The sequence below is a fragment of the Sarcophilus harrisii genome, chromosome 1, assembly GCF_902635505.1.
Source record: "Sarcophilus harrisii chromosome 1, mSarHar1.11, whole genome shotgun sequence".
In the NCBI taxonomy this organism is placed as follows: Eukaryota; Metazoa; Chordata; class Mammalia; order Dasyuromorphia; family Dasyuridae; genus Sarcophilus; species Sarcophilus harrisii.
Genome location: NC_045426.1, coordinates 581,552,800 through 581,661,052, shown reverse-complemented (window position 1 = coordinate 581,661,052; position 108,253 = coordinate 581,552,800). Strand labels below are relative to the sequence as shown.

Genomic DNA, 108,253 nt, shown 5'->3' with positions numbered 1-108,253 from the left:
AGGGATTTCCAGTGTGGAGATTCCTTCTACAATTACAAATCTCTAATCTTAAAAAAACTTGATTGAGATAGGAGTTGTTTAGGAGTAGCTCCTAAGATCATCTAAGAAGGTGATTTAAGTATCAGACATGGAATATGAAGTCAGTTCTTCCTAATATTTGTGTTAAATAGCTATGGTTATTATAAGGAAAATAAGAGAGAAGTAAATGCTGAAAAAAATCATTCTTGGATATTACTGGGGACATGTGAGAATCCTAACTTATTGTTGTTGAACTTTTCACCCAACTGCCTTGAGGGAAATTCTAATGAATTTATCTGATCATAAGTAGCTAACATTTTAAACCTCTTTAGCACTTTAAGGTTTGGAAAATGTTTCAAATATGTTATTTCAATTGATCACAACAACCCTGTGAAGCAATTGCGATTATTATGGCCATTTTGTAAGCAACCAGGTAGTAGAATAGATAGATAGAATGAGGACACTTATAGTCAGAAAGAGAAAGAAAGAAAGAAAGAAAGAAAGAAAGAAAGAAAGAAAGAAAGAAAGAAAGAAAGAAAGAAAGAAAGAGAGGAAGGAAGAAAGGAAGAAAGAAAGAAAGAAAGAAAGAAAGAAAGAAAGAAAGAAAGAAAGAAAGAAAGAAAGAAAGAAAGGGAGGAAGGAAGAAAGGAAGAAAGAAAGAAAGAAAGAAAGAAAGGGAGGAAGGAAGGAAGGAAGAAAGAAAGAAAGAAAGAGAAGGAAGGAAAGAGAGAAAGAAAGAGAAAAGAAGGGAGAAGGAAGGAGGAAGGGAGGAAAGAAGGAGGGAGAGAGAGAAAGAAATTGATCCAGATGCTAGTTATTGATATTTCACAGGTGACGATTTTGAAAAGGAGTATACTAAGGCTAAGAGGGTCCAGGGTATAAAGTATGTATGTAGTATGTATTTGAGACAGGAATTGAATTCAGGTTTTCCTTTTCCTGAGTCTAGCACTGTACTACTTAACCATCTCCCTTACCCAACATGTACTATGTTAAGTAATTATACATCCAAATCTTTTGCTTGATCTGCCTTTCTACCTTGCTTGCAGTAGTGCCACTGAAAGTATAGAACAGAAGAGAGGAACCAAAACATTCCAAAGTATTGGGAACAGAAGACTGAGCAATCCCCAAGCAAGCTTCAATATTCAAGTCAGAAAGATTTCCAAGCCTACCACTCTAACTAAGCAGGTCCCATCAACAGAAGTAACAATAATTGTAGATTCACTATCATCAGGTCCTTATTTCTTCCCCTTTGGTCTTAGCTACAGGTATTTCTTAAGATTGGTCTCTAGTATCAAAAATAAACAGTGATGGGAACTGGTGGGGGAAGATAATTTTTTTCCTAATATGCCAAAACTTTCTCTTTTTTGGATTATAGTTTAAAAGTCCTCACTTCCATTAAAAAATTACTTAGAGCCCCATACTTCCTAGGGGAAACCTTTTTTTTTTCTTTCTAATATAAGATCCCAAAAAGGATGGGAACTGCACCCATGATTTCTTTTGTATAGGGAATTCTAGGAGGAGGAAATTCTCATGCAGGTCTTCTCTTTCTTTGTTGAAAGTTGCCTAGAATACTGAGATTAAGTGACTTGGCCCAGAATTCTGAAAATGGTTTAATATCCTACCAGCATTAAAAAGAAAAAAATCATGACCTCTCTGCGTTGGTTCAATGCTATATGTGGTAGATTAAGATTTGGAGATCTGGAATGGAAAAATAACATCTTTAGGCCTAAACTATCACTTGCTAAACAGATGTTGTTTGTTTAATCTATATTTGAGAAAGAAAACACTTTCTATTTTATCATCAGTCAGGCAAAACTCTTAAATGATGCATGAATTTCCCTCAAACCAACTGGAGCTACTTGTTGAGGGATTTGTAGGGAATAGGTAGAAATGGGATGGGAGAAGGAAAAGGAGGAAATCTTACTCCATTATTTGAAGGGAGCAATTTTTGATGGATTAAAATTGACTGAATCTGGAAATTGTCCTCTTACCCTCTTAATTATAACAAATTTCTCTCATTCTGGGAATGTGGCCTATCTACAAAGTTCACTTAATCCTATTGTACAGGTGGGAAAACTGAAGTTAAGACAGGTTACATAGCCACTAATTAGCACCAGACCAGATCTGATTTACAGCTTTGGACTCATTGGTTATTCTGGTTTTTGTCATGAATAAAATACTAAAAGGAAAAAAGAAAATCAGTTCAAATAGTATTTTGAGACTTCTGCTCCTAGCTTCTATTGTAATGCAAAGGGGAATCAGAGGAAAACTATTGGGTTATTATCATCCTGTGCACTGGAGATTTTTATACAATAAATAAAAACAAACACTTTGATCTTTCTCTCTATTGGTCTGTGTCCCCCACCTTCTTTAAAACCCAGTTCCAAGACTTGCATGAATTTATGCTAAGTGAAGTGAGTAGAACCAACAGAAAACTGTACACCTCCATAACAAGAATATGCAATAATCAATTCTGATGGACTTGGCTCTTTTCAACATTGAGATGATTCAGACCAATTCCAATAGATTTATGATGGAAAGAGCCATCTGCACCCAGAGAGAGGACTGTGGAGGGTGAGTGTGGGTCACAATATAGTATTTTCCCCTTTTTTGTTATTTGCTTGGTTTTTATTTTCCTCATTTTTTTTTTCTTTTTGAGCTGATTTTTCTTGTGGAAGATAATAATTGTAGAAATATGTATAGAATAATTGCACATATTTAACATATATTGGATTATTTGCCATCTAGAGAGGAAGAAAATGTAAAACAAGATTTTGCAAGGGTGAATGTTGAAAACTGCGTATATTTTGAAAATGAAAAGCTATTATTTTGAAAAAGAAAAAATGAAGATGCAAAAAAAAAAAAAAAAACAAAAAAACCCAGCTCAGGAAGTCTTACCTGATTAATCCTGCCCAAACTCCATGTATTGATTCAAAATAATAAAACATGATTAATGTTGTGTATTATATTTTATTATTCTTATTTTGTTACCAATTTGTTTGTTTTTCTGTCACTTATCTTTTTAACTAGACCATATGGAAATTTGTAGGGGAGCTTACATTTATAGGGGAGTTTGTGTGAACATAAGCCTTTACATTATATATGTATATAATATACATATTGTATATTGTACATATGTACATAATATACATATATATATATGTAATACCAATATGTGAAATATTTATAATCTTATGCAATATCTCACACACTATATATATTAACAATAGAACCATAAATCTAGAAGTGATCATGAAAGACCATTTATTTAACTGATCAACATCACCAGTCCTTGTACCACAGTTGAGAGAAACACTGATGAGTAAAAAGAAATGGATAGAATGGGGAAAATGTTATAATACTTAAATATATTTAAAATAAATGACATCTCATTTAGGATAATTTCTCTATCCTGTTCAATGTGTGGAGAAATTTCTTGTGGTTGTAACATGACTCATTACCAGGAGAGGGAACCAGAGAGCTTTGTCCAGTCTCTTAAAGAATACAGTAATCTTTATTGGAGATATATCAAAAGATGACTTTCAGCTGGGTAAATATGGTGTTTTAGTTTAGGGGCTTAGAATTTTTCAAGAACCTCCACATCCTTTTCTCTTTGTTTGTTTGTGAAGAGCTTTTTTTACATCCTTTTTTCTTTTTTATTATAGCTTTTTATTTACAAGATATATACATGGGTAATTTTTCAGCATTGACAATTGCAAAACCTTTTGTTCCAATTTTTTTCCTCTTTTCCTTCACCCCCTCCCCCAGATGGAAGGTAGACCAGTCCATGTTAAATATGTTATAGTATATGTTAAATACAATATTAGTATAAATGTCCATACAGTTATTTTGCTGCACAAAAAAGAATTGGACTTTGAAAAAAGTGTACAATTAACCTCTGAAAGAAATCAAAAATTCAGGTGGACAAAAATAGAGGAATTGGGAATCCTATGTAGTAGTTCACATTCATTTCCCAGAGTTCTTTCGCTGGGTGTAGCTGGTTCAGTTCATCACTGCTCTAGTGGAACTGATTTGGTTCCTCTCATTGTTGAAGAGGGTTACATCCATCAGAATTGATCATCATATATTGTTGATGAGGTGTATAATGATCTCCTGGTCCTGCTCATTTCACTCAGCATCAGTTCATGTAAGTCTCGCCAAGCCTCTCTGTATTCATCCTGCTGGTCATTTCTTACAGAGCAATAATATTCCATAATATTCATATACCACAATTTATTCAGCCATTCTCCAATTGATGGGCATCCACTCAGTTTCCAGTTTCTGGCCACTACAAAGAGGGCTGCCACAAACATTCGTGCACATACAGGTCCCTTTCCCTTCTAATCTCTTTGGGATATAAATCCAGTAGTAACACTGCTGGGTCAAAGAGTATGCACAGTTTGATAACTTTTTGAGCATAGTTCCAAATCGCTCTCCAGAATGGCTGGATGTATTCACAGTTCCACCAACAATGTATTAGTGTCCCTGTTTTCCCACATCTCCTCCAACATTCTGCATTACCTTTCCCTGTCATTCTAGCCAATCTGACAAGTGTATGGTGGTATCTCAGAGTTGTCTTAATTTGCATTTCTCTGATTAATAATGACTTGGAGCATCTTTTCATTTGGCCAGAAATAGTTTCAATTTCTTCATCTGAAAATTGTCGTATCTTTTGACCATTTATGAATTGGAGAATGGCTTGATTTCTTATAGAATCAATTCTCTACATATTTTGGAAATGAGGCCTTTATTAGAATCTTTGACTGTAAAAAATGTTTTCCCAGTTTATTGCTTCCCCTCTAATCTTGTCTGCATTAATTTTGTTTGTACAAAAACTTTTCAATTTGATATAATCAAAATTTTCTATTTTGTGATCAGTAATGATCTCTAGTTCTTGTTTGGTCTTAAATTCCTTCCTCTTCCACAGGTCTGAGAGATAAACTATCCTATGTTCTTCTAATTTATTTATAATCTCATTCTTTATGCCTGGGTCATGAACCCATTTTGACCTTATCTTGGTGTATGGTGTTAAGTGTGGGTCAATGCCTAGTTTCTGCCATACTAATTTCCAATTTTCCCAGCAATTTTTGTCAAACAGTAAGTTCTTTGCATTTCTCTGATTAATAATGACTTGGAGCATCTTTTCATATGACTAGAAATAATTTCAGTTTCTTCATCTGAGAATTGTCTGTCCATATCCTTTGACCATTTATCAATTGGAGAATGACTTGATTTCTTATAAAATAGAGTCAATTCTCTATATATTTCTCCACATTCTTTTCTAAGAGCAAAATGAAATTTCCTTTTAATGGACAAGCCTAAGGAGCTCAATTTGGGTGATTTTAACTTACTTATACCAAAAAAGCCCAACCAAACAAAAACTACTTGTAACAAGTTGTCTGTCCTCCTCTCTGCTAACTCCTTACCTTCCCTCAAATTTTCCCATGCTGTTCATCCATGAAACAACTCTGCAAGCTAAGTAATCCGATTTCCAGCAAATAGACACCTCTTGCAAGCAGAAGATTAACTAAAGTGGTTATTTTTCTGTGATGCATTCTATTTTATTAAACATCCCATAGTTATTCAAAGCTATGAATTCATATTCATATTCTTTGGGATTCATAAATAGCAAGACCCTTTATCAACATGTGCTTCCAAATGAGTTTCTGTGAGCCCTTTTATTTTCTAAATTAAACAAGCCAAATTGTATGACCCTGAAAACAGGATCTATACTATATAATTTTTGTTAATTTGTTATAATGTATAATATTTTAATATGTGTATACTATTTATAATATGTAATATGATAATTTGTTAATCACAATGTCATGGACAGGAAGCATTTAAGAAATGTCAACTGGACCAGAATCAAACTCTAACCTGAGAGCAGCTGGAACTGAAACAGAGCTGCTGGCCAGAAACAGCTTAAGGAAAATGAGACTTGCAGGCAGAAGCTCTTCCTCCTAAGAAGAGGGGCTTACCGTTGCTGATGCTGGAGCCACTTATATATATGAAAGGAACTGGTCCACCACACAATCATTCTTAGCTCTTGGGACAGTTCTCATGGTTAGCATTTCTTGAGACAATACAGGTGTTCTAGGGTCCCATGGGAACCATCATTGTCTCAGTGTCATTTGGGGTCATGATTATTCTGAGAGATGCAGCACCAGAGTTCTATGATTGGCCAGGAATACACTATAAGGAACAGAGGTTGTGAACATGTGCTTGTTGGCCCTGGGAAACAGGGGGAGGTAAGTCCCTCAGTGAACCCCTGGTGCTGGTCCAAGCAACTTACTTTGCCAAAGGATGATAAGAATATAAAGAATAATTTGTTATGTCAAGCTCAGGACTCAGCCTGCTGGTTGAGCCCTAGCTCTGGGAAACAGAGTACTTCAACAGAAATAAATGTCGTCAGTTTTAAAGTTCCATCACTACTACCTCAATGATATTTCTTGCATCTGCATTTTCCTTGTTACTGTGCTATTCACATTGCTATAACCCTAGTTCAAACCCCCATTACTGGTGTTCCCTAGTCTCACCCTGCACTCATGTATCTCCATGCATTTGCATACACTAATCCCATCCCTAAAACATAACCCATCTCTAAAACTTCACTATTAAAGGATCTTACATCTACCAAAGTTGAGACCAGGTGCCACTTTCTCAGTACGATTTCTCTCTCTCAGAGTCCCTCAGCTGGAAGAGATCTCTCCCAATTTGTTTTGCTCTTCCATGTACTTACCCTAACTTTTGTTTTCATGGACATATTTCATTTTCTACTAAATTCTAAGCTCCCCAAGGACAAGGATAATATCTTATGTTGTTCTTTGCATCCCAAACACCTTGGAGATAGGGCCTTGTACTTGCTTAATAAATGCTGAATTGAAATGATTGACATGCACTGCTTATTCACTATCAGATGCCTAACAGACATGTATTTATTCACTGAGAAGCAAGATCCGTAAAAACAAGCTCTTTGAGAGTGGAATGTGATATAATTTAACCTCTTCAGAATAGCTAGCATTTATGTTGTAGCATTGTGTCCAAGAACTCTACAAATATCTCATTTGATCTTCACAACAACCTGGCATAGAGGTACTATTATCATCCCCATTTTATAGATGAGGAAACTGAGGCTGAGAGCAGTTAAGTGACTTGCCCAGGATCACACAGCTAGTAAAGTTCAAAAGAGAATTCGAACTCCAGTGTTATTGGCTTCATATACTGTACCGCCTAGTTACCTACAGACTTGGCTATTAGGAAAGTGCGTCATCTTTGATAAAGTCATAAAATCAGAGGGTGAAATAATGATAAAATCACACACTTCCCTTCTGTGAAGTTGTCCAGTCTCAAATCCATTAAGTGTTAAAATAAACAGCAGTAAACAATCCTGAAATCCCTCAGAGACAAGCAAACTTTTTTCTGCCAAGGGCCATTTGGATATTTATACCATTATCCATGGGCCATCCAAAATTAACAACTTAAAGAACTAAAGTAGCAAAAGGTTGTTGTTGCCTGTGGTTGCCTTGGCAGGGCCAGACCAAATGATTTTGTAACCCTTACCTGGGTTTTGGGCCAATCATTCCCTCCCCTGACAGAGCTAAATTATGTACTTTGTTAGTTCAGTGTATTCCTTGCTCATACTTGAGAAACAAGATTATTTGCTTAATTCTCAGTCAGAAGACATTTCCAGAAAAGGAAGAGCAGGTAATTTCTTACAATATTGGGAGATCCTGTGTATGGAAAAGAAGAACCCCTTTTTCTGAGTGTTTCTAAGGGGAAGATTAGTATTCTTGAGTTCAGGGTGAGTCAGTTTTTTGGTATTCCTTTCCAGACTGGAGTTACTTCCATGATTCCTCTGGGGCTTTTTGTTTTGTTTTGTTTTGTATTTTGCTTACTGTTTGTTTTAACCCAAACTTATGATTTCATTGATATGGGGAACTCTGGGTAAGGAAATTCCCTCCACCAAAGTAGTCTTAGACCCTTGCCACTGGGCATGAAGAGGATTTATTTGTCCTTCCTTAGAAGTGATTACAATCAAATCCTAAAGGATTTGCCCAAAGTCACATAAACCAGTATGTGTCAGAAACAGATCTGGAGCCCAGACCCTCCAGACTCAGCCTGCACTAGAGTAGATGATTCTTTCTAGCATCAAGACTTTTTTTTTTTTAAACCATAAAGTCATCCTTCTCTCCCCTCGCAAGCTTTCTAGCTTGGTCTCTTATTCTCCTTGGTCCATTCTTTGCTCCACCTACCCAAGAGAGCATGAACTGAGCTGGACATGTGCTGACTTTGACGAGCCACTAGCCTGAGGCAGGCGGTCATCTCACAATGGACTATTGGAATAACCTGCTGCTTGAGGTCCTTTGCTTCCAATCTTTCCTCAACTATCAAATTGATCTTAAAATCCAAGTGTGGCCACATCATGGCCCTAATTCAATCAACTTCATTGACTCCCCTTGCCTTTTCTACCTTTCCCTCTTCTCCACATACCCTTGGGATCCAACCATGATACTGGTCTCTGAACTGTTCCTCCCACAGGACATCTCCAGTTCCAGGTATTTTTACTGGTTGTCTCCCTTTTCTGGAAGTCTCTCCCTCCTGGCTTCTCTGACCACCTCCAAGTCTCAGCTGAAGTCTCAAATTTTGCAATCTTAATGCCTTCCCTCTGAGACCACCCCCAGTTTATCCAGTATGTCTTGTTTGAACAGAGCCGTCTGCATTGTCCCATTAAACTGGGAGCTCCCTGAAGCCAGGGACTACTTTGACCTTTTTTTGTATCCCCGGTAATTAGTAGGGAATCTGACACATAATACGGACTTAATATTTGTTTCCTTGACTTGATATTGACCATAAGGGGTGACAGGAAGCATTTTTTCTGCCAAAACAATGCTTGAAAACCATCTACTAAGTTGTGGAGGGAGGACCCATGCCGACAGCCGTCAGAAAGTCACGAAATAAAAGTCTGGATTATGTTTTTTAGATGCATCACTACAAATGTAGAATTTTGTGTCATTTTAAAGCCCGATCTGGCTGTTAAATAGAATATTTCCTAAGAATCTATAAATCTTGTCATGATTTTCATGAAAACATCTGTAAATATAGCATCTGTCCATCTGTGCCTTTTAGTTATTTAATAATTGATAAAAGAAATGGAAACTGTATATTAATGAAGCCTTATTTGCATTGCTCATTTATGTTACCAACATTACCCATTATGTTACCAATGTTATCCATTGTGTTACCAACCTTATTCATTGTTACCAACATTATATTTTCACTAGACTTTCATATCGTCTATTATGTTGCCAGTATTATCTATTATGTTATTCATTATCCATTACCACCAGTTTTTCTGGGGTTTGATGCTACCCTTTCCTGACATGATTGAGGTCAGTGTGTATGTATTCTTTTGCTACTGTTTAATTACATAATAGATGATATGTTTGTATATTCTTGATAGGATCATAATTTTAGAGCTAGAATTGACTACAGAGGTCATTAATCCAAGGCACTAATTCTAGAGATAAGGAGTCTGAAACCAGAGAAGTTAAATCATTTATTTGTCCAATACAGCCAGTTGATTTCAGGTTTGCTGATTCTAAATCCTGCTCTTTATGTACTATACCACACTGCCTTCTATTGACCATGTCCCAAAATTTGTTTATCACTCTGGATATATAAACTCGAGGATTTGGCATTCTATGCAGAGAAATAATATATATACATGAAATTATATGCATATATAATTGTATATTTACAATTATACAAGGTACTTGCTTCAATTTTATATACATCTTTCGGCCAGAGCCAAAATTGTGCCAGGAGGGTAGTGGGGAGAATTTTCACTTACAGTGTGGCTGCTCTATCCTGAGAACCTCCACAAGGTTTCTAAGCTGCTATTTTCTTCTGCCAGACTGGCCAGAATCTGGGGTGGACCAGGGCAAGTGAGGGAGCATGCCCAGGTGATAGGTCTTCTATTGTCAAGGTGTGATAGGGAAGGGAGACCCCGCCTAGGATGTGCTCACCTAAATGCATTTGGAAGTGAATTTCAGGGTCCTGGGACAAAGTTTCCAGTTCCCCCCATCCAAGTTATGGCTTTGCTTTTGACTTACAGTTTTGCACTGATAATACAGACCCCCCTTCCTCTGTCAGTCTTCTTCATTTTTCTCTTTTGCTTTTAGATGTAGCAGGGGGTAGTTTTGTCAAGCAGTGGTGTCCTTGGCAGAGACACTGCAGTGGTTTGCCATTTCCTTTTCCAGATCATTTTACAGAAAAGGAAACTGAGAAACAGACTTAAATGGCTTGTTCAGGAAGGAACAAGCTAGGAAGTAGGTTTGAACTCAGGAAGAAAAATCTTCCTGACTACAGGCCCAATACTTTACCACCACTCTGGTACTTTGTCCTCTGTGACTTTCAAGGCATCACAAATAATGTCTTAACTGAAGTCTGGTGAAGGCTACTGCTGTAAACTTTGCTATAACTATATCATGAGACAAAATGTAATGGGAGAAAAGTTTCTAAATTTAAAAAAGAAAGAAAAGAAAAAAGAAAGTTCTTTAGAGCTCACCAAAAATCCTGGCTTGGTCTAAATGAGTGATTATTCCAACTAAGTTTACATAATTGAAACTGTCCACATTCCAAGAAAGCATAATCCAGGTTTAAGGAAGTTAGGCACTTAGATCGAAAGTAAAATGATTGTAAAAGAATTTTGAAGGCAAAAATTTCCTTAAGAATTATATCAATAACATTCACAGAAATAAGGATGGCAGTTTCACAAAATGTTTTTTCTTATAATAATCCTATATTAGGTAAAAGAGTGGATGCTTATGCAATGTAAAGTTTGCAAACCACTTTCTATCCTTTACCTCATTTGAACCTCACAACCACTATATATGATCAAGAAAATAAAAACAAGTATATGCAAGGCATGCATAGCAAAGCACAAATCACATGGGTTGATAATTTGGCTCCATGAGTAACCATTTTTCCAGTTTCTTTTGGAGCATCTTATTTGAATTAGCCCAGCTCTCCTTTGACTTGCTGAAATGTTTGCTCCCTCTGTTGGAGATAACTGATTATACTGGCTGATCATAATCCTCATCGGTACTGTGGCCCTCCCTTCCTAAACCAGAACTCAGAGAGGGCCCACGATGGCTGACAGGGACACTAAACCTATGGGATGGGCGAGTCCCATTAGCTCTGATACAAGAAAGAGAAAGTGCTGCCTTAGAGTTCAATCCCTTCCTTTTACTCAAATTGGTTTTTGTTCTTTTTTTCAATGTCTGTTTCACTCAGAAAAAGCTCTACTGCTGTGGTCTGGCCGTCTTTGCACTACTGGAAATCATTCTTGTTTAAAATCTGCTAAATGTGAATGTCCCATCAGTTTTCTATCTGCTCATCAGGGAGTTCAAACAATTACCTCCATACTTAATTAGACAATGTGTGTAAACCAAGGAAGCAGTAGGGACTGTAATTATCCTTCTTTGAGGGTGGGATGGGGTGCTGTTGTTCAGTTGTGTCTGATTATTCATAACCCTAGTTAGGATTTTCTTGGTAAAGACAATTGCCATTTCCTTCTCCAGCTCATTTTACAAAAGAGAAACTGAGGCAAGTAGGATTAAGTGACTTGCCCAAAGTCAAGAGTTATTAAGTATCTGAGGCTGGATTTGAACTTATAAAGATGAGTCTTCCTGATTCCATGCCCAGGGCTCCACCCATTGTGCTACATAGCTCCAAATTTTATAGTTTCCGAGGCTAGGTTTCAATTCACATTTTTCTGAATCCAGGATCCTTCCAGCTCTGAATATCTGAATTTGGGAAAAGGAAATCACAGTGAAAAGAACACAAAGATAGTAGCATGAGTAGTGTAAATTTTCCTTGGAGAGAAATGTGTGTGTGTGTGTGTGTGTGTGTAAAATCTTTTTCATCAAAAATGTATTATGTCATATGCTCCCAGGAAATACTCTGACAGAGATAAAATCTGTGATCAGACATGGTGTGGAATCCCTGCAGATTATGCAACACAGAAAAATGTTTGTGGAAGCCCTTGTTGTAGTGGCCAGAAACTGGAAACTGAGAGGATGCCCATCAATTGGAGAATGGCTGAATAAATTGTGGTATATGAATATTATGGAATATTATTGTTCTGGTAAGAAACAATCAGCAGGATGATTTTAGAGAGGCCTGGAGAGACTGACATGAATTGATGCTGAGTGAAATGAGAACCAGGAGATCATTGCACAGAGCAACAAGATTATACAATGATCAATTCTGATGAACGTGACTCTTTTCAACAATGAGATTTTCCAGGCCTGTTCCAATGATCTTGTGATAAAGAGAGCCATCTATATCCAGACACAGGCTTGTGGGAAATGAGTGTGGATCACAACATAGCATTTTCACTCTTTTTGTTTGCTTGCATTTTGTTTTCTTTCTCATTCTTTTTCCTTTTTGATCTGATTTTTCTTGTGCAGCACGATAATTGTAGAAATATGTATAGAAGAATTGCTTATGTTTAATATATTGGGTTACCTGCCATCTAGAGAAGAGGGTGAAGGGAAGGGAAGGAAAAATTTGGAACACAAGGTTTTTCCAAGAATCGGTATTGAAAAATTATCTATGCATATGTTTTTAAAATAAAAAGCATTAATAATTTTTTTTTAAAAACAGAATATACAGCACAGGATACAGTTGTGACTACAAAAGGAATTCAGCAACCAACTCATATTATAAAAGGCATAAAAAATGGAAATAAAAGGATTTGGGAAACTTGAACAACTCAAATTTCATCAATATTAATACTTCATTGATATAGATTGTAACTATGCGATCTCATTTTGTCCATTTTTCTTTCTTTCAGTTCTCTAGAGCAAAGGTATCCAACTTAAAGGCCTCTTGGGCATAAGCGTGATTAGTAAAACTCCTAAGTTGGGCCAAACCAGGTCAAAATGTAATGGGAAAATGTTTAATAGAATAAGTAAAAATAAAATATAGATATTAATTTGTGGTTTTCTAATTGTGTGTCTTATAAGGATTCTATTTGAGTATGATGCCCACTGTTTCAGAGCACTTAACCAATGTGATTAAGTTCTTTCTCTGGTTCTTTTGATATTCCTGGAGTAATACCAATGTAAATGGGGGCAGGTAGATAAAACACTGGACTTGAAATGAGAAATCTCGATTCATCTTCCTGAATTCAAGTCGGGTTTTAGACACTTATGAGTTGTGTGACCCTGAACAAATCACTTTATACTGTTTGCCTCCGTTTCCTTATCTATAAAATGACTTGGAGAAGGAAATGGCAATCCTCTCCAAGATCTTTGTCAAGAAAACTCTTCAAATGGTATCACGAAGAGTTGGATACAACTGAACAATAAATAGTATACCAATGTTTTGGGTATCTATGGTCTATCATTTTTAGCATATGATTCCATCTTATTTTCTAATTACCCATGACATCCATGACACTTAACGCTTCCTAGTTGTGTGATCTGCCTTCTCAATAAAACTGAATAAGCAGCAGCTTACCTATATATCACTCAGTTTGGGTATCTGTGATCTATCATTTTTAGTAAATGATTCTATCTTATTTTCTAGTCACCCATGACATTAATGATAACCTAACACTTCCTGGCTGCATGAGCCTGGGCAAGTAACTTAACCCTAATTGCCTCACCATTAAAACAAATCTAGTTTAAAAAAAAAAAAAAAAAAAAAAAAAAGCCTTACGAATAAAAAAAAAAGAATAGAGGTAGAAGAATTCTTACTTTAGATAACTTCTCCCATTGTATAGAAAAGGAAGCTGAAACCTGAGATCCCTAGAAGTAGCTGGCCCATACCGACAGGAAGCTACAACTTTTCTCACTGTACTTCTTCCCTTTTATATCATGTAATTCTCAGAATATATTCCCAGGCCTCTTCCAAAGAGAACTCTGCCTTCTTTGTGCCAGCCTGGGATCCAGTCACTTTCTTCTTCCAAAGTAGTGCAGACTGACCACTCTCTGCCAACCTCTCATACCCCTGCATAGCCTAAACATGGGGTTCTGGGAATCACCAGGACACAATGTTAGAAACTTAAGCCAATCTTCTTAAGTCTAGGCCCAGTTCATGGTTAATTTACCCTCCAACCCCCCAAGATGATTATTGATAAACGTGTGGGGAAAGGGGGAGAAGAAAATGCAACTTTTTTTTTTTTTAAGCATGGTATGTGGCAGGTAGCAGGAGAGGAAAAGAGGCAAAGGAAAAGCTTGAAAAGGGAGAACAGAGTTTCATTTGAGAGAGAATCAAAAAAGGCTTTGCAGAAGAGGTGACCATCTGAGCTAAGCCTTGAAGGGGTAAATTTTGAAAAATGGAGTTAAGAAAAGAAGGTACATTTTGGGAATGGGGAATATCCTACACAAATGCCCTGGTCCTGGAGATAGCATTTTATGCTCTAGGAAAAGAAAGTGGAAATGTGAAAGCTAAAAAGACAGGTTGGAGCCAAAGCACATAGTGGTAGAGTGCTGAGTATGAAGTCAGGAAGATGTCAAGTTCTCAAATCTGGTCCCAGACACTTATTAGCTGTGTTATCTTGAGCAAGTTACTTCCTTTATTCTGTAATTTTTTATAAAAAGAAATTCTATTTTCTATAATCCACTAGAGAAAGAAATGGAAAACCACTCCAATATCTGACAAGAAAACCCCATGGCCAATCCTGGCGTGGATAGTCCATTGGATCATGAAGCGATGGACACAACTGATTGACTAAATGACATATACCAGGCAATGTGCTGGGTGCTGGGGGAAAAAAGACAAAATTAAAAGTCCCTCTTGCTCAAGATAACACAGCTAATAAGTGTCTGGGACCAGATTTGAGAACTTGACATCTTCCTGACTTCATACTCAGCACTCTACAAATAGAAATGAATGCGTGATTCAAGAGGCAAAACTCCCAGAAGGGATGGGGTCAAGTTGAGATAAGAGTTGGAGATTTGAGAAGAAAACTTCTAAGTTTGATGAGAGAGAAATTAAAAGCAAAGGGGCCTGTTAAGTTAGATAGCATGCATTGTTGTGGACTCGAGAGAGCAGTTTTATGATTTTCTCTAGCAGGTTGGGATTAGAAGCAATGATGATACAGGGCTGAGGATTAGTAGGGAATCAACATCAAAGATAAGGAGGAAATGGTGAATGATAAAGTCAAGATTTTAAAGGGAGGGAAGCTAAGCCAAAATAGGAACTCTGAGAAACTAGAGGAACAGAGGAACCAGAAGAGGCCCATGAAAGGGGGAAGAACTGGTTGAGGAAAAAGCAGATAATGGGAAGGACATATACCATTAAAAACTGCTTCTGGACCCAAAGGACCAACTCTATTCCCTTTGCATTAATGGGCTGATCTCCTCTGGACTCACAAATGTGGTCAGAGTTTAGATTTGACCTTTAATGAGAGAAGTTAGGCTCCCCTTTCCCAGACTAATGATTACTTATGGCACCCCAGCAGAAAACTACTTTGTTTTAGTTCATGCAACCAAGAAGAGCATGGGGGATCTTTTAAGGTTTACTATACCAGGTATGGGGACAAATACAACAAAAGAACTGGTCAAAAGGACCCCAAAAGATCCACAGTACACATTGACTTAAGCAATTGGCAAATTTTAACCTAAAACCATATCTGCCAGGAAGTTGAGTCACAAACCTTAGGAACAGGAAGTAGTTTGTGGAACTACCAAACAAATAGGTATTGCACATGTCACTTCAGCTCTGTAAAACCCAATTTAGTTCAGGTCCATTTTTTTTCTGCCTTTTCAGATTAGAAATGGGGGCCAGATTCCTGCTAGTGGTCACTTTTCCCAGTGAAGAAACTTTTCTCTTGTCATTTGGAGGCAGGAAGCCTGGATCCAGTGGCCAGATACAGATCAGGATGACTAGATAGTCCTAGATGCAATGGGAGACCTTGGTCTTTTTAAGGTCTTCAACAGGTCTTATTTTGACTGAGGATGCATCCATTCAGTGATTAAGGCTTGAAGGAAAGAAGCACAAAGTGGAAGAGGAAGCCAGAAGCCTCTTCCAACCCTCACTTAACAGTTGAGTCTTGGCTTAACACCCAATTGGAAGTGTCAAACTTCCCCCACCCCTCACTGAAAGTCTCAGTTACAAGATGTTATCTGTAGGGCAAACAAAAGAGAGCAAATTAGAAGTTACTTCCCCTAACACAACATCCCACCTGGAGAAAGGAGAGAGATGATGGAGGGATGACCCAGGCTTTGCCACACTAAGTCTTTTCACAGATTAAGTATATGTTTTCCCCAGGAAATGGTCTGAGCAACTTAGTGAACCTCCATGGGATGGTCTCTATAGTCCCATTATAAGGATGTTCCCTGGGGGAGTACACTCCAATTCAACTTCAATACCAGATGGAAAGGCAGAAAATTGTGGTGAGAGAGGGAGAATCTGAATTCATGGCTTTGGAGATTACCATCTTTGGTGAAGGCTGTTAACATTAAAGTCGCTAAAGTTATAGAGGGAGTTTGGGGTAGAGAGGAAGACCATAAATCAAGGACTGAATTAGCCAACAATGGAGAGGGACTTGTTAGTTGGCAGATGATTGCAATAAGGATGGGACAGATATAAAGGGTCAAATAGGAAACAAAAATAATAGCTGCTTAAAAATTTAAAATCTTCACAAATTCCTACCTTAATTTAAAAAATTTCTTTCATTCACTTATGAAACTTTAAAAGATATTTTAGAAACAGGAAAGTTACATTAATAATCTGGGGTTTGCCATTTACTATCAGCATGACTGAGCAGGTTCCTTATTCTTTTAATAGGTTTCCTCATAGAAAATGGAGATGATAGTATTTGTATTACTTATCTCAAATGATCTATAGAAAACAAAACATTTTATACCTGTGAATTATTATGTGGAATTTAGTTGAGTTCAAACAGTTTAACTAAAACTAAATTTTTAAAAATGGAAATTAACATTAGTTTTTTTAGGCTAAATAATTTTTAAATTGTTTCTGAGTTTTCTTTTATAAAATTGAAACCTAGTCTCACCTCTCTGCATAGAAAATTCTTTTATACATTGGTGAGGAGGGAAAGGGGGAAAGGAGAAAGAAAAGTATAACTTGGGAAAAATGGGATAGCGAGAAATAGTAATTTTAACTCTGGGTGTGAAGGGGATGAACTCTCCCATAAAGCATAAGTGGATAGCAGACTGATTAAAAGCCAGAATCCTACAATATGTTGTTTACAAGAAAACTTTTTTATAAGCATTTTTAATGGAAGAATTTTTCTGCAATGATTTTCACGGATGAAAGATCCTACCTAAAGTACTTCTTGATCACCAAAGACTAAGTTATATTCGGTAACATAAGTAAAATTTACTATCATTATTGTAAAGTTTTTAAGTCCATAAATAAAGTACAAGTAACTGAATTAACCAAAATATCTAATTAGACAGAAAACTCAATAGATGTTGAACTGAATAATTAGAAAAGCTTACTGTAGAAAACATGTAAAATAATCTTACTGGTGTAAGATGGCAAAGGAAGAAACTCAAATTCTAAACCACAGTCAAAAGGATCAGATTTGTTGAGAAATAGGCAGAAACTAGTCTTACAAGAAAGTTCAAGTCAAACCTTCCCATCATTAATATATATCAAATAGAAATGAGTTACTCAGATAAAATCTTTTATTGTTATGCATGTCACAGTTCAATTTGAGCTCTCAGTAAAATCTGAAGGCACGACCAAACAATTTACAAAATCCGTCCTAGGACTAAAGAAATTATGATACAGAGTAGTCAATTCATGTGAATTGTTCAGGCAGCACATCAGTTAATATAAATTACAAAATAAAAAGCTAACCAGAACAAAGAGTTTGGGGTGTTTTTTAAAATGTTCTTATATTTTAAGTTGCATCCTTTAACCTAATCCACTGCTATTTCCTATGAAATACAGTTTTCTACCCTTAAAAGCAGCAGACATAACTGACAGTTACTAAAGAAGATATGTTCTTTGGTATGATTTATATGCATTTTACTTTTTCTTTCATTGCACAGTTCTATAATTACAGTATCACAAATAATTTTTTCTCAGTTACTAAATAAATATAGCAAATTAGTCAAAATTTGAGTGGCTGTGGTCCTAGTTTAATAAATGAGTTCTGTGAATAAGTCAATAATTTACTATTTTACTTTATATTTCAAAGGAAGAAGTGTTCTTTAAAAAAAAAAAACTAGAGGTAGAATACTTCTTATAATACCTTTTCAATTTATGCAATTCTTAAATAAAACTATAGCTAGGAATGACTACGTTAAGAGTTAAAATGTTAGTATAATATTTTTCTATAAATTTTTTTAATCATTCCAGTTTCAAAAGAATACCAGAAAACATAGATGTGAACATGACAATAACCTTTTCAAAGGGAACTAAAGCATATCTGAATATGATATGGAAGGAAATCCTGGGACTACAAGGGTTATGCACAAGGAATGAAGTCTCCAACACATCCTACCAAGCTGGGATAGCTTCAAGCACAAAATAGCAATGTCTCTATTTGGTCTCCACTGTATACTTTTCAAGGACCAACTAGCTAAGTTAATTTGGAGAGAGAGGTTGGTTCATCAGTTGAAGACTAGCCACCAGGTAATGGATTTTTTTAGTTATACAGTCTTAAATTGAAGAAGAGTTCCTGTCTGCATTGGTTCTGGGATGGTCCACAAGCACAGAAATATTGCTTTTTTTTTGGAAGTCCACTGCTTATTATCTTGTATCCTAATTTGACAAGTGAAAAAAGAGCCCACCATAAAAAAGGAGGAAATGGAACAGAAGAGAAAACAGTGCAGCACTAAGAATCTTACTTTCTGAATAAACTGAGTTCAGTATCCTTAAGAGGTTTCCAAAGCACCAATTACACTAGGTAAATAGCAGACTTCCCAGGTTATTTGAAATACATTCCTTTAATCCTAATGTACAACTGAGACACACTTTCTGTACTGATAGGACCTAATCTTTACTTTTTTTTTTTTCCATAGAGAGGAAGCAAATGTGGTCAGCTCTTCCAGACAAAATAGAAAAAGAGGACTTAAGTGAATAGTAGTAAAATTTGATTGAAAAATATGTAAACACTTGGTTGGGACAACCAGGTGGTGCTTTACAAAATGACTTTTGTTTTTGGTTACATAAGCACATTGCTTTTTAAGGTCTCTAAGTAAAACTACAGAACTTTTCCATATGTTAATATCTTATTTAAGATTGATTACTATCACATGTAAATAAGAAACTATTATTGAAAGTTGAAATTATTAGGTGCAACAAATACTATTGGAAAAAAATCATGTGCAATGGTAGACAGACCCCTTTAGGAAAGGCAATTTATTGCTTTGAAAAACAGTAAATGAACATTCTTTCATAAGCCTGAAAAGCCTGATTATCTGGAATTCACATTTTATCTTTATCCAAATAGGGACCATTTATTTCATAACCGCATACCTTTATAGTACCAAAGTACAAGATGTCCCAAAACTTCTAGTCCTTTTTTTTTTTTTTTTTTAAATAAGTTTATTAAAAGCACTAAGACTTTTAGGATATTCTGTATTTCTTTTATCCATTTCATCCTTCCATTAGCAATATAAAAATAGGTTTTATGTATTTCATGGCAAGAAATGAAGATGATACGTACAGTTGTCAGATTTTCATAGAATTAAATTTTAAAAATCAACTAAGTAATCATATTCTATTAAACTTTAAAGGGTCTCATTTTCAGAGTTTAAGACTATGCAAATTTAACTCAACTATTTTGCCAAACAAATGACTAAAAAAATGGAAATTATAAAAGGTGAATGTACTTAAATACACTCAAAATGAATCATTATCAAGTCAACTAATTAAATAAAAAGATGTTATGTCTCTAGGGAAGTTAATATATACAAGTTAAAGGGGAGCAGCAAATTGTAGAAGGTGCGTACACAATCCTTTGCAAATCTTCAACAATCCAAACAAAGAAGGTGCCTTTCAAAGCTCAATTTTATCCATTCATCCAGGCAGCTGACAGCCCCAGTCTGCAAATATTCCTGGGACCTACTCATAGATGGAGAAATTAAAACAAACAAGCAAACAAATAAAAGAAAACAACCCTCAGTTTAAAGTTCATAATGCTTTTTCAAGTTCTGTACATCCTCTGAAGTAAACTCATGGTTTGATTTGTGGGAAAGGGCCTCCAACAGCTGCTGGGTCTGTTCTTTTTGTCCTTTGCTAAGCAGTGTCAACATCATCTGAAAGATAAAGAAATTTACATCATAATGACAGTACAGTCAGATGCTATTTTAAAGATCAAAGCAGTATCTTTCCTGAAATATGAACTTTCTCTTTTTAAAACTCATCAATTTGTATAAAGAGTAAGACATTTGGCAGCAGCTTACCATAAATCTTTCTGCTTTACTTAGATGCAAAAGATGCTGATAGACCAACTTGGGATCATTGTCAAGAAGGTGATTTTTCAGAGACTGGATAAGGAGAAGGAAAGTGTCCCCTTCCAGTTTGTTACTCAGCAACGATGGCAAATCTTTTGGGTCTGTGATGGCTAAGAGCTTCGCACAGGCTTCTTCATCTTTCCTCATGTTTATGGCATTAAGAACCTGACCAAATTCATAGGCATTGGTAGGTTTTGAAATGTGGAGTTTTTCCAAGTCCGTTGCTGGAGGCCTGCTGCTTGCTGGCCCCTTCTCCAAATCATGGCCAGTAACTGAGACATTCTCCAGAGAACCATCTTCAAGCTGTTCCTTGCTATTCTCCCTCACCTTCAAGATGGAAAGAATTTAATTCTGACATTGAGCAACATCATACATTAACAGTCACATGTATTAGTTCACCTGGTATTTCTCAAATTAGTTTTTAAGTTAAAAAATACTTTACAGAAACATGAATTTACAAAAATAAAAAATTAGAACCAATGTAATTTAGAAACAGAAGGATCTTGGAGAGACTAACTGAAGCTATCAGTTTTGTAGGCCTTTGCCTAAAGAACCATAGGTAGGCAGTGGCAGAACTAGTATGGACTAGAACTAGGGTCTTAGGACTTTGTCCACTGCTCCCAACATTTACTTTGCAAAAACATTTAGTGCAGGGATCATTCCAATAATGAGTTAGAGCATTTATGATACTTAAGGAAGATAACTAAATTAATACCAAGCAGGACAATGTATTTACTTTATTTCTCTACTCATGACAGGTAAGATCTGATAGATGGATATGTGGGTGTGTTCATCCAGATAGATAGATAGATAGATGCTGTTGAAATATGTTAGAGAAAAGTAATCATAGACAAGAAATTCTCAGCCTTCCTTTTCCTGGAAAATAAATTACAAGACTAAGTTGATGATTTTCAGAAGCATTCCTTTGGTTAATTCATTCAAGAAATAATTATCAGGTACTTAACTATGCAGAACACTGTGCGAGGCACTGGAAAGAAACAAAGTTTAGCACTACTGCTCCTGCCCTCACAGAGCCTCCAGTCTAGGAGGAAGATTAGCACAAACAGAGACAGCCACGATGCACATTATGTGATAAACTCTGTAAGGGAACAAGACAAAATACCATATGAAGTCTGTAGAGAAAGGCTGTTTCCCTATTCCATGGGCAGAATAGGAAGAGGGGAAGATCAAAGGAAAACTCATGGAAGAGACAGTTTGAAGTGACTTTAAAGGACAGGCAGAAAGTTAATATGTGAAGACAGAGAAAGAAAATAAAGGTAGGAGAGCAAAGGGGCTGAGAGCTGTCCAGTTTGGTGGGATAAGAGAGCATGGAAAGGACTAATATGAGAAAGCTCTGGAAAGGTCAAATTGTGGAGAACCTAGAACATTGGTCAGCAGCCCCTGTTGATGTCTGAACAAAGAGACAGGATCAGATAAAGGTGGGGTAGGAAGTAAAGGCAGGAAAATGTGTTAGAGGCTCTTGCAGCAGCTTCCAAGTGACTGGATGAGAACTTGGAGAGGGAGATGGCAGTAAGGATAGAAAAGAGGGGGCAGGATGTGGAGAAGACTTCCTGTTGTTGTCCTCCCTTCTATAAAGACCACTGTTCCTGCAACATGCTTTACTAAGAGCAAATTAAGACTAGAAAGGATTATGCTGCAGCAATCGTTTTAGATTAGTTCAAATAGAGAGTGAAGGCTGGTTTAGTTCTGTGATAGCCCCAGAACTTTAGGGCCTGGGTTGTAGGACTGAGAAATTCAAAGTTAAGCTTCCAAGAGGTCTGAGCTGACTTAAGTTTATCCCAAGTCTACTTCCAGGACCATAGGAGGACCATGTAAATCAGTTCAAGTTAGGGCCTCCAAGCTCAGTGGGGGAGGAAACCATTACCTTCCCCTTCATCTTTCCCTCCGCCCCCACACCCACTCACCCCTCCCCCAAACTTCCCTTTATAACCAGAGTTACTTTTATGATTATAATACCTCTTCAATTTTTATTTTCCTCCTTTCCTTTTCTTGACTGTGTAGTGGTGTGTTATCCTTGTCATTAAGAAATATGGTTATCTCTTTTAGTTCTTTCTTTGCTTCAGAAACATTTGGGTCTATCAGGAGAACTTTGTTGAGATCATTCAAACTTTCCTGGTAATTCTGAAAGTTAAAATGGGGAAGGGAGAAAAGAAGAAATACTTTTTGTAAATCATGTAAAAACTGGGACAGGTTAGAAAACTGTGTGTGATATTCAATTTTATACACTCCAGTGGGAGGCTCAGAAGTTTATCCCTGTCCTAGCTCCCAAGGCCATGAATCTTCTTCCACTTCAAAGGACTCATAAATTCAGGTCTATAAGGCCAAAGTATTACAGAGTATGACCTGGTAGTAAATTGTGTATGTTTATAACACAAACAGATTGGTTTCATGAAATCTCCCAGAGTTCAACATACACTAAAATAAAGACATAAAAAAGCCATGATGCTATTTGCTGACAATTTCATATAAATATGCTTTCTAAAAAAAGTATGAACAAATGCAAGACATTTTCACATGGCTTTTTCACATCTGTATTTTTAAATATGCATATCTATGTGTGTATGTGTGTATCCATTTACATACGTTTTTCTGATTTTGATATGGGGAACCCTGAAACTGTCTCTCTCTGACTTTGGGGTGAGCCATGAGGTAAAGCATTTGAGAAGCTCCTTGAAAGACAGATTCTCCTTGAACCCTGCCTCTGTGAGAGACTGCCTCAGGGAATCAGAGAAAGCGATTTCATTGTTACCTAGGTGGGAATAGTTGAGTCCAGGACCACTCTTACTTAGCCCAGAGCTGGAGATTTCTATCCATCTCTTTTGAGCTGAAGATTGGCTCAGGACTAATCCCAGTAAACTGTCCCATTCTACTGGACATCTAGGCCTGGGGGCAGTAACCTCATTCAATTGAAACTTCAGTCTTAGATCTCTTTAAAAGAGCAACTCTGGAGCTCATTCCTTGCAGAGGACCTAAAAACAGCACTCGCCATGCCAAGGAACCTCTATTTCTCCTTGGCATAGCTGCCTGCAAGGATCCTCTGCCTGCTGAGAAGACATTCTCTTTTCAGTATTAACCCCTCTTTATCTCTCATCTATTTCCCTAACAGGACTATACCCCCCCTTTCCTCTCTCTCTCTCTCTCCCAGGACTACTCCTCCTCTGCTAGGCCTTTACTTCTCTGTTGGGACCTTGCCACTAAGGAAGTCAGTCTCCTAGCAAAAGCTGACTTCCCAGTGCCAATAAACTTCTTTTTGCCAATCTAACTTTTTGGGTTCGTAAATTCTTTTATGAAGGACCTGTGACAACCAGAAGGGGTTCCCACAACTCTCTCTGCTCTATGCCGAACCTAATCAATTTGACTTCTTATATTTTTTCTGTTGCTTAATTTATGGGCTATGATGTGACAATGTAACAATATAATACAACAATACTGCCTGGACTACATGAATTTAACTTAATAACTTTTAAAGTTGAATATTTTTTAGAATTCAAATTCCCTTTCTCTTAATGGACATAAATATTTGTATGTAAGATCTATTTTAAGATCTTTTAAAATAATACTGTTTTCAGAAATTACATTTTTAAAACACTTGTATACACACACACACACACACACACACACACACACACATATTGTCCCAGAAGTCCCAGAAATTTAAAATTGTTAAATTTAAGACTTCTGAGAAATTATACAGATAAAAGCTAAAACAACAATAATTATTTTGTAATAAGTCAATGGGTGCCTTTTTTATCTTTTTTTTTTTAAAGGAAGAAATTCATATACTTCCTCTTCTGAGGAGCTGACCTTTAAGTTCTTGGACCAGGAAAAAAAAAAACTATTAAGTCCACTGGATGAGACAGGGCAGTCCATTTGGAAATTAAGTATTAAACTGGTGTCAAGGAGGCACCTCACCTACCACTAAATCCTAAAAAAGTTAGAGAGCACCCGAGATATTTACACTTTTATGTACACTATAAAAAGTAAATTTGAATTCTAAAAAACGCTGACTTTAAAATTACCTTAAGTTAAATTCATGTAGCACAGACATTATTGTTATATTCTAGTCCATAAACTAAGCAAACAGAATATAGGAAATCAAACTAGAAAAATACATTATGGTCACATAACTCAAAAAATTAAGACTAACAACACAATTTATAGTCATTCATCCTAAGAAAGTACAGATTTCTGATGTTCTCTATACCTTCAGGCAATGGTCTTCCCTGGGGAAAGCAAACACACAACTTGTTATCATCCTCAGCTAACAAAACAGACTAAGTACTTCTTTTTTAAAAAATCCTCTCTTCACTAGCTATGCCCAGAAAAAGAACTCTGGGAGATGACTAAAAACCATTACATTGAATTCCCAATCCCTATATTTATGCACACATGCATTTTTGATTTCCTTCACAAGCTAATTGTACAATAATTCAGAGTCTGATTCTTTTTGTACAGCAAAATAATGTTTTGGTCATGTATACTTATTGTGTATCTAAGTTATATTTTAATATATTTAACATCTACTGGTCATCCTGCCATCTAGGGGAGGGGGTGGGGGGGGTAAGAGGTGAAAAATTGGAACAAGAGGTTTGGCAATTGTTAATCCTGTAAAGTTACCCATGTATATATCCTGTAAATAAAAGGCTATTAAAAAAAAAAAAAAATCCTCTCTTCTCCTCACATCCTATGCCTTCACCATTCTCATTCACGTCATCCCACCCCCAGCCCCAGGTAAATCTTCATTTAGCATTTATCATTACTGTAGAAGTTGTCCTCATTCCCATCCCAGTATTGGGAACTGCAGTTGTGGAAATTGTCTCTATGGATACAGGTCAGATAGAGGCAGCAACTCAGCAGTAATTTAAAGTCTGAGAGAACTGCTTTGGGACAACAGAACTTGCTTATGTATCAGTCCCAGAGCTAGTATGTGTCACAGGTAAAATGTAAACCCAGGTTTTCCTGGCTCCAAAATCATCTCTCCATGCATTAAGCCATGCTGCCTCTTAATAATGTGACTAACTTGTTTAAAAGGTACTTTGTAGCTCAGCATTCATCCATGTTAGTATGGAGGTGACAAAGGATAGGGTTAAAGGTTGGAGTAGAAACCAGAGCAGAGATTATTACTTTTCCTTTTGTTCACTGGTAATAGTACCCTCTCCTAGACTTTTTGATACCTGCCTTTAAGAAGTATATCAAATCAGAGCTTTGGTGAAAGCTCAATCTAATGTAAATCCTAGCTACAAATATCCCATCCTAGGGAGTTTAACTCTATTATTATAACTCGCTCAAGTATTTTTTGTCTATTGTGTTTACCAAAACCTATATATGATTCTCACACTGAAGCAAAAACTTAGTTCTACCTTCTCTTTTATTTTGGAGTCTCTAAATTCAGATTATTATTCTGCCCAGGACAGGAACAAGGCTTGAGAGCTTGACCCAAAGTCAGATAACCACACAAATCAGTGTTTATCACAGCCAGAGTGAAGGATTGTGAAAGAAGAGTGATGGGTAATATTTAGAAGAAAACAAAGGAAACCAAAGTTTTACCTGAGCCACATGCACATATTTGTTCCAAATAGTTCTGCTATTCCAAATCATTTAAAATAAACAAATTCATATAGTGAATGGCATTCAGAAAACAAAGAACATAAAGATCATTCAGAACTTAAGATAGAAATTTATTTTTAAATAAAAAGTGCCAAGAGCCAGGACACTAAGAGTGACACTATTGAAAAATTCCATTTAACACAAACATTTTGTAGAAGACTTTGAAGATGTGAGTTGTCAATTTTATAAAATTCATATAAAATGTATTTCTGAGAACAACATCAATTTATATGATCTTGAAACAACTATTATCACACAAATCTTTCAATATGTGTTAAGTTTTTGTTTCTTATGTAAGTTCTGTTTTTAGGTAGATATATATTTTAAGTCACAACTTTCACAATGCAAAGGAAAAAAGTATAAAATAAAACAAAAATTCATCTTTCCTTTAGGCTAAGCGTTACTTTAAGATGGGATAAATACTTGTCACCTCATCTTTCCAGCACCAAATAGCAATGTATGCCCAGCTACGAAGGTAGCTCATATTGTGCTACCATGTGCTCATATTGCTCTCTCTACCAAAGAGAGACTTTTTCCTGCCTTTACTACGCCATCTTGGTTCTATCTCAGAGAGATGTCTATTCCAGTCTCCTCTTCTTCCTCTTTGACTCTTTCTGTCTCATTCTCCTTCCTTCCCTCCTTATCTCTCTTTCCTCTTTCTTTCTTTCTGATTGTCTGTCTGTCTCTCTCTCACTCTATCTAAACCTCAGGTCATACTAGTGCCACCAATGGACAATTTGTTTTTGCCAGAATCATTCAATAATTTATTGACAAAGCTGAGGATGGATCCCAAGTCTTCTGACTTTCAGCCAGAGATCTGACATTACTTAGTAATGCTGGTGGTCCTCAGTTGTAGCTTGCAGACCTTTGTTACTTGTATTTAGGTATGACAAGAATTAATTTTGCATAATAAACTAAAATTCAGGCATAAGATCACAGGTTATTAGAAGGCATTGATCAGTAAATCCAAATCTGCCATTTTACACATGAAGCACAGAGATATCAAATCGCCTCATTCAAAGTCCCAAAGCTAGTTAATAAGGAGGTAGAAGTAGATTCAAAGTCTATTTTTTTTTATTCTTTTCACCTCTAAGATTAAATATAAACTCCTATGTGTGGTAATTGGAGCTCTTTATAATTTGGCCTCAATTTACCCAGCCAATCTGATTATACATTATAGCCCTTCATGAACATTATGGCCCCATCAAACTGGTCTTTTTATGTCCTTTCTACACAACTCTCCATTTCCCTCCTCACATCTTTGCACTAGCCATCCCTCATCTCTGGAATGTAGTCCCTTCTCATTCAAGACTTTAAGCTTTTTCTGATGCTCTATACTGCTGGTACTTTCCTTCTTGTCAAATAATATTTATATATATTTTTATGTGCCTATATATGTATATGCTTATCGCCTAAATAGAAGATAAACTTGATTTGCTCTTTCCCTCCCTCTCTTCCTTTCTTCCTTCTTTCTTATATCCTCAATGCCTAGTATGGAGCAGATACTTCTTGTTCAACTGATAATTATTTTTTCCTTTCATTAGAAACTATATTATTTCATCTTTCCCAGGTCTTTGTTAATGTAAGCCACTTGATTTATTTCTGAAACAATTCTCAGTTTGAACTTTCATGGAATCATAAATTTGAAGCTACAAGGAACTTCAGATGTCATCTCATTTAACTTTTACATTTCATAGATGAAGAAGCTGAAGTTTAAGTTAATTTAACAGCTTTCCAAAGTTCACAGAGATAGCAGCAAAGGGCAGGGCTAGGGGTTTTAAACCAGGGCCTCTGGCTCTCTTTGCCATAACACACTGTCTCCTAATGGGAACCCTTCTTACCTTTAGTCCTTTGTGAGCAAGACCTCTCCTATAGAAAGCTTTAACATTAGCCTCTTCTATCTCAAGAGCTCGATCACAGTCCTCTTTTGCCTCTTCAAACTGGCATAACTTCAGGTGACAAAGAGCCCTGGTATAAGGTAGGGAATATAACATCATGAATGGCGATGACTCTCAAACACCTTCCTTCTTTATAACCATGAATGCTAAGCAGAAGTCAGAGGTCAATGACCTGAGGCTTTTGTGTGGGAGCTGCTGGTACATTATTAGAAACCTGACTTTTTCACAATCATTGAAGAATGAGGACTAGTGATTCTTCAATGGATGGGAAAGAAAACACAAACGAAGTCAATGGTTATCGTCTGAAGAACGCCTTGGAAAAGGCTTAAGGAAGCAAAACAAAAGCTCTCCGTCACTCCAGGACGATTTAGGCTGCCATGATGACCTTGCTTCTTACAAAACCCAAAGACTGTGCTTTGCCTCATCTAGGACACTCACCATGATCAGAACTAGAGGGGTATCAAAGACCACCCCAGAGAACTCCTAATGGGAACAGCAATAAGTTTCATGAACCTGATAACCAATCCCCAGAAGCTTTGTGACTCCCAAAGGAGAAACACTGAGTTAAAATAATTTATATTATTAAACAGAGGCAGCTGGATGACTCAGTGGATAGAAGCACCAGAACTGGCATCAGAAAGACTCAGACATTTCCTGGTTCCCAGGTAAGTCACTTCACCCTATTTACCTCAGTTTCCTCATCCATAAAATAAGCTGAAGAAAGAAATGGCCAGCCACTCCAGCATCTTTGCCAAGAAAATTTCAAATGAGATCATGAAGAGTTGAAAAGGAATGAAACAACTGAACATATTCATTAATCCAGTAATTAGAGGTTATGGGTCAGACCCAAATATACCTGTTTGTGTATATAACACATTCACTGTGATTTATCTCCAAACATTCACTGTATTTGTCAAGAGCTTCTTTATATTTCCCTTTCTTTACAAATTCATTTCCTTCTTCCTTAAGGGTTGCAAACATTTCTTCACGTTTTTCTCCTACATGTAAGGAAAAAAGGAATTTTTTTTTTCATACAGCAGCTCTAAAGATAGTAATGTTTACAAACCTAGTTCAAGTTCACCCAACTGTTGTTGCTCATTTCATATGAGTGTCAGAGTTACACAGAGAAAAAAAAATCACTGGGTATGATAAAGTACAGTACTTGTACAGTTAAGAAAACCAATGAGTTCTTAAGAATCACAGTGTATTTTAAAATTAATTTTTTCTCCTGAGCATTTAGGGAGGTATAAGTCACCACAAAGTGACAGAGACAGAGGGAACATTAAGAGGTCTGGATAAGGTCAATGATATACCAGCCATGGTTGTTAATGTACTACTTGAAGGTCAAAGCAATTGTTTCAACCACTTCCCCATACTATTTGGTGTAGTGTCATAATGATATTCAAATACAGGGCCTTTTAATGATCTTGAGTATTGGCAAACTTTAATCAATTCAATTTTAAATGTCATTCACAGATTGTCTATCTTACTTGCAACCTGAATTATTAAAATTTAGGATAATTATATTACTTTTTGTGCACAATTCTTATTTCAGAACCTGTCACAAAATTTCAAAATAGTAGCTACAAATAAAATAGTAATTTGCTTCTTAGGGCCAAGGAATTAGAAGGTACAACTACTGCAAGAAGAGCATTCATTATTCATTAATAGAAAACATTTTTAAAAATCATATCTATTATACCTACAACCTAAATTATTAAAATTTAAAAGGTTTAAAAATTAGAATTCATAAAGACCCCATAAAATTATAATGTGCTAAAGAAAACCTAGAGTTTAAAAAGGGACAATAATAATTAAAACTTTCTTCTATCCATGTGGCATATCTACTAGAAATGAAAGGCATTATAGTGTGGTAGAAAGAGAGTGAGCCTCAGTGCTCTAGGCTGCTCTGTACGACACTAAGTTACAGAGAAGGAGTTTCTTTATCAGGGAGTAGTTCTCAAGACCAGTGATATCATAAATTCAATCCCTATCCTTCCAGAAATAGCAGTTCAGATATTCTTGAAGTAGATTCGTTTGTTTTTCTTTCAGTAAAAAGGGACACTGATACAATGCATTTCAGAATGCTCTTCAAGAACCATCTCACACTCACACTTTACAGAGATAATTCGGTGAGCACTGGAGTTCTGTCTTTCCTCCTCATTCTTCCCCACCCAACCCCATCTCCGTCTCTGTCTCTCTTTGTGCGTCTTTCTCTGTCTCTTTTTCTCTAAATCTCTTTCTGTTTCTGTCTGTTTTTCTTTGTCTCTTTTTCTCTGTGTCTCCCTGAGTCTCTGTCTCTCTGCCTTTCTGTCACTCTCTTCTTCCCTCCGTTCCTTTTCCCTCCCTTCTCTCCTCTTCTTAAATCCCACTTTATGTCTTGGCTCTTTCTTCTATTAGGCCCAGATCTCTTCCAAAAACCTCCAAATTCCTAGGGAAAATTACCTATACACTTATTCTTAAAGCCCCAGCAATCCAGTTTCCAATCCTGTCACTTGAATGCTTTCCAATTCTGCTCTCCAAAGTTGCTAATGAGCTTTTGAGTAATCCCTCAGATGGCCTTTCCTTAGTAGTGATCCTCCCTGATACCTACATAACACCTGACCCTCCTGAGCCCTCCCTGTCTGGAAACACTCTCTTCTCTTGATTCTCCACTTATTTGTCTGACTACTCTTCCAATTCTCTGCTGGATCATCTGTGCTCCATTCCCTGTGCATGAGCTTCTTGTCTCAGGCCTTCTTTTTTGTATGCAGAGCACTTTCTATCTATTACCTTTTATAACTTGGGCTACAATAATAGAAGGAGAGAATAATTCTGCTGTATTCTGCCCTGCTTAGGATACACCTAGAGGGTTCTGTCTAACTCTGGGGGCCAACATTAGGAAGGGACAATGACAAGTTTGAGAGGACACACGGGAAGATGACCAGAATGGTACAGGGACTCAAAACTCTGTCATCACATAGCGATCAGGAAATTGGCTCTGCAGTCAGTTCCAAAAATGGGCTTGCTAGGTGGCAGAGGTGTTAAAAGCACTGGACTCAGGTCAGGGAAGTCTCAGGTTTGAACTTCACCTTAAATACCTGTAAGCTGAGTGACCCTGAGCAGGCACTCAAACTTTTTCAGCTCCAGTTTCCACAATAAATAATGTAACATAAAGTGCTCTGCATACTTAACAACACCTTAATGTGCTAGTTATTATTTTTATGAATTCCAAAGATGTTTTGTCCATCATTATTGTTCAGTCTCCTAAGATGATTGATTTGAAGGATGTAATTACATGATCATATAGATAAAGATACTATGAAATGTATATTTTAAAAAAGACTTCCATTCCTTTAGTTGTCCCTCCTACAATGGCTGATTCTGGATTTAGGTAATAAATATACATATATATATATATATATATATATATATATATATATATGTGAATATATATACATGTGAATATAGCAGAGAACAATATTTCAATGACATGTGTTGCTCTGGCTTCATTCTAGCACAAGGCCTTGCAAAAGAGGGATAGGTGAGATCCTAGAATGACACAGGACTCGCATACCTGTGACACTTGGCTTTTGATGGTGTCTGGACTCAGTAGTTCCATTTTGTGTTGTCTGTGCCTCAGGATTTCCTCCTTCTAATCTATGTAATTGAACTGAAAAAGGAACAGCTGGAATTGGGGATAATTTTTCCCTCCAAGTTGGACCATCTTGATCTATTAAAGTTCTTGTTATTCTAAAAAAAAATGAAAAAACAACAACAAAAAAAAAACCTAGTCATTTCCACTGACTATATAATTTGCTTCTCAAATATTACCACACAATAAATTAACAAATATTTTCTAAGCTTATGATGCCAAGGCATAAGTTCCTTTGGGCAAAACATATAAACATGAGCTATTTTCAGTTACTGTTCCCATCTAAGTCCATAATGGACTAAAGAGGCTTCAGAAACACAACGTTCAATGAGTGCTAAACTATTAATAAAATAAATATAATTTTTATAAAAAGAAAAATATTCTCTCACTAACATATTACTGATTTGATCCCAGCCATCTTTAAAATTTTACTCTTTAAAAAGTGAAATGTAAGACTAGCATTTAGTAGACCAGGGGAAGGTTTTCTTTAGCATTTAATTCTTATATAATTTAGCCAAGTTTTATTGTTAAAAATTACCAAACCAACACAGTTTTAGATCCTAACTGTATAGTGAGTGGTTTAAAATAATAAAACTTATGAAGGATATATGTTATATAATATTCACTTCTTAGAATATTTTCATAGTTAGCAATATTCTTACCTTGTATTTTTAATCTCCAAAATTATTCTAGCAATATTGTTTATGCATTTACAAGGCACACAGAAAAGAGAATGATATATTTACAACCAAATGCTCCCACAACATACTTTACACTTGGCATTTACTATTGACTGTAAGAAAAATACTAAAATATTTTAATAAACTCAAGATCGGGCTTATACAACTGGAAGACCTCCTACTTATGATTACAAAACAAAATGGTATCCAGTCTTAGAATAATGCATTTCTATTTTGTAACAATAGTTGTTGCCCACTTGATACCAATGTGATTTATTGAGAATTAGTGGGATTTGCTTGATTTAATTCAGGTTGTCAGCTTCAGTTAAGTCTCTGTATCAGAGGTGTTACATTTACTTGTGTTTACACGTATACTTCAGTGTGGAAAATAAATGAATAACCATTTCAAATTACAGATGGAAAAGGAGCTTTAGAGAAAGAATTTGCAAGCAAAAAATGAATTACCAGCAGAGAAGAAGGAAGAAGCAGCTGAAAAAAGGTGATGTTGCCAGGGAGTAAATAGCTATATGCAGGGAAATCTAAAAACATAAAAGATGCCTAGAGAGGAAAAGAGGAATATGGTTAAGAAAGGACAAAAATAAGATGGACATGTATTTTTTTTTAAACAAAGCTATTGATGTTCAGTTTTCCATTATTGAAATTTAATGTGGCACAAAAGCAACAAATATGGAATTAATAGATATTAAAGTTAAAAAATGTCATCTTTAATTGGGCACATATACTTCAATCTTCACATTGAAGCTATATTTAAGTTGTACTAGTCCTCTAACAGAATTGTGAAAATTAAATAGCCATAAAAGAAATAATCTTCAAGATTTCCTAATCACTAAGCAAAAAGGAAAGTTTTTTTTAAAAAAAGGAACCCTTATCAGTGTATATAAAATTCTGGGGGGAAATACAGAGATATTAAAAGTTAACTCCGTATATCCCCCACTCTGATCCATCTGCCCATCACTGCCTGACAAAATCCCGAACACCATTTTTCTCATATCCTGCTTCAGAATGCGGCAGTGTGGTATGTTGGAAGGAGTGAATGTTAGTTTAAGATCTGGATAATTCAATTTTAATTCTAGCTCTGACTCTTATTAATCATATGACAATGGATAAGTCATTCAGCACCTCTACCGACTATCACAATTCAATTTCCTATTCTCTAGAGAAGGATACTAATTTTTAGCCCACCATCTCCTAGAGTTGTAAGGAAAACACTTTTTTAACTTGAAAAAGCTAAATAAATGAGTCCCTTAGCTGTTTTTCATAAGAAGCTCTTTTTTTTTTTTTAAATTTACTCTAGATCTGGGAATAATTAGCAATGAGGCATAGCTAAAGACTCAGAATAGAATGGAACATGGAATGTCATAACTGGCAATGGGTCCCTCCATAAATAAAAACTCTGGAGAAGTATTAGGTGCAGTAGTGGCAAGTGACCTCATAAAACTGTCCTCTTGGAAAATTGACAGATCTATTAAAAGACCTTCAAGATCCCTCAAACCCATCCTTCTTCCTTAGCAGATGAAGGCCTAGAGGGCCCAACATCACATAGCAAAATGAGTAAGAAGGCAAGGTTACTATTAGGTCTCTGGGCTCGCTGCTCTTTCCACCAGTCCACAACAGAATAAAATGTTTTTCCTTATGTTGCCCCTGCCTAGAAGCCCTCCTATACTCTTCTCTGATTATATAATTCCTGGCGACCCTTTATAGGGGACTCTTTCATAGAGGACTATGCTCTCTATGAAATCTCTTCCAATATCTCCCACCCAAAATGACAAGCTACATTCTGGCACCTGTATCTTGTATTTTCCCTAAATTATTAAACGCAATTAAAATATCTCCTCAATTAACTTGTAATTTCCTTGTGAGCAGGGATTAAGTTTTAGCCTTCTCTTATACATTCGACAGTGGGGAAGCACACAATGAAGCACATAAGAGACACACAATGAATACTAACCAAATTGAATAGAATCCTAAATGAGATCAAGAAACTGTAGTAGAATGAATATGGAGCTAGTACTGGAATCAGGAGTTCAGGTTTGCCTTTGTCACATATGATTTCTGTGACCACAGACAAAGCACCAACACATCCCAGTGTTATAAGACCCTAATTTATGGACAAGTTGTCGATGTACATGAATACAGAATTTGCACCCTAGGAGTTCCCTATGTGGATAAAATCACATGGCCCAGATACCATCTTTCAAATATATAATATAAAATATTCAACAAAAATCATATTATCATTCTCATTTTAAATGACCTTATAAGGCCCAGCTAGATCACCACATTAAAAGACAAAAACAAAAAACCAAAAAAAAACAAACAAGATATATGCAGTTCATTTTCCCTCAGGAATTCAGATATGTTATTAAATAAATATTAGCATTCTTTTTAATTTCACCATTAGGAAATGCTACTGATCTCAAATAAGTGTCATTTACAAGCCATAAATCCATCAAACTCAAATAGTCATGTGGACAGAAACAACTCTGAAGAGAAAGATGTATACTTGTAGTGACATATCTACTACCAGGAGAATAGAAAATCATCAATACTTTTTCTGTCGCTACAGCAAGTAAAGCTGAAGATTCAGTGTTTTGATGAGAGATATGAATTTATTTCCAGGAATACTTAGTGATGCTGATCTGATAAAGCTTATCTTGGTTATTATCACTTTCCTAACCATGTTATAATTTAAGTCAGTGATTCCCAACTTGAGGGCCTATTATTGTAAGGAGTCCACATGTGCATATCAAAAAATAATAAATTTTATCTTTATTTAGTTACAACTGAATATGTAATATGACTTGATATAGTGCTTAGCATAGTGCCTAGCACATAATAAATTCTTAATAAATGTTTACTGACTGATGGATTGAAAATGATCAAATGTATCTTGCTGTATACTGAGTAAATAATATCTTTCCAAATGTATAAATATGTTATTGTGATGACTAAAATAAAAGTTAATTTTAAAGTGTTACTGAATTCCTAACAGCTCTCTGTCATCATGTATTTTCTCATTCAATGGATGCTAGTACTCATTGGCTTTTAAAGCCCTTCATAACCAGACTTCTTCCCTTTCGTCTTTCCACCCTTTCCTTCTCTCTTGCTGGTATCACACTGGCCTTCTCGCTGTTTCTTGCACAGAGTCCATCTCCCACCTTTCTTGTGGCTGGCTGTTCCTGGTACCTGCAATGTTCCCCTTGCCCTTCTACACCTTTTACCTTCCTTGGCTTCCTTCATAGCTCAGCCCATGTCCTCTTTCAAGAAGCCTTTCCTAGACCTAGTACCTTCTCTCTGAAATAATCTCTAATTAAAGTTTTGGGCATATTATCTTTCCCATATTACTTTAAGAGTTCCTTGAGGCAGGAATAGTATTTTCGCCCTTTTTTGTAGGACACAGTAGGCATTTAATAAATATTTATTAACTTGACTAACAGTATAACAACGATTATGTAGTGGTGGGAAGATCTGTGAGATTTTTAAACATTAATTAAAGTGGAAAAATAATGACAGATAAGAAACTGTAGGAATAGTTAAAGCAGTCATAATTATAGCCACATAGGATTTAATCATAAAAAAAGATAATATTCTTTGGTGTCCTTTCCCCACCAAAACATAAAGATGTACAAATGGCTTGTGAAATACAGGTTCACTGAAGATGGCAGAAGTAGAAAGTAAATTAAAAGAGATTTAAAGAAGGTCAGAACCAAGTCCCAGGCAGAAATTCTGATATTTATTAATGCAGAAAAAAGAAGCTGTTGTCATATTAATGATATTACCACGATTTCAATCTCTCAGCAACCATAAAGTGATTTACTTTCCTTGAAGATTAAAATCTAAAATTCCGTGATATCTAACTTGATTTTATTAATTAAAAGCAATGCAATTTAATTACAAATATACTAGACCTTCTGTAAAGAATAAAAATTAGGTTACCTGTTAATGCTGTCATTTGCTGCCTGTATCCTGTTGTCTATCTGCAATACTGTTTTATAGTCTACATATGCTTTTCGATACTGTTCCATTGTTTCGTATGCTACTGCTCGTCTCAAGAGAGGTTTTATAGAAAAAGGATGAAGTTCCAGGGCCCTAAATGAAAAGGGAAAATTATAAAATGTTAATTTAAAGTATTTTAAATTTTTAAAAATGAAATTCAGAGTTACCATACAATGTAGAATCATATGCTCTCAAAAGGGCAGATGTCTGCAATTTTCTCTTAGTGGCCTGATGGCATAGCAGAAGAGCTAAGTCAGTTTATGACATTGATAGTTAAACACAAAATGAAATTTCCAAAGATATTTAGAAGCACAATGAAAACCACATACTTTGCTATTTCATTTATTCTTTCAAATTTGTCAGTTTTATCTCTCAGATCAAATGCAAACCCCTAAGTCTGGCACTTTGCCCCAGTCTTAGAAATCAGTGGTGTCTACAGCCAGCATTCAATGTAGGACAGAAAAGAAATGCAATTCAGACCAAGAGTTATAAAGCTTATCATATAGAGGACATTGTACTACATATGAGAGAGATATAGAATTTAGCTTTCATAGAGTTTATAAGTCTCCTAAATGAATAACATACACACTTGGGTAAATTGATAACCTACACCCTCAGGCAGTCATAAAAATTACAAAGCAACATGTTAACCTTGTATAAAGAAGCATAGCATAAACTGAATAGATAACAGAGGGAAAGTCCCCACCAAAGAGATAGAAGGGAATTCCAGGAAGCCTTTCTCCAGCCCGTGGCCATGAAGAAAACAAAGGTGGTCAGGTAAAAATATGCTTCTAAATCCTGGTGGAGAAAAGACTACAAGGTTTTTGAGGAGAAAAACTATTCTATTAATGTTTCCTAGCACAAAGTGACTGGCTGGTATGTGGTGAGTACTCTGTCACAGCTTTCTGTTGTTGAATGAATGAAAGAACTGTTCATTTATATATATGAGTATAGCTAAAGCTTTACTAAAACTTCAGGTCAGTGGAATGGGTAGGAAGTGGGAACTGGAGAAAGAAGGTGAAAGGACTGACTGATGGTAGACACATCTCCAACTGGCACAGGGAGGTGTTTGCGGAGAATGCTCCACATTATATGTTACTGCTCTTCACATAATCTATGAGTGAGCCAAAATGTCCTTGCTCTTGCTCATGCACAAAAGTCTGGTGACTGTGCCTTTATCTTGGCAGCTAACTCATGCTCAGAGCAAACTCCCTCCTCATCTTTGCCTCTTGAAATCCCAAGCTTCCTTCCAAATTCAACCTAAACATCCCTTTCTATATGAGGCTTTTTTTTTGGTTTCAGTAGATACTAAGTATCTTTTACCTCCAAGGTTACCTTGAATCTATTTTTAGGTGTATATGTACTTGTACATCTCTATGTTATCCCTCCTTTTAGAATATAAACTCCTTGAAAGTAGGGAACTTCTCTCTCCGTTTTCGTAGCATTTAACATGACCTGTTGGCCTTTAATCCAATGCCTGTTGTTTGATATATGTGTTTTTAAAACAGTAGATAGACAAAATATGTAGAAAACCATCTTATTGACCAATAAAAATTTGTTATTGTTATTTATCTCAATGAGGAAATGGGCCGTGTTAAACAAAGTTCCACAAATAATGATTTTATTTTACAGAATTTTAACATAACAGATATCCTGACATTTACCGAATCATAGGATTTCCAAGTTAGAAGGTACCTCAGTGACCATCCAATCCAGTGGTCTCTAAAGTGGAGGCTGGGCTCCCAAGAGCCTTGGCCTGATTCCTAATCCCCCTGAAAGCCAATCTTGATTCCAACACACCCACCTATCCTATGTTCTCTCTCCACTGGGCATTCATTCCCTCTCTTATCCAGGTATCATTTTCTCTGGGAAGTTATAATCTAAAAAAATCTGCCCCCCAAATACCTACAGCACCATAAACAGATGCCACTGGAAAGATGTTACCTACCTTCCATGAGGGTCCTCCAGTCTTGTTGGTATTTTAAATGGGATTTGTCATGGATGGGTTATGATCTGCATTTCAGATTTCATTGTATTATCTTTCTACCTCTTTTCTACCGTATTTCTATCAAAGGCACTAGTCCCCAGTCACTAAATATCCTCTTATTCCTAATTCTCCCTTAACCCAGTTATCCAATCAGTTATTAACTCTTCACAAGACTTTACACACATGTTCCCTTTTCTTCACTCCTGCAGTAACTACCCTAGTTGTTCTCATTATCACCTACTTGGACTACTAAAATACCTTCTAGATTGGTCTCCCTTATTCAAGCCTCTCCTTTCTCATATCCATCCTCAATACACCTGCCAAAGTGATTTTCCTAAAGGAAAATCTGACTACGTCACTCTCTTACTTGATAATTTCCAATGGCCCCTAATTTTATCTAGATTAAATATTCTTTCAAATATTCAAAAATATTTTATCGAATTTTAAAATTTTTTTCTATTTTGTGCATTTTATAATGTATACAATCCCAATTATAGTAGTAAATATATGTGTGTATATATATATAAAATATATATGTATGTAAGTAAATAGACACATGCTCAAAAAACATCGATAAACTATATGATGAAAAAAAGCTTGGAGACCACTAATCTAATCCAACCCACTTATCTCTGAATATCCATCTTCACTTTATTCCCAACAAAGGGTCGTCTTCTACTTGAAGATGTCCAGTTGGAAAACCCATATTGTCTCTACTCTTGTCTACTCTATTCCCATTCACATGAGCAACATCTTGTTTTATCTGTCAATTTTCTCTAAGATAGTTTTTTAACAAGCAAAAAAAACTCCAAACTCCCACAAAAAGAAAAAAAAAAAAAAAAAAAACCAAAACTTGCTATCCTTAGCGTTTCTTGCAATTGTAACACTATTGCTGCCTTATTATTTTTTGTCAGATAGAATTAGAGATTTATTAAGGAAGCTCAAGCTTTCCTTCAAAGAACATAGTAGTAGGGATCAGGAGATGTTAGTGCTAGTCCTGACTAGGTATGAAATTTGAGGCAAGCCATAACTTTTAACCTTCATTGTCCTCATCTGCAAAATGGATTTCTCCTCCCTATCACAGTAAGTATTTGGAAGCACAAATATGCTCATGTATGTGAATTCAATTCAACAAACATATTAAGTAACCATTAGTTTAAAGACACTCTGCTAGGTACCGGGGGAAAAATAACCACATAAAGCTTTTCTACAAGGACCTTGAAGTCTACTAGGAGGATATGTTTTTTACACAAATAATGTAAGCCAGAGTATGACGGGGGAAAAAAATAGATTCAAAATTCTTTAGGAAAATTTGCAGAGGGAAAGCCCCAAAAGGATCATATGTGGGGGGTGAAAATGAAGAAGGGATTAGGAATTGATTTACATTTCTTACATGGGCTTTAAAGGAAGAAAATTTCTCTTTTTTTAAATAGTATTTTATTTTTTTCCACTTATATATAGACAATTTTTACCATTCATTTTGATAAGATTTCGAGTTCTAAATTTTTCTTCAAAATTTTTATGTAAAGTTTTGAATTTCAAATTCTATCCTTCCATCTCCTCTCCCCCCATGGTAATTTAATATAGGTTATATATGTGTAATAATGTAAAACATATTCTATAATAGTCACAGTTGTAAAAGAAATACACCAAAAGGGGGAAAAAAATAAGGTGAGGGAAAAATAGTATGCTTTCATCTACATTCAGACTCCATCATTTCTTTCTCTGGATGTGGATTTTCCATCCTAAGAAGTCTGTAATTATCTTAGATCATTGTGTTGCTAAAAAGAGATAAGTCATTATGCAACATACACAATGTTCTGTTCCTGTGTACAATGTTCTCTTGGTTCTGCTCAGTTCACTCAGCATCAATTAATGGAGGTCCAGGTTTTTCTGAAATCTGCCTGATCATTATTTTTTGGTTCACAACAATATTCCATTTCATTCATATGCTACAACTTGTTCAGCCATTTCTCAATTGATGGACATTCCCTCAATTTCTAATTTTTTTGCCACCACAAAAATAATGCTACAAATATTTTTGTACATATGGGTCCTTTCCCCTTTTTAATTATCTCTTTGAGATACTGACCTAGTAGTGGTGTTGCTGGATCAAAGGGAATGTACAGTTTGGTTACACTTAGGTATAGTTCCAAATTGTTCTCCAGAATGATTAGATTAGCTCACAACTCCATTAACATGCATTAATGTCCCAGTTATCCCATTCTCCAATATTGATCATTTTCCTTTTTTGTCATATTAGTCCATCTGATGGATATGAGGTAGCACCTCAAAGTTGCTGTAATTTGCATTTCTCTAATCAAAAGTGATTTAGAACACTTCTTCATATGACTTATCTATAGCTCTTATTTCTTCATCTATAAACTTCCTATTCCTATCTTTTGACCATTATCAATTGGGATATAGGAAGATGATTTCAATAGCAAGAATGAAGTGGGAATGAATTCTAGGGGCAGGGAAGTATCTGCACAAATATATAAAGATGAGAGCCAGCAGGAAGAGATTGTGCAACAGCTAGTAATCCGGTTTGGCTGGATCACAGGATATGTGAAGAAGGGTAATATGAGAGAAAGGTAGAAAGGAAAGTTGGTAAAAGACTGTGAAAGGCCTTAAATACCTTACATGTATTATAAACTAGAGCCAGTTAGGAGCTTCTGTAGGTTTATAAAAAGGGACCTCTGCTTTAGGAAGATTATTCTGGCAGCTTCATAAAAGCCAGGTTGGAGAAGCAAAGAGATTAGAGGCAGGGAAAAAAGCTGGGAAAATAGCTCAAGAGTCAAGGTAAGAAGTGATACAGACCTGCAACAGTGTTATGGGCCAGAACTCTGCTCTTGAAACAAGGATCCTTACAAGGTGCTAAGTCAGTAGAATTGATGAGACAATGGTTATCTAGGTTAGCATGGTGCTTAATAGTTCTCTAGTTCAGTATGATTGATTTAATCCTACACCAAATAATGGTTCCCTAGTGATATAATGATTAGTTTATACTTAGTGTAGAGCATATAGGCTAAGACAAACTCAGTCAGGGTGGGACTGACAGACAGATTTATTCCATTGTCCACCTTTGTGGTGGCTGAAGGCTGAAGCACAGGCACTCGGACTCAGAGCCACGTTCATTCCTGCAGAAAGTGGGATTTGACTTGGGATTTAAAAAGAAGCTGGGGAGGTCAATAGTTGAAGCAAAAGAGGGAGAGCATTCCAGGTACAGCATTCCTGAGAAAATGCCTAGGGCTGAGAGATGGAGTATATTGTTCATGGAACAGCTGGGAGGCCAATATCCTTGGATCAAAGGTTATGTGTGGGGAGAAAGGTATAAGAAGACAAGAAAGGTAAGAAGGGGCAAGGCTCTGAATGCCAAACAGAGCATTTTCTATCAGCTCCTAGAAGCAAGAGGTAATGAGGACAATTTCAAACAAACTTGAGAAGATACAATTGTGTGAATTGATGTAGAATGAAGAAGAATCAAGTGAATAATGTACACAATAACAGTAACATAAAAACAACTCTGAAAGATTTAAGAATTCTGATCAACTCAATTGTCCAACCACGATTCCAGAGGACTCATGATGAAACATGCTACCCATGTCCTGACAAAGGACTCAGAGTACAAAATGAGACTTTTTTTTTCTTATGTGACCAATTTAGGAATTTGTTTTGCTAGACTATGCATACTTGGTACAAAAGTTTGTTTTTTCATTTTTTTGCTCATTGAAAAAACTTAACTCTGATACCTACTTATATATAATTATATAAAGATTTCCTTGCACCAAACGTGGACAAGAAAAAACATGGCCCATCATTTCAAAGAAATTAATATATGCTACATATCTTCAGCTGGCTCCAAGACTTCATTTTTGGTATCTCTTATAGAAAGTCTCTGAGGGAGATACAGTAACAAGATATACTACTTGAGAGACTGAAGGTTCTTGGCCTTCCATCACTTAAGGCTTTGTTTTTCACAAAGTGCAAAGTGGACAAGATTTCTAGAAGAGGTGTTGTAGTGTTTGTCTGTTCCGATAAGACAAATGCCCATTGTTCATTTTCTCAAGAACTTGGTGTAAACAAAATGAAGTTTATGGGTCAACCAGAAGTCAGTTACTTATTTGGCAATACATTTTTCAAAATTATAAATTTAAAAATGTGATGATGATGAAATTAAAGAGTTAAAAGTTTGTATAATTTAGTTACGAATATTATGAAGTATTTTTTGAGTAACAAGTTCTTTGATTCACTTTAATAGAGTTAATCCTGCCAATGAGAAAGAGTAAACCATTCATCTTGTGGAAGTAAAATAACTCTTTCAGGTCTGAAAGCTATTTACTGTCCTAATGCACTTAAAAAGCCCCCTCTTATGTATTCTGATGGAAGTGGATTTCTTTGACAAAGAGAAGATCTAACTCAGTTTCAAATGATCAAGGAGGGACAGAAGCTGCTACATCCAAAGAAAGAACACTGGGAAATGAATGTAAACTGTATTTTGGTTCTTCTTCCCAGGTTATTTTTACCTTCTGAATCCAATTCTTCCTGTGCAACAAGAGAACTGTTCAGTTCTGCACACATATATTATACCAGTTAAATATATACTGTGACATATTTAACATACTGTGCTTGCCATTTGGGGGAGGGGATGGAGGGAGGGGAAAAGTCAGAACAGAAGTGAATGCAAGGGATAATGTCAAAAAGTACCCAGGCTGGGTTCTGTCAATAAAAAGTTATAATTATTAAAAAAAAAAAAAAAAAAAAAAGCCCCTTCTTGATCCAAGGAATAAAATATTCAATGATTTTAAAAAACCCTCAATTATTTGTTATTTGAGGAAGTAGTTTCCTTTCCAGAATATAACTTTGTACTTGATTATATTAACGTGACATTATCATCATGCATTCAATAATTTTTTTATCTTCTTCTGTATCTTTTGCACTTATTTCTGTTTCAATTACATTCAAGCCATAGTGCCGGCAATTATAATTAACAAAATTTAAATGGTGATAGACCTCCAGAACCTTACAATCTAAAGATGTGATAACATGTATACAAAAAGCTGTAATAAAAAGCTATCACATAAGACATTTCTGTTGCAAGTGAATGCCATAATTCTAGAATCACCAGGTTTAGAAGGGAAAGGGTTAACTTAAAAATAATCTAGTACAATTCCCTAATTTTGCAAATAGGAAAACTTGGGCTAGACAGATTAAATGGTGACACAGGTAGTAAATAGCAGCAACAGCAGCGCTAAACCAAGCCAAATCCAGGCCTACAGACTTTAAAAGTGAACCTCTTTTCATTATAGCATTTAATCAAAATGATGCTTTGGGAATATCAACCTGAATGAAGTGTTCAGGACAGAGTTTAAGGGGAAGTAAGATAGGAATAGTAAGGAATCCAGGTGAAAAACAGTATTAGATTCACTATATACACACACAATATACACACCCATCCTTATTTCAAATCTTGACTATAACAGCCTCTTCAGTGGTTTTCAGATCACCAGATTCTTCTCTATTCAATTCATCTTTTTTATAGTCTACTGATTTCTACTAAATCATCCTTTTGTTCCAACACTTACCTCCTCAAAAACTTTGTGTACTTCCTTATTATCTACCAAGTAGGCTATATTCCTAGCTAAATTAGATCCTTATCAAGAAATGTAAAAAAAAAATATATATTCAAAATGATAAAATCAAACAATCTCCAAACCCCAAAATGTGTCACTTACCTGCTACAATCTTGAATGCAGCCACTGCAGTTGCCTTCCTTTAGGTAACATGCTGCTCTATTTGAGTATAAGATACTTAGTTCCTCGGCACTTTCATTTCCTAAAATTATACATAGAGTGAGTTTAAATTAATTATCAAAACTCTTTTTCCTTATAATTAAAAGATTCCTAGAGCTTCTGGGTTGTACTGCAATATCATTTTCTGCTGATGGTGCAAAGCTTCCAAGGGTTATTCTTTATTCCTTATATAGCCCTCAAAAAATCAGCAATCACAATATTTAAGTACAAATAGGAATCCTTCAAAACAACATTTCAAATAGCTTCCATTTCGGGTCAGTTAACACGCATAAATCAGATCATGCCATCATTATTCATTACAAAAGAATTTATAGACAGCAAATTCCTGTCACTTAAAAGGGTTGGGCTTAAATTTTTATACAGTGATTCCTGCAAATAAAATTAGCAGCAATTAAAGGTTTTGTTTGTAAAGTAAGATAGTCCATAAAGCACACTCAAATCACATGACAACTCACCTAAAGCCTGGAGTTTTTCCATAGCTTGGGAGTATTTAAGCACTGCCTCCCCAAACTGGCCACTTTTGAACAACTCATTTCCTTGGCTTTTCAGGTCTGCAGCGGTGTCCCCGTCGGCGGGTACGGGCAAAGGAGAAGCGGTGGGCCCACGTCTGGGGTCTTCCTTGGCCCCACTACTCCCACCTGCACTTCTGTCACTCCCGAGATGGCCATTAACTTCCCCTCCGAGTTGGGGTGAAGGCTTTATGTTCGGTCCCTTGGAGGGGCCCCCACTCAAGGTTTGCTCGCCGCACTTCTGAGCCTCCTTTCCTCGGGACTTTTTCCCATTGCCTTTGACAGTAAACTTATTTTGCACATTTCCCATTTCAGTCAGGTCACTTCTCTGCTCTCCTCCCACAGGCACCTCGTTTTCTATAAGGAAGTTGATTAAGGAGGTTAGACTTTGCATCATCAGAAGAAACTACTGTGAACACAACAGAGGGGTGTGCCAGCCAGGAACCAAAGCCCAGGTCATTGAGCAATTGGTTTTTTGAGGAAAACTGGGGATCAAAAACATGTACCTGCAGATGCCAGACAAATGCCTAGGAAGTGAAAGTGGATACTGCCCTAAGAAAGTATTAAAGCCAAGGCTGCTTTCTCTTTGCCACCCCTATTTCTCACTCTTGTGCTACTGAATTGTAGCTTTATGTCCTGCAACATTAACTCTTTAAATACAGAAGAACTAATCAAATAATGATAGTAGGAATGGGTCACTAGAATTCAACTTTTTCACTACCAACTCACTACCTGTCAAATTACTACTTAAAAAACAAATGCAAGAATATTACTGTTTTTTCTTTCAAAAACATTTCATGAATTAATATGACAACTTTAAGAGTAAAAATACTATTAATGGAAAGGAGAACTTTTAGATAATATCAAAATTATGCACATGTTCTCTACTTGCTTCCTCTTTCCATTACAGATCATGATCATTTGTAAAAGATGAAAATAAAATCAGGGTGAGTTTTGATTAATGAAATTATTTTAAACTGATTTTAATATACGATAGCTCACTGAAATTTCCAAGCATAAAATATTTAAAATTTGTCTCAATATTTCTATGTCTCAATAGTGGGAATGCCCTCTCCTGATAAGATTAAAATTAGCCTTAATTGATAAATCCCAGAGTCACTAGAGGTTCAAGGAGTGGCTCAGGATGATCCAGTGAATAATAGAGACAGAGTGAATATAGATCATCCTGACTCCAAGTCTGGCACCACTGAACCAAGCTAGATCTCACTTTAAATGACTCAGGGTTAGGTGTGGTGATTGTGTTCTTTTCAATGTCTTCTTCATTATGCATTTTCCTTGTATTGTGATTAACATATACTAATTGCTTCTTAAGAACACTAGTCTTTTATGATTTTTGCATTATCTTATTTTTAAATGAGTATACTACACATTTTAAATCACTGTATACTGATACAAATACTGTATCAGTAAATATCTTACATCATAAAGGTTATTTTATTTCTTTTTAAAAATATTTTATTCCCATTATATGTAAAAACAATTTTTAACATTAGATTTTTGGTATTTTTTTTAAGTTTTAAGTTTCAAATTCTATCCTTCCCTCCTTCCCCTCACCTTTCTGAGATGGTAAGCAATTTGATATAGGTTATACATGTGTAATCGTGTCAAACATATTTCTATATTAGTCTTTAAATGTTTTTTCCCCTATTAGCATTAAATATAGAGTACAAGAGAGAGTCTTTTAAATATGTTTCCAATTTTTTAAAACATGTGATCAATCCATTGTTAATAGTTATTATATTATTGTTCCCCATTAGATTAGAAAATGTTGCCTCTACATAGGATGCCTTTCTCTTAGACACTTGACTATCCAAATCCTATCCCCGTTTCATAAGACCTACCTAGAGGCATGATAGTATAATAAAAGGCTATATATGGAGCCAGAAAAATTGTTTTTAAAATTCCAGTTCTACCTATGTGAACTTAGACACCTCATTTCCCCTTCTGTCTCTCCATCTATATAGAATGAAGGGGTTAGTTTCTAGCAGCCACTTCAGCTCTTAAATCTACAACTTTTCTCGTAGAAAAATATTCAGTTGCATATGTTTAACTTATCAGTTTGCTTGATGTCTTAAGGAGGTGAGGGAGGGGAAAAGAGGAGAATAATTTGGAACACAAGATTTTGCAAAAGTGAACACTAAAAACTATTTTTGAATGTATTTGGAAAAATAAAATACTATTAAAAATATTCAGGTCTAGAAATAATTTTTCAACTTGTCATCAACTTGCCTGTAGAAATGTTTGAAGGAAATATTTAGTGAATACCAAATAAATTAATGCTTATTAACCTCAGACTATGACTATATATTAAAAAAAAAATGTCTAACTAGAATCATTTAAAACTGAATTATCAGACCTTCCCTAACTTCAGCTGGGTGGTACAGTAAATAGAGGGCTGAGCCTAGAGTCAGAAAGACTCATCTACTTGAATTCAAATCTGGCCTCAGCCTTAATCCTGTTTGCCTCAGTTTCATCTGTCAAATGAGTTAGAGGAGGAAATGGTAAACCACCTAGAATCTTTGCCATACACACACACACACACACACACACACACACACACACACACACAAATACCCCAAATGGAATCACGAGTTGGACACATGTAAAAAAAAAAAAAAGGCTGAAACCTAACTTCAAGTGCAGTATTACATATGTTACAGTTGGCTTATGTGATGATTGATTTGCTTAAAAACAAAGACCTAATTTGTAATTTTGACTAGAAATATTATTGTGTTTTATAGGTAGTGAAATCAATATATGGAAAGTAGAGATTGAATGAATAAAGGTAATAGGAAGCATTAGCTACCTGAGGTGGGTTTCCTTTTGTAATTAGGACTTATTCTCTTGAAAAATCAGTGAAAGGTCACTTAGTCATTCCACCAAATAATGTTTCCTTTATGATCAATCAATCAAGAAGCATTTATTAAGCATCTATCATGTGTCAAGCACTGAGGTCCAATTAAGTATAAAAAAATGTGTGATTTAGTCTCAGCTCTGGTATATTCAACCTGACTTCTCCCATCCATGTATCTACTAAAATTAACATATTCAGGATGAATTGAGGCACAATCATTCTATTTCTTGCTACCACCTTAGTGTCTTCACGTATAGCAATGGTTTCCCAAATGGTCTTTTATTCTCCAGTCCCTTCCCTCTCCAAAACATGCTACACATCCATTACAAATAAAATACCAATTTCTTTATGTTGTCTTCTTGTTTAGGAAGATCATATCTAATGGCTCTCATTTAAATTAGTCTGTCTGGCAACCTACCTACCTACCTATCCACACTCATCTGGTCAGTCTTCTCACTGGTCCCTTAGCTATAGGTCTTTGCTCCTGTTACTTCCCCACCCTAGAATACCTTTCCCTTGTCCCTTCACCTATCCAAATTCTAGTCCCTTCAAGGAAACCTTTTCTACCTCCTGCAACTGTTCCAAGCCCATGTTGATTTCTTCCATCCCTATATTCTGTACTCTTGTTTTCTTTCTCTACCAGTTATTCTGGTATTTAATCAAATACTGCTTTGCACTGTTACTTAATTGTTCTGTCTCCAACAAGCTTGTCAGTTTCTGATTTTTGTCCTACAAAAATTTAGAAATTATGAGTAAAGCTCTCTTCATGTGGCCTTGTTCAAGTTAGAGGGAAAATGTTTTAACCTTCTCAAGAGAATTATGCTTTCTTAAGATTTGTTGTAAAGCCCTAGAGGCAAGTTTTAATACCCTCTCTTCCTAAAGAGGGATCATAGATGACCTAGTTAATGAACTGCCACCACAAAAGAAAACTAAGAGGTGGAGAGGCTCAGAAGGCGATCTCCTGAGTAAACAAACAACAGTGAGCAAAAGATGCCAGCACCCATAACAGCAGTAACTGAAAGGGTTAACCCTCCACAAAACAAGCCAATTTTACTCTGTGTGCAAAAACAAGATCTGAGGAAATTGTTGGCTCCATTTATCTGAGAAGGACCAAGCTTTGTATTTAATAGCTAAGCAGTTAAAGTGAAGGAAAACACTGTTTTCTTTTTGGTTTTGTGTCCTCAGCCCACCACATAACAGAAGCTTAATCAATACTCTTAATTGACTCAGGAGTCCTCCCAACACTCCTGCGTTCCTGAATGCTGTCACAGGAATGGGAAGCTTCTAGATGTATTGGCCCCTTGGCTTAATTTCATCCAGCCTTTATCAAGTTCTTTAGAATCAAGGGTCTTTTGATTTCTTTTGACTCCTACAGAAATGACCAAATATAGCTATGTGCAATGAAAGAGAGTCCCTGTCACTAACTAGGGGCATTCTCTAAGTGTAAGAAATACGCAAGAGTTTGGAAGATGGCAGCTGGAGTATCAGGAGTTCTCAAGTATGTGGTCACCCTGGGCTGTTTGGGCTGCCTAGCTACTGTTCCAGGATGTGCCAGGAGGGCTTAAGGGGCTGCAAGTTGAAAGGGGATATAATTAAGAAAAAAAAGGCCAGACTGGATTTAGGTAAGGCAGAATGGAGGCTGCAGCAAGATAGGTCCCAGCTGTGTGCAGGTACTGGCCCCCTCACTTACCTCTTTCCCCTTGCTTCTCTCTTCTTCCCCTCCCTTTCTTACTTTAGTTCTCCCCCTTCCTATCTTACTATAATTCTCCCCTTCCTCTCCTGTCTTGCTTCTTTCTCTTTCCTAGTTCTTACTACCTTACTAAATCATAAAATTAAATTGAATTATTTTAGTATTATTTGTTGCATTTATAAAATGTTTATATTCTGTGGCATGTTATGATTACAGTTGGGTTAATTACCCTCAATATATTAAAAAAAATTATCCAACCTTGCTTTAGAGGTTAGGGGAAATGTTTTTTATTTTCTTTTCAAATATATTACCTTTCATTTTATAGTTGGAAAGAGGGAGGGAGAGAGGGGAAAGGAAGGAAGGAAGGAAGAATGAAAGAGAAGGAAAAAAGGCACTATTCAAGTTTATCTCATTTGATCTTCACAATTATGAGAAGCAGGTATTAATATTATCACCAGTTTATATTTAAGGAGACTGAAGTAAACCAAAAAGATGTTCTGTGACCTGCTGAGGATCACTCAACCAGTAAGTGCCTGAAGTGGTATTTTCTCTTCAACCTCTATTCACATTGAAGCACTTAGCTTTTATTTTCTAAGGATCGTTTTTGTTTTAAAAGATACTTTATCTCCTAGAAAGTGAATTATATCTTATAGCAATTCACATATACAGTGATTTAAGACCTTGTGCAATATTGTTACCCTCATTTTCCCGAGGCCCATTTAATCAGAGTCACCTATGAGTAGGGAACCAGTTTTGAACATTGTACAGTGGAAAGAGTCCAGCTTTTGGAATCCAGGGAGATGTATTACAAGGAGACTATCTCATTCCTAGCTCTGCCTCTTACTACTTGTATAATCCTGAATAAATTATTTCACTTCTCTGTGACAGCTCTATATCTAAGATTTGACAATCCTTTATATTCAATTTCACTGTTCTTTTACTGCCTCTCTTTGGGATCTATAATTTATTTTTTAAAATAGAACTTTCTCTACATTGTTTCTCTTTGGAATCTTTTATTTCTGAAAGTAGAACTTTTAGAGGAGGCAAAAAATTATGTCTTCATTGATTTACCCAGTTTAAGGATATATATGAGGCTATCTGCACAATCTTTTATTTCCTTTTTTAATCAATTTCTCTGTCACTAAACAAATGGTTATAAAACCCCCATTTTAAGTCTGAAATTTTTGTTTTACTTGCCCATTATGCTATTACAATAAAGCAGTCACAATTTTATCCAGAAAATGTGATGTTCAGGAGTGAAAGCAAGTAATCAAAAGAGGAACAAAACTGAGGATGTTTGAAAGAAGTGAAAAAGTAAAAACAAAAATAAAAACTTGGAAGATGACCTAAAAGGTAATTTTTAGAATAAAAGGTATGTCTGAAATGAACTTGTGTAAGCTCATGCCCTTTTCCATACAAACTGAAAAATAGTCAACCTGAATTCTTTCAAATATATTTTTTTTCTCATAGAACAATTGAAATGATATTTTACTTTTATCTCCACTGTCATTTTCATGTTCTCCACTTCTTCCATTTTCCTCCTCTGAATCCTCTATTTCCTGAATAGCGATTCTTTTCCCTTTGGTTGCTGGGGCAGATTCAGGCTGAGTCTTGTTCAGGTCTTTTTCAACTTCTGACAAGATTTTCTGTAATGTGATCTTCAAGTTAGGAAAATGTTTTGCAGTAATAAAAAAAAAAAAAAGCATTTTCAATCTTAAAAGTCAATAAAGAGAATCCTGTTAAGCCCAGTAGTATCAGAGAATCTCACAGTTATAAGAAACCTTAAGGGCCACTAACTCCAAACCCCTCCATGAAGCATGAATCCCTTCCTTAACATCTCTGCCAAGTGGCCAGGCAGCTAGTTTTTTAAAAAATACTTTTAGGAATTCACTCTCTGAGAAGGCTATCCTATTTAGGCACAGTTTAAACTGCAAGAAAGTTATATTGAACCCAAAATTTGCCTCTTTTTAACTTCTGCCCATTTGGTCCTGATTATGTCCTCTAAAGCAATGAAGAATATGAAAAAAAAGAAAGTCAAAGAGACTCAAAGTTAATTTCTCCTTCGTATGACAGCCCTTCAAATATCTGAAAACAGCTATCATATTCCCTTGTCTTTTTTAATAAGTTAAGAATACATAATGTTCTTCAACAACTCTTTGCCCAATGGAATTACTAGATGCTAAACCATTCCTGTTTCCCTCCTCTCAACTCAACCCAGTCCATCAATGTTTATTTTAAAATGTGGCATCTAGAATTGAACCCTGTGTTTTAGATGTTGTCTGTTCTGTGCAAAGCACAGGGAACTCTAATACCCTTTGCTCAGGATATTATATAGGAACATATGTATGGTGTGGCCTGAACCAACACTTTACAATAATGTCATGGAGGTGGGAGTGGGGTCTGATTTCATTGGCATATAGATTTCTCAGTGATGAAACACTCTTCCTCCCCAATTTTGCCTTTTGAAAATCATAAGAGTTAAGAGAATAAACTGGTGGTAGTGGTGGGAACTGAGAGATTAAGTATTTTACTCACAATCACAGTATCAGTATGTCTCAGAAGTAGGACTTGAATTCAGGTCTTATTGATTTCAAGAATGTTTAGCTATATACTATACCATGCTCTTTTATCATAGTATCATTACTACATTATAAATATAGCTTCATAGAATCTTAATCAACCAATCAGATGGTTTGTAAAAATAAGTTAACTAATAAGCCCCAAAAGGGTTAACTCCAATGGATCCTATCTGCTTATCATCACTATATAGCTTACTGGATATTCCAAAATATTATGCCTACTGAATTAATTAATCCTTTTAATGTTTTTTTACTTAATACTTTGATATAGGATTTTTTTGAATGAAGTAAATTACATTGTGTATAGTAATATCTCTACTTCTATTAATAAAACCTAATATTTTATTAAGAACAACCCAGATGGCTCAGTGGATAGAGTGCCAGGCCTGGAGTCAAGACCACTTGAATTCAAGTCCAGTCTGTTCAAAAAAGAACTTGAGTAAAAGAAGGCAAAATATATGACTTGTCCATTTACTCTAAAATATTACTTATATGAAGAGAGAAAAAATACAGAGCCCCACTTTTTCTGGAACTTCATTAGCTGCCAAGTTCCTTTCAATATAACTGATTTCCCACACACAAAGGTTCTTTTACTTCATTGAGTTAATTTCACAGAATCATGGAATCTCACAGGTCATCTCTATCAATTAACCAATGAATATGTAAGTGTTTACTATGTTCCAGGCACCATGCCATGTTCTGGGGATACAAAAAAGACAAGTCCTGCCCTCAAGGAATTTATAATCTGATAGAATGAGAAATCCCTCTACATTTGTTCTAGACTGAACCTCATTCAGACCAGTCCCTTTTTAGTTTAGAATGAAATTCAACAAAGATACACTTTGAAGACATTCCTGTAAAGACCTTAATTTAACAAGGCCAAGGTCTCCCACTGCATTCAGGGCCATCTCCTGATCTATGTCTGGCAATAGCCCCAGATGTTTCTAGAAAGTGAGACAGTGACTTCCATCATTTAAATTCAATTCACTTGAATGTCACATCACCTCCCTGATGGTCCTCCCCTCATGGTCCTCTTTGAGAACAAAGGACAAAGGAACAAGGAGTCAGTTGAACAAAGATCCCCTCCCTCCGAATTACCCTTAAGTGCCTGCCAGCCAAACATCAGCTTGTTACTGGAGTTTCTTGTGGCTGTTTTGTATTTAAGTGATTAGGAAGTGATGTCAATAGCCTAAGCTTTTAGTCTCAGGAGCCAAGTAAGGCTCCAGAGAATGGTTTTAATACCTTTTATGGAAAAACTAGCTTTTTAAAATATGGGAGCAGAAGGCTAGGATATTCTTAGCCTGACAAGCTGTCATTTAGCATTTACTTTGAAGACTTCCACTGAGCAGAAATTCACCAACTCCAGGATAGCCTAGTAGAATACTTTTAGATTGCTCTAATTGTTAGGAATTTTCTTTTTATGCTGAACCAAAATCTGTCTCTCTAACCTCCACCTTCTGCTTTTTTTGTTTTGTCCTCTAGGACTAAAAAAAATAAGTTTCCTTCTTTCAGAGAAAGCCATTCTTCATATTTGAAGAAAACTATCAAGTCTTGACTAGGCTAAACATTTCTAGCTCCTTCAACCATTCTTTGTGTGGTTGTCTTTAGCATCATGATTATTCTTTTGTATATGCAGGCCAGATTTTCAAAGTCCTCCCTAAAATGTAGTACCTAGCACTGAGGACAATATTGCAAGGCAAATCAGAGCTGGAATTACTTGCCCTGCCCTCCCTCCCTTCATAGATGTACCCCTGGGTTATGTCATTGGTACCTTTTTCTAAGATGACAACAAACTATTACTAGATTTGGTAATTCAAACATTTTTGAATCCACACAATTTTATAAAATCTATGTTGGGAAAATGCAGTACCCATAATTAAACTAGATTTTCAGCAAGGTATTTGGAAGTATAGCATGCTTTTCTTACGGAAAAAATGGAGAGGTGGAATAGTGGATAAAGAGTCTACTTGAGCCAAGAACAACTAGATCCAAATTCTCTACCAGTCATTTACTAGTTGTGTGACCCTAGGTAAGTCACCTCAGCTAATCCTTAGCTTCTTCATCTGTAAAATGAAAATATTTGTAGAAGTTACCTTATTGTTGTTTGTCCTTATTTGTCAAAAAGGACCATGACCTCAGGGAAGTGATGTCATGACATGCACTTGAGTTGCATTTAAGTGAGAGGGATGTGCAAGGTCAACTGCCTCACTTGCCCCTTTAAGGCCATTTGTGTCTAGTAGCCAGATATAGACAAATATATATATAAGGGAGGGAGGAGGAGGAGTTGAGAGAAATCCCCATTGCAGAGAAATCCTGACTGAGAGGTAGGTAAAGAGGGGTGTGGTCCTGTTAGGGAAATAGATGAGAGAAATAAAGAAGGGTTAACGCTGAAAAGAGAATGTCTTCTCAATGGGCAGAGGGTCCTCGCAGGCAGCTATGCGAAGGAGAGAGAGAGGTTCCTTGGCCTGGCATGTCCTGCTTTTGGCTCTACAAGAATGAGCCCCAAAGTTGCTCTTTTAAAGAGATCTGAGACTGAGGTTACTGTCCCCAGGTCTAGATTTCTAGTAGAATGGGACAGCTTACTGGGAGTGGTGGAGCCAATTTTCAGCTCAATAGAGATCAATAGAAATCTGGATCTCTATCTTGGGCTAAGTAGGACTCAACTAGTCCCACCCAGATAACAGAATGAAACCACTTATCTTGGCTCCCTGGGGCGGGTCTCTCAGGGGAGAGCTTCTCCAAGGGTTCAAGGAGTTTCTCAAGCATTCCTCCCCAAAGTAGGGGAGAAACAGTTTCAGGGTTCCTCACATCATTTTCATTAGAACAAAAGAAGTCCCTTCAGTAAAACTATGCATTTTCCTGGGAAACTCCTGTACTAGATCAAGTTCACCTAAAGGCAAAACCCAACTTTATAAAGGACATTTTCCAAGGGAACATCTCTCTCTCTCTCTTTTTTTAAACCTTCTTTAATGCAGAGATCTGCCCTGGTATTCTCTCCGTGTCATAAGTAATAGGATTAAAACAGGAACCCAAGAGAGGCCTTGTTGTTCTTTCCATAATCTCATTGTAGAAGTCAAGGCTGGCAGGTTTAGGGAGCCACTTAGGACCATGAACATGGCTCACAGGAGCCATCTTCTCTACAGAATGTGTTCATTTTTCAGTCAAATTTTCTGATGAATTATAACTATAAAGAAACAAACTACAGTGCTAGAACATTCCAAGTTCTGACCAGGGTGATCATCCTCAGATGCCTCCCTTGTTAATCAGGCTTCATTTTCCTGATCCTGAGCCAAACCAAGGCCATCCTCTGTTCTCACCTGAACACCCTCACCAACTCTGCCAAAACAGTAGCTAGGGTGCTGGACTTGGAGTCAGGGAGACTTGGACTTCATATCCACTTCAGGCCCTTACTAGGTGTATGACCCTGGACTATCCCTTAACTTCTGGCTCTCAACTGTAAAAGGAACTGCCTCCCAGGGCTGTTGAAAGATTAAATTAATTACAAAATGCTTTACAAACTTAAAGCGCTATAAAATTTTTATTGTTTTTGTTATAATAATTTTATTATTTCAGTGCAATTCATTAAGTCATCAGGAATCTCACACCATGTATTTTTGATCATATGGCTCACACTATTGGCATGAGCTACTTTTCTCTCCCTTCTTTGTAACCTTTCAGGGCATTTGTAATTACCCAAAGGAAAGCCTTTTTAGCAAACTCCTGGCTGCACAATCCTAGCTCTGGACATAGTGTACCATCAAAATTGTTTTCTTGTTCCATGTAGAACCTGGGGCACTCCTCAGCTCACATCTGGGTCTCCTAGAAAAGGCTACACCAGTTTCAAAGCATTTATCTGTTCAAAAATTGTAGCTTATGAGTCGCATGACAAAATTTTTATTTTTACTATCAGTCATAGGACACAAGTAGTTTAAAGCAAAGATATTGTACCATAAGAAAAGTAACAGTGAACTTGATACACACTACGTATGTGTGTGTACTGTTTTGTTACCTGAGAATTTCAACTAACTTGGAGGTGCCATTGAGAGGTAGCTGGAACATGTCCAGATTACTTAACATGAAGGTCTTTTCATCCCCTACACCTGAGATGGTATTGGGGCAGGCAAAGGATTATGCTTCCCATGTGTTTCAGTGAACATGCTTGTATATTTTGTTATTATACTATTTGAAGTAAATATTTGTGTATAAAAGCTAATTTGAATTTTAGTGGCTAATGGAACTAGGGTGCAAGAGACAACAACCTCATAATGATGGTGGGTTGGGAAGGTTAGACATTCTTCAATCCCCTAAAGAGTAGTGAGAACTCTGAGAAGGGTGAAATGCCAATATCTAATAAGGGTGGGGAGGGGAAGATGTTCTGTGTTGCAATATTGTTAGAGGAAATAATAAGCATATACTTATAGGGTACAAGGCTGAGGATTCTGAGTAGAGACTCATGTCTCTGCGGCTGTTCCTTGGTCTCAATGGTCTCATGGGGACCGCAGTCTCTGCGAGAGGTGGCCAAGTTTCTGCTGAGAATTACTCTCTGAGCGGTCACTGCCAACTGTATGGTATCTACAATTTTGTGGCTGACTCCAGACGCAGCTCCAATCAGAGTCAGGTTATAAAACTGGTCTCTGCACCCAGAGAGGTCCTCCAGTGCCCAGGACTGGACCAAGGATGCTGCCCTACAAGGCATCCTAACTTGGCAGTCCAGGATTTGGCCCTGGGATCATCTAACTGAAGGGGGCCACTCTCCTGCCTCGGCTTTACCACTGCTACTTCTAAGTCCTTAGCTGATGTGCTGCCTCTTGCCTACGAGACAGAGAGCACCATCTCTTTAGCTTTGGAACTTTCTGGGCAGGCAAAGCCTGCATGCCTCAAGTTTTGTGCTGCCCGGATATCTCCGCTGATCTCCAAGGTCACACCTCCAAACGCCTTTCAGATGCTTCAAAACGCTGTCCAGAAGACCTTGAAGTAAACCACACCCAACGCAGAGCTCATTATCTTTCCCCTAAACCCTTCTCTCAGAGGGCCACACCATCCTCCCAGTTCCCCCAGGCTCTAGGAGTCACACTGCATTCCTCAGATTCTCTTACCATCTGTCACAATTTCACCTTTGCAACATCTGTCCCATACGCCCTGCTCTGGTGCAGACCCTCATACCTCCCACCGTGATGACAGCAATAGCTGCTGGCAGGTCTTCCTGTCTCAAGTCTTTCTTCGCTCCAACCCATCCTCCATTCAGCCACCAAAGTGATTTTCCTAACCCATCAGTCTGACCATATAACACCCCCAGCCCAGTAAATTCTAGGGACTCTATTCTCCCTCCAGGATCACTCACAAAATGCTGTTTGGCATTCACAGCCCTTCTTAACCTATCTTATCCTACCTTTCTGCTTCTACCTTCTTTCCTCCCACATATATACTTCCGTCAGTGACAGACCTCCACCAACAGGACATCTTGACTAGCAGTCCCCACCATGCGCAAAACACTTGATTTCCCCATCTCTGTCTACTGGCTTCCTTTATGTCCCTGCTAAAAGCCTATCTTTTACGAAAATCTTTCCCAACCTCTCTTAATCCTAACACCTTAATTATTTCCAATTTGTCCTATATACTGCTTGCTTTGCATTTATTTTTTTTTCTAGGACTATCTTTTGCCGCTGATTCCCCAGTACATTTGGCACATAGTAGGTCCTTCTTAAATGTTTATTGACTGGACTAGCAAACTAGAGAAAACCTTAATGGCTTTTCTTCCCATACAGAAAATCTGTCAGTTTTATTAGCTTTAGCTTTAATGTGTATTTCTTCTTCAAATACTGATTCCTTACTCCAGGTACCCAGGTACCCAGCTTTTTAGAATATAGAAGAACCCCCACTAATTGGTACCATAAGGCTTTAATCCCCCCCCTTTTTTAAGTTTAATGTATTTTAGTAGCAAACTTATAGGAACAGCACAGAAGACAGATTAAAAATATATACATACAGGACAACTCAGAAAAGTATAGTGAATGGATGGAATGGAATGCATAATAAAAAAATTTATGAGCATTCATAATCAACAAATTTACTTATTTTTAAAAGTCCAAAATATTCAGAAAAAATAACATTTATGATTATAATAAAATTAGATGGTGGAAATCATTAAAGTATTTTTGATTAATTAATCTTTAGATTAATTAGAAAGAAGATGAGGAATTCAGGATGACTCCTGGGTTGGGAGTCTGAGGGACTAGGAAGATGGTATTACTATCTCAGTATCATGAATGCTTTATACTTTTTATTAATGGTCTTTTATATATTCACAATTTACAAATGAAAACAGAAAAAAATTTCCATTACCTGATCTTATCCCTATTTTCCCTTCAAAATCATTTACTTAGATACCTTTCAACCCTATTAGAAAAAACATCTAACATTCAAAACTACTAAGAGGAAGATGATTTTTTTTTTTTTTAAAGAATGAATGTTTCCCTTTACAATGGAGTTTTAAACACACTCTTCACATATGTGGTGGGCTGGCTGGATATCTTTTGGCATGACCAACACATTTAGTATGGAGAGAACATCAGCTGGTGTAGGCCTCCCTGGGTTCTTGCAAAACCCCAAATGCTGCACTCTGAAAGCACAGATCTGTTTTGAAGTCTGGAGCAATCTCATACAGCCAACACTGAAAGAGAAATGTCCCAGTCTTCCAGAACTTCAATGGACTTAAAGGTCCAATTTCCAGGACAGCCACAGTCCCTGCCCTGTAGCAATAAATTTTCTGGATTCCTCTAGTACAAGGAGCTGCTTCCTGGGTGCTCTAAAACCAGGGGATTTACCTACAGTTTGCTTAGTATGATTCATGCACATGTCTCCTCCTAGTAGCCCTGGCACTGGAGAGACTGATGTTCCTGGGGATCTCCTGAGGATGGCTGTCTGCTTAACTGTACCTAGCTGGCATTAGTTCTGAGGATGTCCTTCTAACAAGCTGCCATGGGCTCTCTGGGTTCAAAGCCCCCAGTTTTCTTAAACCAAAGATTTAGTTTCCTATTTCATTAAGTGAGAAGGGGGAGAGGCTCAGAAACAAAGCAGATTATTTTTATCTTCATACCTGACCTCATTCCCACTTATAATATATGTGTGTGTGTGTGTGTGTGTGTGTGTATAAATATACATATATACATACACACACACACACACACACACACACAGCGCTGTCAAGAAGCCACTGGACGTCTGGTTGATGAATTTCTGTTTGGTGAAATGCACCCATTTCAATCAGTCTGTTTCAGTTTATCTAATTCCTGTAGAAATGTATCATCCTCTGGTCTTTCTTTTGCTAGTTGGGACCAGGTGACCATTTCCCAGAACGCTTTGTAGACAGACCATCCTCTATGTTTCCTCAAGATCTTTCTGCCAGAAAGTTTTTGGGCCATTTAGTTTTCACTGAAAAAAATTCTATTAGAAGGGGAGGAAGAGAACAAGTATTTATTAATCACCTGCTATGTGCCAGGTACTGTGCTAAGTTCTTTATAAATATTATCTCATTAGGCTTCACAACAACTCTGAGAGATAGGTGCTATTATCCCCATTTTTCAGTAGAGGAAACTGAGGCAGATAAAGGTTAAGTGACCAATAAAAGTCTAAGACTGTATTCCTGATTCCAGGCCCAGAAACCTGGAATTAAAGCAATTCCGGAGTTTTACTCTCATCTGTCTCCTCTAGGCCTAATCTATATGGCCCAATTGGGCAACTGAGGACAGAAAAGACCTCATATCCTAAGTGGGGCCTCCGGGAATAAGTGAAACTCATCCAAATCATGAGGAATTTCTGTGCTCAAACCACTGATGGAGTACAACAATGGCTGCACCCAATTGTAGCTCCCGAGCTGCTAGGCTGTCTCAAAGAGAATGGCCACAGAATGCCCTTGCTTGCTAAAAGTCCTAAATTCACTACTCTATGAGGTAGAGGATGTCCACACACTGACTTTGCACTGGGCCTGTGCTTAGCCTGGCTTGGGGAGCTCTCAGCAGGGAGGTAGCAGATGCAGGGGGGGTGGGGACTGCTAAGTCCCCTCCAAACCTCCGACACACACTGACTGGACAAGCCACTTAACTGCTTGGTGACTTAAGCAACTCTCTAGAACGTTGAGTCACAGATCAAGTAAAAGAAAAGAGACCGTAAGATCACAGGATCACAGATCTGGGGAAAACAGGGGGATCAGTGAGTAGAGAGTGCTGAACCTGGGGTCAAAATTCCTAGTTCAAATCCAGCCTCAGACACTTTGCAACAGTATAATTCTGGGCAAGTCACTTAACCTCTGCTTGCCTCAATTTCCTCATCAGTAAAATGGGGATAATAATAATATCACTTACATCCCAGGTTTGTTATGAGGGTCAAATAAGATAACAAGTATAAAGCACTTAGCACAATGCCTGGCACACAGTGCTATATAAATGTTATTTGCTTTTACAGATAAAGAAATTTTGCCTAGAGAGATGAATTGATTTGTCTTTAAGTCATCCAAGGTGTGGGAGAGTTAGGATCTGAAGCCAAATCTTCTGACTACAAATATACTATTCTTTCCTCAACAGATGGACTGCAAGAAACTAGTAACACCACTTGAAAAGCAACTCCAACAATGTGTCTGTTGCTGACAGGTTAATAGTTTGTGTGTGTGTGCACATGTGTATTATGCATGTACATATGTGTATCATTTTTAAAAAATCTAAACATATATTTTCATCCTATTTCCAAAAATATATTTATATGCTATATTACTTGTGATACCTTTCAAACAGAGAATCTAGTCCTCAGTCTAAGTTTATTTGCTATGTTTGTTTATCCATTAGTTTTCTGACATTTTTATTCAATTCAGATTGTAAATTAGAGAAGCAAGAAGGAAATCATTTTCCTTACCTTCGCTATAGCATTGTCTGGTTCAACATTTAGCACTTTCTTCAAATCCTCTATTGCTTCATTGTACTTGTTTTGATGTTTATATGCAGTGGCACGTCGCATAAAAGCTGCAAATTTGCAAAAAATATTTTTTACACCATTTACACTGTTGATGCTCATGGCCTGTTTTGCCATTGAGGAAAGAATATAAGTAATACAAAACCATTAATAACATTATCACTAAGGTGTGCAAACACTACATAAGAACCCCATTTTCCCAGTCTTGATTTCTTTAACAAAAAAGCAAGGATAAGGATATTTTCAGAATATTTTGGTTCAAGTTTTAGCTTAGTTCATATTAGTATCTCTCTCAGTGCATGGTATAATTAGTGAAATTTTCATAGCATGTTCCAAAGTAATTGGCAAAAGTACTTCTGAATCAACATCAAGAAAGAGTCCTTGGATAACACAAGTATGAAAATAAGGCCATATCTAGGGGCAGACACTTTGATGAATAGAAGTTAATGGTGTACATACACATAGATACATAGACACAGATATAAATATATAGATATTTATTTATTTAGGTGAAGCAATGGAGTTAAATGGCTTGCCAGGCACTTTGATAAACAGACAGAGACAGAAATAGACACTTATTTGTTTCTGTATTTATTTATTTGAGCGAGGCAACTGGGGTTAAGTGACTTGCCCAGGGTCACACAGCTAGTAACTGTTAAGTCTTGAATTTGAACTCAGTTCCTCCTGACTCCAGGATAGATGTCTATTGTGCTATCTAGCTGCATTCTTCCTACCCCCAAATGAGAATAATTAGCTTAATGTGTCACAACTTTAACAGAACTGACAATGTCTTAGTGGAAAGTCATTCAGTGTGGAGTACTGAGTTAATACAACTGAATTCAAATCCTACTTTACATATATACTAGTATATACTAGCTATGTACCACTAGGGAAATCATTTAAATATTCTGAGCCTCAGTTCTTTCATCTACAAAATGAGAGAGATCCAGTTCTTCTAAGGTCTTTTGTAATTCTAAATCTACGATCCTATGAATTCCCTCAACTCAAGCCAAAAGAATGACTTCACTCTCAGTCCAGGTCACACAGCCAGCAAGTTGGGTCAGGATTTGAATCAAGATTTTCTAATTCACCTTTTTGTAATTAAGAATACATACAAGAAGGAGATAATTTACATCTAGACATTGCAAACACATAGATTTCACTGAAATTAATTTTTAAGGAGTCATGTTTATAAACTGTTTTACCTTTTAAATTTCCAGGTTCCAACTCTAACACTTTTTCACAATCTTGAAGAGCATTATCCCAGTTCTTTAGTTTGATTTCTGCTTGAGCTCTGTTATTATATGCAGCCACTGTGGGAGATACTGATATGCTCCTGTAATATTAAAAATAATTTATTTACCCAAATAGCTTAAATTGTTAGACACCAAAAGAATATGTGTATGTGTATATGTATACATATAATTCAGGTAAAATGGTAAAGCAATCTAAATAGACAAAAGCTAAGAAAATAAAAAATTCATATGCAATTAAGTTTTCAAGAAAAGTTTTTATTATTAAATATACTTGAGCACTAAAGCTTAGCCCAGAATATAGAGATGAGTAGGGACTACTTTACCCAAGATGGTTCATTAAAAATCCATTCAGTAGCCCACAAATGCCAAACAGATCTTTACTATATTTTTACTATACAGATAATTACTATAAAGACAATTTTCTAGTATAGAAGATAGAAGGATCAATTAGAACAAATAGTCTTCTTGTTTTCATTTCTTTACTAATAGAAAACAATCTAGAAGTGGACTACAAATCTTTGAAATAATGATCACGAGATCAACTGAATTTAAGACTTATGGGGACAGAGGAAAGAAGCCAACAGGATAAAGAAAATGAATTCTGAGAATTGAAATTTTATGAGCTTCATTCTAAAAACTAAGAAACAAAAGGGCCCCACAAATCTGGCTGCTATTCAAAAAAAGTTGTATGATGTTCTGGAACAAATTATGCATGTGTATAGAAATGATAAAGATAACAAGAGATTCATGTTAGCTATAAACTCTGAGAAGGAGAATTAAAGGCAGAAATAGGAAAGTAGTAAAAGGTGAAAATGAGTTCAGATTACTAAAATAAGTACAAAAGCACAGCATAGCTAAGACAAGATGAGAGACCTGATGCTGCTTGTGGTAGCCATCAACACATTCTGCTCAAATATATCATTTAAAGGAGAAGGAATTCAGAAATGTTATTGCTGTGATAGTTAAAGGCCTCCACAAAAGTCCTACTTGATCCTCCATTTGCTCTACCAAGGTCCTATCGGGCTGGAAAGTCTGAAGTACAATGACTCCAGCAACAGAACCAATCTAATAATCAAGGACCAACCTAACTAAGAGCAGAGAGGCTACACTGGCTGGAAGAAATGTGTAGGACCCCTGAAGAGCTTACATCATCTCTAGCTCCATGGCCACCAAGATACCATAGTGACATTTTTATGTCCATGGTGATATCACGGCTAAATCCTTGTACCCTGCCTGCTTGCCAGAAGCTGTTTTGACCACCATCTGTAGGTACAAAGCAGCAAAACTGAAACCATCTACACAGGTTGATTCAATGCAATGTATACTGTAAGGTTCATGATATCAAAAAACAATTAAAGTTTATGCTACTTAAAAAAAGGACTCCAAGGCCTTTCCATTTGAACTCTCCTACATGGGTTGTTTCTGCCTATTAGAATGACCTCCTCACCCCACATTAAGAGTAGGAACTGCCTCAATTTCCTAGTTGTTTCTCCAGTACCTAACACTGTGCTTGCCATATAATAAGTTGTTTCTCCAGTACCTAACACTGTGCTTGCCATATAATAAATGTTTCCATTAATTCATTCTGAGGCTTATTTATTATGAAGATTTTCTATAGAGTTTATAGAAGGGCATGGATAGGAATTTCACAGGATGAAAAGCATGTGCATGGGAGGAAGGATTACCTGTATTAGTGAGAACAAAGGAATAGAGACAAAAAGATGAAACTTCTTGGTGGTGAAATAGCTAAACTGAAAAAAGGCCAACTGGAATATACAACTTAAATTTTTTTCCTAAAATATGGTCCAATTCTTCCTGGCTACCAAATATAGGTACTGCTGAATGAGAGTTGTGAATGCTTAGATCAAACTTTTGATCTTTACCACCATCCCAGTGTTTTAATTAATTAAATTAGAAGCAGTATGGTTGGTTCAATGTTAGTCAATAAACATTCTATGTGCCAGATACCATGCTAAGTGCTGGATCTATAAAAAGAAGCAAAAGCCAGTTCCACCCTTAAGAAGCTTACAATCTAACAGGGGAGCAAATGAGAAAATAAATATGTATCAAAAAGCTACATATAGGATAAATACGAAATAATTAAGAAAGGTAAGACATTAGAATTAAAAGAGCTGGGAAAGGTTTCCTTAGAACAGTGGGAGTTAAACTCAAATAGCAAGAAAACCACCATCATCATTATCTATGTTCCACTGTATCTTAACTTATTTTTAAAAACATTTCCCAATTATGTTTTGATTTGACTCAGGAAATGCTGTTGGCAGTGACGCCTCTAAACTGTGTAGCTTGTTTGGGGGTGGGGTGGGGAATGAGAGGGGGAAAAAGAATTAAGTAAATAAGGTATACAGCAGAGTACCAAAGAACAATTTACAAGGCAGAAAAGAAAAAATGGACATTTATGAATATAATTTCTTCTAACATATACGCTTCTCAGACTGAGAAGCGTATACTTCTCAGTATATGTTAGAAGAAATTATACACTAATATATACACTAATCCCAGATATGATTCTAAGCACTAACATATTAAATTTTTCCTGCATTAACACCTAATTAGCTGATAGAACAAAACATGAAAATTCTACAAATGTATTCTATCATGTATCAGTATTACCATGAGATTCAGTTAGATAATTGATGTTTGTTCATTGAAAAATTAGGCTATTTAAATGTTAGCTTCAAACAGTTTAGAAAAGACTTGTCAGAAACATAGTTCATGTTTTATATATCAGAAAAAAAATATTTTCTCTCCTCCGTCCTAAAAAGGAAAAAAAAAACTTCATAAAGTTAGATTCTAATCTCAACTTTGCCACAACTACTAATGCAACAACCTTAGAAAAGTCTCAGCTTCTTAGATTTTTTTACATGTCAAATGATGAAGCTGGATCAAATGATCTACCCATTTCTATGTGAATCAATCTATCTGAATGGATCTGAGTAGATCCATCTACTCAGGAATTTTGAAATAATTAAATGAAAATTGGGGAGCAGCACAGTGCCAGCATTGGTCAAAGAAATTAAAATAAGAACACTTCTCTGATGTACCTCTGGCAGTCAAAATTTAAAATCATCTCTCTTCACGACTAATGAATGTGATCACCCTTTAGTTCTTGGATTACTTTATGAATACATCTTATTAATATGCCACGCCACTCCATTACCTCTTTGTTTCTACATTATTCCTGAATATGGTTTGTCTTTCCCAATCCTAAATTCCTAAGTCTCTATGATAATTAGAGGACTAAATTTGTCTACTTTTATTATCTCTGGTTTTCAGCATTTATTCATACTTTTAGGCACAGTCATCTGAGGCCTTGGGTCTTATGACTGGCTCTCATATATTTTCTTATGTAAATTACTGGTATTAAATTACTGTCATTTTTCTTCCTTCTTGCTACTCTGCATGGTACCTCGTTTGGTTAATTTCTACAGGTAATTTTTCTCCTTTCCTTTTCCTTTTCAGCTTAAACTTTAAAGTCTTAATTAAATTCTTAATTAAAGACACATAATTTTGGGAGATTTCACACACATACACAGACATTCACACACACATTTTAAACCAGTATTCACTTTATAATATTTAGCATTCAAGTACATAGGCATGTATGTATGTATGTATGCATGCATGCATATATAAGTATACACACATATATGCGTGTATATATACATACACACACACACACACACACACACACACACATATATGTTGTATCCTATAACAAGCTCCTTGGACAGCAGAGACTGTTTAGTTTTTTACCTTTCGTGATAGGGTACAAATCCTGAAGTTAGGAAGGCTTGAGTTCACATCAGGACTCAACACAATTGACCTTATTAACTGTGTGATCCTAGGCCTAAGTTACTTAGCCCCAATTGAGTTGCCCCCCAAATCAGTAAAGACTGTTCACAGATTAGAGGTCCTCTATCTCTTATAATTCCTGAATTTTAAGTTACTGCCCAAAAATCTCAATCTGAAGCACCATTTCTGGCTTTGACTTCTGTTTTTCCTCTAATCTCTCCTTTCTCCCCAACCATAGGTGTTCCACAAGAATGAATCATTGCCACTTTTCACACTGTCACAAGCAGTATTCTTTTCTTCAGTTGTTAGATCTTTCCTTAGATCTAATAATAAATTAAAAGATCTAATGATAAAGATCTTTATTAGATTTTTCCTTTTAGCTTTAATGTCACTATTATGCTGATGAAGTTCAAATCTTTATTTCCACCTCTATCTCCAACTACCACAAAGCTCATTGCTTCAGATCACCAGTTCAAATTCAACAGATATCAAACCTAAAGGGTCTTCATTTTCACTGGATCCTGCCACCAATACCCATAGGTTTCTTAAGTCCATTACCTCTATTCCACAAAGCAGATATGGTAGGAATCCTTGAGTTGTGTTTAATTTCATGAATAGAAAAATGTCTATGTAGAATATCATCATCAACACTGGGACATTTAGAAGGACCTCTCTGATATTGGCAAGTACCTGTAGCTTTCATATCTTCCTCTTAGTCAACATAACTATTGTTACTAGTAGCAAGTAACAATCACTAATATTTATATGGCACTTTGACAGTTTGCAGGCAGCTAAATAGTGCAGTGAGTAGACACTCCAGCTGGGTCTGGAGTGTGGAAGACTCACCTTCCTAAGTTCAAATCTGGTCACACACAGCCACAGTGTGACCCTGATCAAGTCACTTAACTCTATTTGTCTCATTTTCCACATCTGTAAAAATGAACTGGAAAAGGAAATGGCAAACTCTACCAGTACCTTTGCCAAGAAAACACTATATGGGGTCAAGAAGAGCTGGAAACAACTGAAAAATGCATGAACAACAATAGTTAATGGCTTAGTGCCCCACTAATATTACCTCACTTGATTCTCACAACAACTCTGAAGTCAGGACTATTATTATCCTCATCTTCCAGATGAGGAAACTAAGTCATAGAATGGTTAAATATCACAATAGCAACTAAGTTTCTGTGATGGAACTTGATTTCATTTGTTACTATATCCATTATATTACTTAGGTGCCTTTCACTATGCAGAAAATCACCAAAGTGATCTTTTTAATTACCTCCACCTGGCTTTCATATAATTTCGAGTTATATATGAGAAACATTTTGGACAAAACCAATTCTCTATTAAAATTAATGCACTCCCCAAAATGGGATCTTGTGTTCACTATCTACTTCAGTAAGCAGTATGAATATAAAAATATGTTCTACTTAAAAAAAAATCAAACACACAAAATCCTACTTACCTAGTATAATATGTCACAGCCTCTTCATAGTCACCTGAACTGAAAGCTTCATTGCCTTTTTCTTTTTCACGGGTAGCTAAGAAATCTTTTTCTTTGCCACTCAGACCTAGAAAAGAACATCTTTGCTGCATATAAAAAGGGCTAAAAACTTAATAACAAAAATAAAGAGTATTTAATTTAAAAAATAGGAATTAAGAGTCAGTTAGGTGGCGCAGTAGAAAGAGCAGCCCTGAAGTCAGGAGGAGCTGAGTTCAAATTTGACCTCAGACACTTAACACTTCCTAGCTGTGTGACCCTGGGCAAGTCATTTAACCCCAATTGCCTCAGGGGGGAAAAAGGAATTAAAATTTTTGCAATCACAATTTTTAAAAAACAGTTCTATCATTCTGAATGTCTTGTGCTGAATTACAGATTTCATTCTGAGGGCTTTTTGAGTTGTTAATGAGTAAAATTAATATTAGTTGATTCCTTAAGTGCACCAAAGAACTGTCACAGCATGCCTCAAACCTGATTTGTGTGTGAATGGCAAACAAAGGAATTGAGAGGTTTTGGAAAAGAAAGAAGAATTTTAAAAAGAAGATTAAACAGTTGGCTGGATGATGAGAAAACTGGATTTATTTGAAGTTATATAACCCTAATATAACAAATAACTATTTTAATGGTATTAACAGTGACAAGATAGGATTTGAGATTTGATTGGCATGGGGAAAGTAGCTTGCGGGGAGGGGAATTCTCAAACCATCAAACTTAAAAATGGTACTTCTGAAACCTTAAAGATGTCTTCCAGTTTATTATCAAAAGTCAACATAATAGGACAGAAATTTCAAAACTTACTAAATTAACTTCTGCTAGATTGCAATTACCTATTGTATCAATATTCTTCTCAATCTTAAGTGAACGTGGCCTGATATTTGGGGTAGTGTTTTCTTTATAATCTTCATCGATCTTTGAACATTCTTTTTCCACATCAAATCTTAAATGAAAGAAAAAAAGTATTTTTTATAAATGAAACATTTGGAAGACTTTGAAATAACACAGGACAGTTTAATTATTGCTAAACTTATGTTTCCCTCACTGTGCCTTTCAGAACCTACCCAAACAACAAATATTTATTTAAAGGGCCATTAAACTAAATAAATGTGATCTTTGTATGTTGGTTTAGCGTTTATAGGATGCTTTACACAAATGACATTTCTTCTTTCTCCCTGTGCCTTTGCTGAGGTGTGCCCACGCTTGAAATGCATTCTCTCCTTAGAATTCCTAATTCAGAGTGCCTGGGATACAATAGATGTTTGATGACTACCTGTGGACTGATTGATCTTGTTTGACCCTATAGTTATTTATTAAAATTCCTATTATAAAGAGGCCAAAAGAGTTAAGCAAATGACTTGTCAAGAGTCCCACAAGCTAACATATTTCAGAGCCAAGATTTGAAGCCAGATGTCTCCCCCTTCAAGTCTGGCATTCTTTTCATAATACCACACTACTTCTTAATACAGGCTTATATTACAAATTATCCTTGCTATAATATCAAATGTGCAATCTAATGGGAACTCCAAAAGCAATCAAAACTGATACCATATTTGGCTTTATGGATTAAAATCAAAGAATATCTTTCAAGTCTTGGGCATTGTGCATTATTGGATACGAAAAATATTATTGCTTGGTTTTGTGGTAATAACACTTACTAGCTGTGTGATCCTGGCAAGTCAATTAATTATGTATTCCTCTCAGTTTCCTCATCTATAAAATGAACTGGAGAAGGAAATGGCAAAACAATATCTTTACAAGAAAACCCTAAATGGGTCACAAAGAGTCAGAACTGATTGAATGACTAAATAAAATAGAAATAGGGAATCAGAAGCTAATAGGGAAGAGAAGTGGACATATAAGGTCACTAATAAAATTATATGATATAATGCAGTAATAATATATGATGGTGACAATAACAGCTGACATAATGCACCTACTATGGGCCAGCCACTATACTAAATACTTTACAAAACATCATTCTTTGATTCTCACAGTCACCCTGCAAGGTAGCTGCATTATCTCCATTTAACAGATGAGGGAACTGAGGCAGCGGCTAAGTGACTGGCCCTGGATAACACAGCAAGGGACTGAGGCTCAGTTTGGGTTCAGGTCTCCATAGTTCCAGGCCTAGCACTTGATCCACTGCACTCACAGCTGCCAGTGCGGCAAGTGCCAGGCAAGGAACTGCTTTTATCAGCATGGATTGGGACTTTCTTTATAATTTATGCTCTCAGAGAGACGCCCAGAGCACCAAGAGACTAACTGACTTGCCCAGGGCCACACAACTGGTATATGTGTGAGAGGCTAGACCGGAGAAGAGGAATGCAATTTACTTAAACTTTACATCTAGGAAAAAATCCACAGACCATATGGCACCAAGAATTAGCCAAATTTCCAATGTCCTTTGCTTTGTGTACTAAAGGCAGTGCGGCCCACATAATAAGAACATTGCTCGGCCCGGAAGAGGAGACCCAAGTTTAAGGCTCTGACACGTACTAGCTGGGTGACCTCAGACATCAGATTTCTTCCAGCCCATTTCCTCATCTGTATGTAAATATGGTCCTGCCTCAAAGATACTACAAATGCAGGATGGCTCAGGAGGTGGTTGTGGGGATCAAATCATATGTCAATCATTTTAGAAAACTTCAGGGCTGTACAAACTGCTGCTGTCACAGCTCTGGACACAAACTAAAGATATCTCCCCTCCCCTCTGACAGGAGAGTGAAGAACCAAACCCCTGGGGATCCTTCCTTGAAAGAGGGCAGACCCTGGCCTCTCAGCTCTCCCCAATTTGCACTTGCTGCTTTGCCTGGTTTCCAGGTGTTCGTGGTCCTGACCAGGAAGCTCCTGGCATGCCCCTCTCCCCCTGCTTTTCTGTATCCTTTTGTGTGCTGTGTCCTCCTTTAAATTATGAGCTGAGGACAGATACTGTATTTCTTTATTAACTGTATTCCCAGGACTTGGCACAGTGCCCAGGACTTCTTATGGACTACATAAATGCTGATTGGATTGGATAGTTAAGAAATTATTTTTTAATTTTACAGTAATGCAGTACTTTTCAGAAACAGATACATACAGCTAAGAAAATAGATATAATATAAATATAATAATAATAATATAATATAAATGTACTTACTTATCCCACTCTGCATAATCTCTTGGTACTTTCTTCTTTTGAGAGGATCCAGATTTATTATCTTTCTCCTGAACAAAGAATAAAGCCAAGTTTTACAAGATATTAATTTTTTTCCCTGAGTGTCTTGTTGTGATTAAGATGTAGGGTCTTGAGTTGGAATAAAAATTTATTATTGTTTCAGGCAAGAGAGCTACATTCTTCCATGGACTTGGAGAGTTATATAAGGGCAGATTCTGGAATATAGAACTATTAGACAAAAAGTAATGGAGGTAGGCCACAGGTCTGCTATCTTATTCCCCTCATGTTTGTTTACTTACAGAAGGAATCTAATATTTGGGCCACACTACTTTGCTGAGATAAAGCCCAAAAACTTTACTTTATTCCATCAGAAAAAGGACAAGGTTTAATTTTTGCAACTGATTCTCAATTGAAAGACTAATGTTGGGTTGGTGGGTAATTGAAGAAGGGAGGAAAACTGCCCAAATGTATGTATGTATGTAAAATTAATTCAACTGCTTCCCTACATTATAGCAGTCTATGTAGCTCTTGGGAGAAAGATCAGATACTGTTCTGTTCTGGCATTTATCAGAACAATTCCAGTGCTCTCCCAGCATTGGCTGGAAGCTGGATCAAGCACTGAATTTCCAGATCTTTTCCCCCTCAGGGTATGTGGCAATCTGGGATTTGCATGGCAGATTGGTATTTGACATTAATTAATTTAACACTTCTAGAAAATGAGTTTATTAAAAGTAAAAGTGAGACAAAGCTCAAAGCAAAGAAATGGGAGTAACTAGACAGGGGTCCAAACTGGCTGGTTTGACTGGAAGATGTGACCACACCTTAGGCAGATCCTAGAGCCTGGTACCACCCACACAGGAGTAACTGGCAAGTTACTACCTCCGGCCTCAGGGAGGAAAAGAAGGGTGATGGCTGATGCCCACAGCACCCTCTAGTGTTCAATGGGATCCATTACATGAAAAAAATAAACAGCTTTATAAAAAACCACTCTCAAGTAAAAATTTCCTCTGAATGGGTATTTAGGGATTTTAACAATATTTACTCGATTATCTCTAATAAGGGTGTACTTTCCTCTGTTCTTTAGTAAACATGCTCTAAAACAAGTTCAGTTAGCCCATAATTGTTCATTAAAGAAAGCCCCCAGATTCCTGAGCTACCCTACTCTGAATGTAGGACTGCGTGAGAGGCGAGGCCTGAAAATAGCCCCTACTTTGAAAGGGACACCAGCTGGAGAAGAATGAGGGGCAGGTGACAGGTATTTGGAAGAACAGCAGGGGAGCCCCATGAAGCATCAATAGGAGATGAAATTTGCAAGACAGAGACAAACAGACAGGCAGACAGACAGAGACAGAGAGCCCAAGGCAGAAAGACAGAGACAGGGACAGAGGGAGAACAGAAAACCCAGAGTGAGCATCCTAATAGACCTGTGGGAGAAGTACCCCAGGCAGGGTGGATTTACATCTGATTTCTAGATGTTGGCTGCCCTGTCCCTCTTCTACAGGATGGGAAGGCTGAGGCAAGCCAGGGGTACCCTGAACTGAGCTAACACTTAGTCCCAAAGCCGCCATGGTTTCTTCTTGGATAAATAAAAAAAGGATTGAGAGAGGCCAGAAGGTGACTGCTGGATACAGATAGAGACCAGAGATCTTTTGTGAGGTTACCTTCCAATAGGATTGCCTCCCTGCACAGTTATAAAGATAATCCTGTGGGTTAGCAAATCTTTGTCTGGTGAGAAACATGTGGTCATTAAGGATGAAGATTTCAGAAAAAAGATTTTGATCCTTTTTGAAAAGGAAGAGATTCACTTATGCTTCAGTTCAGGCTGAACCCCAAGACTCTGACTCCTTATGAAAGGTTTTTGAGCAAAGGAGATGTGTTGATGTCATGGCCTAAGTAATAGGCCATTCTCATAAATAGGAGGGTCTGTGTTGTACAGAGATATCCTGTTCTAGATTTCACTGAGGTAAGCCTTTGAAGCAAATGGAACTCAGGCAGGACTAGCCTTCCTGTGTGGTGTTCATATTCCATGAGCTAGGGGTTGCCCAACACATCCTTTCTAGGTGGGGGTGCCCTGTGCTTTGCCACACATGACCATGCTATATGTTGGGTCACCATTCTTTTAGAAATCAGATGCAGAATGACCCTGCCAACATAATTTCCTCCCATATGGCGCAAAATGGACAATCATTTCTCTTCTGAAATCCTTGTTTCCAGAATTCTCCAAAATCAAGTTCAAAAAGATGTTATTAAACTGATAAATTATGGGTCAATCTACTATGTGTTTCTGGAATCTGGTTATCTCCATAACAAATCAACTTGGGCAGAGCACCTCAAACTCAGGAATATATTCATTGGAAAAATCTTAAGTTTTCCCAATAAATAGTAAAAAGAATTTCAAATTATTAATCTCTATGTGAAAGAGTATTCTAGTAAGAGAAATCAAATACTTAAATGGATTTATGATTTTATTGACTTGAAAGTTCCCTCCAAAGATGCAAATAGCAACTCATTCATGCTATATGTACATTCTGAGTAACTCTTTACCTATGCTCTCCCAAGAATTTGCCATAGGATACTTATTCAACATGCTGGGGTCCTTCCTTTCATTCTCTAGACATTGAGGATGCCCAGTGAAACACTTTGGCTATTCACTTGTCATCGTCTGACATCACTATATAACTGGTTCATTTTTATCTTCCTATCATATAATTCCTTGATGACCTCTTTTATTCCTATTCTTCAGAATTCCCAATTAATGTATCTGATGTAGACACCAGATGATGGCAGGCACCAAAAGTTGGGGTTCGGTCATGTGAAGAATTCACAATGGCTATTCTCTTTGGCAAAAGATAGGTTTATTTAGGGGAATGGGCTAAAGACATAATGAAAGAATACAGTAGACACCAGGAATAGTAAATATGAAATAAAGTTGGGAGGGCACAGAATTGAGTCTTAATAATTAATGATGGAAAAGTCAAATTCCCTAGTGGAACTTGTCATTTACCAGGAGAAAGAAAACATCCCAAGAGATTGGGTATGCCCTTAGCTGGCAGGCTAAATTCTGAAAGGGACTTAGCATCCCCTAAGAGTTAGCTAGCTGTAAGGAAGAGAAGTGGGGTCAGGAAACACATCATAAGACAAGGTGGAGTTAGGAAAGTCCATGTGGCATGGAGGACAGGTAAGAGGAAGTTTCATGGGAGACTAACCCAAAGGCAGGCAATGAGCATGGCATGGCCATAAGTAGGTTTTATGGGGAAAATTTTAACCTCAGGGACATGACTGGGATTTCTGAAAGGATATGGCAAGGTGAGGCTGCTCAAGCCCCCTACAGAGGGTGGACCTCAGGGGTTTGACATAACTTGAATTTCTGAGACCTTCTCAGAGGGTGGGACCAAGGAGCTAAACTGATCTCCATCAGAGCCTTCTCCCTGCTTGCCTCACGGATCAATTCTTCAGTTTCTCTCTGCCCAACACATTATTCAGGACCTTATCTTTCAGCTTACAATACTTTATTCCAACAATAAGCCTCTCCAATATTCTCTGCATGTTAATCATTTTTAGTTCCTCAGAGACCGCTATATTTCATATCTTGCTGAAATGGAGCAGCACAGGTAGAAAGATGACACTGATAAGATGGATATTTGCCTTCATGGGAAGCTTGGAATCAATAAAAGACTTCCAAAATTCTTTCCAGTTTTCTCAGAGCAATCCAGGATGTTCTCTTCCTCCTATTTATCTCTAGACCTGACTTCCATATCAGCACTGTTTATCCCAGATATATATTCTGACAGAAAAATCCTATCTGTTGCCTATCTGATGTGATGCAGCTTCTAGGGGAGATGTAGCTATGATCCTATGACAATGACTTCTAGAAATAGTCATAGGATCATAGCTTTAGAGCCAGGAGGCACCTTAGAGGGACTTTGCCTAATTTTACAGATGAGGAAACTGAGACATTATGAGATTAAATAATTTGACAAGGGTTACAACAAAACTAATCCTATTTCAGACAGGATTTGAACTCAGGTTGTTCTGACTCAAGGTCGTTACCTTTTAATGAGAGAAGAAAGGCATATTAACACAATAGATCTATGAATTTGTCCAACCCTTCTGGGAATTATATAAGAAAAGTCACTAAACTGTTCATATTCTTTGGCCTAGAGATCTCACTATTGGTGTTCCCTGAACAAGACACTACACCTCTCAATTCTGAGCATTTTCTTTGGCCATCCCTTATACCTGGAATACTCTCTCCTCTGCCTCAACTGCTGACCTCCCTAGTTTTCTTGAAGTCCCAACTAGGAAACCTTTCCCAACTCCTCTTACTTTTGATGTATCTTACTCTCTTCCCCTAACAAGAAAAAGCTATTATCAGATAATTCCCAGACTATCTTAGAAAGGAACTCTTTATCAACTCCTACTGTACATCCCCCAACCTCTGGGCATCTTCAAACAACTTTTGAGATATTGATTTAGGAAAGTTTGGGACCTGCTTTGCCAGGTGCATTCCACCTGACTCCTGACCTCTCCCTTTGAGTCCTCACCTTTACTTCTCTGGTTCCTCAAAGAAAACCCTCCAAGGTTGTATTTCCCCTACAAAAGATTTAGTTATGATTTAGATCTTTACTAAGTTTTATTTAGCACTTAGGCCATTATGGGGTTTCTCTTTCTCTCCCTCATAGTGACTTACCTCTAATAGCACAGAGGTATTTCCTTGAAATCTCATGAATTATTTCCTTTCCCCTGGTTAATTGTGAGTTCCCCAGGGAAGTTTGTCTTTTTCCTTGCTAACTATATGCTCTCCCAACTTTATTTCATATTTGCCACTACTAGTGCCTATTTTACCTTTTATTTTGTCTAAAACCTATTCCCCTAAATAAACCTGCTTTTTGTCAAAGAGAATGGCCATTGTGAATTTGCCACATGTTTAATTCGAACTAGGTATTGTTATCACAAACTCATCAATTCCACTGCCTTACTTTTGTTAAGTAATTCCTTTTAAAACTGAATGGATGTCCATCAGTTGGAGAATGGCTGAATAAGTTATGGTATATGAATGTTATGGAATATTATTTTTCTAATAAACAATCAGCAGGATGATATTGGGCAGACTTACATGAACTGATGCTAAATGAAACAAACAGAACCAGGAGATCATTGTACACAGCAACAACAAAATTATACAATGATTCTGATGGACGTGCCGCTTTTCAACAATGATCTTGTGACAAAAAGAGCCCCAGAGAGAGGACTGTGGGAACTGATTGTGGATCACTACATAGCATTTTCATTCTTCTTGTTGTTTGCTTACATTTTGTTTTCTTATTTTTTTCCTTTTTGATCTGATTTCTCTTGTGCAGTAAGATAATAGTATAAATATGTATACATATATTGGATTTAATATATATTTTTTAACATGTTTAACATATATCGGATTATTTGCCATCTAGGGGAGGTGGAGGGAGGAAGAGAGGGGGAAATTTAGAACACAAGGTTTTGCAAGAGTCAATGTTGAAAAATTATCCATGCATATGTTTTGAAAATAAAAAGCTTTGATAAAAAATAAATAAAAGTAATTCCTATTAATCCTGTACAGAATATGCTGTATATATATATTTGTTTGCATGTTATCTTCCCCTTAGAACATAAGCTCCTTAAGCATAGGGATTATCTTTTGCCTCTTTTTTTATCCCCCAGTGCTAAGGATACAGTCCTTAGCACATAGTAGGTGCTTTAAGTTTATTAATTGATTAATATACCTCAAGGAGTTCAAAGATAGTAAAATCCCACATTACCAAACTTTCAGAGCAGAATTTTTTTAAATAATAAAAATCTGGAAACAAAGTATGTTCCTATTAATTGGGAAATGGCTAGATAAATTATTATAAATAAATGTAACGAGTGTGACTGAATTTATATATAAAAAGTTCAAAACCATAGAGAAAGAGTTAGACCAGACCAGGAACTGGTCTTCTGGGCATTGATTGCTTCTGAATCTTTTTCCATAAAGTCTTTTTCATGTATAAATCATAGAGAATTAGATTGTTGTTGTTTCTTAAAGTGGGAACCTGTACTCCAGAATAGTTTGGGATTACTAAACCAATGCCCATGGCTTATCTCAAGGTCTATCCGTCCCCCCTCCCCGTAAATATGAATTTTAGAAGTATAATGGATAATTTCTATAACCCAGAGTGAAATCGATTTAGGGAACCTAGCTCTGTACCATAAAGAGTGGTTAAGCTACCAAAGTCTAAGGGCATTAGTGTGGTGGGTCAATTCTGCTTTTTGTTCCTGCTTAAAAAATGAAAGGCATCAGAGCTGAAATTCTGGGCAAACAAAAATACAGATACTTCTGCTGATCCAAAGGTTTCTGTTATTTTTGATAGGCAACTAGATGGCATAGTAGATAGAAAGCTGGGCTAGAAGTCAGACACTTACTTGACTATGGGCAAGTCACTTAGCTGCTCTCTGCCCCAATTTCCTCAACTAAAATGGGGATGATAACATCATCAATCTCACAGTGTTACTGTGCACTTAACATAGTGCCTGGCACATACTAGGATCTTAATAAATGTCTGTCCCCTCCTTTTCTGAATGAGCAAATAAACAATGTAAACATGGACAAGCAATAGCATATGACAAAATTTTTGTAAAGACATCAAAGGTCTGATAGCATCAAATGTGAGTTATTTCCTCTTGCTTGGCTATATATATGTTGCCTTCATGTATTCCTTTCCATTTGTGCACTATGTCCATTTTTCGTACTGACATTCTCCTATTTGTGGGAGAATATACCTCACGTTTATGGGGGAGATGTTCCGTTGCTACTGCTTTTTAGTTATGTCCTCTGGATAACCAAAAGTTAAGGTAAACATTCTTGTGGGAGCTTGTGAGCTCTAGTTTTAGGGGCATGGGCCCAATGATTACCTCAAATATTGAACAGTCATCTTCTTTTGCCTTTTTAGTTTATCTCCAGCAACTAGCACAGTGTGTGGCACACAGTAGGTCCTAAATAAATGTTTACTGACTTGACTTATTCAACCTTTGAATACAAGCTGGGGAGGCAAGGGACAACCTGAGAGGATACTACAAATATAATTTAATGTTCTTGCTCCATGAGAAAGGACAAAAATGAAGAATTCAGTGTGACACAACTGTCAGTTGCTACCACTATGTTGAGTGACATTGCTAAATTGTTTTTCCTCTTATAAGGGAGGAGGGCTTATTAGAGAAGAGTAGGTAGGGGGATGGAAGAAATGAGTGGGTTGTAAAAAGAAAAGGCACTAATCAAACTTATTAATTTTTAAAAGCCATTTTCATATTCCTAGAACCTATCACAGAGTTTTGCATACAGGAAGCACTTTAATAAGAATGTGTTGAATTGAATGGCAAAAGGAATATCTTAAAAGAAGATAAGTCTGCACCAAATCAAATAATAGGGGACCATACCTGCAATTTCCCTCAACTGTATGCAATTTGTACTATGACATTCCTCCCTCCCCAACTCTCTGGGGACATTTGCAGTTATCAGAACAACTGTGATCTCTCAGGTGTTTCATTTCCTGAGCAAAAAGTTTCCATTTTTTAATTCTTCTGTGACAGAAGTCAACTAGAAGAGGATAACAGAAAATGGACAAATGAAAAAAGTTACCATAAATGTCCCCCTTTCCCCCCAAGAACCTCCGGTCAAAGCTATTTTAAAACTTAAAAAAAAAATCCAAATACCTTGTCAGTATTAAGAGGGTTATTTGTACCACGAACTGGAGGCAGATGGTCTTCCAATTCTTGAAATGTGTCCATTTCATGAAAATGCATCTTAGAGTCTTCCTTTTTTATTTCTGATACCCAACTCTAAGAAAGAAAGAAAAAAAAAACAATTACAGGAAAACAGAGCTTCACATATTCAACCAATTAGGCTAAAATAATATATAATTAACTCAACTATTTAGGGATTAACAATCATTTGTATTATTCTTTGCTATCAATTTAAAAGAAATAATATTTATAATGATAACAAAAAAATACCAAAGATATTAGTGAGTTTCTTCAGGTATGTAAAACTGGATAAAAGTATAACAAAGAAAGGAAAACCAGAGTCAAGAATATCAAGAATTAGGTGAATGTTGAAAACTATATTTGCATATATTTGGAAAAATAAAATATAATTCAAACAATTCTGAAAAAATAATATCAAGAGTTGATGGGAGGAGGGGTAATTAAAGAAGGCAGATTTGCTTTCATGGGCTCTTAATTATATTATAAAGCAGTCATGATCAAAGTTGTTACTGAAAGTTGCTAGGGTATGGGATCATGCTGAGAGGGAGCACCAAGGCCACCTCAATCTTTGGTGCACAATAAGTTTTCCACCATGTTGAAGAAATGCCCTATTTAAGCAAGGAGCAGTGATGCACGTCATGGGAACAGGTTGGCCTGAGGGTCACAGCATAATTGCTGGTGAGCAGGGATGCTTTGATAGGGCCTCTCACCTGTGAGAAGATTGCTAGAATCCCTGGATTGGCTCTCTTCCCATTGGCAGATACCGTGCATACGCAAAGCCCATGAGTTGCCTCTCTGAATGGTGACTGGGGACTGCCTACTGTTCACACACTGCTTGCAAAAATGTATAGCAACAAGGCTGTACGGCATAATAAACTGGAGCTCTTTTCACACTCTATGAGTCTCCCGCCTCATTCATCTCACCTCTGAGATCAATGGGTCATATATTTTGAGCTCTCAATCAAGATGGCCGCAACAAAGAGTAAAAGAGAATAATAGTAATCCGAATGACCTATGATTCTATAGGTGAAGCAATTCAGTCCAATCTATCTAGAATTTAGATAGTCACTGAGTGTTCCTTGAATCTCAGAAATGATTTGGCCACAGCAATTACACTAAGAAATGTCAAAGGCAGGATGTAATCCTAACTTCCTACCTCTGGGTCCAGAAATGCTATCTATTATAGGACACTGGTCCCCAAAACAGAATATATTTATTGAAAAGAAGAAACTATAATATACAAAATAGTAGTGATTGATAAACTATGGAAAATAAAATTGAAGAAAGGATTTATTAACAAATGTTCGGAAAACTGAATTACAATGTGATTTAAAAAAAAACTTCAATCCTTACCTCATATTATATATGATAATAAATTCCAGTTGGACCATAGACTCAAAAAAAAAAAACTACAAAAAAATTAAAAGAAAAAGGAACTGTACATTTGGCTCAATTGTATTCTACTAAATAAATAGGACTTATTGCATACTAGATAGATGGATTCGGCTTCACAAAAATAAAACTTTGCAGCACTATCATAACAATAGTAACAAAAACTAATCAAGATAAAAAAGGAAAATAACCTGCTGGAAAATAAACTGAATAAGAAAGACACAACAGCAGGAATATGATCATTTGAATTGAATCAAATTTATCTTCAAAAAACTGACTTTCCTGGCTTGATGTACAGGAAAAACTATTGCTACCCTCAGAGTCAGCACACCTGTGTTCAAATCTTATCTCTGATACCTACTGGCTTTATGACCATGAATGAAGTCACATGATTTATGTCTCTGGAAAGGAGTTATCTACCTCTAAAATGGGCATAATAATATGAGAACAAATGATAGCCTATTCACCTGCCTTGGAAAGGAATGTCCAAAAGTCTGCTAGTGACTAGAAACTTTTGGGACAGCCATTAAGTCTTTTCAGCCACCTAGTTGATTTCACAGTTAAGTCAACAAGATGTCATCACACATCTTACTGGCCTGCAGGAGGTTAAATACTTTAAAATATTTAAATACTTTATCCACATTGTAACTCTTGCAATTTGTTGACAAAATCAAATTAAACTAGAAAGTTCCTTTTTAATAGTATTTTATTTTTCCAAATATATGCAAAGATAATGTTTAACATCCATCTTTGCAAAATCTTGAGTTTTAAATTTTTCTACCTCTCTCCTCTCCTCCCTCCCTAAGACAGCAAAACATCCAATATAACCTGAAAGTTCTGTGAGTCTTTACTTTTTCATGTTTGCCACCAATAAAAGACTTTTTCAGAATAAAAACAAGGAAGATCAAGAACAGGACATTGTCCAAGTAGAATGTAACAAGTCATAGAGAGCATTCCTCCATTATCCATAAGAAGCTCTTTTAATCAGCTACATTATTGCTTCTTACTACTGTTCTCGAGAAACCTGCTCTCACAGAGAACCATCTCATATTATATAAAAGAGAGAACACCATAGTTTTCAAAAGGTCAGATTCAGATAAGGCAGAATTCAATGGCTCTATTTTTTTAATAGTACCAAAATTGCTGAAAAGCAACTTAGTATCCTTTCCTATAAACCTTAGTTTCAAATGAGAACTGATAATTAAAAATGACAGAAGAAAATGAACTGGTGGCAAAATAACAAAGACTTTATTCTGTCTAGGTGATACACTGTGTCTGTTGAACATCTGTGCCAAATAAGATAGGTGTGGAAAGCATTTATATCAAGATTCATTATGTCTTGCTTAAAAGACAACCCGATATGATAAGGTTCATTTGGTACTTCCTCCCAATCAAGACTGAGGATGCTGTAGGATCATGGGGGTATGGGATTCAAATGGGCATAATTATCTAGTACAGCCCTGTGGCATTTTAGTGAAGAGGAACCTGACCAAATGAGAGTAAGTGTATTATCAAAGGTCATATAGCCAGAATTCAAACCTTGATCCAAATGGCCAATATGAAAATTTCTTTTGCTTGACTATGAACATATATTACAAAATTTTTGACTTCTTTTTTTTTTCTTCAAAAGAAGGCAATAGGAGGGAGAAAAAATAAACACTTGATGAATGAAAAAAGAAAATTTAATAGATTAAAAAATTCCTAGTCCAAGTTCTTTCTTTCATTCCCTGACCAAAGAGTTTTCACTAGAGAAGCTACTGAATTTCAATCAAGACCAAAGTATATCAGAATATTGGATAAATGAAAGTAAATGGATTATCTATATACTTAATAGCTATTACACCAATTCTGCTACTTCTGTGCTTGTAACATTGCAGTACTCAATTTAGTTAATGACACACTGCTTTGGAGACATCTCCTCCCTCCCATTCTTGAATAGCCAGGGTTTACTTTACCATGAAGTTTGCTCAGCTGATTGACCAATGGTCCCATAAAAGGGTACTTATTTACACAGGCATGGCAGGAGCTATCAATGAATAGGTAAAGCTCACCATCTGAAATGACTGATCAATATCACCATTCCTTTTCAGAATGATTATACAAACTCATCTCTACAAAAATCCAGCAAAGAAATTTGACAGAAGTCTAGCTCTTGACCTTGAAACCTGAACAATCAGAAACTGACTGAACTTCGAGCAATAGGCAGCCTCAGGTAAATATACTAGAGGTCCAGTAAAGGAACTTCCAGGGGATCTCTGATCAATACTAGAACTCTCTTTACTTTCCCCTAATGCTTTCAAGTGACACATGGTCAGTATCTATGTTGCTCAAGTACATAAGTATGCTTCCTATATTACTAGCTCTATGTATATTTGTGTGTGTGTGTGTGTGTGTGTGTGTGTGTATAGACAAGACACACACAGAAACAGAGGCAAACACAAAGAAAGGCAAAGACAAAAAATTTAGGGGATCCAAGGTGATAGCATTATTTTTAATTGGCAAGAAACCTAAATAAGAGTTAACAAACTTTAACACAACAAAGTGAGGAATTTTCAAAGATGAACACATTTGAAGGCTGTCTCACATTGTATAGGCAGCTACTTGGCCTAGTGAATAAAATACCTGATCTGAATCAGGAAGACTTGTTATGGGCCAGAACTGTGTAATTGAAACAAGGATTCTTACAAGGTGCTAATTTGTTTTGATTTTGATAAGACAAGGTTATCTAGTTTAGTGTGGTGGTTAATAGTTCTCTATAGTTCTCTAGTTCAGTATGATTGAATTAATCTTACAACAAATAATGGTTCCCTAGTGATATAATGATTGCTTTATATTCAGTATGCAGCATATAAGCTGGGACAAACTCAGGCAGATTCATTCCATCTTACATCTTGTGGTGGCAGGTTCTCCTCCTCCGCTTCTCCACTGAAACCAAGACTCCAGAAGGCCTCCAAGAAAGCTAGCTGAAGCCCCAGGCAAGGAGACAAGACTTTGAAGGAGACAATAAAGGATTTGGATTTAACACCTGGCTATTCTTGTGGTGATTAATCTGCTGACACTGAAGACTGGTTCAGAGACCTCCAGAACCGCAAACCAGAACACTACAAAGACTGATCTTCCTGAGTTCAGATCAGACCTCAAACACTTACTAGTTGTGTGACATCTGTAAAAGGAGTTAGAGAAGAAAATGGCAAACTACTCCAGTGTCTTTGCCAAGAAAATCTCAAATTGGATTATGAAGAATAAGACACAATTGAAAAATGACAGAAATGAACCCACATGGTATACCACAAATCCCTCTGCAATAGGGCCCAGAGAAAGTTCAAGAAGCTATGATTACATAAACTTGGCTGGAGCTAATTTTTCAAAGATTACTTTTCCTCTTCTATACAAACAATTACTTGATCATATTCTTCCATTATATCCTCCTACCAGTGTGATCTTATTATGTGTATAACTGAGAGTGATGGAACATTGGTCATCCTGTTATTCATTTGATAATTCCCTTTCCTAGTATTTTAGGCTACTGATATTCAGGTTGCATCAAATATCACCTTCATGACATTGGTAAATATAAGAAGAGATGTTGATAATTTTGTGGATTAAAAATCAAGCCAAACATTTTATGTACAATTTATCCAAAACTGTTACATATATATACCTTTATATCACCATCGATTTTTTCCCATTCTTCTCGTGTAAAACTCGATGCTGTTGCCACAGGTTTCTCTTTTCGTAAGATTCTACTTTCAGGGCATAGGGTTTGGATGCGTTTTTCACAACATTCTATAAGTTCAGGGTAAAATCCTTCCTCACCAGACCTTAAAACATACAATAGTTACATGCATTAAAAAGGGAAAAGACAAGTCTATGTACGTCATATGTCTATAGTGAGCATACAATCTGTATTTTCTGGAAAGGTACTGATTTCAAGGGATTAAGAAAGGGAGGACACTTTAATAAGGCTTCATCAGAATATATATTCTCCTTTTCAATTCAGAAAAATGTGATCATGACAACACAGATAATCTTCATTTAATGAATAGCGAAATCTGCAGCTCATAGAGTTGCAAATACTATACATAGGCAGAGAAGGAGAAGTTGGAACACCTATATAGAATGTAGATTCCATAATCTAGTATAATCTAAGAAAAAACTGGGGGAATAAAAGAAGTTCATACATAGGGAAATAGTGTCATACTCTTTCCTCTGTCAAACCAGAAATCAGATCATTTTTTAAAAATTCATCTTTCTGGGTAGGATACCAAAAAATACAAAACAATAATCTTAGAATATTCATAACATTTCTTAAGTAGAACTCACCTTATTTAAGAAAGTAGAGGACATATAAGGAAAAAAATATTAAGTGTATTCTGATCCAAGGAGATGGGGGCTATGCCTATTCTGAAAAAGGATAACATTCTTCCCCTTACCCTAGAAAGAAGAGCTGAAATATAAGGGAAGTGAGGCAGCTAAGCTGAGAAAGAGACACAACCAAGCAAGGGAGAAAAGATGGGAGAATATCTACATTGGGAAGTTGCTAAGCTATGCTGCCACACCTATGGCAGGAGGAAGAAGGGAAAGACTGGAGGTGTACTTAGTGGAAGCCACACTAAGTATATAAAAGATTTTTGAAAATGTTTCTCTTTGCTGAGAATGAAACTGGCAATGCTCTTCATTACTCTTATCTTAGTTCTTATACAAAACTTATATTTCCAATCTTCATTTATTTAACACTATAAGGACCAGATATAACAATTGAGAGAAGAATTTTAAAACATTTCACTAAATTTAGTATAATTTCTCCCATATGTGAAAATAAATCTTAAATAAAAGTCATGACCAACAGATGTTATATGATTTCCATCATCTGTATTTTCTTTGCCTTCTAGACTAAAAAAATGCACTGTGTCAATTGATAGAGGTTAATTCTTTGATGTATTCTTAAATTCTGGTGCATTTTAAGAATATATTCAGTTTAGTTTTTTGAAAACAGGTTTCTCTAAAATATTGTTCTTGGTTTTGATGTTTTTCCTTGGAAGGATTAAATGCAGAAGAGAATACTATTATATATGATTGACCAGATTCACAAAAGAGAGACATAGACTCTAATTGCCTACTTGCTGGGAATACCAGCTGGAAGCTGAACAAAAAAGATTTTATTGCTATATAATATAGCTCTCTAAAAGGAATTAGGTGGTATAGGGCTTGGAATCAGTAAGATTCATTCTCATCAGTTCAGATTTAGTCTCAGACGCTTACCAGCTATGAGACCTGGACAAGTTACTTAACCCTGTTTGCCTCAGTTTCTTCATCTGTAAAATGAACTGGAAAAGGAAATGGCAAACCACTCCAGTAACTTTGCCAAGAAAAACCCAATTTACAAAGAGTTAGTTCATGACTGAACAACAAACAACAAAGGCAGAGAAGCATACATTAATTAAGACTATCATGGATACAGAATGAGAGCAGTTTTCTTGTGGAGCATAGAATGAGACATAATTTTCTGGCGGGAGGAGATTTAGTAAATTCATCAGAAACAGCTTTATCTGAGGCTAATTTCCTACCCATTATTTATTTCACTGCAGGTTTAAAGAACCCTTTATTTACCCACACAGAAGTGGAACTAAGTATCGACTACACAACCCCCGAAAAGAAGAATTGGGAACAAAGTGGCAATGCCCACATGAGGGTGAAGACCATATAAAGACAGTGATAGTTCTAATTCTCAACCAAACACTTGCCCTTAACCACTAAACATCTTTAAATAACTTTATTGATAGCATGAAACTATTTTTATTCTTTTAATTTATTTTTGTTGAAGAGGTGATATAAGTAATGAGTGTGTCATGGAATAAAAAAGTTTGAAAATCAAAGTCTCATACTTTTCATTTCATAAACGATCAGGTTTCTAAAATGAAGATTATAATCTTGGGGAAGAAGATATCATCATAGAGAGGAAAAGATGGCAAAAGGGACTAAAAGATAAGAATGGGCAAACAACAAAGTGACAATGGTGGATGGAATATAACAGTGCCAATAATGTCGACTTAGCAGAAGAAAGAAAAGAGGCCTTTATCTAGAAGTTTTTAGATAGCCTTCAATCACCCTAGGAAACCCCACATAGGTATCTATTACTAGTCTGATAATGACTACCTTGGATCTATATGACTCTTGTCTTTTCCCTCTAGCCTTGGTTCCCTCACTTCCAAAAGAACATAGGGGTTATTTTGTAGCTCATTCCATTCAGTCCCACTGGCCTCCAGTTGGGACTGAATCAGTTGGCTAACCAACCATTCTTATGTTTTTTTTTATTTCATATGACTGACATAAAGGACATTTGTGTATCAGGGGATCTCTGAAGATTAGAGTGGCTACATTTTCATAATGTCCAGCTACAATTTCATAAGTACATAATATACACTACTATTTTCTCACTCTCTCAGAAAATTGTAACAAGTTCAAGCTGATCTAACTCTAAAGTTGTTAATAGATCATGAGAACTTCAACAGAACTATATAGATACCCATAGTAAAATTACTGGCGAGAGTTCAGATGTGTATTAATAAAATATAAACAACCTTACAACTGAAAGTTTTCCAACATGTTAAGATTTTTATATGTTAAACCAATGTCATCTAAATGTTACACAAAGTAAATTAAAAAGAATCAGCTAATTAATTTAATGAACATGCTGTTTCTAAAGAACTGAAAATTTTAAAAATGTTTACCTGAGTACAACAAGAATCTTTTCCAAATGCTTAACATCAGAACATTTTTCAACAAATTTGAAATCCAGATGTTCAATGGGAATCTGAAATGTTTTTGTTGTTCCAAAGCTCCAAAGTGAAGGTGTTTCATCAGTCATTGCTATAATATTTAATAATAGAGAAAAATTGTCATTCTCCCAAAACATAGGTTAGCACTCATATTGGACTTAACATTTTACATATCAAGTTATGCTGAAAATCATTCATTCTGCCATAGCTTTTCCATTGACTAGCTACACAACCTTGGCTTGAAGCCAAAGGATTTGGGTTTGAAACCCAGCTCAGACACTTCACAGTTGTGTGACCACGGGGATGTCACTTCACCTGCCCAGGCCTCAGGTTAGCCATCTGTAAAATTAGGAAATTCGTTTAGATCTTCCAAATTCCCCCTCAGTTTTAAATATATGGTCCTTTGATGCTCCCTGCTCTTCCTATGCTATGATGTTATGAAATGCTTTGTCTTTGGCTCCACCTACACTTCCAGGGGGAGATGTCCAGCAGACAGTTTGAAACATGGATCTGGATCTCAGGAAAAAATGGAGGCTAAAGATACAGATTCTGGTTATCATGCTCTTTGAAATAATAGGAAGAATCATGCATGGAGACGAGTGCTAAAGGTGGCAGTGCTGACAGGAAAAAAACCATTGTATTAAGATTAAAAGTCGGGAAAAGAGGCTCTAAAATAGGAGAGGAGGAGGCGGTATAGGTGGAGATAAGGAAACCATGCAACAGCAAATTGAGGCCACTTGCTTCAGACAGTCTTGATCTTTCAGAAATAGACACTCCAAGCTTCAGTTTCAGTAAACTAGAGATTGAAGTGAGTGATCTCCAAGTCCCTTGTAGGTCTAAAATACTATAGTTGTTTAAATGTCTGTCAAATATTTTGGTAAGGTCATCATACTCTAATCTTGTTTTACTGTTGTCTCTTCCATTAAGTTGTGAGGTCTTTGAGAGGCTCTCTTTACATGCCCAGGGCTCAAAACAGGGCACCCAGGACTTAGTCGGCATTTCATACAGATTTACTGACTAATCTCCAGCAAAATTATAGAAGAAATTATTTAATAAATGTTTTGTCAGGTCTTAAAGGAAGCAACAATAACTAAGATCCAGCAGGCATTCAATAAGAATAAGTCATGTTAAGCTAACTTTATTTCAATTTTGAACATGCAATATGTCAGAGAAATGCCACAGACATATTAGACCTAGTTTCTAGCAAGGGATATATGTATGACAAGATAGATCCTAGATGACATTAATTAGTATTTGGGGCCCAGTCCAAATAATTTTTCCCTCTGGTGAATCATAGGTTCTTAATTTTGGAAGAATGTCAGAGGAAAACTAGTTCAATCCAAAAACTGATCAGGATTCTCTGTGTGCCTCCAATGTTTATCCCAATGTTTATCCAGCCATCTTCTACTCTGTAGTCCTACCATGGACAGAGACTGACTAGCATCTGGTATGACTCATACTCCTTTTAAACTACTTTAACCATTAAGGTTTACTCAAAATGGAGTCTTTTCTGTTTTCTCTAAAAAGTTCTTCTACTACTACTATCTTTACCTTTACAAGGTCAAATTCTCTTTCAGGTGACAATCAATAGAATATTGGAATATTGGAAGGAATCCCTTTTCTAATTAAAATATACCCCCATTCCTTCAGCCAACATGTGGCATGGTTTTTATAGCTCCTGTCATTGTGGCTGTTCACTGTTCCAGACTGGCCAATATCTTTCTTAGTATGGCTGCTCCCATAATCAAACACAGTCCTAAAAGTGCAGTCTGTTTAGGACAGAGTAAGTCAGGGAGACACTGAGATCAAGTCTGGTGCCCAGACACTTACTAGTTGTGTGACCTTAGGCAAGTCACTTAACCTGTTTGCCTCAGTTTCCTCCGAGTGCAAAATGGGGACAAAATAGCACCTACTTCAAAAGGTTGTCATGAAGACTGAATGAAACAATATTTGTAAAAAAAAGCACTTAGAAGGTATCACACAAATGCTTATTCCCTTCCTCTCTCCCTTTCCCTTTTTAGACAATCTAGGATTACTTTAGCTTTTTTGGTCGCCATGTCATTCTGTTGATACATATTGATCTTACAATACACTACACTGCCTAGGTTATTTTCAGACTAATTATGGCCCAGCTATGCTTCTCCAATCTGGTACTTGTGAAGCTGGATGGAACTTCATAGTAATCAAAATTGATTTTTAATTTTATTAGATATGCTGGTCCACCATTCAGCCTGTTGAGAATTTTTTTGTATTCTAATTTAATTGTCATCCAATATGTCAGCTTTCCCTTCCAGCTTCATGTTTCTTTGATAAGTATGCTATCTAGCTTTCATTTAAGTCATCAATAAAAAAAGTTGAAAATCATTGGCAAAATACAGAGATCTATGGCATTCCAGTGGTGGCTTGCTTCCAAGATGATATCAATCCATTAAGCATCACTCTTTGGGCCTGGCCATTCAACTACTTATGAATCCCCTTAATTGTAATAAGATTCTACCCATATCACTTTGTCTTGCATGTGCATCAATATATCATGAAGAGTTTTTCAATTGCCTTGTTGAAATTTGAGTACAATGTGTCTCTAGTATTCCTAGAATCTACCAGTCTAGCTAGAAATCCTGTTAAAAAAGAAAAAGAGGTTAATTTGATAAGATATTCTTGACAAAAATATGCTGGCTTATAGGAATCCTTGTTTCAGTTTTTAAGTGTCCACAAATCATCCTTTTAATAATATGTTCTAGAGTTTTTCCAGAAGTCAAAATCAAATTCACTAACCCAATGGTTTAAAAAATCCACTTGTTTTCCTTCTTTGAAAATTGGAAAAACCATTTCCTATCTGTAATCCTATGGTACCTTTCCCATTCTCCATTCATGATTTTTCAAAAATCACTGAAAATTGAACAATAACCAAACCCACAGATTCCTTCAGTATATTGGAATATGGTTTATCTAGGCCTGATAACTTGGATGAGTTGGAGAAGTCTAAGTGTTTAGTATCTTTTATGTCATTGTTAAGCATTTGTGTTCCATAATACATAGTCAGAGATTCATTTTCTTTGGCTGGAAGACAGGAGAGTAAGCAAAATAAAATTTATATAGTTCTGCCAGAACCATAAGAAAATCTGAGATTTTTTTTTTAAATGGTGGGAAGTGGGGTGAGGAACTGAGGAGGGAAGGAGAGAGAGAGGTAGGCTCTGGTGTAGAGAATAGCACAAATCCAAGCATGCTGCCTACCTCCCAGTACAGAGACAGTATGATAAAAAAACCAAATCAATAAGGAGGAACGGCACAAGATTGAGAGGGAGGTTTGGTTGGGTCACTTGTTGTTTTGTCTTGCTCAATCCTCGCTTTCATACCAGGGGATTTTAAGCATATTTATTTAAGCATTTATTCTCCCTCAACCACCATAAGATCCTACTTCATCAATTTAATCCTCTCACAGGAGCTACTCTTCTACCCTTTTTAGGCCACACACAAAGATGGTCACATACTTAATCTTGCCACAAATGCATGTTTATGGACTCCAAAATTCCCTTATTTGAGCACAATATATTTTCATTCCATCTCTTAAAATTCTGTTCTTTACACATATCATGAATTCCAATTCCTTGACCCTCTCAAGTTCTTTCCCAAGGCATCACTCCTGCAGTAGTTACAATTTCCTCCCTAACCCATCTTGATCCTTTGGGGAACCAATTCAGCTTTCCACCTTTATCTTGAGTTTCTTTGCTCTCTTCTCTCTGATCTTGCTCTGCCAAGCTTCAGCCTCAGATCATTTCCACGTCCACTGCCTTCTCTTCTATCAATGTGCTGCTAAACAAAGCTAAAGAAAACTGAAACTATGCTGACTGGGTCCAATATAAATGTTACCAAACTTCTATTGGATCCTCACCACTGCAAGGCCTTTATACCTTCCCTATTTATTCTCTCTCCAGCAGCTCTTCCAAACCTTCTTATCCTTCCTCTAACTCCCATGGCACCTCCCTCACCTTCTCATCTGAGAAGCTTGCCCCATATTTTACTGAAAAAAAAAATAACTCTTCACGAGAGTTCCTTCTTCTTTCCTGCTCATCTCACATTATCTATGTGCCTTCTGCACTGTAACCACCTTTACCTTTGTCTCACATGAAGACACGGGTCATTTTTGCCAAATAAAATCCTCTCTGCACAAGTGATCCCAATCCACACAGACTGTTCCTTCTCTATCTTCTCTACTCTTCCATTAATCTTCAATCTCTAGTTCCCTGCTGCCTGTTAACATGCCCATGTCTCTCCATCCTCAAAAACTCCTCCCTTGATGCATCCATCCCTGCTAGCTAATATCCTATATAGCTCCTTCCTTTTATGACTAAACTTGTTGAGAAAGCTACCAATAGTACCCTCCCTCCATAATTCTCTATAATCTGGCTTCCAAGGACCTCATAATTCTATCAAATTTGCTCTCTCCCAAATTGTCAGTGACTCCTTGATTGTCAAACCCAATGGCTTTTCCTTTATCTTCATTCTTCTGGACTTCTCTTTAGTCTCTGATGTATTTAATCAACTTTTTCTCCCTTAGCTCTCTTCTCTCTAGGTCTCTCCTAGCTCTCCTCCTACCAATCTGATCGCTTCTTTCTCAGTCTTGTTTGCTGGATCTTCATAAAGGTCATGCCTGCTAACCATGGGTGGGTGGTCCAAGGGCTCTATTTTGGGCCCTCTTTCCTTTTCCTTCTATACTACTTCACTTGATAATGTCATTAACTTCCATGAATTCATATCTCCTTACTTAACTCTAAATTCTCTGCTGATCCCCTTTCTTGCATCTCCAACTGCTGATGAGATGTCTTGAATTATATGTTCCTTAGAGCTCCATGTGTCTAAAACTGAAGGCATTCTCTTTTCCTCCCCAGTCCTCCTCTCTGCCTGATTTCCCTATTACTGTCCAAGATACCACCAACTTCCCAGTCCTCGAGGCTCATAATCAAAGTGGAGTTTCCAACTCCTCACCCTACCTTAGTCTGCCCCCCAAAACCCAAGCTGTTAATAATTCTGTTGATTTTACCTTTGTAAGGTCTCTCAAATGTAGACCCTTCTTTTTTCTGAGAGGCAATCTAGCTGCATAGTGGCTGAAGTGCTAGTTCTACAGTCAGAAAGATCTGAGTTCAAATCCTGTCTCAGACACTTATTAGGGATATGAGAATCGTAGGAAAATAGAAATAATAATACCCCCTACTTCCCAGGGTTGTGGTGAGAGTCAAAGGAGGCAATATTTATAAAATGCCCAGCACAATGCCTGGCATGTAAGCAAGCATCATATAAATGGTTGTAGTCTGGAAACCTTCTCATTTCACACTGGGACTGTTCCAATAGGTTGTTAGTTGATATCCCTGCTGCAGGTACCTTTCCACTCCAGTCCATCCTGTACTCAGTCATCAAAGTAATTTTCACAAAGGGCAGGTCTAACCATGCCATTCCCCTACTCAATCGACTCCAGCAGTTCCTATCACCCTTAGGATCAAACAGTATTCAAACCCATCCACAATCTCCCCCTTTCTCCTGCTACTTTCCAGTCTTTTCCCCTTCTCCCCCTGTACTGTTTGAGGCAGTGACACCGTACTCCTTGCTGCCATTTCATCACCCAACTCCAGACATTTTCTCTAGCTGAACCCATTCCTAAAAAATGCTCTTCCTCCTCATCTCTGTCTCCTGGCTTCCCTGGTTTCCTTCATGTTCCAGTTAAAATCCCACTTTCTACAGGAAGCCTTTCCTAATTCCCCTTAAATCTAGTGCTTCTCCTCTGAGATGATCTCTGATTTATATATTATAATATTACATATTATCTTATAAATGCAAAATTATTTTCAGATTTTCTCTTTCTCTAGACTGAGCTCTTTGAAAACACTGACTCTCTTGATTGTCTTCTGCTTTTCTTTATATCCCTAGAGCTCAGTGCCATGCCCTCAATCAATCAGCACACACTTATCCAGTAAGTGCATAATGATCAAATAAAAATAAATGCCTCTCTACTGTGTAGCATTATTGTGGTAGTAAATAATTTCTGCTAATAATATCCACATTCCATTTTTAAGAAGATAGGATATTTTCCATGTTATGCTACTCACTCATTTTCTACTGATTCATCAAGAAAAATCTGAAGCTATGATTTTCTTTCTTTTTTTTTTTTTTTAAGTGAACATTAACCATTTATTCAAAGTTATACAAGAATTTGAAGGATAAAGTCTTCTGTGACACAAAGCCATTTCATAATAGTTCCATGTCTCAGGTGAGCAGTGGGAGATAGGGTGAAAGAACAAGTTAGTAGGCCCCATTCAGGCACCTAGAAAGCAAAAATAGGCTCAACAGCAGCCTCCACCAGCTTGTTGTCCTCCCTGACTGCCAGAGTGTGTTGCATTAGTAGCGGCATGCTGAGGGCCGATTTTAATGCCATTTGCCTCATTATTAATGTCAAAAACTCCTTCTTGGATTTTTTCATAAATTTCTTTTGCTGTATTAATAAATGCCTCTTCTACATTGGAAGCAGTCTTAGCAGAAGTTTCCATAAAGATAAGTCCATGTTCTCTGGCAAAAGCTTCACCTTCTTCTTTTTTAACTTCTCTTCTAGATTCTAAATCACTTTTATTCCCAATTAGCATAATGACCATGTTGGAATTGGAATGCTGGCGAGCATCTTCTAACCAAGTTGTCAAGTGGTTGAATGTATCTCTCCTTGTAATATCATACACTAGTAAAGCCCCTGCTGCACCTCTGTAATATGACCTTGTAATGGAACGGAAGGACTCCTGTCCTGCTGTATCCCATATCTGAAGCTTTATCTGTTTTCCATCAATCGTTATCATTCGAGCACCAAATTCTACACCAATAGTAAGGTCATGCACTGGCTGAAACCTCTTGTCTGTAAATTGTAGTAATAAACATGATTTCCCAACACCTGCCTCTAGGCCGGAGGAGGGGTAGAAGGGGGAGGGGAGGGTGCTCGGGCTCTGGGCGATCCAGGCCGGGGCTAACTCTCAGCAGTAGCTGCCTCCGGAGGACACACACGTGGCCATTCCGGCCTCCCCCCGCACCCGGTGCCCGGTTCGGGGAGAGAGGGGGCCGGGGCTGGGCTAGGCTGAGGCCCGGCGGGCCTGGCCGCATCGGCCGCTCGCAGTGCCCACGTCACCGGCTCCAGCCTGAAGCTATGATTTTCAAGGAAGTTATAATATATATGTATGTATATATTCATGTTATATGTGTATATATCCACACAAACATATGCATACTTGTTTTAAAAGTGAATTTTCACAACCAACCTTGTGTACTTGGACTACTCTCTAGGATATATTATAAAATGTTAGGATACAATGTTATATATAGTGTTACTATTCTTTAAGCCTTACTAGAATAAAATTAAGTTTGTATAAATTTAAATATTTAAATGGCAAGAGAATAGAAGAGGAGGATAATGTTCATATTACTGGGTGTTGACAATTTTTTTTAAATGAAAAATTTTGAAATGCCGAATATGAAGATATACTTACTTATATAAGTTTTACTTTGCTTCTTTTATTTTATTTTTTTCTCATCCCAACATATAAGGTCCTTGAAAGCAGGTTAGATTGGCAAATTAGAGGCTGCAACCCAGCTGAACTTTCTCAACATTCCCCCCTAAACAATTCTTTAGTGGCAGGCCAACAAAAGGTCAGGATGAGACATTTTTCTAGCCTAAAAATATTTAGGAGGACAGTAAGAAAGATCTGTGATTCTGGGATGATGGCCAACAGCAGCAGCAAGCATTGAAGGCCTCAGCAACAGCAATGTAATGGCAAAAATGTAATGGCAAGTTTGGAGAATTCCAAGAAGGCCAGTTTGACTGATTTTATGAGGGAACTAAAATGCTGTAAGCCCAGAAAGGTAAACTGGAACCAGACAGTCCAAGACTCCAGATTCCAGATTATCTTTCCTACTTTATCCTTTGTGGTAGCAATTCATTAGCTCATTACCAACTAATTGGCATGGCTTCAGCTAGGTGGGTCAGCAGACAGGATGTTGGCCTTGCAATCAAGAAAATCTGAGTACAATTCTTTCCTCAGTTTCTAGCTGGGTGACTCTGGGCAAAGTCACATCACCTCTGCCACCTCCTTCCATCTCGGTTTTCTCATGCTCAAAATGGGGATAATAGCATAGTTGATAAGGATGCTTCCGACGAATTAAAGACCAATATAAATCTAACTACAGGGTAAAGCACTGAGTGAATAAATATCTCGTGATAATCATAAGCATGTCATTCTGAATACTGTTTTCAGATGTTACTTTGAGCTTAAAAACTTTTTCCTTCAGTATCTTCATCTGTAAAAATGGGGGTAGTAATAGCACAACATTGGTGAGGATCAAATGAGATACCAAAAAAGAGCTTCCCGTAAGTTAAAGCTCTTCATAAATCTAATTGCATGACAAAGCACCGAATGGACAAATTTCTCATAGTAATTATGTGCTCGTCACTCTGAATACAAATACAATTTCAAGGTGTGATTTTTAAATTTCAAAAAATAAAAAAATTCATGCTTACTCAGTGTAACCAGCACTTTGTGACGTATCACCAGGAAATCGACAAGTCTATCCTTGCTCCAAAGAGGATGTTCTACCTATCTTCTCTGCTCCCTTCTCAGTGTGGCAAGAGCTCTAGTTGTCCGGACCGAAATCCTTGCTTTACTTTCCTTCTTACGGAGCTGGGTCGTTTTTGCCCCGCTGCCCTACTAGCTACAGGAGTCGGTCAGCCACCCCCAGCCAACCAAACAGACGCCAAATGGGAAAAAACGAGCGAGGGTTCGGCACTTCGCTCCCTCCAGCCTCCCAGGCAGCGCCGACCTACCGGAAGAAGACGCGTCCCTTTCTCCTAGCAACTGTTGCTACGCACAGAGCGGGGTCCAAGGAGGGTCCCTCCGGTCTTTTCTTTCCCCTTCAAGCCTCTCTCTTTTCCCCACGCCCCCGCCCCGGCGTCGGTTAACGGCTCAAGTCCACCTAGCGAGGGTTTTGGGGCAGGAGCCAATGCCGGGGCTGAGCCCAGGCCCCTTCTCACGCCCAGCGGAGGGCCGCAGGAGAGGCCCGTGGGGAGAGGCTCTCGCGGCACCTCAGAGAGCCAGGCGGAGAGACCGGGCACAAGCACTAACCTCTCTGCGAGGCACCAACCCTGCAGTTTAGTCGTGAGATCGCCGCGGCCCCGGAACAAAGCCGGCTAGCAGGGGCTGGGATGGAAGAGTCGGGCGAGCAGGTTCCCGAGAGGGCGGGGCAAGGCATGTCCAGCGAACTGATTGGCTGGTCCGCTACTCGTCTCTGCCGATAGGTTCTTCTTTTCTTCTCCCCAGATACCCCGCAGGTTGTTCAGCAACATCTGGGTTAGGTGGAAGTAGCTGAGAAGGCTGCACGCCCTGAGTATCCTGGTAAATGTTTAACAACCACATCTCCCAAGAGAAAACAAAAGGGAAAAAACCTGCACGACATACTTTAAAGTTTAATCTGCTTTACTGACATTTTCTCCATCACTTACTTCTTTAGGGCTACATAATCAACGAAACGACAGATCATACCTTCATTTGTAGAATTTGCTGATTCTCCAGGTGTAAATCTTCACACTGCAAATTCAACAACCGGCTCTTTGTTTTAAAGTATGAAATCAAAAAAGTAGTGTGGTGTAGTGAATCTGGTGCTTGCCTAGACAACAGGAAGACCTAGGTTCAAATAGCTCCTCCCACACTAACCTAAGAGCTACTTAATCTCTAAATTTTATAAAACTCATTAGGATTTAATGCATAAAAATTAAATCCCTTCATTTATAAGAAATAAATTAGTCCAGCCTTTTGCTAAAGGAAATGTTTACTCTTATTTTAAAATGCAAAGTTTTCAATGTCCACTGAACAATTTTTTTTCTTCCTTCCCCTTCTCCCCCCTTTCTTTCATTCCTTAAGGAAAGATTTCATTGTTCTACACTTAGAAACCAGATTAGTCTGTATCTTGACCTATATCCATTGTTCTCCATCTGACTACCCTTATTTGCTTAAGATCTTCTCTATAACAAAATGTCCTTCTCTTCTCTTTGCCAGTTAAAATCTTCCCTATCTTTAACTTTTCAATCATCCTCTTGGTGTGAAGCGAGAGGATAGTAGCACTAGAATTACAAGTGAATTCAAATCCAAGTTCTGTTATTATCTTTGTGCCTATAGGCACAACCTTCCTAAACTTTGGTTTGCTTATCTGTAAAATGATGAGATTGGTCAGCACCTCAGTTACTGTTTGGTTGTATGTGATATTTCATGATCCTATTTGGGTTTCCTTGGCAAAGATACTGAATTATCATTGCCTTCTTTAGCTCATTTTATAGATGAGAAAATTGTGGCAAACAGGGTTAACTGTATTGCCTAGGGTCACACAGCTAGTGTCTTTAGACAGATTTGAAGATGCATCTTTCTAATTCCAGACCTAGCACTCTATCCACTGTGCAAAATTAGCTGTCCCTGGAACTTCAATTACTTCATCTTTAATTTGTTAATTTTGGTCTGCTGGGCCATTTCCTTATGTGTAAAAGGATGGTATTGTTCTCTGAAGTTTCTCCTGCACCTACACCAATAATCCTTCCTTGAGTCTCCAATAACCTTTATTTGGATACTACTTTGTTTTAATGTTATACTTATGTATGCATATGCTATGTCCCTTTCTCTATGCAAGTATCCTACAGGAGGACTGGGTGTCTAATCTAAACTTTGTATTTACTCTTAAGTGTAAGTACTCTTAAGCTATACATTGCTTGACACACATTAGTTGCTTAAATATTTGATAATTTTGTTTTGTAGAGCAATACTTTCAAACTCTGAAGGGATAATTATAGATGAACTTTGAAAAGTATAATCTTTATTTAAGTACTGATAAAAAAATCGAAAAAATTCCATTGTCCCACATTGAAGGGGATTCATATTCTCTAAGCTTAAAACCACTGCAAGTTTCTTTCTCAAGTCCCTAGTCAAAATCTGTCTCTTCCCTTCCCCAATACCTGAATGCTAGACGGTTGAAGGAATTATGTTTTTTACTGACTTTTTATAATATTAAATTTATAAATTTATACGTACAACTTAAAATTTTATCTAATTACCAGGGATTTACATGCCTTTCCAAATTTCACAACCATCTTCAACAATCAACAAATTACCTTAAGTCACCCTCTCTGATTTGCCATCCTGCCAAAGGAAGGTTACTATCTTGAAGCACTAGGAAGATGGTAGCAACTATTCTTAGTTCCCAGATTTCCCTCTTCACTTATCACAATTTTCATTCAGGAAATCTTTTCATAATAAAAATAACAATTATAGGGATGCCCAGCAATTGGGGAATGGCTAAACAAGTTGTGATATATGATTGTGATGGAATACTACTGTGTTATAAAAAATAATGAGCTCAATGATCTTGGGGGGGAAAAATAACTTTCCTAAAATAATGAAAAGCAAAATGAACAGAATCATGAGAATAATATATATGATAACAATACAATTTTATGAACAACTTTGAGTGAAAAAGTCATTTTGACTATTATAAATACCCAAATTAACTACAAAGAGTAGATGAAAGATTATTTGTATCCAAAGAACTGATAAATAAGTTTTACATACAAATATACACACACATATTTGTGCCTGAAAACAGTCAAATCAAGAGGATGAGGGAGGCAAGAAAAAAGAGGAAAAAAGAAAATTATATAACCTTTTTATATATTTAAAAAAATGAAAAGTTGTACATGAGCAATCATCTTTTTCTCTATTCTACTATATGTTATGGAAATGCTAGTTTATTTTTTAAGTTCAGAATAAAATAAATAAAATTTAAAAATAAAAACTTTAATTTGCTTCGAAGTACTTTTAATTTGCATATAGTACTTTTAAAATTTATAAGGGATTTTATTTTTTACAAAGGGTTTTCTTCAAAATAACCCTGCAAATTAGGCAATGAAAGTATAATTTCCTGTTTTGCAGTTGAGGAAATGGAGGTTTGAATAATCATTAAATACTACCCTATTCCAAAAAATTCAGTATGCATTTATTAAGCACTTACTATGTGCAAAGCACTGTGTCATTTTAAGCACTTGGGATAGAAAAGTGAGCCAGTTTGGGGCAGCTAGGTGTAGTGGATAGAGCACTAGCCCTGAAGTCAGGAGGACCCGAATTCAAATTTGATCTCAGACACTTAACACCTCCTAGCTTTATGACCCTGGGCAAGACACTTAACCCCAATTGCCTCAGAGGAAAAAAAAAGTGGGACAATCTCTGCTTTCAAGGAGTCATACAGTTGAGGCCAGATATGAATTCTCTATAAAAAGAAATCTACTTGACTCCAGGCTTGGCTCTTTATTTACTGAACAGTTAACTCCCCCAATAATGGATGATAGAACTGAGTTCAAAACCTAGATGTCTTACTTCTGATACATTATCATTCTGTGATCTTGGATAAATAATTTAATCTTTCAGTACTATAAGCCAGTGGCATCACATCCTATTAAACTTCAGGAATACTTTTGAAATCAAATTTATCTCCTTATGTAGAGCTCTCTAATTTGCCTTGTTTATTGCCAATACAGTCATACATTTGAGAAGTTTGAGCCCATGTGTTTTATTGCTGCTTTACCTCTTGAATATTACTATCTTCCCTCTTTACTGATGCTCTTTTTTATATACTGTACCTGATATAATTTATCTGGGTTATCTAGCAGGTACAGTTTTCACCATTTTAAAGATGAATATAAAAATGAGAAACATTTCTCTTGAAGTGCCTTATACCACCTAAAAATTGAAATTTCATATGACATGTATACAAGATAATTCACATATACACATCCATGTTTCGTGAAAAGTTTCGTGAAAAGACTTTAAATGATCCAAATTACAAAATTGTATTATATAAATTAAATCAGAAAGGGCTGTTCCTCTTTCATGGGGATTCTCATGAAATGTTCTATTTAAATGGTGAGAAAGGGATATACATTCTGGGGGAAATTTAGACTCCTACCCAGGGCAGATTCCACTTACCCATCAAAGGACCTGCAATAGAATACAGCATTTAATTGCACATTAAAAAAACAAACAAACCCAGAATTTAGTTACATTAAGTCAAAAGATTTTACATGTGTAAAAAGGGGGAACTGTCAGATCTCTTTGAATTCTACTCAGTTCTACATGGCATAGCTTTATATTTTTATAGGTTTAAAGGGGAATGAATTGAAGTGAGAAAATTTCAAGGATATTACATATACTTTCTATGTTTTCATACTCAAACTTCAATATCTATTTTACATTTTAAAACATTTTGTCTCACAAATGTTTTGTAATCATCTAAGAATGCTTGCCATATAATTTCTAATTGCCAAGGTTGCTGCAATATGAAATTAGTCTTTTTCTTCCCTTCTACAAATCCTATGCAATAATTCATAATCCCTCATAAAAATGGCAATCTTCCCCCACAGATTTTCACTTAGATTAAGGAAAAGGGAATGAATTCCAGGGTGCAACAGAAACAAGGGAAAATTTAAATAATGGAGACACTAGAAGCCGCCTTGACTTCATGTTACTGGTGTTCTTAGCAGGCCCATCATTCTCTGCTGTAACCACCAGAGATTCTCTCTTGGACAGCCAGTACCAGACACCACTTGGGCTATTAGCTACTTCTCCTCTGTCATAGATGGTTCTATCTCCAAGTCCATCGTATCCAGAATCTTAAAGCCATCACTGCAACCTTAGGCTTCTTAATTATTATCAGAAAAGGCATCAACATTATTCTCCACTTTGGGCAAATATTTATACTGTTAGCTCTCTCTGCCCAGGTTATTGTGTCTTTACAGGGATCAAATTATTTGGGTTTCCTTCTCTCACAAGTAATAAATACATCCTGATCCTAAGATGTATTGATATTATCCTTTTGCTTGTTTCTTGTACAGTCCTGGAGCTGCCAAAAGGGGCCTCTCAGGCACATGCTATTAGATACTTACTCATCCCTATCTAGCCCTGACTCTCAACTAGAGTAGTTGTGAGTTTTTTTTTAAACACTTTCTCACTTGACAACTGGTGGTAGACAGCTTATGTTCCCACTCTACACCTTACTAAGGGGTTTAGGATAATCACATGTGCCTTTCTTCATTCAATGGTCCTATAATGTTCTATATTTCATTTTGTCTTGAAACTTAGATGTCTCAAAAAGTCACCAAAATACTGAATGGGGAAGACACAAAATTTCAAGTCTTTTGATGATGTTTTTGCTGTCATAGCAAACTCTCTGTGTCTTTTATAATATTGCTAAAGAAGGACTAATGGAGACTCTTATGTACAAGGCATGATGTTAGGTATTAAAAGAAATAGATGTGAAAAAGGAGTAAGACAGAGTGAATAGTCAAGCTTCACCTTGACTGTAAACCTGGGTGACTGAAAGTACAGCAATTTCTTTGACAGAACTAAGGAAGTTAAAGAAATGGGTAGATTTGGAGGAGAGGAAAGAGAAATTAAGATAATTTAAGATGGATAAAGAAGCAGAATACAAAGAAATCTGAACAAACTTTTATGAAGTAATTCAAAGTGATAGAAAAGCAAAAACAAGAATAGTACACATTAACTACAGCCACCTAAGAGGAAAACAATGATATTGGATAAAAAAATCCTGATGAGGCCTTAAAAGACTGAAATTATCAGGACATTTTATGCATTGCAATTTAAATGTAGTCATTAAGCAAGTTTAATTAGTTGTACTCATGTTCACTAAGTTTTTTAAATAAAAACTTTTTTTTTCCCCCAAAAGGTTATTCTCTCCTACTCTCATCCGTTTGACTTCTATGCTCTTTACTGGGCTGTGGCTAGAAATCCAGGCTCTATAATTACACTATGTCAGTTGAACATAGGATTTAATAACGCCTATAGCAACTAGAAATGAGTAGGGGCCTCAGTCCATTGACTGAGTCTGTCAGAAATCTAGCATAGTTAAGTTTGTAGCCTTATCACTTTTTCCATTGTAGCAACATGATAAGATAATTTCTTAAGGTGTAAAAAGGCTATAATCTACATCTGGGAAGGGTAGTGTCCACAGTAAAATCTCAGTGGGGCATTTATAATCATATGTGTATATGACTTAATTCCTACTGAACTGCAAATTCATTGAAGGCAGGGAACTAAAATTATTTTTCAACTATGAAATCTCAGCTGTTAACACAGTGCTTTGCACAAAATAAACAATGCATTATAAATTATAGTGATAACTGTGCTTGCACAAAATTATTTTTAAAAATTTCTTTCTCCTTTACACGTAGCCGATTTCATAAAAAGAGAAGATATAGGTAGGTTTTCCCCTCACGTCTATGAGATGGTTTTAAAAGCAATTATGTCTACAATTATGCTTTAAAGAGAAAGGAAAGAAAATATTAAAGATAGTGAAATTTCACGCAGATTTTGGAAGAGATCACAGAACAAAGAGTTTTAAATTTGTTTTTGTTTATTCTAGTATTTTATGTTATAGATTTTTATGTTAAGATTTTCTTCCTTATTTTGTTTATGTTTTTTTTCAGTGATGATTATCTATTTATAAACTTCTTAAAAGCAAGAATACAAGAAAACAAATACCTTTATACTACATTTGAAAATTTTATTTTAAAAATAATTTATATCTATACAATGGAAGAGTATTATAGCATATAACCTGAAAGCTATACAATTTGAAATGGGTGTGGAAAATCCAGAAGTAGATGAAGCTTTTACTCTGAAGTAGATGAAATTAGGATTTCATCGGGCATCAAAGACCACCACTATATTAAAATTAGGTTAAGGATAAAGGAAAAAAAAATTAAAAATTTGTCAGTCATTGAACTTTCAAATCATGTTCTGATACAACTAAATAATCATATATATAGTGCTATAACCAGCTACAAAGCACTTAATAATTATTTATTTCAAATGCACAGAGATAATATACTTGTTACAATCATCTTAAAAATAGTTTAAAAGAAAAATCACTCAGAATTTTATTCAGTTCTCTTTCCTATTTAAAGGATCAAAGATGATATTCTTAAATCCTTCTTTCATATATGAAATAACACACATAGGTTAAATTTGTGTAACATACTTATAAAACAGTTACAGTAACATTTGTATTTTTATCTTTGATCCAAGCTACCATTATGACCTTTTAATAAGTCTTAGAGTCAGGTGCCAGTCTAATCTGAATAGATGGAACAAAATATGTCATGTTTGTTTTTATACAGAATACTTAAATTCTAACTTCACTAACTGAGCAAGATTTCCACTAAGTAAATTACAGAAATACTGAAAATACATAGCAAGCCTAACATAATGGTTATTCTAGGACATATATTCTAAGTATTTCATATTGGAACAATATAAATGCTAACTTGCCAAAAATTATTTTTTCATAAAATCAATCATTCCTTCTGTTGGTGAATGGTCTTTAATATCAATACGGGTTAACGAGCAGTCTTTTTATCCACCTTTTAATTATCATATTTAGAAAACAAAGATAAAAGGATACATCTTTTTGTTCTTTTCTTGTACATGATTCTATATCCACATTCCCTACATCTGATTGGATCCCTGGATTTTATTTCATTTTCTGTGTGACATTCTGAAAAAGTAAACATTTTTTACTTAAAGTCCCCTGCCAACCAAGACTATTAACATTCCCAGTAGCTACTTATCTCATTGTTATTTTAATTGTAAAATCAGGTTTAGACAATTTTAGAAATAAATGGAACTCAGAGATCATATAGGTCAATGCTTTCATTTTCCAGATGAAAATACTAAAACCCAGAGAAATTAAGTGAGTTGCCTAAACATCAAATTTTATGTATTTGTATGTATTGTGTATGTATTGTATGTATTATGAATATGTATGTATCAAACTCAACTAGAAATTGAGGCCCCTACACCCGTGGATCAGGATCCCTATGGGCTGTGTTACTGACTTAGAAAATCACATATCAGCATTATCTATTGAGTTTTTATCTCAATTACATTTTCATCTGATTAGAACAACATGGGAATTTTGCTAAGCACAGAAAATCTGACAGCTTGACCTAAACAGTCAAGTCCAACATCAGTGACTGAATCAGAGCCTAGATCTCCAGACCCCAGGGGTCCACACATATGAACAGCTCTATACATACTAACAACAAATTCACATTTAGTATTTTAAAGTTTGTAAATTGCTTTTTTTCTTCACAATCTAAGTCTATTATCATTAATACCATTTTAATAAGGTAAAGGATATGCTCTGAAAAGTTGTGACCTTTGCTCAAAGAGATATAATTAATAAATTTTGAATCCAAAGATCAGAGGACCTGGGTTCAAAATATACCTCTGCCACTTATTGTGTGAATCTGGGTTACTCCTTGGGTCTAAGATTCCTTAGCTAGAAAAAGAAAGGGAAGAGCAAGATAACTTCTGAAGTCCCACCTCTACAATCTATGAAGTTATGAAAACTGTTGAATGTTAAGCTCATGCATTTACTAAGTATGGTTAGAGATAAATGACAGGATTTTATTCCTTAGAGTCAGATAGGTACTTTTGCAGGGGAAAACACTTAACTCTTCTTGCTCCAGTTTAAAATAAAGAATATTGGCCTTAAAATCAAGAGCTGTAACTCGAATCCCGGTCAATGAATCTTAAGGATTACTGTGTGCAGACAATGTGCTAGGCTGGAAAGTTTTTTTTTTTTTTTTTTTTTTTTTAAAGCTCAACATTCTATTGAGAGAAATAACATGTTCACATATGAATTCTCAGAACTATTACACACAAGTGAAATACTTTTTACCATAAAAGCATATTAGATACTTTTAATCATCCCCTACTTTGTTGTAGATGAAAGAACAAGGTTTTGGAATCAGAAGGCTTTGAGGCCAAATTGCAGCACTCACACAATCTGAGACCTTGCACTCTTGCCTCACCTTACATCTGGAAGCCTCAGGTTCCTTACTTATAAAATTTGTTGAAAAGCACTTTGTAAAGCTTAAAGGTCTATTATGAATTGTATTCTTTTATGCCTTCAGATCCTAGTTATATGCAAAGACACTTTATTTCTTTTTTTTTTAATAGCTTTTTATTTACAAGATGTATGCATGGGTTATTTTTCAGCACTGACTTTTTCTAATCCTTCTGTTCCAACTTTTCCCCTCCTTCTCTCCACCCCCTCCCCCAGAAGGGAGGCAGACCAATACAAGTCAAAGTATATGTTAAATACAATATATGTATACATATCCCTAGTTATTTAAAGACATTTTCTAAAATGCATTAATCGATTATGCAATTCCTTCATCCTCCCTGCTACCATATTTTTGTGCCTTGAAAATAATTTAGTAAAGCTGGGCGAGAACACATGGAATAAACACAAGACAATTCTTTTTTTTTTTTTTTTTTTTCTAATTTACATAGTTGATAGTGATGGGCCCAGAGTCAGGAAGAACTTAATTCGGATCCAGTTTCAGACACTAGAAGTGTGATCCTGAGCAAGTTACTTAACCTGCTTGCCTCGGTTTCCTCATCTGTATAACAGACAACTGCACCTCCCTGTCAGGGTTGTAGTCGGGAGCAAATAGGATAATAAAGCGCGAATTTTCGCACAGTGCTTGGGGCTAAATACACGTTTTTTTGTTATTCTGGCTATTATATGCCTGTGTACCAGGCATTGTCGGAGCACAAATATGAAAAAAGAAAGCCAATACCTGGCACTATATAAATGCCAGCTATTATTGCTAGTTGTGATTGATTTGTAATAAGTTTAATTTAAAGAAAATATGTTCCCCTTCCTCGTTGTTCAAAGTAAATTGAGGACAGATTAGAGGAATACCACTAGTTCTACCCTTTTTTCCTTTAAATTATGTTTTCGAAACACTTAAGCGGGTTATTATTTTTCACAAGGGATCCTCACCTCCACAGATATATATCATTGGCTGCTGTTTGGGCGGCTGCACATCCTTCTGGGTATCCATCGTCAGTCCCTATAGAGATCACAAACGGGAACATGGTCTCACCTCAGAGAGGCTCCAAGAGGGGACCAAGAGCCTGCTCTGTCCCAAACTACACGGGTCGGGGAGATCTGAGTCCGAACGAAGGCCCGTAAGGACGACGAAGGCTCCCCAGTGCCGCCGCCTTCCCCGGGCGGACGCTGCCGAAAGCAGTGACCCACGCTGGGCACAGCGGAGGGGTCCCGCCCTCAGCACCGACCGACCGACCCCGCCATCCCACCATTTCCCTCCTCCCAACCCCCACCGTCCCTAGCTCCCAATTGTTCCCCAAATCGAGCGGAAACGTTCATTCTCCAACCGCAGGAGGCCTCCGTCCGTACCTTAGGCGCCGCGGCAAACCAAGTCGCGGCCTCTCGGAAACTGCAACGAGGCTCCTTCCGGCGCTTCGTAATGACGGCAGGTCACTTCGACAACCCCGCCCCTTCTGCCTCGTGCGCGGACTGGGGCAATTTATTGGTGAGGAACAAAAGAAGGCGAGGCGAGGGCCGAAAAGGGCGAGGGCGGGATTAGATTAGAGCTGTTGGTTGGACAAATCCTGCATTTGAAGAGCGGTGTTCTGCAGCTCTTTGTGGTTCTGCTCCCCCTCCTTGGAATTAGTTAGTTGCTCATTTAGATAAGCGGTTAACCTAAAGTGTCTTTTGTTGTGGGGGTGCCACTTGAAACTGAATACATTTTGTTCATTTCACTGAAGCTGCAAAGGAAAGGGAGAAGAAAAATACTAAAAATCACTCTAGTCAATAACTATGTATTAAGCTTAGGGTGTTTGCTAGACGCTGTGCTAGACTCTGTGGAAATAAAGGAAGGCGGAAGACCTGATCTCAGGAGCTTAGTCTAATGAAACAATTACATACACACAAGATACATTCATGGTAAATTAGGGGTCGTCTCAAAGGAGAGGGTGGAGGAGGGGTGTCAGCAAAGGCTTTCTTTACAGGTAGGCTATTAGCTGGGATTTGAAGCCAAGGAAGCGAAGAGGCATTAGGAGAGACAGAGACTAGCTAGAGAAAATGCATGGATTCAAGAGATGAAATATCTAGTGTGAGGATGCGCAAAGAAGCGAGAGTCGTTGTACAGAAGAGTAGGTGTGTGCAAAGGAATGGAAGAGCGCGGACTTTAACCACCTAATAGTTTATTTTGTATTTGATCTTGAAGTTGGGAGGAAGCTACTAGAATTTACTGAGCAAGAGGATGATGTTAGACAGATAAAATCACTTTAATGAGTGAATGGGGAATGAATTGAAATAAAGACTCGAGGCTTGAGACGAGCAATTTATGCAATAATCCAGATGTGAGGTGATTGTTGTTGCAAAGATGAAATCAACATCTTGGATATCAGAAATGAGAGAGTGAGGGATTCAGGATGACTCCTAGGTTGTAAAACAGAGACTGGGGAAGTTTAAATCCTTACAATCAAAAAACTTGGCAACTGACTAAAGATCCTGTATTATCTAATGAGAGAATATGCATATATATTTGTGTATACACACACACACACACACACACACACACCTTAACAATGTCAAAACCTTGTCCTTGTGGATTCATAGTAAGGTGTCATCAGAATATGAAGTATTTATTCATTCAAGAAACATTTATACAACTACTGTGTCTACAAAGACAAAATAGCTCTTCCCCTCAAGGAGCTTACATCCAGGGGAGGGCAGCACCATCAATGTATTAATGGGAAGGTATCAATGTGGGTAAATTAATCTATACCATATGTAAGAGGTTTTTAAATGTCATTGATAGATTTAATTTTTATTATCAATTAGCTATTGATATTAATGCAGAGATTGGGAGAACCCAAGTTCAGATGTGTCTCAATGAGGGAAAAGTATCTAGAGAGAAGCTCCCCAAGATTCTGAGAAGAACATCTAACTCAACTCAAGATAAGTGCTGAGGAGAGAAGTTGAAGACCAACATATGGGAGGGTTTGGTGAGCTCAAAAGATTTAGAGAAACTGTTCTCAGATTTTCACCTAGAACTAATCTTTTGACAATAAGATTTTGAGTCCTAGAGGTACGCATTTGAGAAGATTTTTTTTTAAGAGCTAAAAGTAGTCTGTTAAGGGACACAACAAGCTTCATTTTGTATTTGCTTATCCCTCCCCTACCCCACACTCCCAAAGTGATTGTCTGAGAGTATACTACAGGGACAGCTTAAAGTAAAATGTCTTTCTCCTTCAATATCTCCCCTCTTCCAAGTCTCTACAAAAATGAACCCCAAGGGAACTGTTGGTTTCAGAAAGCAGTCCCTTTTTTAAAAATTCTATCTGATAAAGCCCATAATAGGCCCTTAACAAATCTGAGTTTAAACCTGTCTTCAGACTCTTACTATTGGTGTGACTGTGGGCAAGGCATTTAACCCCTATTTACTTAGGATAACATATTTAGTAGGTAATGATCCTTTTCTTTTAAATTTCTGGTTTTGCTAACATGTAATTATGTGTAGAAGTTATGATCATTTTTTATTTCATCTTTTTTTTTCTTGTAGTTTTAATTAGTTCATTTTTATTTTGGCAATTTGGTTTTTCTGTTATTATTGGATTTGCCACAGTGTATTAAAATTTAGTAAGGTTTTTTTTTTTCAAAGAACTAGCTTTGATCATCATTTCTTTTTTTATTTTATTATAATAACTTTTTATTGACAGAACCCATGCCAGGGTGATTGATCATCATTTCTATAGTATTTTGTTTTCCATTTCATATATTTTTCCTCTAATTCTCAATATTTATTCTTTTTTATGTTTGTTGATTTTCTAATTTTAAAAGTTGTATAATCCTTTTTTTTTTATTTTGCTCATGTAAAATTTA

General features: G+C 36.6%; 2 protein-coding genes and 1 pseudogene across 6 annotated transcripts; all 3 read right to left on the bottom strand.

The window, feature by feature from the left end:
- Positions 1–18,699: 18,699 nt before the first annotated feature.
- SPAG1 (sperm associated antigen 1) lies at positions 18,700–95,759 on the bottom strand. 4 transcript variants are annotated; one of them, XM_031947053.1, is made up of 19 exons: positions 95,560–95,759; positions 86,366–86,504; positions 83,296–83,455; positions 78,192–78,317; positions 70,449–70,516; positions 68,143–68,252; positions 67,280–67,385; positions 61,948–62,078; positions 60,686–60,792; positions 50,695–50,860; positions 44,584–44,994; positions 44,051–44,150; positions 36,269–36,421; positions 31,554–31,729; positions 28,854–28,995; positions 27,941–28,067; positions 22,449–22,613; positions 20,421–20,798; positions 18,700–20,273 (listed from the first exon to the last, which is right to left on the bottom strand). In XM_031947053.1, the coding sequence occupies exons 1-19, from the start codon at positions 95,684–95,686 to the stop codon at positions 20,142–20,144; spliced, it is 3,024 nt and encodes a 1,007-aa protein (XP_031802913.1). In that variant the 5' UTR covers positions 95,687–95,759; the 3' UTR covers positions 18,700–20,141. The 4 variants fall into 4 exon arrangements, with proteins under 4 accessions (XP_031802913.1, XP_012397191.2, XP_031802911.1 ...); XM_012541737.2 differs by having other exon boundaries at positions 50,695–50,848; positions 95,560–95,701; XM_031947051.1 differs by having other exon boundaries at positions 95,262–95,640.
- LOC116420672 lies at positions 92,731–93,375 on the bottom strand (annotated as a pseudogene). The gene has a single exon (XR_004231063.1). The product of XR_004231063.1 is annotated as a ras-related protein Rab-2A pseudogene (transcript).
- A 6,273-nt stretch (positions 95,760–102,032) lies between the features above and the next one.
- On the bottom strand, positions 102,033–105,850 carry POLR2K (RNA polymerase II subunit K). Its single transcript, XM_003760289.4, has 4 exons — positions 105,761–105,850; positions 105,344–105,413; positions 102,950–103,042; positions 102,033–102,209 (listed from the first exon to the last, which is right to left on the bottom strand). Exons 2-4 carry the CDS (start codon positions 105,402–105,404, stop codon positions 102,187–102,189), a joined length of 177 nt encoding a protein of 58 aa, XP_003760337.1. The 5' UTR covers positions 105,405–105,413; positions 105,761–105,850; the 3' UTR covers positions 102,033–102,186.
- Between the last annotated feature and the right edge of the window lie 2,403 nt (positions 105,851–108,253).

What these genes read in the sequence shown, in the direction of transcription:
- POLR2K (XM_003760289.4), bottom strand. Translation starts at nt 105,404, where the DNA reads ATGGATACCCAGAAGGATGTGCAGCCGCCCAAACAGCAGCCAATGATA. An exon ending in AATGATATATATCTGTGGAG is followed by an intron (nt 103,043 to 105,343) that starts GTGAGGATCCCT and finishes TTACTTTTTCAG; the next exon opens with AATGTCACACAGAAAATGAA. An exon ending in CAAGAAAAGAACAAAAAGAT is followed by an intron (nt 102,210 to 102,949) that starts GTATCCTTTTAT and finishes ATTTTAATATAG; the next exon opens with TGGTGGTCTTTGATGCCCGA.
- SPAG1 (XM_031947053.1), bottom strand. Translation starts at nt 95,686, where the DNA reads ATGCCTTGCCCCGCCCTCTCGGGAACCTGCTCGCCCGACTCTTCCATC. An exon ending in ACCCTCTTAATACTGACAAG is followed by an intron (nt 70,517 to 78,191) that starts GTATTTGGATTT and finishes TTCTTTGTTCAG; the next exon opens with GAGAAAGATAATAAATCTGG. An exon ending in GCTGTGACATATTATACTAG is followed by an intron (nt 62,079 to 67,279) that starts GTAAGTAGGATT and finishes TTAATATTACAG; the next exon opens with GAGCATATCAGTATCTCCCA.